At 35.4% G+C, this 144,179-nt stretch overlaps 1 protein-coding gene and 1 long non-coding RNA gene across 3 annotated transcripts; both read left to right on the top strand.

Annotated features, from left to right (window-relative positions):
- Window positions 1–23,582: 23,582 nt before the first annotated feature.
- LOC134527166 (uncharacterized) lies at window positions 23,583–31,705 on the top strand. Its single transcript, XR_010074110.1, has 5 exons — window positions 23,583–24,303; window positions 24,659–24,795; window positions 25,878–25,988; window positions 27,606–27,728; window positions 31,330–31,705. It is a non-coding gene; the product is annotated as an uncharacterized LOC134527166 (long non-coding RNA).
- A 3,150-nt stretch (window positions 31,706–34,855) lies between these two features.
- On the top strand, window positions 34,856–128,802 carry LOC134527165 (serine/threonine-protein kinase RIO2). Of its 2 annotated transcripts, none has more exons than XM_063359560.1 (7): window positions 34,856–35,075; window positions 50,227–50,368; window positions 51,293–51,461; window positions 77,334–77,543; window positions 83,021–83,212; window positions 83,287–83,379; window positions 89,703–128,802. In XM_063359560.1, the coding sequence occupies exons 1-7, from the start codon at window positions 35,010–35,012 to the stop codon at window positions 90,328–90,330; spliced, it is 1,500 nt and encodes a 499-aa protein (XP_063215630.1). In that variant the 5' UTR covers window positions 34,856–35,009; the 3' UTR covers window positions 90,331–128,802. The 2 variants fall into 2 exon arrangements, with proteins under 2 accessions (XP_063215630.1, XP_063215631.1); XM_063359561.1 differs by lacking the exon at window positions 34,856–35,075 and adding an exon at window positions 35,082–35,295.
- Window positions 128,803–144,179: the final 15,377 nt, after the last annotated feature.

Raw genomic sequence — 144,179 nt, 5'->3', positions numbered from 1 at the left:
ATGATTCAAAGCATGCCTGTGTATCACCTACCAAAAACCGAGTGTCAGCAAGGAAACACTTTCCCGAGGATCAGCAACACCTAACTACTGATATTTTTAAGATAATAATTTTTTCTATTTATGTTTTGTATATTTTACACAAGATAAAATTACATTTTCACACTAATTAACAAGAAAAAAAAATTAAATTTGCTATCTAAGCATGCCTGTGTATCACCTACCAAACTAAAGTGTCAGCAAGGAAACACTTTCCCGAGGATCACCAACACCTAACTACTGATATTTTTAAGATAATAAATTTTTGTATTTATGTTTTGTATATTTTACACAAGATAAAATTTTATTTTCACACTAATTAACAAGAAAAAAAATTAAATTTGGATTCAAAGCATGCTTGTGTATCACCTACCAAAAACCGAGTGTCAGCAAGGAAACACTTTCCCGAGCTTCAGCAACACCAAATTACTGATATTTTTAAGATAATAAATTTTTGTATTTATGTTTTGTATATTTTACACATGATAAAATTACATTTTCACACTAATAAACAAGAAAAAAAATTAAATTTGCTATCTAAGCATGCCTGTGTATCACCTACCAAACCCGAGTGTCAGAAAGGAAACACTTTCCCGGTTATCACCAACACCTAACTACTGATATTTAAAGATAATAAATTTTTGTATTTATGTTTTGTATATGTTACACAGGATAAAATTCATTTTCACACTAATTAACAAGAAAAAAAATTAAATTTTGATTCAAAGCATGCCTGTGTATCACCTACCATAAACCGAGTGTCAGCAAGGAAACACTTTCCCGAAGATCACCAACACATAACTACTGATATTTTTAAAATATTAAATTTTTGTATTTATGTATTGGACATTTTACACAAGAAAAAAATACAATTTCACACTAATTGAAAAGAAAAAAAAATTAAATTTGGATCAAAGCATGCCTGTGTATCACCTACCAAAACAAAGTGTCAGTAAGGAAACACTTTCCCGAGGATCACCAACACCTAACTACTGATATTTTTAAGATAATAAATTTTTGTATTTATGTTTTGTATATTTTACACAAGATAAAAATACATTTTCACACTGATTGAAAAGAAAAAAAAATAATTAAATTATGATTCAAAGCATGCCTGTGTATCACCTACCAAAAACCTAGTGTCAGCAAGATAACACTTTCCCGAGGATCACCAACACCTAACTATTGATATTTTTAAGATAATAAATTTTTCTATTTATGTTTTGTATATTTTACACAAGATAAAATTACATTTTCACACTAATTAACAAGAAAAAAAAATTAAATTTTGATTCAAAGCATGCCTGTGTATCACCTACCAAAAACCGAGTGTCACCAACACCTAACTACTGATATTTTTAAGATAATAAATTTTTGTAATTATTTTTCGTATATTTTACACTAGATAAAAATACATTTTCACACTAATTGAAAAGAAAAAAAAATAATTAAATTATGATTCAAAGCATGCCTGTGTATCACCTACCAAAAACCGAGTGTCAGCAAGGAAACACTTTCCCGAGGATCAGCAACACCTAACTACTGATATTTTTAAGATAATAATTTTTTCTATTTATGTTTTGTATATTTTACACAAGATAAAATTACATTTTCACACTAATTAACAAGAAAAAAAAATTAAATTTGCTATCTAAGCATGCCTGTGTATCACCTACCAAACTAAAGTGTCAGCAAGGAAACACTTTCCCGAGGATCACCAACACCTAACTACTGATATTTTTAAGATAATAAATTTTTGTATTTATGTTTTGTATATTTTACACAAGATAAAATTTTATTTTCACACTAATTAACAAGAAAATAATTAAATTTGGATTCAAAGCATGCTTGTGTATCACCTACCAAAAACCGAGTGTCAGCAAGGAAACACTTTCCCGAGCTTCAGCAACACCAAATTACTGATATTTTTAAGATAATAAATTTTTGTATTTATGTTTTGTGTATTTTACACATGATAAAATTACATTTTCACACTAATAAACAAGAAAAAAAATTAAATTTGCTATCTAAGCATGCCTGTGTATCACCTACCAAACCCGAGTGTCAGAAAGGAAACACTTTCCCGGTTATCACCAACACCTAACTACTGATATTTAAAGATAATAAATTTTTGTATTTATGTTTTGTATATGTTACACAGGATAAAATTCATTTTCACACTAATTAACAAGAAAAAAAATTAAATTTTGATTCAAATTATGCCTGTGTATCACCTACCATAAACCGAGTGTCAGCAAGGAAACACTTTCCCGAAGATCACCAACACATAACTACTGATATTTTTAAAATAATAAATTTTTGTATTTATGTATTGGACATTTTACACAAGAAAAAAATACAATTTCACACTAATTGAAAAGAAAAAAAAATTAAATTTGGATCAAAGCATGCCTGTGTATCACCTACCAAAACAAAGTGTCAGTAAGGAAACACTTTCCCGAGGATCACCAACACCTAACTACTGATATTTTTAAGATAATAAATTTTTGTATTTATGTTTTGTATATTTTACACAAGATAAAAATACATTTTCACACTGATTGAAAAGAAAAAAAAATAATTAAATTATGATTCAAAGCATGCCTGTGTATCACCTACCAAAAACCTAGTGTCAGCAAGATAACACTTTCGCGAGGATCACCAACACCTAACTATTGATATTTTTAAGATAATAAATTTTTCTATTTATGTTTTGTATATTTTACACAAGATAAAATTACATTTTCACACTAATTAACAAGAAAAAAAAATTAAATTTTGATTCAAAGCATGCCTGTGTATCACCTACCAAAAACCGAGTGTCACCAACACCTAACTACTGATATTTTTAAGATAATAAATTTTTGTAATTATTTTTCGTATATTTTACACTAGATAAAATTACATTTTCACACTAATTGAAAAGAAAAAAAAAATAATTAAATTATGATTCAAAGCATGCCTGTGTATCACCTACCAAAAACCGAGTGTCAGCAAGGAAACACTTTCCCGAGGATCAGCAACACCTAACTACTGATATTTTTAAGATAATAATTTTTTCTATTTATGTTTTGTATATTTTACACAAGATAAAATTACATTTTCACACTAATTAACAAGAAAAAAAAATTAAATTTGCTATCTAAGCATGCCTGTGTATCACCTACCAAACTAAAGTGTCAGCAAGGAAACACTTTCCCGAGGATCACCAACACCTAACTACTGATATTTTTAAGATAATAAATTTTTGTATTTATGTTTTGTATATTTTACACAAGATAAAATTTTATTTTCACACTAATTAACAAGAAAAAAAATTAAATTTGGATTCAAAGCATGCTTGTGTATCACCTACCAAAAACCGAGTGTCAGCAAGGAAACACTTTCCCGAGCTTCAGCAACACCAAATTACTGATATTTTTAAGATAATAAATTTTTGTATTTATGTTTTGTGTATTTTACACATGATAAAATTACATTTTCACACTAATAAACAAGAAAAAAAATTAAATTTGCTATCTAAGCATGCCTGTGTATCACCTACCAAACCCGAGTGTCAGAAAGGAAACACTTTCCCGGTTATCACCAACACCTAACTACTGATATTTAAAGATAATAAATTTTTGTATTTATGTTTTGTATATGTTACACAGGATAAAATTCATTTTCACACTAATTAACAAGAAAAAAAATTAAATTTTGATTCAAAGTATGCCTGTGTATCACCTACCATAAACCGAGTGTCAGCAAGGAAACACTTTCCCGAAGATCACCAACACATAACTACTGATATTTTTAAAATAATAAATTTTTGTATTTATGTATTGGACATTTTACACAAGAAAAAAATACAATTTCACACTAATTGAAAAGAAAAAAAAATTAAATTTGGATCAAAGCATGCCTGTGTATCACCTACCAAAACAAAGTGTCAGTAAGGAAACACTTTCCCGAGGATCACCAACACCTAACTACTGATATTTTTAAGATAATAAATTTTTGTATTTATGTTTTGTATATTTTACACAAGATAAAAATACATTTTCACACTGATTGAAAAGAAAAAAAAATAATTAAATTATGATTCAAAGCATGCCTGTGTATCACCTACCAAAAACCTAGTGTCAGCAAGATAACACTTTCCCGAGGATCACCAACACCTAACTATTGATATTTTTAAGATAATAAATTTTTCTATTTATGTTTTGTATATTTTACACAAGATAAAATTACATTTTCACACTAATTAACAAGAAAAAAAAATTAAATTTTGAGTCAAAGCATGCCTGTGTATCACCTACCAAAAACTGAGTGTCACCAACACCTAACTACTGATATTTTTAAGATAATAAATTTTTGTAATTATTTTTCGTATATTTTACACAAGATAAAAATACATTTTCACACTAATTGAAAAGAAAAAAAAAAAAATTAAATTATGATTCAAAGCATGCCTGTGTATCACCTACCAAAAACCGAGTGTCAGCAAGGAAACACTTTCCCGAGGATCAGCAACACCTAACTACTGATATTTGTTAGATAATAATTTTTTCTATTTATGTTTTGTATATTTTACACAAGATAAAATTACATTTTCACACTAATTAACAAGAAAAAAAAATTAAATTTGCAATCTAAGCATGCCTGAATATCACCTACCAAACCAAAGTGTCAGCAAGGAAACACTTTCCCGAGGATCACCAACACCTTACTACTGATATTTTTAAGATAATAAATTTTTGTATTTATGTTTTGTATATTTTACACAAGATAAAATTTTATTTTCACACTAATTAACAAGAAAAAAAATTAAATTTGGATTCAAAGCATGCTTGTGTATCACCTACCAAAAACCGAGTGTCAGCAAGGAAACACTTTCCCGAGCTTCACCAACACCAAATTACTGATATTTTTAAGATAATAAATTTTTGTATTTATGTTTTGTATATTTTACACACGATAAAATTACATTTTCACACTAATAATCAAGAAAAATAAATAAATTTGCAATCAAAGCATGCCTGTGTATCACCTACCAAACCCGAGTGTCAGCAAGGAAACACTTTCCCGGTTATCACCAACACCTAACTACTGATATTTTTATGATAATAAATTTTGCTATTTATGTTTTGTATATTATACACAAGATAAAATTACATTTTCACACTGATTGAAAAGAAAAAAAATAATTAAATTATGATTCAAAGCATGCCTGTGTATCACCTATCAAAAACCTAGTGTCAGCAAGATAACACTTTCCCGAGGATCACCAACACCTAACTACTGATATTTTTAAGATAATAAATTTTTCTATTTATGTTTTGTATATTTTACACAAGATAAAATTACATTTTCACACTAATTAACAAGAAAAAAAAATTAAATTTTGATTCAAAGCATGCCTGTGTATCACCTACCAAAAACCGAGTGTCACCAACACCTAACTACTGATATTTTTAAGATAATAAATTTTTGTAATTATTTTTCGTATATTTTACACTAGATAAAAATACATTTTCACACTAATTGAAAAGAAAAAAAAAATAATTAAATTATGATTCAAAGCATGCCTGTGTATCACCTACCAAAAACCGAGTGTCAGCAAGGAAACACTTTCCCGAGGATCAGCAACACCTAACTACTGATATTTTTAAGATAATAATTTTTTCTATTTATGTTTTGTATATTTTACACAAGATAAAATTACATTTTCACACTAATTAACAAGAAAAAAAAATTAAATTTGCTATCTAAGCATGCCTGTGTATCACCTACCAAACTAAAGTGTCAGCAAGGAAACACTTTCCCGAGGATCACCAACACCTAACTACTGATATTTTTAAGATAATAAATTTTTGTATTTATGTTTTGTATATTTTACACAAGATAAAATTTTATTTTCACACTAATTAACAAGAAAAAAAATTAAATTTGGATTCAAAGCATGCTTGTGTATCACCTACCAAAAACCGAGTGTCAGCAAGGAAACACTTTCCCGAGCTTCAGCAACACCAAATTACTGATATTTTTAAGATAATAAATTTTTGTATTTATGTTTTGTATATTTTACACATGATAAAATTACATTTTCACACTAATAAACAAGAAAAAAAATTAAATTTGCTATCTAAGCATGCCTGTGTATCACCTACCAAACCCGAGTGTCAGAAAGGAAACACTTTCCCGGTTATCACCAACACCTAACTACTGATATTTAAAGATAATAAATTTTTGTATTTATGTTTTGTATATGTTACACAGGATAAAATTCATTTTCACACTAATTAACAAGAAAAAAAATTAAATTTTGATTCAAAGCATGCCTGTGTATCACCTACCATAAACCGAGTGTCAGCAAGGAAACACTTTCCCGAAGATCACCAACACATAACTACTGATATTTTTAAAATAATAAATTTTTGTATTTATGTATTGGACATTTTACACAAGAAAAAAATACAATTTCACACTAATTGAAAAGAAAAAAAAATTAAATTTGGATCAAAGCATGCCTGTGTATCACCTACCAAAACAAAGTGTCAGTAAGGAAACACTTTCCCGAGGATCACCAACACCTAACTACTGATATTTTTAAGATAATAAATTTTTGTATTTATGTTTTGTATATTTTACACAAGATAAAAATACATTTTCACACTGATTGAAAAGAAAAAAAAATAATTAAATTATGATTCAAAGCATGCCTGTGTATCACCTACCAAAAACCTAGTGTCAGCAAGATAACACTTTCCCGAGGATCACCAACACCTAACTATTGATATTTTTAAGATAATAAATTTTTCTATTTATGTTTTGTATATTTTACACAAGATAAAATTACATTTTCACACTAATTAACAAGAAAAAAAAATTAAATTTTGAGTCAAAGCATGCCTGTGTATCACCTACCAAAAACTGAGTGTCACCAACACCTAACTACTGATATTTTTAAGATAATAAATTTTTGTAATTATTTTTCGTATATTTTACACAAGATAAAAATACATTTTCACACTAATTGAAAAGAAAAAAAAAAAATTAAATTATGATTCAAAGCATGCCTGTGTATCACCTACCAAAAACCGAGTGTCAGCAAGGAAACACTTTCCCGAGGATCAGCAACACCTAACTACTGATATTTGTTAGATAATAATTTTTTCTATTTATGTTTTGTATATTTTACACAAGATAAAATTACATTTTCACACTAATTAACAAGAAAAAAAAATTAAATTTGCAATCTAAGCATGCCTGTGTATCACCTACCAAACCAAAGTGTCAGCAAGGAAACACTTTCCCGAGGATCACCAACACCTTACTACTGATATTTTTAAGATAATAAATTTTTGTATTTATGTTTTGTATATTTTACACAAGATAAAATTTTATTTTCACACTAATTAACAAGAAAAAAAATTAAATTTGGATTCAAAGCATGCTTGTGTATCACCTACCAAAAACCGAGTGTCAGCAAGGAAACACTTTCCCGAGCTTCACCAACACCAAATTACTGATATTTTTAAGATAATAAATTTTTGTATTTATGTTTTGTATATTTTACACACGATAAAATTACATTTTCACACTAATAATCAAGAAAAAAAAATAAATTTGCAATCAAAGCATGCCTGTGTATCACCTACCAAACCCGAGTGTCAGCAAGGAAACACTTTCCCGGTTATCACCAACACCTAACTACTGATATTTTTATGATAATAAATTTTGCTATTTATGTTTTGTATATTATACACAAGATAAAATTACATTTTCACACTAATTAACACGAAAAAAAATTAAATTTTGATTCAAAGCATGCCTGTGTATCACCTACCAAAAACCGAGTGTCACCAACACCTAACTACTGATATTTTTAAGATAATAAATTTTTGTATTTATGTTTTGTGTATGTTACACAAGATAAAATTACATTTTCACACTAATTAACAAGAAAAAAAAAATTAAATTTTGAATCAAAGCATGCCTGTGTATCACCTACCATAAACCGAGTGTCAGCAAGGAAACACTTTCCCGAAGATCAGCAACACCTAACTACTGATATTTTTAAGATAATAAATTTTTGTAATTATGTATTGGACATTTTACACAAGAAAAAAATACAATTTCACACTAATTGAAAAGAAAAAAAAATTAAATTTGGATCAAAGCATGCCTGTGTATCACCTACCAAAACAAAGTGTCAGTAAGGAAGTACTTTCCCGAGGATCACCAACACCTAACTACTGATATTTTTAAGATAATAAATTTTTGTATTTATGTTTTGTATATTTTACACACGATAAAATTACATTTTCACACTAATAAACAAGAAAAAAAAAATTTGCAATCAAAGCATGCCTGTGTATCACCTACCAAACCCAAGTGTCATCAATGAAACACTTTCTCGAGTATCGGCAACACTTAACTACTGATATTTTTATGATACTAAATTTTTGTTAATGTTTTTGATATTTTAATCAAGAAAAAACTTATTTTCACACTAAAATTGACAAAAAAAAAATTAAGTTTGGATCAAAGCATGCCTATGTATCACCCACGAAAAACCGAGTGTCAGCAAGGAAATACTATCCGAGGGGTAGCTGCTAATTCATATATGTACTATAATAGTACAAGTTCCTCCTTTTACCAGTAATAAAGTAGTTAGGGCCTACTTTAACTACAGCATTTATATAGCTTTGCTAAGTAAATATTTTTTTAAAAATTTAATTCACAATTTTAACTATATATAAACATTATTAGTTAATTTACATATCTTTGTGACTGAGATATTATATTTATAATAATGAGAATTGTGTTTAAATAGTCCGCTCTTGAATTATTGAAGTGTCAGCATCTTATTTCAATTGTATGCTGCTGCCCGACAGATGCTCCTTGCTGCTGCCACTCGAGTATTTGTAACATATTTTGTGTAACCAATGAGAGAGCAGTGACGTCATACCGGAGTGTCAGCAGTGATATCCAAAGAAGTCTAGCGACAGCAATGCTACCTTCCTGCAACTGCCGCACCGCTTACGCTCGTTCCGGGGCCGGCTGCCGCACCGCTCAGGCTCGTTCCGGGGCCGGCGGCACGATTATATATGTCATCAGAAACTTACAATCATCAAATATGACCTTGTGGCTGAGCGCTCAGCGGCAGGGGGGGCCGCTCCGGTTGCTCGCGCGCCATTGGTTGGTAGTGTACGACGTCACTGGGGGGACAGCTGGTCGGGTGAAATAATGCCGCGCAGCGACGGTAATCGCCGGAGCTGAAGTGCGATTCAGTTATTGCTCCAAACTACATAAACATTTTACTTTCAGAAGCAGATACAGTAGCAAAAACAATGATTCGCAACACATGTATTTTACATTTAGTTTGTAGATAATATTTATCGAGAAATTCTTCTGTGTTGATAAATGTTTTACTCCAATTTTTGAATGTAAATTTGCAGTTTTTTACTTGTAAAAAGAAAAATTCGTTAATTTAAACGTTAAATTAACGCTTAGTTAAATTAAAGCTTAAATATATCTCAATGTATTATCACTGTAAAAGAAACATAATCGTAAACTGTTTTATTTCTGCATGCATTCTAGCTGCTAATATAATGCTAATATAAATTATTAGGCAATGTTTCCTCATGCATTTTTATTGTCAAATCTACGCATACCATAAGCATAGTGTTTCAAATGTGAGTAGGCCTAGTAGTACTCCAAAAGTTAATGGCAAAAATGTGATACAACAATGCAATTTACACTTTTCCAAGTGGCATTTTATACACATTATGTCGCGATGTAAATTTGCATTACTTACATAAATATAATTTTATGAAGAATAAAAAAAGACGGCTCAAACCGTGTTTCCGTGACATTATTTATACAATTATAAAGTCTCTAAAAATCATTACAATTAGCTTAGTACATGCATCACTCGTTTATGTTTTAATACAAAAAAAATAATGCAACACTTTAAACATGTTACAGACGACGAAAGATGACGATGTCATGACATTTCATTACCTTTCGCATACAGGCGTATCCGAAGCTTCAACCGATGTCATCCTCAGGCATTGCTGATCACTCCTAATCTTTAGCAGATGACGATGATAATGATGATGATACCCATAAGCGTTTTTTTTTCGCTGCATGTTTTTTCAAGGCTTCAATTTTCTTTTTATGGTTTAAATGTCGAATGCGAATGAATTTTCTTGTTTTCACGAACAAATGTAAAATTTTTCTGTTTATTTCAGGGAATTTCTCTTGCAGCAAAGATGTCATTTTTTCTATTACATTTGAGCTCTTGGATATGTATGACCCATGAACAGCAGCAAACACGACTTCGAACTGCATTACTTTATCCAACCACTCGGGTGAAGGTATCGTGAGTCTTCCTCTTGATATTATTGAAAGCCAATCTCGGGGTGGACTGGTCATAGCACAATTTTCACTTGTTAATCCTAAACATGGGTCAATAGATCGGCATTTGAATGCTATGTATCCAGCTACTTATTTAACTGCATCTAGGTCATAAAATTGGTCCTATTATTTTAAAAATTCATCTTTAACATGTTTACAGCGGCGAGACCCGAATATTGTAAAATACTCCAACCACTTGTTTACCGACGTGTCACTTAATAAATTGAAGTCACTATGTTTTATTTTAAAGCCTGCGACCCTCCCTACATAAACTTGACCTGCCAGCTGTCATAATGAAAAAAGACCATATAGCAGTTTTAATTGGTATATTAAAATATGTTTTTAATAAATAATTATTTCTCTATTTAATTCTCAATAAAAAGTTAGTACATAGTTAAAATTTCTTAACATTTGAGGGAATGGCGTACCTGATAAAAATCTACATACATTATTGAGCTAAAATCATACATAAGGTCAAGAGAATGTAGAAGGTTTTGAAGACTACCGTAGAATGGGGATACTTGCAATGGTGGGGTAACTTGCAACAAAACTACAGGTAAATATATTTTGTATGTTGGCTACCCTACCAAAAATTTACAACAGAAACCGATAAAATACAACAGGAATTTCAGTGTATCCTGTTGTATGACAGATGAGATTTCAGTGTATTTTATTGGATCCTGTTGGGTTTTGTTGTAAACACACTGATTTCATTGGGTTTCAGTGTATTATGTTGGGGAAAATTTACACACACACAAAAATACATCATTGTATTCTAGTGGGTTCTGTTGTCAAAGCCCACTGAATTCATTGGTTTTTATTGGATTCTGTTGTGAAAGATATTGGAACAGAAAGTGTTGGGTTTTGTTGTTTTCTGTTGTAAAGCAGTCTTTTGAATTCTATTGTATTTTAGTGTTTATTATTGTATTCTGTTGGGTTTTGTTGTTTTCTTTTGCAAAGAGTTCTGTTGGTTTCTGTTGTATTCCAGTGTTTTTCATTGTATTCTGTTCGGTTTTGTTGTTTTCTGTTGCAAACAGTTATGTTGGTTTCTTTTGAATACCAGTGTTTATCATTGTATTCTGTTGGGTTTTGTTGTTTTCTGTAGCAAAGAGTTCTGTTGGATTCTGTTGTATTTTAGTGTTTCTCATTGGATTATGTTGTTTTCTGTTGCAAAGAATTCTGTTTGATTCTGGTCTATTTGAGTGTTTCTCCTTGTATTCTGTTGGGTTCTGTTGTATTCTGGTGCAAGAATTCATGTTGGTTTCTGTTGTATTCTAGTGTTTTTCATTGTATTCTTTTGTTTTCTGTTGCAAAGCATTTTGTTGGAGTCTGTTGTTTTCTAGTGTTTCTCATTGTAATCTGTTGGGTTTTGTTGTTTTCTGTTGCAAAGAGTTCTGTTGGTTTCTGTTGTATTCCAGTGTTGTTCATTGTATTCTGTTGGGTTTTGTTGTTTTCTGTTGCGAAGAGTTCTGTTGTATTCTAGTGTTTTTCATGGCATTCTGTTGGGTTTTGTTGGTTTTTTTGTTTTTCTTGCTGTTCTTTAGTGATTTTTGTATAATTGTTTTTTTTTTCCTTGTACATAACCTGTTTCATGGCGGATGCCTTCGGGGGTAATGCCGATTACAGTGATCACATTTCCCACCACTGATCGGCATTACCCACATAATTTTTGGCATTTAAGAAAAATGTCTGTTTATCGTTTACATATTTTATTTACCGAGTTTGATTAGTGTAAAATTACCATTCGATAATAACATTTCTCTAAATACATTTTTCATTAACTATTTAACACATTTTTATGGCTCACTCTCTTTGTACAGGCTGGAACACACTGCAAGGTTACGAATGTGACATTTGTTTGCTACGAAAGTGAATGAAGAAATTGAAGAAATAATAATTTCTTTTAATATATATTTAGGGGTTATAGATAAGATTTATTAAACATTAAGGCTTGCGTCAAGGATTGACGCTTGGGCTTGGATGCACAGTAGGGAATAATGTAAATTTTTGTTTGTTGTTATTTATGTTACATTGCTTTAATATATCCAAATAAAAAATATGCTTTGTTGTTTTACTTGATGCAACGTAAATAACAAAAAAAAATATGTGAGTCCCTACTGTGTACCCAAGCCCAAGCGTTAAGCCTTGCAGGAATTTTTTTTAGCAGTATGGAGGCGCGAATTGCCAACGTGTTACGTCCGATAGCACGTAATGTGATGTATAAAAGAAATTATAATCTTTATTCAGGTTATGGGGGAACAAAATGTACAGGGCCAAGTGATAATCTTGGATACGCGATACAGAACTTTTACCTATTTATATTATATCAGTATTAATGTACGGGATACATGGTGATGGTAATTAGACTTTACATATGTGCTTCAAAATTATCAGCAAAACAACAGAATACAATGAAAAACACTGGAATACAACAGAAACCAACAGAACGTTTTGCAACAGAAAACAACAATACCCAACAGAATACAATGAAAAACACTGGAATACAACAGAAACCAACAAAACCCAACAGAATACAATGAAAAACACTAGAATATAACAGAAACCAACATAACTTTTTGCAACAGAAAACAACAAAACCCAACAGAATACAATGAAAAACACTGGAATACATCAGAAACCAACACAACTCTTTGTAACAGAAAACAACAATACCCAACAAATACAATAAAAAACACTGGAATACAACAGAAACCAACAAAATCCAACAGAATACAATGAAAAACACTAGAATATAACAGAAACCAACATAATTCTTTGCAACAGAATACAATGAAAAACACTGGAATACAACAGAAATCAACAGAACTATTTGCAACAGAAAACAACAATACCCAACAGAATACAATGAAAAACACTAGAATACAACAGAAATCAACAGAACTTTTTGCAACAGAAAACAACAAAACCCAACAGATTACAATGAAAAACACTGGAATACAACCTAAACCAACAGAACTCTTTGCAACAGAAAACAACAAGCCCCAATATAATACAGTGAATAACACTGGAATACAACAGAAACCAACGGAACACTCTGCAACATAAAACAACAACAACCCAACAGAACACAATGAACAACACTGGAATACAACAGAAACCAACAGAACTCTTTGCAATAGAAAACAATAAAATCCAACAGAACACAATGCAACACACTGGAATACAATAGAAACCAACATAACTCTTGCAACAGATTGACGTTGTACCTCCTCTTTATTTAAACAAAAACCCGGGTCACAGTCCTGTCCGCGGCACAATTTTCCGGCCATGGCCATTGTAGTGCCACCACTCGTCACCAGATGGCAGTTGTAAAATATGAACAGACAATGTATTATAGTTATGTTAAGACATGTTATGATTGTAAATATTTATGAAGATTATTAAGTGTGTAGTGTAAATATGTTTCGTAGCCTTGTAAATAATATTGTAAATGCAAAACATCCAAAGGGATAGCAATATGTAAAGTTGTAACATGAACGATTGTAGAAGGGAAATGTATATATCATGCGGGCTTAACAAGCCTAGACAGCTCTCTCTTGGCAACATGAAACCACAAAACCCAACAGAATACAATGAAATTCACAGGTATGCCATAGAAACGAATATAACTCTTTGAACCAGTAAACAATGAAAAACACTGGAATATAACCGAAACCAACAGAATTCTTTGCAATAGAAAACAACAAAAACCAACAGAATACATTGAATAACACTGGAATACAACAGAAATCAACAGAACTATTTGCAACAGAAAACAACAATACCCAACAGAATACAATGAATAACACTGAAATGCAACAGAAACCAACAGAACTCTTTGCAACAGAAAACAACAAGACCCAACATAATACAATAAAAACAACAGAATCCATTAGAATGTTTTGCAACAAAAACCAATAGAAACCACTGAAATACACTAAGATTTACAACAGAAACCAACAGAAAGCGGCCAATTCCCGCATTAAATACAACAGAAAATCCTGTTGTATCCTATTGCATTTCAGTTGGTTTATGTTGTAAAGTTCTGTTGTTTTCTGTTGTAAATTTTTGGTAGGGTACCATGATTCAGTTCGATGTGTACATGTTTCTATTGCCATTTGTTTACAAATGTCTGTTGCAGCTTGTACATGTTGTTTTAGGCGATACTTATTGTTCTGTGCATTTGTTTTTCATAAATAAATATTATTATTGAAAATCTACAAAAAGTAACATCTGGAAACTTCCTGTAGAAGTTCTTAGAAGTACACATCTAAAGACAGTGTAAGGTATGTATGGCTTTAATGTAGTGTCAAGAAGTGTATCCTATAGTCATACCATGCAATGATAATTCGTTTTCTGTCAGTTGGCTTTTTTATGAATTTGTGATTCCAGTGGGGTAACTTGCAACCCAGACACACCCACTTTTGTTATCAATTAAAACCTAAAATACAACCTTCACATATGTTTTTCTGTAATTATTACATACCTACCAACTTCATATTAATTCCCCTGTTAGTTTAACTTCGGAATGTTGCCCTTTTATGTAGGTAAATGTAAAGGCTATGTAATTTTTTTTTTTGTGTTTTAGGTTATGGCCAGAAAACACAAGAAAGTTCCAGGACATCGTAGTTATGCCAATTTTTCGAAGGAAAACCTTTTAGCTGCAATAGAAGATGTAAAAACAAAAGGCCTTTCATACAGACAAGCTGGTGAAAAGTATGGAATCACTGGATCAACAATCTACAGGGCGTTCAAAAAGAAGCACCCCAAAAGTTATGGAAGACCTGCAGTGCTGACAGAAGATGAAGAACGTAAGCTGGTTCATGGGATTTTATTGGCGAGTGATTGGGGGTTTCCATTTGACAAGTTGGATATTTGTTTACTTGTTAAAAGCTTTTTAGATAATGAGGGGCGAACAGAACCTAGATTTAAAAAAAATATACCAGGTAGGGATTGGTATCTTTCTTTTATAGGAAGGCACAAGAAAATTCTGTCACCACGATTTTGTCAGAACATTACGAGAGCAAGGGCTGGTGTTAGAAGAGAAGTTCTAGAGAAATATTTTGCTAACTTACAGATCTCTTTGCATGGAGTAAAACCAAACATGATCGTCAATTACGACGAAACCAATATGACAGATGATCCGCAAAGAGCAAAGGTGGTGGTTAGACGGGGGGCAAAGTACCCAGAACGTGTTATGGATCACTCCAAAGTTAGCGTTTCTGTGATGTTCTCAGGAACAGCATCAGGCATTGTATTACCACCCATGATTGTTTACAAGTCTGAGCACCTGTATGATACATGGATGGAGAACGGACCAAAGGGTACAATATACGGGTGCTCCAAAAGTAGGTGGTTTGATGGTCACCTATTTCAAAAATGGTTTTGCAATATAGCATTGCCCTATTTCCGATCTTGCGATAAAGGAGGTGGAAATTCTCTAAAAGTCTTGATTGGGGACAATCTTGCTAGCCATCTGTCCATGCCAGTCATTGAAGAATGCAGGAAACATAACATTAAATTTGTTTTACTGCCACCAAACAGCACACATATTTGTCAGCCTCTCGATGTAGCCTTTTTTCGTCCTCTGAAAATTAAGTGGCGACAAACTCTTGCAGAGTTCAAAGCAAAGTACAAGGGGACAATACCAAAAAATTTATTTCCCAGATATTTGAATGCAACACTGGAAAAATTGGAAAATGCTTCGCAAAATTTATGCTCGGGGTTCAGAGCAACTGGCTTGTATCCGTTCAATCCGCAACAAGTTTTAAATAAACTTCTAGCTGAGAATGAAGTTTCCTCTGCCAACTCAACAGCAGATGGCTCTTGGTCTGAAGCATTCATTGGGGTTCTGCGAGAAGCCCGATTTGGCCAGTCATCAGCCCCTCGAGTTCGCAAGATAAGGGTTGTTAATGTTAATCCTGGTCTAAGTGTAAATGGAAGTTTAGAAGATACCAGCATTGACCAGGACCTTTCTTCAACTTCAGCTCCTTCAACTACAGCTTCTTCAACTTAAGCTTCAACTTCAGCTCCTACAACTTCAGCTCCTACAACTTCAGCTCCTACAACTTCAACTCCATATGCAAAGGCTAGAACATGGTCCAAGTTTTCATCAGAATCTGTGGATTCTGAAATGACAGATGTGCATCAGAATGCAGAAAGTGAACATGAGACTGCGAACTTCTGTCTTATCAAAACCGGTGACTTTTTATTGGTGAAGTTAATGTATGATAGCAGATCAAATAAGGCAGTTCAAAGGTTCTTTGTTGCTAAAGTCTTGGAAAAGAATGAATCTGTTGTTTATTGTTCTTTTCTCCGTAAAAGTGCTAAGGCCGAAAAAGTATTTCTCTTCCCATCAGTGGAAGATACCTTTAATGTGATGAAAGAAAACATTGTGAAAATATTGAGAGAACCAATAGTAGTACGAGGACGACATATATTTACAGAGTATTTTACTGAAAAAATTCAATGAACTCACCTGATTCATAACATGCATTGTTAATTTTTTTTTATGGGTTTACTGATCAGTTTCTTGTGACATTTGGTTTCTATTTTATTGCATTTTTACTTAAATATAGTATTTAAATATTCCAACTGTTGCAAGTAACCCCACATAAGTGTTAACTTGTAATTCCTAAATGATTTAGTAAGTGTTGCAAGTTACCCCACTGATGGGGTTACTTGCAACAGCTATATTTTGTCATTATTCGTGAAAACTATTTTGGGTAAAAACATTTTGTGCATATCATTGTATTCTACATGCATATATTATGTACCATGTCTATATTTATCCCATTAACATGAGTCTGGTATAGTGTAATATATTGTTGAATTCATTCTCTGTTGCAAGTATCCCCATTCTACGGTAGTTTACTATAACAAATAACGCCAAATTATAAAGTTAGAATTAACTAAACAATAACGTAAATTACCTGCTCTTCCGATGAGTCCTTTGTTGACACTGTTTGTTGTGCATGCCAATTGGATATTTGTTGGGAAGGAATTGCATTCGGTTGCAACTTCTTCCTTACTGGTAAGCCCAAAAGCTCGTTCCTTACGTCTCGCTCATAGTCTTCTGAAAGAAAGTGGACTGAAAACACGCGAGCATTGCTGATATTAAATTTATCTTCCCGCTTGCATCGTGATACCAACACCTTTTGAAGTTCGAAAGTTGTAGGAAAACGATGGTAAATAATGTCTGAAGTCTTGCGTCCATAGTTACTGCAGCTTGCTATTGCACAGTTGTGATTGCTTTTACTCATTGTTGAACAGGATAACTAAAAATAAAATTATTTCTAGGAAATACTGTGAAAAGTTCAGGAAACATTTCCCGACACTCACACAAATTTCGTTTACGAAACGTCAAACATGTTCGAAAACGATGCAAAATATTCACGGATAAATAGCCACACAAGCTTACGAAAAGGATGAAAGATATTAAATAAAATATCGTTAAGTGTTTTAGAATATAGTATGGAAAACTATTCACAACACAATAACGTCCACGTCACTGACCAAAAGTCATAACGAACTAACAACTGCTATATTGCTGATTGTTGATTGCTAAAGCGGCGAGTCTCGTGTCCCCCAAGTAGAGGTGGGTCGAAAAGTATAAACCTGATACTTTGGCACTGATACGCGCCTGTATCAGGAACGGCAAACGAGTACACTTGAAAAGTATCAGAGACTTTAGTATCAGTTCTGAATTCACCTGGAACAACACCACGGCCAATGATCGCAGTACCCGATCGCAGATGACGGTCACTTGGGCGGAGCTTGTGAAAGGGGAGGGAGCAGGAACGACGAATAAGGGATAAAGAAGGGAAAGAATGTAGGGGAGGAAGCGCAGGGGAAGGCGTTGAAGCCTTGAAGGAGAGGCGCAAAGCGATATCACAGAGTATATAAGTGAACCAGAGACGAAATAGAGGCGCGGTCTCTTTGATCTTGGCGAACTCGACAGCAGACAGTCGAAAAGTTGGCCGCCATGTTTGTGGCGTGTGCGCTGCTCATAAACACATGTTGGTTGCTACGTTTTCCTGAAGTATGGATCATTATTCCGTAAAATTTCTACTTGACACACAATTATATTCAATTTGCCATTAAGGTTTAATTCGTGGACCATACATAACGAATGCATTCAGTTACGATTCATGCGTAGATTGTCTAGTGGTGAAGTATTATGAGACGGTGATTTTTTGTTATGTTAGAGCGTGTTTAATTAAGTGACGAGCCTATTTGTCCGTGTGTGACGGCGTGTTTGCATAGTCAACTTACGAAATATTTTATTTGCGTGAAATCAGAGGTTATACAGCACAAAATCCATGACCATATCTGCATACAAGAAAAAAAATAGTGGGAAGACCTATATCAAATTTGTTGCATTTGATTCTCCAGAAATATTAAAATATATAAAAAAAAATACACAAATGACGTGCACACTATAATTCCTTTCTTTTGGTACGTACCTAAGTGAGTAAAGCATGAAAAGTATTAGGCCTAGTTCTAGGACAGTAGGTAGTCAACCTGTTGCAATAAATTCAAATTATATAGTAAATATCAGGAATAGCTTCTCGTGCAAAAGTCTTGAAAAAAAATCCCTGTTTTTACTAAAGAACTAACTTAACCTGATGTAATTTACCTTACAAATAATTTATTTTTTATATCAGCTTTCTCACTGTAAAATGCGTTGGCGCTACGCTCATCCCCACTGCTAAAAAAAACATCATGTACCATAGGTTCAGTTGTACAGGATTATGCCATCAGGATCAAAGGTATATCTAGATACACCTGGATACGCAATACGGAACATTTACCCTCATTTGTTAAGTATAAGATTAGATTACAGTTTATTACGTTAAAATTATGTTTGGTTAGGTTTACCTTAGGTTAGGTAACAACTCATTATGTTTTAATGTTATGAAATCATTACTCAACACTATACATCTCGGCCACATGACATCACGGATAAGAAAATGTACACTAGCTCATATCCGGGCCAGATCTGTCCAACCTTAACACAGTCATGTAATAAGAACAAGAAAAGAAAGTGCCAACTATCCGTGATTTCTCTAAATTATAATAAACCAATGGGAAACATGTGCTACAAAGCCATTTACACTCGCTTTGAACACCTAAAACACACAAATCCAGTCACCGTGAAACTAATATGTTATAGTTAAAAACTGATTCAATTAAGAGACTTACCTGCAGCCTAAGACGATTAGGCCTACCTCCTAAACGATATGTTTGCATCAACTGACACCAAGAGAGGTAGCATTTAAACAGGACAAGAAAGCAACAAAGAAGCCTGTGATTCTTATGAAATGTACGAAAAACTATAACGTCACTGTAGGGACATGTCTTTACTACAAATTTTTTCTACAAATTATATCGAATAAAACATAAAATTTACGTGAATAAAAATTATAACTGTACAGATTACAAAAATAAAAACAAAAGTACACATAAATTAATTCAGACAAATTGCTGTGACAAAAATTTAATCATCTGAAGCTTTGTTGAAGAAAAAAAATTGCTGTCACACCAATGGAACCATCTGAAACTGTGTTAAAGAAAAAAATTAATATAAAAATGAAATGTAGATACTTTTAATTAGAAGAAACAAATGTAGCTAACTTGATTTTGTACACATTAATTTAAAAGGCACACAAATTCCACCCACAACAAAAATTAAGTAATTCAAACCAAGGCTATTTATATTGAAGATGAAATTTTTATTCCAATATAAATGAAATTAATTTCCATAAAATGCTACTGGAAAGTTACTGAAATTTTGAAACACCTGGCAAATATTACTTGAACCTATGTTGTTTCGTAGTGAGCTAAGTGGCTATATGACATACCTAATTTATTTATTTATTTCTCAAGATTAGATGCAGAAATATAGCACAGTTACAATTATCTCCCTGAGCAGCATTCTGCTCCAGGTGGAGAACATACAAGATGATTACACTTGGCAGGCTATTACGAGTTAGAAACTAACATGAACACTTTTGTTACAATATACAATTAGGTTGAAAGAAAGATGTTTATTTTATTTTATTTTAGTTCACTACATTTGACCCCTGTATTTGCAGTATGGAGCAAGTCAATTGTACATTACTACATTCTAAATATACATTTATATTGAACCACCTTATTTACACTTTAACTTAATAAATAAAAGCATAAAGTTCATACAATATCAAGAGGTCAATAACAAAACCCAGTTCAACACAGAAAACATTTAGGTTAAACAGAAGTATTAAAATTGAAAATTAATTTTTTTATGCTGTGAACACTGCAACTAAAACCATTCTTATAGTAAATTATCCAGACTCAATATACACATTATCAAAAAACGTTAAGCATTTTTGCAACTTATTTACAAAATCAACATTTCACCAAACAGAAGTTATGTAAATATGCATTCCAAGAAATAAAGTACATAAGTAGGAAACTTATGGCCAATATGATATTACAATAACACCTGAACTCATGTATACAATTACATCTATAAGATATTGTCAATTTCTTAAAGAATTGTCGAAAAGATTCATATTTAGTTTTGTAACAAAGGATTCAAAGATCTTTATTTCTAAAAAATAAAAATATTGTTATTGTTTACTGAATTGCCCCAATTAGTTACTATATATGTATTAATGTATTAATCTGTAAATATAGAGTGAAGAAATACGCGGAGGAGGATTTGGTATGTTGAAGAGGGTGGGGACAGCATGACTATGTCTTCTGTTCTTCAAATCGTTCAAAAACATTCTCTCTTCGAAGTGGTCGCTACATATTCTGCAGTTCTTGTACAGATATGCTGAACTTTTATCATCAAGGTCGGTACGCCTACATGCAACAACCCATTTCCTGCACCTAGTAAAATTAAACCAAACAGTTACATTTCCATATTTGCTTTATGAAACTAAATACAAAAAAAACCTACAAAGACTACAGGCAGACATTTCATAAACATATTGAATAACAACATGATTCAACCAAATGCTCATTATTTCATTTATTAGCCACACAAGAATACTCTAAGCAAAAAATTAATCCATTTTAGAAATGTGATGAACAACTGTAAATTAATTTGTCGAAGTTATTTTTATAGCGGTAGGTAGTCAATTATTTTAATATTAGGCTTATGTTTGTCTAGTATGTAAGATGAGCATTAGGGCCTACTGTTTGGGATCATTCAAAATAAGGTACTCCAAAACTTGTTCCTTGGTGATTTTGAAAATCCCTCGTGTTGTAACACTATGAGGTTGGAACTTTAGACATCCGCCTAATATTACTAATTTTTTTTATTATTGCCCTTTTTTTGCATTGGTAAAATTAAATATGCTAGCGTAATTGCTAGGTAAACAAATTTTTATTATTATAAATATTATTATATTGCAAATTTTTACTTGTTAGGGTTATAATTACGTTTGGTTAGGTTTACCTCAGGTTAGGTAACCTAACTGATTACGTTTCATGTTAATGAAATCATTACTCAACACTATGTACCCACATGAAAAAAGTACATATAAATGAAAATTTTAGCCAATCACTTATGTTTTAAAGCACTCTGATGGTTTTACTCGAATACTTAAAGGTCTATAAGCAGCTATTTTATTTTAACACGCCAGGCCAATTTTAATCGCGATTATTCCTATATTCGTTTACTGCATAAGTTAACAAACCCACATTACACTCTAAAATATTACTGATAATTAAGATAACAAATGGATGGAAAGTAACAGCCACATTTTGAAAGTTGTGGAATCAACATTGCAGAACTTACAGGTACTAGGTTGACATGTTATTTTTACTTACAGTATTTCATCTATAGGAAATCTGAAGAAGCTTCATTTTTCAGGTTGACCACTGTTGTTTGAACAGTTTGGTGCCGAGCACCAAGTGGCTCCAAAACGTTTACGAACCTCATTCATTTTCATAAAACTGATCTCTGCAGCATCCCAAAGTTTAAAACGCTATACCAACGCCATAATTATACTTGCCACAAAAATGGCGGCTAGCCTACAATGTGTCAACACGGCGAGTTCGGGTGTGCACAGCTGATTTCGCCTCTGGTTCTTATCTCCTCTGTGGCGATATTGTTACAAGCAGGGCTGCCACTCATGGGTTTTTCCACCCAGATCTGGGTTTTTCCAATGGTGTTTGGGTTTCTGGGTTTTTAAATAATGAATTCCAACAATTCTAGGTTTTTTATAATTTTAATTATTTTTATACCTAAAACAATAATAAAGGTAGTAGCTACTGTATCTGTTGCAATATCTGTTTGATAAATGCAAACAAGTCTGTGTGTTTCACACACAAAAATACATATAAACACAAAACTAGTTTTCAAGAAGCTAAGTCGAATATTAAATTAGACACATTCTTCAAAGAGGCTTGCAGAACACAAAACCAATGCAACAATTAACCTTCAAACCAATCTTGTAGAATCAGACTCTGAATAAAGACTAACGTACATGATGCAGTTTTATAAAAACAATTACCGGTTTAAAGAATGCAGTGGTGGTGTTTGTTTTGTCATGTATATATTTGTAGGTTTTTTTATGATATGTGCTGGTCCAAGAATTACTTATACAGCCATTTTGCTGCAGTGTAATTTTCTTGTATTGGTTGTATTTAACCGTTTTCAGTCTTGTAAGGTAATTAATTGTTTTATATTAAAACCAGTTATGTTTATATTTTTGAATTAGTACGCAAACATTTTAAACCATAGCATTTTAGACGCATCTGGGTTTTTTACCCATGTGTCTGGGTTTTTTTGTAGGTTATCTAGGTTTTTCATGAATATCAGAGTGGCAGCCCTGGTTACAAGTCGTTTTGTTTATTGTCCTACTTCAAAGTACGCTCAGTGCGCAGTGCGTGCACCGTCTCGTTCAATAATTAAACTAATGAAATTTTAATATTAAAAAGTACATTAATACAAGATATAATATTTATATTTGTGCACCTAACAGCTATGAAAAAGCAAATAAATTCTCAGTTGACACTAATAACAGATGTAATCAACATATGGACTTTCTTTTTTCGAAAACAATTAGTAACTAGTGTTTTTATACATTAAAAATTCATGATTAGATCAAAAATAAAAAATAAAAAACAGATAGGCACATTAGTGAGCATACTATATCAATGTTTTTTCAAATGTTTCTTCAGATTAGTCGATGATTTATAACTCAGTTTTTGTTTACACAAATTACAATTAGCAAACTCATTATTTTCCGTGAAAAAATTCCACACAAATAAAGTCTTTTTCGTGCACTTATCCATTCCTTATTTCACTATAAAGATACTAACTACAAAGCATGACAGCCCGCAACATGGTGATACACGGCCAGGACGAACTGCCAGGGGGAGTTCACTGGAATAGGGAATGCCTGACCCAAACGAGCTTATTTTCACGGCCACATGAGCGCCCTAGTCGAATTTTTTTTCTTAGTTTACATCCAATCACAAGAAAGGAGGATGACTCGCCAAGGCGCCATATTGTTTTTTGTCATGCTTGCTTGCTTGTTTGAACAAATATTGTAATAATTTTTATATTATATACGAGTTTTGTTTAATAATGTAGGTGTTTAGAATATTTTGTCATCATGTCAAATAAGTGTTGCGTTCCGGGTTGTGAATACGTGCGTAGTAGCGTAAGGCATCGTTTCTCCGTATATGAAGAAAGCGATTTTAACATGGGTAACCCTTATAGCCAACCCGAAATTTTAAAAATTAGATGACCAGAAGATCTATAGGGATTTCTTCGTATGTGATGCACACTTTGCTGCCGTAGCCCTGGAACGAAGAAGTTAAATAGAGGTTCTTTGCCTACACCTGGTTTGCCTGGTACGTATTGTTTTCGTTTGTATTTTGCGTTCATAAGCATGTTCTTGTAATGTTTATTATTTATTATTTTTACCTACTAATCTGTTCAGATTTTTGGAGCAAATTTTGGAGACTACGTAAGTTACTTATACTTTAGAGCTATATTTGTTTTCTCCTTTTGCGAATAAATAATAATTGGAGTTAATTGTAGGTAACCTTTACAAATTCCTTACTGAAGTTTTTTCAAGAAATTAATTATTTGTTTTAGTAGAGAAATAGACTCTATTAACAGAACTGTATGCATAGTATATATTTTTTCCTGGTAAATGTCAGTCCATATCAAACTTAAGATTATACATATTTTCTTTTATTTCAGAATTTGTGGGAGGAGCCAGTTCTTCACTTGATCAAAAGCATAATGGATTGCAGAATAGCAGCAACCATTTTATTGTGTCACAGAGGATAGTACCTTGCTGTGCACACTTAGTTTATCTGCAAATGTTGAACAGAAAGGTACTTCTTCAAATTTACTTATCCATATTGTATGTTTACACATTCTCAGACCTACCCAGTTTACGTTCAATGGGCTTACATATATAGCGGTTAAATCGTCTGAGATTGTTAACTTAATGCAACATTTATGTTGCATATAATTTACTCATAACACAATTGGGATTTACATGACTTATAATTGCTGGTTTACCTTGCATTCATGATAAAAATTATACAACAAAACATCAAATATAAGTTACCTACATAATTTTATAGTTTATTACATAAGTCTGGTTTATATGGGTACATAACTATTGGCGGATACATACATTAACGTTAATTACAATATTTGTTAGTAGTAACTTAATCCTTGTGCTTGTACATGTGTAAATAAATCAGTTAATTAAAAATTACAGTAACATTAAATCACAAATTATTAGAATAGATTGGTCTCGTTTCGTAATCAATAAAACTACTCACTTAAGTGTAACAAGATAATGAGAATATCATTATTCACCCTTTTTATAGATTGTGTATTTCATTTGGATAGTAAATTTTTATTAATTAGGTAAATAGTTTTAAGTAATTTTTATAACTAGGCTTATGGTTTATTTTCAATTAACATAGGCCTAATGTGTTTTGGTAATGTATCATAGAAGGATAAACACATATGTTGATTTATGTGTACATATGAGTGTGTGTAATCTTTTTTAAGGTAATGACTTTAACAACTTTTCACTGATTTTTTTAAATGAGAATACTGGTAGAAGTTAGGTATTTACGGTTGTACAGCACAATTTTATGTCGTAAAACTAATTTTTGCAAGTCCTGAACATGAACATAAGAAGAGGGGCATTTAATTGCCTATATTATATTATATATTCTTGCTGTGCTTTTAGAAGGGCCTTTTGCTTAAATACATTGACATTTAGGTTAATTCTTGTGACAAAACCCAATTATTTAAAACTAACGTATATTATCCTTTGTGTACTTTCACACATGTGTATATGAACTTTAATACATATCACACACATAGACAGCCATGCCATTGCTACCCTACAATAATTTTAGGGGCTAATAATGTATTGTATTTTTGTTGGTAGAATGTGTTGAAACCAGTAGTGATCATCTGCATGCTGCAGATGTATACATTACACCAGACAGAGGGTTAAGAAGAAAAATTTGTGATGTCGAAGGACCTGTTTCACAACCAGGTATAATAAATACTATTTTCATCGGACAGAAATGTGATGTACTTTTTAGGTCATGTAAGGTTAACACCCCAGTCATCAATAAGATATTTTCATTTATATATTAATTTGTTATTTATGGAGTTTAGCGGTGCATCTAAGGAAAAAAAAAATAAAAAATTGAAAACACTCTCAAATAATAGTATTTATCTCCCTCTATTTATAGCAAAAAAAGGACATACGAAATTCCTATTTATTAGTTCCTGAGAAATTAACGTGTTTTTAAAACACTGCCAATTTGAATCTTGTTTTGCGTGATAGCGTGAAACCAGACTAATTTATTTTTTACGTAAGTAATTCATTTTTTCATAACTTATTCTTTATGTGATTAATATTTTACGTCAGGTTTCGCGCTATCGTACGAAACGGATCGGCGCTATTGCGCCTCCCTGCTGCTAAAAACAAATAAGCATCATGAACCACACGATCAGATGCACAGGATGAATGGTATAACATTCAACATAAAATTTTAAACTTTAACTCACCTATGTTGGAGGCGGGTACAAATTCTTCGCTGCCAGCAAAAAATGATACGTAGTAATTTACGATCATCAACGTAAATAATGTGGCAGCCGCCGCATGTATTGTAACGGTTTGCAGTGTTTAAAAAAAACTAACTTCTTGAGAACTAATAGGAATTTTGTATATGTCGGTTTGTTTGCTATAAATAGAGGAAAGTATATACTATTATTTGAGAGTGTTTTCAAGTTTTTAAATTTTTTTTCTTAGATGCACCGTTAAACACCAAAATACCTCTGTATTTTTAACCATACATAAAATATCTTGTTTCGTTAGTTTTATTTTTAATGAATAAAAAAATGCAGTTTTATTACTTGTAATCAACAGAAGATGGTATGTACACATAATCAACAGTGGTATATTTTTCCAAAAAATCTGAAGTATTGCTATATATATCTCATGTAATAGTTATCATCAACATATGTAGTAATTGATTAACAGCCATTATCGATGCTCAGTGAAAATGTGCAAGCATGTTATTTTCATAAATTTTTTATGTTTTTTAAGGAAATAAGTTAATTTCAATTAAATAACTATATTAAGGCGAAACTTTTATGGCAAAAACAGGTCCCTCTACTTCTGCATGATAATAAATACAGTGATTATGCCTAACACAATATTGTGCATATATAACATTTTTTGGATACTATTTATTGAATAATAATGAAGTATAAATGCAATTACTACAGGGAACACCTGTTATGTATCCATTTATTATGTTTTCTTGCTTATTGTGTAGCATTCTATTGCTACTTTTTTTCTCAATGGTGGCCAATTCATTAATTTTTTTGGCCCCTTTAAGAATTTTATAGCAGGGTTATACTGTAATAACATTGTACTTTGTTCATTGATAGAATCTGAAATAAGTAATTTTTGTTACAGTGATTTTAAGTTAGGCTAAATATCACAGAATTTTTTATATTTTTGAAACATAACAATTTTTATCACTTGACCGAAATGTTGGAAAATGTCTTTCTGTTAGTGTACACATAATAAACTTTCTTGTTAACTATACTATAAGTATCTACCTTGTGTGTTTTCATTTGCTCTATTATTTTTCAGGTACAACTAGAAACAAACCTGCAAATGCTAGTAAAGATTGTGTAACACCACCTCGGCAGAGACCAAGTGTAAATTGTACCACTCCTGCTAAGAAGTTAAGAAAGGGAGTTTTTTCATCATCAGGTAATTTAAATATTTAGTTCCTCTTGGCCATTTATGGTTACCTTATACTTAAAAAAAAAAAAAAAAAACCCTGAGGAAGATATGTAAAATGAACATATGAAGTTGGAATTTCAGAATGGACCGTGGATTATTAACCACATACAGTATAACTGTTCAACCAAGTTAAGATGTTTTACTTCTTAATAAGTTTACAAAAATTATGCACAATATACTATTAATACATAAGATAATGGAACCGGTATTAGATGTGTTGGGAGAATTTCTAAACATAATACAGTGAAAGTCCGTTGTAGCGAATATGGTCTATAACGTAAAGTCCGCTATAACGATAATTGCCATCGGCACAGTCAGTTTTGCATATGCTGCGTAGGATATAAATTTCGGAAATAACGAATGCAGCGTGGGCTCATTTTCGCTATAGCGATAGATTAACACCTGTAATTTTGCTCTAAAACAATGAGAAAACTTCTACAATTTCCTAAATAAATGAAAAGCAGCTTCGCATAATTCCACGCGTCTGGCAAATGAAACAACGCGCATGATGTGGCCGTCTTGGCAACACCGCACAAGGTGGGGCCCCACAGCGAGCATAGCTTGCCTCGCGGCGGCGACGAAAGCAAGACGGCCCCGCTGCGAGCATTACTTATTTAGAATCGCGCCGACTGTAGCCCGTAAATGAGCATAACTCGTCTCTAGTGATGGGCAGAACGGTTCTTTTGACCGAACCGGTACTTTCGGATCAGTTCCGAGAAAGATTCGTTCAGAACGATTCGTTCATCTCGGTCATTTCGTTCTTTTCTGTGAATAGGATCTGGCTCTTTTATCAGGTGTCGTAACTCGTTCATCCTTTAGAGTATTGGCTACGTGTTTGCTTCCAGCCTCCCCTCGTTATCGCGTGACCCGATAACGAGAGGAGGCTGGATCGCGTGGGTGGTTATCTTTATCTACTCTGCATGGGTAAATGAAATTTCAAACGTCTAGTTGTATACTGACTGTTATAAAATTATTGACTGTTGATCGCTGCAAATGCTTCATGCAGTGATTCTATATAATACGGGAGCATTAAATCTAAGAATGTTAGGTACGAAAGTGATCTTTCTTAACTTTAATTTGTAATCGCACTATTATAGCTAGTACTTGAACATTGCTTTTCGTAGCCAGTGAATCACAGTTGCGTATATGAAACAAGATTATTTATATTGTATTACTTTTTAATTTACAAATATTAATATACAGGCTATTTACACTCTAGAGAGAGTAAAGTGTTTACATGTAGACCAACACATTTAGAGAAAAAAAGACAAAAATTGAATACTACTACTGCGATTCAGTATGAAGAGAGAAAAATGAAGTAGGTACATTAATTAACACCTAAATGGTAAGTGTGAACATTTGTAGTTACTTTCCCTGTTATTTTTAATTCATGTTTTTTTTCCCCCCCAAATTTGTGTATGTGAATGTGAAAACGCAATTTTAAACCACTACTTAACAGTTGACATTTTCAGGTATAGATACTTTTCATGTTACCCTATTTTATTTGATCAGTTATCGTTTGCTCTTATGAACATGCTCACGCTGTGATTACTAATTCTTCAGACTCCTGACGTCATGAATCATTTCACGAACGAATCAGACCGGGCGCGTGACCGGTTCTCTCATCTCGTTCTCTCGTTCTCTCCGCGTTTTCGTTCTTCCGAATCTTTCAAGGTACCGGCTCTCAAAGAGCCGGTTGGTTCTCTCGTTCTCTCCGCATTTTCGTTCTACCGAATCTTTCAAGGTACCGGCTCTCAAAGAGCCGGTTCTTTACATCGCGAACGAATCGCAAGATTTCGTTCTCTCAAAGATTCGTTCTTTTTGAACGAATCGTTAACGAACGACCCATCACTACTCGTCTCACACTTGCATCGTAAGCGTGCGGGGAGTTGACGAACACCGAACTTGTCGAGCTCTTACTCTTCTAATCAAAACGAAGCGGCGTCTGAAGATGACGACGAACCAAGTGTCGTATCTGTTCTGTCGAAAACGTCAATGATGGAGGCACTTGACACAATCAGTCGTTTTTATCAGCATACAATGCTTCGACGAATGATTTGATGAACTTCCAAGAGGTCCAGTCGTTTATTTTGTCCGAAAGTCTAGTGAAATCAAGGCAAACGAAAATTGATTTGTTTTTTAAAAAGTGATTTTAATTTTGTGTTATTTTCCAAGGGTGTGTACGAGTGATCATTTTGGTGTTACTAACCAATTGTCGGAAAAATTATTTTATATAATTTGTAAGGTGGTCCAACGTAATTAGAGATTTTTTAATTTTTTTTGTATTCAAAACTCCGCAAATATGCACCCGATATCATCAGCTTAGCGCACATGTCTCCAGCAAACCAGCTGCGGTCAAAGCGACAGGAAGCGGCCGGCATGACCTTGCGTGACCCCGCCCGCCCGTCTCCATGTAAACAAACAGCTGTGCGCTTAGCCACAATGTGCGTGACGGCCGTATCACGGCTACGCGGTCTCATATTTCGTAGTCGGCAAGTGCTGATATAGCTTAAAAATGTTATTTTAGTAAGTTTTATGTATATTTCCTTTACTTTGGTTGTGAATTTCCATAGTAAAAACAAGCGAGAAAATAATAAATTTTATAAATGCTGCAAAAATAAGATTTTTTTTAAATTTTGGCTATAATGAAAATTCGCTATAACATAAACTTTTGGCGCCGTTATAAATTTACGTTATAACGGACTTTTACTGTATTTGCAAGCCAACTTATCTGCCGAATACAGATAATGCAGACACCGGACAAAACCTACAACCTTTATGTTTATGTAAACATGCACAGAAACAATCTATGATTATGGTTTTTTTATTGTTAATTTTAAAAACGGACAATGCTTCTGAGCTAAAGTTCGACACGGACAACCAAAGTTCGGGACTAAGTTTCCATTTTCAATAGCAATGGAAAAAGTGCATAATCTTAGTGAGCGCCAATGAGATGTTTGGTTGTTAGGCATTTATGTTGAAGTGTCAAAACGTACTGAACATTGTTTATTTCCTGTCAATTATCACTTGAATTTAAGGTTTGCATGCGCCCTCCAGAATTACCAAATATATTTTTATTTAAATTGTTACCTCTAAAAAGTAGCTGACGTCTCTAAAAGTTAATGGAACATAGTGCCAACCTGCTGTACTGTTTTTAGTGAACAGAATGTTTCCATTTCGAGGGAAACCATAGGTAGCAAAAAGTGATCCAAGTATCAATATTCGCTGTGTTCTATATTGTGATAGTAAGAATTTTCCAGATTTTTAAAATTGCATTTTCTTTTAAACATCACATTAAACTACAGTAAGTGGGTAACTGTACCTATAGTATTTCTATAATAAATCGGAAAGGTATCAGCATCTCCTGATGACTGGCGTTTGTGAAACTTTTATAAGAATAAAGGAAAGTTTTGATGTAACTCTTGAAAACAGTTTATGTAACTATCAAAATATCTAACTTCCAAGTACATTACATTTAGAGTTTTTTGTACTTATAACATGTTAAAATGTTATTGTTCAAGGAAAGAGGCATACAATTAACAGTTTTTTGAATATGTTATTGTTTTAGTGAGAAAACACAGTGACTTCCTGAGGCAAGTTTGGCTGAATCGTGCAAAAGATTTGACTCCAAAGGCACGTCATTTGTACAAGGTCGCCACCAAAATGCAGAGAAGGGTTGGAGTATTGTCAAGAAGATGTCTGTCATTTAAAGGACGCCTTTCATCTGCTCAGAAATTTGTGGATTTACCTGCTTGCAAAAATAATTTCATCAACTTGAACAGACATTGGCATTCATTGAATCTCAAATAAGAAACACAAGTATTGAAACAAATTACGTAGTAAAATTGTTGCTAACTTAAAGATTGAATGTACAGTATGTACTAGTTTATAGTTTAAACTGTGTTATTATAAATGAGTAACACAAAAAATGTTATTAACACACACAAGGCATTAAATCACAACATGTACATGCAAACATTTTCAGCTGGTAAAAATTAAAATAATAAATATTGGTATGTAGTTAGAAAATCAGTGAGGATTTAGTACATCTTTTTAAGTTGATATTCTAAAACTGAAAATTATTTTATGAAATCGTAAGCATAATATTAATACATTTTTGCTGGTTTTAAGTCGAATATACTACCAGCAGCACAATTTTTGGAGAACTTATGTCGATAAACTATCACTGAAAGAAAGTAATTAGTAGTGATGGGAATTTACAATGTAAATATGTAATAACACAGAAATAAAACCGATATAACACCGAAATGAATGTTGATACACCTCATAACACCAATACGGCAGTTAATACAGCAAATAGTATAATAATATGCAAACTGATAACAATGCATAAAATTGAAAATGTTGTTCAAATGTTACATTTAACGAGTTGTAACTAAACTAATGCATTTCATACTTATAACTACTTTAGCTAGCTTTTGTGTAAAAATATGTGCAAAGTTATATTTTTGGCAAATAAAAAATTTGTCTAATGAAAATCAACATAAAAAAATACCATTAAATCTTGTCCTTATGTCTAGACTGTCTAAAATTTGTAATTGAAAATGTCACGTAATTGCACTGAACAAAACACTTAATTATTTTACATGAGTAATTGTTACTTAAATTTAATTTCTTGTGTAAAAACACAAAACACCAAAGTGACGGTTTTTTGTAACAAAATTGGCATTAAAATAAAAGAGCTTTTTCACATCTCTAGTAATTAGCATTATGTACAATTATTTAATATGATATTCTTATATGATATATGTGTTGAGTCTTTTTTGATGACTGCAGGATTGGAACAGTCGAAGCACCTTTAATAACATTATCATTAACAATTTGTTAATCCCAACTTTGAATTTGAATTGTTTGTACTTAGGTTAGTGTACAATGTTATGAGTGTTCACCTAACTTATTTAGGTACTGTATTTAATGTTTGATAACATGCTACCTGTGTATAAAATAGCAAGACAGTAATGTTTAATGTTTTCTATTGAATTGTGTATTTATAGTGTCCTACATATGTGTTGACCATCAGTGATCAATAAATTATATTTCAATTTGTGTATTTTTGGCATTGTAATTGGATCAAATTCTGATTCTGTTCCCTTTTCCTTGTGATAAACACAAATTTTAAAGTAAAGTACAGTAGCACTCCATATTTACACACACACCCCTCACTCTGATTTTACACTTCCCTACATTTTACATCACCTAAAAAAAATAAAAAGACTAACTAAAAAAACTATTTTTGGTCCCATTCTGTTTTTCAAATAAAAACTGCTCGCAAAGGAGCTTCAATTATAACAAACATTTTATGCTCTGCTTATTTTGTGCTGTTTTTTAATTAGTATAATAAAGGTAAATATATGACTAATATTAATTATATATATACATACATATACACACATTTGTTATAAAATAAAATTTCTTATCATGCTTTAAATTATATGTAATTTAATTTTTTCTGTGATCTGACTGAAGTTATCAAGAGATTGTTTAATAAAGTGGTAAGTAACAAGTGAATTGGTAGAACTTGTGTCAATATTTATTGTAAGTGAATTAGATTTTATGAAATAAAACCGTTTTATGACCGTAACTTCCATGAAATTTGTCTGTGAAAATATATTAAAATATAACTTGAAGTTGAATGAAAATAAAAATTAGGGGCAAAAGCATGTCCTGTTCAGACTTAATTGTGGTGGAATTTTAAGTTCTTCTGTTGGTAATGGTTGGTAACTTTTAGCACCTTTTTGTGTTTATTAAAACATTTTAGTTTTGCAGGCGAATTGTAATTTATTATTATTGTGCATTCTTTTACGGAATTTAAATTTCCCGCCGCAATTTAAATTCAAATGCCCGCCTTTTAAATTTTAGTTTACTTCACGGCCACAACGGCGCTAGTGTAGCGTTTTATGGTTCTGATCTTATACGCTTGAGTGAGCGTTCTATATCCTATTACTGTTCTGTGCGAACTGCAGTGAATGTTGAACTGATTGATACTGGTTGTATCAGGCGGGCATGAGAGTATCAGAGGTAGAGAATTACCAGCCGTGATAAATAATGTATCAGAATCTCGTTCCGGTCGAACGGTCTGCGTACGCGGAGCTTTGTTGCCTCCTGGGACCGTCTGATACAGAAGTATCAGAGACTTGTAACATTGTACAATGCTGTATCAGTATCAGGTTGGGACAGATACCGAAAATTGCTGTAACAACCCACCTTTACCCCCAAGTGACGTCACGGCGTGCGGCGGAGGAGGGGAAATAAAAGCGCGCGAGCCCGGAATGGCCTACCTCCTATTTTACTTACCTTGACTCAGCGGCTCTATCATCTAAACGTGAGGTTGACGTTTCGAATCCTGGCAGGTACGAACTTTTTTTTTGTACTTGTAAAAATAAACACGATCACGTAACATTTCAAAAGTAATAAATATATTTGAATAATGAATGCAAATAAAAGTATATTTATTAATTAAATTGCAATTTTCAGGTAAGGACATAACTAATGGTCAATTAGGTTAGGTTAGCTACATTATCAATACTTTAAAACTTTGTGGACGGTTGATTTGGTTAGGATAGCTACATTAAAGATACTGTGAAATCATGTAAACTGTTTCCTAGCGCTGGATAGCTACATATTAAAAAGTTATTTGCTAAGCAACCATTAAATTATTTTACAGTAATTTTAATGTAGCTATACTTACCTAATATAACCAACCATCCACTAAACAGTCTATGTGGCATTTTTATACTGGAGAGAAAAAACGCGCGCTTAAAAATAAAAAACATCCAGGGGGTAGGCGCTCCCGATCGGCTAACTTCGGAAAGGATCGGCATTTGCGGCCAGTTGCAGGAAGGTAGCATTGCTGTCGCTAGACTCTTGTGACACTCCGTACTACAAATGGAAACGAAGCCTGGTGTACTTACTGGTTTGGGTCCTTTGGAAACCTAAAAAACGACTTGGAACAGTTTGCAACGTTATAATTATTGCAGCCGAACATTGAACAAATCTTTCCTGCCATAATTAACAACCACTCGTTCAAGAAATTGCAATTTTCACGCACACAAAATACCGTCACCAGCCATTCACTTTACACTTCATCATTGTTCTAGCAGTACACGCCGCTAGAGGCGCTGACATCCGTGTCTCCGTTTTGTTTGGTTACTTTCCCATATTGTCCTTATACTATATTTGGTAGAGGTGGATAATCTTTGACCACGAGGTTGTCCGTAGACGAAAACAATGGGGAAGTTAAATGTTACAATGTTGAGGTATCTTACAAAAGAAGATTTTAGAGTTTTGACAGCAGTAAGTACATGCACATATAAATATGTATATGTAATTTTTTTTGGAGCCCTTTTACCGGAATAAACTTAATTGTGGATCAATGTTCATTTATCACCGCACAGCATTATCTTGCTGTTAACTCTTACCGCTTAGCCCCTTATTAGACAATACTGTCACATACTGTCATGGCTGGACCCTTTAATTCTGCATAAGTTGGTTTGGCTTTATGCTTCATCTCTTGGTAAGAAACAAAAGCATTTGTTGTAAATATAAACATTTGCAGAATGTGTTATATTCATGTGCAATGCGAAACTTTTTTTGTTGTTATTTTCTATAGTAAGTGTAGCGACGTTTCGTGTGAAGAGAAAATCCAAATAAAATACTAGTTTGGAACACTATTGTTCGATAAATGCTGTTAAGTATTTTTAAAGTAGCTAACTATTAAAACAATTTCACAGTATTTTAAATGTATTTAACCTAGCCTGCAGTTAGTTATTGGTAAACTACTTGAACTATCACAATGCTGTTTATAAGATCGTTAAATAAAGTAAAAAGTCACGGCAATATTCTTACATAGGGGCTTTTACGTAAAATTAAAATAAAAAACCGAAAATTACGTTTTTAAACACTAGACGTTCCTATATTAACCTTGAAAACAGCATTACAATATTCATACTGGTTTCAGAGAAATAACTGTTAATAGGTTCCATTATAGTAGCTACCCATGAATTGATGTAACCACTGCCTTTTTTTTCTTTTTCTTTCCCATGTTTGTCAGTGTGTGTATTATAATTAGGAGAAATTGAGTTAATTTGTGAAAGTGGTCATTTAACTTAGGTTAGCAACATAAAAAAATACTTCAAAACAATGTGGATGATTGGTTAGGTTAGTATAGCTACATTAAAAATACTTTGAAATCAGGTGGATGATTGTTTAGGTCAGCCAGGTTCCTAAGATTTAATGAATAATTCCTTGCTTTTTCCTAAATAATTTTCTGATTTAATTGTCTTTTGGATGTTGGGTTGAAGGATTAAATAATAATACTGGAAATATATAATATAATAATAATATAATAACAATATAATCCTATATAGGGCCATTCCATACCAAAATGCTACAGTTTAACTTTGTTTATCTGTGTGGGGAATCAAGAGTAAAATTGTTAATTAAGTTGGCAATATTTTTAATATTGATAATCAGCTGATGCCTTTGATTTTAGTGCAGTGACCTTGTTGAAAGTTTATACTTTGCTGCAGCATTCTCAATGATAGTAAAATAATTAAATTGCTTCAATATAATAGCTGAAGTTTATTTTGATATAATCTGTGTAACACCCGTTACCAAAAACATATAAATGTTTACATAATAACTAAACCATAACACTTATAAAATTAATGTCTAACAAAAGTGAAGTTATGTCTCTCAGTAGCATTTTGATTACCAAAGAAAATATTAATATTGAAATTTAAGGAGTAAAAATATGGTAACGGGTGTTACAAGCACTATTAACATGTTGATTTTGTGTACAGAAGTTGTTCAGGTACCATATTATTGTACTGGAAAACAAAAACTTAACCAAAAAGAATTTTGTAGATGTGTTATGAAACCAATTCTTGTTTTAAATGGTTAGTTGGAATTTTATCTGCCAAACTGTCCCACAATAACTGCCTCATGAACTTTCACAAGCTATTTAAATTATAAATGTAATTATAGTAAAGTAGCTTACCTTGGATTATTTTAAGTAATATGTGTAAAAGAAAGTGTAACACTCTCCTGGCTGTGTATGCCAAAGTTGTGTGTTTCAATTAAAACTAGGTAGTAACATGAAACTTCTTTTTCATGTCTTCGCTTTAGTCTTTAATACCTCTTAGTTTATTTTGCTGGGAACACTTTAATATAATATCTTTGACACTTGTGTATCAACCATTCCTCACCTAAACTTCAACATATACAATTCAGTTTGTCCTTAAAACAAATATACTCAACATGTGTAAAAATTTAAATAGCAGTGCTAATATAATAGTTGTAAATTTACAAAAAAAAATATTCATGTATTTATTTAGTATTTTGAAAATGTTTAACTGTTGCAAATTTTACATTTTTTGGGGAATGGCACCAATTGATAAAAAAATATTAATGAAGGCACATCGTGAAAGGCTTAAAGCTGATTTGGATAAATGGCGACAGCAACTCCAAAAAGAAAATGAACGAAACAAACGAAGGAGAGCATTGAGAAAGCTGAAAGAAGAGGAAGATGATCAGTTGTTGAAAGAAAGACGATAGAAGGTTTTGGAAAGTGAGAAAACATCATAATAGAGCTAAGAACTCTACTGATAAGGAACAGATTTCTCCCATAGGCAGCTACAAATGCTCACAATCATTAGGGAAAGCGGTGAAAAGACTAAAAAGAAATTTGCCTAAAAGTCCAAGTAATAAAATTGCTGTAGTTAACAAAATGGCTGTAGAAATGGGCCTGAAAAGATTAAATACAGATGGTATCAAGGTTAAAAAATATCGCAAGGGAACTAGGATTTTGCCAGAACACATTCAGTGTATAAAGGATTTCTATACCAGTGACTCCATTAGCAGACAGGCTCCAGGAAAACGAGATACAAAGTCAGTGAAATGCCCTGAAACAGGAAAAAGAAAACATGTACAGAAAAGACACATGGTGATGACAGTAAGTGAGGCTTTTGAAGAATTCAAAATCAAGCATCCAAACATAACCATAAAAAAGTCTTTTTTTTCTCTCTTTGTCCAACACACGTACTTCCCTTGTCTGAAATGCCTCATAACGTTTGTGTTTGCAGGGTGGCCAGCCAACCGGGAAATCGGGAAATACGGGAAATAGCCAGGATTTATTTAAAAAACCAGGAATACCTGGAATCAACCAGGAATTTTTATTAGAACCGGGAATTTTTTTTATGAAGTAACGATCGCAATAACATACGGCTGTTAAAAGCCTATGATGCATAAACTTGAACGTGAGCACGTTCACCACCCGTCGAAGCACGACAGTATGCTCGTGAGCTATATTTTGTGAAAGTTAATTAGTTCATATTGCATTTAAAAACTTTTGTAGTACGTAAGAAACCGTTAACAATTTAGACTTCCATACTTATTATGTTTCTGTATTCAAAAGCAACAGCATTTTGGCTGAAAATGTTGTTGTAGAGTGGTAGTAATTTCTCGCACGGCATGTTGGTAGCACTAGTTTTGTATGTATATTATTTTTTTTTTACTTTGCGCTCATGTTGTTGCGTCACGGTATCACGGATACTTTTCTCGAGTATTTTTAAAAGTTTAGTTGTGCGGGACGTTGTTTTGAATTTTTTAATCTAACATGTAATTTGCTCAGACTATCAAAATGTCAAAGAGTTCGGTCACCACATACAATGACAAATATACGGAAGAGTTTGAATGGGTGGAGAAAGATACAAAGTGCAGGACAAACGCCATTTGAAATTTGTGTAATGTTAAAATCAATATCGGTAGCATGGGAAGAACAGCATTTGCCAGCCACGCAAGAGGGGCAAAACACGTGCGTTTGGTGTCAAGTAATTTTGGTGACGTGAAATTATAAATTTTTTGTTGGTGGTAGGTTTTGTTTTAAGCAAGTTCATTGATTTAATTTTTAAACCTATAGTTTATTATTATTACTTATTAACCTGCAATTGGGCTTTCACCCGGTGGCAAGAACTCCCACTCACTCCCCTCTCCCCCCCCCCCCCCCTCCATCAGCTTTCTCCTCAGCTCCCTCCCATCCCTGACCTCCACCATTTCCTCCCCCAGCCCATTCCACTCCCTCCCCGTCCTCACCAGGAAGGTGTTCCGCCCTCTCTCTGTCCGCCTCCACACCTTCTGGAGCTTACATCTGTGGTCTCTTCGTCCTCTGTACTCCCCTCTATGTACTTTGCTTCCCAATTGCCCCCATCCCCCTTCCCCCTTCAGCACCTTGAACATCCTGACCAACCTTTCCACTCTTCTTCTCCTCTGTAACGTTTCCCACCCCAACTCCTTAATCATTTCCGTTGGGCTATGCAGTTTCCCATCCTGCCCCTCCCTCCTTCTCCACATTCCCATCACCCACCTAGCCGCTCTGCGCTGCACCCCTTCCAGCTCCTTCACCTCAGTCACCAGGTAGGGGTCCCAGACCGCCGCCGCATACTCCAACATTGGCCTGACCAATGTGGAGTATGCCTTCTCCTTTGTCCTCCTCCCAGCTCCCTGCAGGGTCCTACCAAGCAACCCCAGCGCCTGCCTTCCCCTCCTGACCACCCCCTCTATGTGCTCCGCCCATCCTAGGTCATTTTTCAGTGTCACCCCCAGGTACTTATATCCTGCTGCCTCTCTTATCTCCTGCCCCTTCCAGTAATATACATTTCGTGTGACGTGTCTATTGTTTAACGCCAATAAAACATCATATTGTATGTGCTTTGTGTAACAAAAATGCAAATTGTCAGGGCCGGTGCAAGGTAAATTGGCGCCCTAGGTGAAAAACCTTAATGCCCCGCCGGACACCCCAAAAAAAAATTTCCTTGCCTCAAAATACATCACGTAAGCCTAAGATTTTGTCAACAATCAAATGTAAGAAGGTTTTTTTTTTTTTACTTATTACAAATTATAAACAGGTCACTGTGGACTTTAAATAATTACTTATATCAATATAAACATTCTAAACTGTTAAAATATCCATTTTCATCTAGTTTCAATAATCGTTAAACATATTATATCAGCTGTTATGTGTCGTGCTGCGGCGCCCCCAGCTACTTGGCGCCTTGGGCGGTTGCCTGGTTCGCCTATATGGACGCGCCGACCCTGCAAATTGTATGCAAATATTGATAAAAACCACCCTTGAAAAAACCTGGAAAAAACCAGGAATTTTATTATCCCAGAAGAGTGGCCACCCTGGTTTGCAAATATCACAGCAATATTAATTTTTTGCTGGATGGCATTTCTAAAACAAACTTTTCTTTCCTAAGAAACCACAAGAAACGTCTGGAATACATTTGTTGTGATTTGTCTCACGAAAATTGTGTTTGGGGGAAATGCTCAACATGTTCACCCCGAAAGATCACTGACCTTACAGCAGAGTTTTATTTTGATACAGCTTTGACTTGGAAGCAGTGGACTGATAATCAAGGTGGAATCCAGCTTACCATCATCAAAGGAACTTTAGCAGAAGCTATCGAAGAACTTGATAAAAAGATTTCTCATTTTAAGATTTACTGTCATGTCAAAAACATTCAAGAAAATTATTTCGAAACTTGCATGGAACATCTGAAAAAGAAGGATTCTTTAGAGACATATGCCATTGTTCAAATTGATTTTGCTGAAAATTATTCACTGACGTATCAAGATGAAATACAAGCAGCTCACTGGAGCCATCAACAAGTTGCTATCTTTACAAGTTGTGTTTGGTTGTCTAAAAATGAAAAAAAATCATATGTTGTTGTAAGCAATGATGTGACCCATAGTAAATATTGTGTGTATACTTTCTAAAATAAAATTGTCCAAGACATCAAGAAGAACTTTTCTTTTGTTGACAAATTAAAAATATTTAGTGACAACTGCACAGGTCAATTTAAAAGTAGGTACACAATGTCTGTAATGTGCAGAATGGAAGAAGAGTTACACATGACACTTGAATGGAACTTCTTTGCCAGCAGTCACGGAAAGGGAGCTGTTGATGGAGTAGGTGCAACAGTCAAACGACATGTGTGGATGACAGTAAAAGGAGACAGAAGAATTCACATTGAAACTGCTAGAGATTTCCATGATCACGTAAACAGGAAAGTTACTGGAATAGAAAAATTTTATGTTGACAAGACAGAGGTGTTACAGAATGAAACTGTACTAAATAACTACTGGAAAAGTGTTTTTCCAATTCCACAAATACAAGCAAGTCATCACTTCAGGGTGTACGATTTTAATAACATTCTAGTTGGGAAGACATCATCAAGTTTGATGTCAAAAGTGACAATTAGAGCTGAAATTGATGAATCTGATTTTGAACCATCTGTATCTGTGTTGACAGAGGTTGGGTGTCGTCTCCATTACAATGATGTGTACTCAGATTCAGGCAGTGAGGAAAATCCTGAAAGTTGCCAGTTTATAGAAACTTTTCCTATTGCTAGCCCAGGAGATATACAGTCTGGTATGTTTTTTTCTAATAAATGTTCCAAGCTTGCGAGGTCGCAATAATTCAGAAGGAACTGTATATAGATATGCTGCAATTTCTCAAGGAACATAGATGATGAAAAGTGTTTGTCAGTGATGTTTTTGAAATCTCATGGACCAGACAAAACTGTCTTTATTGCCGATGATGGAGACATTACATATATACATTTCGATCAAGTAATTAGTAAATTACCAAACCCAAATGTACAACCAAAGGGTATTTTCACAATTCTATACAAATTTAAAAAAAAAAAGATGTGTTTGAAAGAGTTTAGGTAGACATTTACTTGTAGTAATAAGTCAGTTTATAATTCTGTTTTGCTATTGTGTAATTTTTAATGGAAACTTGAGCATATTAGTGATATTTCAGAAATCTTGTGAACTAGGCTAATGAAAATTGTCATTAGAAGGATATTATATGTGTTCATTTATTTTAATTACTTAATTAGTAAATAACCAAACCAACCAAATAGTATACATACACAATGATGTTGAAATTTGGAAAAGATTTGATAAGTTATGTTTAAAAGAATGAGTAGCTGTATATAAATACACCAATCCCTCACTTAGCACGACTAATTCGTTCCTAAAAATGTTCGTGTTAATCGAAATCGCGTATTCTGAAGCATTAGTCCCCATAAATATAAGGCTAAATTATTTAATGTGTTCCAAGATGTGTAGGGAAGTAATCTTTACATAATATAAATGAGTAGAATAATACTTGAAAATGCATATCTCATATCATTTATCTTTTTAAGCCTACCACCGAATACGTTAGATAAAGAAAACATGCACAGTGTAACGGGAGATAAGTGGTAACATATTTACCGTCAGTCAGCAGTTGGATTGCCCGCCCAGGCGTGACCTTCAACACGCGCGTGCGTCTGTCTGCCTGCTGTTGCAAGCAGCTGGATCCTTTGTTATTACGTTTAAAACTTAACAAAATTAAAACTCTTTTATGAAATTAAGAACCGGTTTTATATAACTTTAAAACACACAGCCATATGTAAACATTTAATTTGTTATGCACACCTCTTATAAAAGCGGCTATGTAAACAAATCAGTTAACAGATAAACAGATTTAGATTTTCCCTAGAGCACAAACATAACATTAAAATACAGTAAACTCCCGGTATATCGCGGAATCGGGTATATCGCGGGTCAAACCATGTCCCCCAGTCAGAAATGAATAATAATAATGGAATAAATGGTTGACAGCCGATTAGGATAATTTTGCGTTGTAACTAACAAACTAAGCATCGGGCAGAAAAAAGCCTAGGCGTAGAAAATGTCCGCAGTAAAATTCTAAACAAGATATCTCCGTACATTATTCCTCTATCTTGTAGGGTTTTCAAATTATGGTCCAATCCAGCCCAGTGATATTTTCTGAAACACTAGTTCTTAACGTCGCTTTATCTCACAAATGAAGCATCGGACAGGGGACCTGATAAAGCCCACCGTCCAGCGACATTATCCAGCGTGACTCGGCTGGGGATTGATGTTGGATAGGCTTGGTTGTCGGCAAGCGCTGGGTAGGGAGAGGCTAGCCGAGAATATGGAGAGAGGTAGAGATTAGAGCGGGCAGAAACACCAGGGGGAATGGGGGAGGGAATGTGTTCACGCAGCACACAGGCAGAGCATGAGTCACTTGACTGAGCAGCGTCGCTGCGTACAAGGCAAAATCAGGTAGTCCGGTGTTTAAAATTCCACTCCAGAATCTTAATTGGTACTTTACTGGACATCTGTATATAAATGTTTTGTTACAACTTAAACCTACAGACGTAATATTATTGGGTAATTCATTGTATTATACAAGTTCATCTTTTTACTTTGGTATAATGTTTTAACATTAAATAGTAAAGTAAATCGGCTAGCGTATTTTTAAGCTTTGCCCAGGAATTCCCAGTGGTCCAATATTTACGTGAACCATACTGTACCACTTTTGCCGTGAGGTAGTAAACAAGTCCCGGAAATGTTTATGTGTAGCTGTTTATGTGTAGCGGTCTCCCGACCTTTAAACAGAGGCTGGGGAATATAACACTTGCCGATCCGAGCCACACACACTCAGCAACTCGACACAGCGTTTGGTGAAATAAGTAAAGACAAAGTTTAACACGGTTTTTAATACGGCGTCACTGATTGCGCTAAAATTAAATTGGCGCAATTTTTGTTTCCCACATATGACCATTTATAATTTACTGTAAGCATGGATAATAAAGTTTAACCACTTGACACGATAGACGATTCTTTATTTTTTATTGTACGAATGCTAGAATCGTTTTTTTCCTGTATCTGCGGCCTGCTTCTACAAAAGACAAGCTATCTGTAAGTAAATCTAGAATTTTTATTTTGTCAATCAAACTCGGTACTTTGCGATTCATATTCGGTTTGAAGTATCACTACGGCCTTTCTTTTTAGAAGACTTTGACCACAGAATCGTGTGTAACCGCACACACTGCACTTACTTTGTTACGGACACTGACGAAGCAGATACTGTAGCTAACACCACGAGACTGGCAGCAGCAGCTTGTGTGCCGCACATGTGTATGGCGGCGTGTGGCGCGCTCGTAGGCCGTGCGACAAACTGTGCGCGGCACGCGGAAAAATAAAAACAATTCAACATTTAATATTTATCTTTAAAATTTATTATTTTTATTTTTTCACCCGTGTTTAGTGGAAACTGCGGATGCAAAGTCCGCACAAAGGCGGGCCGTCTATACTGTGCGTGCTTGCCGACCTATTAGAACACAGGCGGTGTTTTATGCCTTTTGACCTTGGTCACATCGAAACATCGCGGTTATGCAACAACGCGGGTAAAAGTTATGTCCCCCGACAACCGCGTTAAATAGGGAGTGTACTGTGTGTACAATATGTACATATACAAAACATAAAAGTTAGTTAAATATTTTCTGGGGTGAAATTAACACTATCATCTTGCTTTTTTTTTAAAAAACGTGTCCAATTTCATCTGCTTTGGTTTCTGTACGGTACGGCCTGGTCTGCAGCAGGGCATCAACGGTACGGCCTGGTCTGCGGCCGGGCATCAACAGTACGGCCCGGTGTTTGTTTATCTGCGTGCGCATCTCTTTCCCCTCACATTCCAAACCACTCTTCCCCCCTCGAATTCCATACCTGACGTCGCGTCGTTTCCGAGATTTTTTTTAGCCTGTGGCGATTTCGTGCTAACTGAAATTTACAGACGTGCTATTCGAGACTAGGGCAGTAAAATTTACATCGTGCTAACTGAATTCGCATTAATTGAAGACGTGCTATGCGAGGGATTGGTGTATTGCTGAAAAGATGCATGTTAGCTGTAAATCTTTATCAAATCAATGGTTAGAACAATCATATTAATTTTATTTATTTATTATTACACATAACACATAGTTTGTGTACACTTTAAAATTAGTTAACCTTCTTTTACTTGAGATTTACATTTACAGTAAACTCTTGATTATCCATGTTAATTAGAACCCACCAATGTAAAAATCCTGGATAATCCTTTTCATGCTAAGAGCCCTCAAATTTGGATTGCACCATATATTTGCCTAGTAGAATTCTGAGCACAAGAGAAGTCTTTGTATTTTTTCTCAGCTATTGGAATGTAAACCTTACAGCACTGCCCCCCTCCTCTTCCCCGCACACATGTATTTCTCCATCTGCTGGAGAGGCCCCCCCTTCTCCCTCCTTCCTTGTATTTAATTTTTTTTTCCCTTGGTGGAAAGTTATTATTTCTTCTCAGTACCGTGCCAGTTAGTCACGTGACCATAGAAAAAAATGGTTGGTGGGAGGGAGGGGGTTGCCAGGCAGACAGGGGCAGGCTGAAACAAACCAGGCGGCTGTGAAGCAGCTTTCATCAACGGAAGCTGTATCCACAATAGCTCAAAAGGCCCAAGATTTTGACAACCTTGTCAATGCTATTAAAGAGAAGCTCATAATCACCTAAAGTAAGAGAGAAAAAATTAAAATTTTAACTCTGGTCGAGGAAGAAAACTGCATCAGAATTTAAAGTGACTGAATACATGGTTAGAAAGGCACACCAGTTGCGTCAAACAAGAGGCATTTTGTCTATGCCTGAGCCAAAAGAAGGAAACAAAGTTCATATTGATGTATTAGAAAATGTCAAAGCTTTTTATGAGGATGACAAATTTAGTAGGATCATGCCAGGGACAAAAGATAAAGTTAGTATTGCAAGAAATGTCCATATTCAAAAGCGTTTAATGCTCTGTAATCTTGAGGAACTGTACTCAGCTTTTAAAGAAATGTACCCTAATGCCAAAATTGGACTATCAAAGTTTTGTGAACTTAGGTCCAAGTGGTGTGTAACAGTTCAGTTAATCAAAGAGGAGTTCATTCAGTATGTGTTTGTTGCATTCATCAATGAATCTGGATAAAATAAAATTGAAGGAATTAACTAAAATGTTAATGTGTGAAGATGTAAAAAGAGAATGCATGTTAAGAATGTGTGATAAATGTCCTAATTCTGACAAATTGGATGATTTATTTAAAACAACACTGGAAGACTATGATGATAAAGACCAAATAATATTCAAGCAATGGACAAATACTGTCCGGAGCCAGCTTCAAACAATGGTCCTACCATTGACCGAGTGGCGAGTACATTACACTTTTAAATGAAAAACTTGAAACCTTGATACCTCATTCTTATATTTCAAAGCAACAATCGGAATACATAAAAAAGAGGAAAGAAAATGTATCCCAAAACGAAGTGCTTTGCCTTATGGATTTTTCTGAAAATTACGGATTTATCCTTCAAGATGAGATTCAAAGTTATCATTGGTCACATATATCTTGCACACTACATCCAGTAGTAGTTTATTACAGAGACAATGATAGCTCTTCTGTTTCACAGCAATCATTTTGCTTTTTATCAGATTACATGAAACATGATGTAAACTTTGTTTATGAAGTACAAAGCAGAATTTGCAGTTACATGAAAGCAAAACAACCAAAAGTAACAACAGTAGAATACATCACAGATGGCTGTGCTGCACAATACAAAAATTTCAAGAGTTTAGTCAATCTTGGTTTTCATGAAGCAGATTTTAGTCTAAAAGCTTCCTGGACTTTTCATGCCACAAGCCATGGAAAATGTGCTTGCGATGGTATAGGTGGCTCAGTTAAACGATCTGTTACAAGAGCCAACATCCAAAGACCATATAAAGACCAAATTTGCACACCAGAAGAAATGTATAAGTTTTGTAGCTAACACTTTTCAAAAATAATATTTCAATTCATTAATATAGATAGTGTAGAAAATGTAGAACCAAAGTTAACTCAGCGTTTTAGTGAACATAAAACTGTACCTGGCACAAGATCTTTCCATTTTTTCCAACCACTATCTGATACTGTAATAGCAGCAAAACGGATAAGCAGTGACAAAGATTTTTCATCGAGGTATAGTTTATCACAAAAACTAGAACTTCCAAATTTCCAACCAAATACCTACTTAGGCTGTGTGTATGAAGATAAGTGCTTCATTGGACTCATTTTGGAGCTTGATGATGACAATAAAGATGCTTATATCAATTTTATGCACCCTCACTGGCCATCACAGACATTTTTTTGGCCAGAAAACCGAAATGTTGGAAGACAGGATAAGTGTTGGGTCCCTTTTACAAACATAATTTGTTCCATAGATGTTCCACAATTAAGTGCTCAAGTTGGACGAATGATGTTCAGTCTTTCTAAAAAAAAAAAAGTGTTAAAAACATTAATGCTGCCTGGCCAAGGAAATATTAAGTTTCATATCAACAAAAAAGGTAAGCCAAAAAATTAAATAACTTTATTAATACCTATAATTTTTAACACACTTTAACTACTTACCTACTCGACACTTGAATGTTACCTAAAAATCTTTAAGTAGTAACCTTTACAAAATTAAAACTATATGATTAGTTTCATTAGCCTATTGGAGTGTATAAGCTATTTGTTATGTGTAATAATAAAATTAATATAATTGTTCTAACTATTTATTTGATAAAGATTTACAGCTAACATGCATCTTTTCAGCAATATATGTTTTTCCCTTTTTATCAAATGATAACATCAAATACCCATGAATTTTGTTTTATAATATTATAGTACTTTTCATCCTCTTTCAAATGAGACATTTCTCAGCCTCATTGGATTAGCCAGAAAAAAGTTATGAACATTTACGGAAATCGCTGTACAGATGAAAAAAATTACAGAACGCCAACTTTAAAGAGTGAAAACAGGGTTTAATATGAGTCAAATGTTATTTTTAACCTGATTTTTGTAACCCTGATGAATTTTCAAGTAATAATTGTAAAATTCATTAGTTAGTATTAAATAATAACTGCACAATTAGATTTTTACTGAAAAGTGCCTTTTTCATCTTGCACCTCAAATAACAGATTGGTTAAAATGCACCATCTTCTAAAAAAACTTATAAAATAAAAACTAAAGCGAATTTGGCTAAAATAAAAAATATGCGTCGTTATATTTGTTCATAGGTGCTGTAAAATAAATTTCAAGAAAATCTGAGGGGGTGGGGTGTAGACCCCTGGATGATTTGAAATGGATTGACCCGGGCTCTAGTTATTACCTACTTGATGTCTCAGTCAGAAGACCTTGCAGTTAGTTCTTGTGTTTTATTTGTGGTTTGCACTTAATTTAAATTGAAGACTTCTGTACTGCCGTAGAGCATATATACAGTACAGTAGTGATTGTTTGTGACTCAAGTAAATAAAATGTACAAACTGTTGGTTGATTGTTTGGTAAATGGAAACTATAATCTTAAAGGAACTTTTCATGCAAACAAGTTAGTCATAATTTATACCAGGGTGCTTGTTGTTTATATGTGATTTGCCCTCCATTATTTTGAGTGCCTGGCATTTAGAAGGCTCTTTTTTTAAAAGTTTGTTGTAAGCAATTGTTTTCTGTATAATTGCTTTAAAATGTCATTTTGATTGTTCACATCTTATCTAGGGAGCGGGCTCCCAGCAGAACTAACAGAATAGTGTTAGATCATCAGCAGTATAACTGTTTGTGCTGCCACATCGAGCCCCATGTAATTTATATCGAATAAATGCCGTTGTTACCGTTAAAGCACACCCTCGCTTGTATTTTTTTAAATTGTTTGAGGCCTACCCCTATAGTTCCCCATCACAAAAATTCAATAACAATAACTCATCAAAGCAGCTTTAATAAACTTTCACTTCAGCAATAATTCTGAACAAGAGGTTGAAAACACATGCAAAAGCATGTACGTGATACAATAAATACACAAATAATTTTTTAAAAATAAGGATAGTTATAGCACCTTACTATAAATATTCACACTAAAAAATGTTATACTGACATGGTATATGAATTAAGAGTTACAAGGTATTAACAATGCGTACGACTGCATCCTATATGCAATTAACCAACATAAGTCTTAAAAAAGATTTACACTAAATCTCAATATTGCGTAAGTAAACTTACACAAAGTACTAAATATTTTTGAAAAGGCAAATAATGAAAGCAGGCACGATTCAACAGTGGGTTACACAAACAATTGAATATACGCCTAAACAAAGCTCTAGTGAACACTTAACATAACTTGCCCTCAAAATGAATTAGACAATAAGCGGGTCAACAAGTGCAATCAATCCTAGACAAAAGAAATTAGCTAGCATGTCATCAAAAGTTACAAAATGATCCTAAACAAGATAAGCAGTAGGACAAACAAGCCTAACTAGAAAGCTAAATTATGAAACATATTAAGGGATGACAGCTTTAAAGCGCATGGGTAACTCACCTTACTCTGCGTGGCCTCTGTTACATAAAAGGGTTTTCTACAACTTTGCATAAAGGCACAAAACAGTTACACCAAAAGGAAAATAATTCAGAGTGATGGCAGAATAAAGGCAGAAGTTATATTTCAGTCACAATGCACACAAATGAACGAACATACCCACATGCCTCAAGGCCACATCCTGTTAGAGGCTCCCGTCGCACAATGACACAAGTGTCAGAACATGATCATAATAAAGAAGCGCTGCAACCATGAGTGAGCACTGGCCCAAGCAACAGTATAAATTGTCTCAAGCCTCCACTCCGCACCTGCGCAGAGATGTCTGGGGCGGAAAGGGGGGGGGGCAAGACAAATGACATCAGTGGGTGGGGAATCAGAAAGGAAGGAGGAAAAAGTAGAACGGGGAGGTTGGCATGTGCTGGATGAACTTCATCGCAGGTGAAGCATCGCTTCACAACAAATCAGGAGAATGTTGGTTAAAATAACTGCATTTAAAAAAATCTATAAATAATGGGTTAGGTTAGAGTGTATTAAAAATACTATAAACTAACATAAGTAGTTGGTTAGGTTAGATTATTTTTAAACAGATAATTCCTACCAACTGTTCACAATTTAAAATATTTTAAATGTGGCTAACATACCATTTATATGTTTTTATACAAACTTAATCTACTATTTTTATACAAACTTAATATAATCATCCATTAAAATTATAACTACTGGTTAACTACTTTAAGTATTACAATTTTCTTGTACAGAATCATTATGAAAAGGTCAGAAATAAGAGAATGCCTTTTTGAATTTTTATTTGCTTTATTTTGGATGTGCCCCTGTCATCAGTACTCAACCATTCATAAATTAATTTATGTGACCCCAGACACAACCACACTGCCTTAACAATCCCGAGTTTGCTTTTCTTCAATTGTGAGCTAGCAGGAACATTTAATAATATTCTCAAGCTGTAGCAGTGGACATGCCTCTTACAACTTGACATCAAATGGAAATGAAATTATGATCATAGGAAGCAAAATGAGAATTAGTAACATTTACAACAGAAAAGGATAAAAAAAAATTGTTTTCTGTCTCGGTTAAAATATGGAAAACTCCGGCATTAAAAAAAAAAATTGTAAATAACACAATTAATGCAGCCTAAAATTAAATGTAATCTTTTTAGTTTTTTCTTACATTGTACATTTTGTAACTTTGCAGATTGAAATGGGCATGAAGAATCATGAAGTGGTTCCAGCCTCCCTAGCAGCCTCCATTGCGAACTTGCGACATGGCGGTGTTCACAAGCTTTTGAAGGAACTGTGCAAACACCGACTACTCAGCTACGAACGAGGAAAACACTGTGAGTGTGACTCATTTCATGATAACCAACCTCTTCACCGGTACTGTATCATTGTCCCACACTTTCCTCCGTCAAGACTTGAGATATGGCAGTGTTCACAAATTTTCAAAGAAACTGTGCAAACACTGGCTCTTCAGCTAGGAACGAGGCAAACACTGTGTGTGTGATATTTTGTGATAACCTACTGTAGCTTGTTATGCTTCATGTGAATATTGAATTAAAAACTGAACGATAGTTGTATTATAAAAACTGTTGCATGGTATCTATTTATGATTTGGTTTCTTCAGATTTTGTTTTGTATTCTGAGATTTTATTGTTTTTCTGCTAATACTTATTTTCAATTAAGTTCCATTTATAAATTATTTTTTGTTATAGATAATTGAAAAATCTATAATTATTTGTACATTAAATATTGCAAATGGGAATAAAGCAATTAAGTCATAAACTAACTTGAATTTAATGTGACTTTGGTTACAGTGTGTGGTCTTAACATATTTTTGGAAGGGATTTCAAGGGATTAAAATTATAATTTTGAACTCTATTATATTTCTTAATTTTGGGAAAACTGTGTGAACAAAATTGGGCCCTATAAAATCAGGTACACCAGTCAGTGGTTCAGTAATAATTTTAAAATGTTTGGAGAAAAAAGTTTTCAAATCAGAAAACCAACATGTGATGCATGCTTTTGACGACTTTTAGATGACAAGACTGTAACATGTAAAATTTGAATGCGGGGAGGAGATTGGCCATGACCAGTAGTGACGAACCATTCCAGCATTTTTCTGGAGTGAATTTTGCAACCATGGGAAACAGAATGTTTGGCTAGAGATTCAAACTCGTGTCCTATGGAATGTGAGTGTGTCGTCTTTTCCCTGCGCCATCTTGCTTCATTGAAAGCTGACGTGAAACAACGCCTTGTCGCAGACGATGGGTATCGCCTGACCAACCAAGGCTACGACTACCTGGCGCTGAAGACGCTGAGCTCAAGAGGCGTGATTGCTTCATTCGGCAACCAGATAGGTGTGGGCAAGGAGTCCAACATCTATGTGGTGGCGGATGAGGAGGGGGTCCCACGCTGCCTGAAGTTGCACAGGTGCGTGGGTGACATGCTCTGCGCGAACCTGGTGGCTAGGGAGGTGTTACTGCTGTTATTCCTATCTCCATGTCCTCCCTGGTCGATAACAAGGTCACACATCCTTTAGCTAGTTACACGTTTATAGGTAACTACAACATGTAACTACAGTGCTCTTGGACTACAGTCAAATACCCTCTTTTATTGCATAATCGTCGCACCTATATTTTAGGCCGTCAAAATTGGGATAAAACAACTTGTCGTGTAAACGTCGCATGTTGTTTTGGTCCCGCTATTAGATGCCGAGCTCTTTGTGTAGGTATCTTTTCCGTATAAAACAATGTATTTTAAAGTAGAAATCTAATATTTATTCAGACATTACCACATACTTATTTAATTAACGGAAATACGAAGTTGTCTGACGTGTAAATTTTTCTTTTAAAGACTTTTGTAAACATTATAACCTTTATAATTGCGTCGTAGGGATGTACTATTTACAATCATGTAGAAAGCGCTAGTTGGCATCATTCGTGTTTGGTTATGTTGCTTCCCGTATAGAGCGCGCACACGTAGTCGAATATCGTTATCTCGCCGATGCATGCAACACGTGCTATCTGTCTCGTGCTGAGTTTATGATAATTTTATAATAAAATCATGTTTGAAAAGTAGGGGTGCAACGTTTATGCGAGAAAATTTTTTTTTTGTTTGGTAAAGTTATTCATAAAAACCAAAACCCATTCATGGAAAGTACGTTTATTTAAAAAAAAGTAGAGTATACAAGAGCACGCCAAAGAATTTATATTAAAAAGGTCATGCAACAAAAACCTTTCTTCAACTTTAAATAGAAAAACAAAACCTGTGACCCAAACGCAAGCCACTTGAATCTGTGACGTGAACTAACGCGTAACTATCATCGTAGTACACACTTACCGCTAAAGAGTGCGAGCTATCAAATGTAGTTAACTCGGCACTCGACACAGAGCGCGCGTTGCATGAATTGGTGAGGTATCAATATTCGACTACGTATAAGCGCTCTATACGGGAAGCAACATAACCAAACATGAATGATGTCAACTGGCGTTGGCTACATTTTTATAAGTGGTACACCACCGCAACGCAGACGAACAGATAAAGTTTATAATGTTTAAAAACGTCTTTAAAAGAACATTTACACATCAGACAACTTTGTATTTCCGTTAATTAAAATAAGTAAGTGGTAATGTCCGAATAAATATTAGATTTATACTTTAAAATACATAGTTTTATACGGAAAAGATACCTACACTAAGTGCTCGAAATCTAATAGCGGGACCAATAACATCATGCGACGTTTACACGAGAGTTTTTTTAAATCCACTTTTTGACGCCCTAATATATGGGTGCGATGATTATGCGATAAAACAGGGTACTTAACAAAAGACACACTGCTTAATTTATATTACAAATTATAATTTTGTGTTCTATATTACAAATAAATGCATTAAAAAACTTACTCGAATCTTCTGTGTGGAATGTTAAACCTATTTTAGTAATAAAACACATCCACTAAAATCAAATATAATTTTAAAAATTATAATTATTTACATTTCTTAACTTGTCAACAAAACTTTTAAATCGGGGATATACTTTTATGCCAAGAAGTTAAACATAGTTTATTTGAATAAAATCATAGAGATAGAAATCAAATTTGCAAAGAGTAATTTTGAAAATAATAAAACCATGGTTATATCATAGTCTAATGAATAAAGGAAGAATATTCTTCACAAGTGAATCCGCAAAATAATTGTGGCTCCATTATCAACAAAGTAGAATTACATTTTGTTATGGTCCTGGGTGACAGTGATTGCTAACGCATCATGGCAAAAGTTGTGGGTTCCATCCCAACACCACACATGGCTCATACTTATGAGTAGGGACCCCAGAAAATGGTAAATAAAACTGGCTCATTTCGGTGTAAAAAAATAACAAAAGCGGTGCAAAAAATCGGTGTAAAAATAAGGGAGCGGTGCAAAAAATCGGTGTAAAAATAAGCAATCGGTAGAGACCCCAAAAAATTGTGAAAAAATTATGCCATTGATGGTGGGAAAAAAAAAACCTCATAGCGGATAGGCACTACAAAGTAGCAGACTCTGCCTTACATCGGCCCACTTTGTCTGTCGTTTCATCACACAAGAATAAAATCTGTTTGTCTTCTACAGCGTGCTTTACTGCTTCCTTATTTGCCTGGCCAATTTTTGGGACATAAGTTTCTCCAAGAGTATTGGCTGATGGCAAATCCCCTGCACCTAAAATGTATACATAATTTACAATATACTTATAAATAGGTAGCATTTATAAGGTTATCGCTGAAAATATTAATGGGCTAATTTACTCAAAACAATTCTTAGCCAAACCTAACCTAACCTTTTCTAGATTAGGTACTGCTGTATTACAGAGTCAAACCATCAATCAATCAGTCAAAAATATCTTGTGGTGTGCTCACCATTTCACAATGCAATCCATCCTATTTATGTGTTTGTTAATCTGAGGTACTTGCATATTTATTTGAAGTAAAGGTAAGTTGGGCCTAAAGTTAAGTTAATCGATAATATTGTAGGCCTACATATGCTTATGAACTTTTATTAGAGGGGGAAAACATTTCTAAATAAATAAGGCTAACCTTCTTCAACATGGGTGTTAAACCATTCCCTCATAGCTGGATGATCAGCTTTTTCCAAAGGAATGTTAACTTACAGCATCATATAAACAAAATCAGAAACAAATTCTTGTTTTCAGCACTTTCAAGCTTGTTTGCTTTATTCACGCTGTCGCCTATCGAGATTTGTTTAGACACGTTAGAATTTGCTTGACAAAATAATTGTCTTTTCTGTTTTGTTTTGTGTGTCATTTGCCACATGTTTTTTGCACGTGTCTTTGCGTGTCCAATCAACGCGCACGTTGCAGAACTTGCACATAATAATTTTGTCCCGCTGATCAAAAATATAAAATCCATGCAATTACATCTCTCTTTCGCGATCAAACAATGTCGAAGTTTTCGGCATCTTAGTCATAAATTTAATTGTATCACAAAACTTCCAAAATGTGGACGGTATTTGTAAACACTCATAGATATGTGCACGCAAAAATGACTGCCATCTTAGCTCCATGCGATTAAATTAGGTTAGAAAAATCGACACCAGTGCGCCTTGCGGCAGAAACGACCATTATTCATAACACGAAAACTGTGGACAGTCAATTTTGTTATGTTGGTAGTGCGCACATATCGATTGTTGACATTTTTTACATTTTGTTTTCATTTGCGATGGCAATATTTACTGCTTGTAAACGGAGTAATAAAAATACGTGGATTTCAGTAACGTGTCAAAACGAAGATTATATCTCGGCACTAGTCTTTCAGTCTATGTTTATTTCACGCCTATGTTTATGATGGCGTAAATAAATAGGGCATTATTTGGTGCGAAATAGCGTGAATTTCGCGCTAAAATGTGTGAATTTCGTGCGAAAATGCGTGAATTTCGTGCGAAAAATCGTGAATTTCGCGACTATGTAGAAATCAAAGGAAAGTCGCAAAATTTGTTTAAAGTGTCAAATTTTCACGTTATTTCGTGAATTTCGTGCTTCACCATTTATCGGAGTCTCTACTTATGAGCACTGAGTCGATGCAGAAGTAGTTTGAAGCCCACTATAATCATGGAGGTTCCTTCGCTTTAAGCTTTTTGCATGACTGTTTGATATTAAACCCTAAATCAAAAATCTATTTCGTGTTGCCTTAAGTCTATATGCTTTCTTTATTAAAAATATTTGCACCTCTAGTAGATATTGCATTTTAGTAAACAGCTGCAAAAAAAAAATCATTAAATATGTTATTGGTTATGTGCTTTGAGTATACTTTCCAGTACTCAAAGTAAGTTGAAGTTTATCTCCCAAATGATGCAGGGTAATTGTAATAATGTTTCATGACATCTTAGCAATTGTAGTACAGTAGAATCCCGCTAATCCGAATTAATTGGGACCGAGCCCTGTTCGGATTAGCGAAAATTCGGATTAGGCGGAATATTGTCATATGATGCCATATATCGTCTTTTTGAGGCGTATTTAGTGTCAAATATGTATGAAAGGTCAGACGAAAAATACATCTTTATTATTTAGCGTACATATTTAGTATCATATAATATTTTTAATTACTCACATAGCCTAAAATGCAATTTCAAATATTCCGAGTTTAACAAATCCAACAGCCTACATTACGTGACAACATTACGTTGAAATGAAGGGCGGTTCTTGAGTGTGTATTAGCGGAAGGGCAGTGACCTTCAACAAGAGTAAGCAAAGCACCCATCCTCCTTCCCGCATAGGCTTACGCTGCGTCACATGCTACTGTTGTGTTACCTGCTACTGCACACTGCCCTGTGATTTGTGAGCCCTTGTGAGCGGTGTGTAGTGCTTTTAGTCATCATGACAAACAAGCGTAAACATAAATCGTGTACATTAAAAGAAAAACTGGAAGTGCTGAAAAGACTTGACAAAGATGAAAGTGCCACTCTTTTATCGAAAGAATTCGGTGTCGGCAAAGCAACCATTTCCGATTGGAAAAAGAACAAAGGTAAAATTGAGCAGTTTTGTACTACCACAAGTGAAAAAAATTATTGAAAAATGTAGCAGAACGAGTGTCTTCTTACGAAACATTGCACCAGGGTTTAAAATGTATAAACAACACCTAACTGTGTTAGCCTACTGCAACGCTTCTGCCACAAATAAGCTTCCACTGATGGTTATCAGCAATCGGCAAAACCAAGCTGTTTTAAAAACATGAACATGAACACTCTCCCTGTATTTTACAGAAACAAAAGTAAAGGCTTTTAACAAAGAAAATGGATTGCCTCCTAGTGCTTTGTTAGTCATAGACAATGCGCCGTCACATCCTGAAGAAATGGAACTTGTTTGCGGTGATATCAAAGCCATTTTTCTCCCACCAAACGTCATTCTAATTTTGCAGCCAATGAACCACGGAGTTCGCAGACTTTGAAACAGAATTACAGAAAAATGCTTCCTCGTAGCCTGCTTGAAGAGAATGAAGAACTGACAATCTTGCATAAACTCAAGAAAATCACCATCAAGGATGTCATTTACTGGGTAGCAGAAGCTTGGGAGAAAACACAATAGGAATCTTTACACAAATCATTGACAAATCCTTGGCCTGATTTAGAGTTTGTACAAACGGTCTTCCCCGGCAAAATAAAAGTTTGAACTTCTTCAACTAGTGAAAAAAATTTTACCAGGTTGCGAAAATGCAGAAGAGTGCGTTGAAAAGTGGACGGCCATTGATGACTGTGGCCACAGATGATGATATCGTAGCAGCTGTGCAGGGAACGTCAACTGATCTCGATGCAGACGACAGTGAGGAGGAAGGGAACGCATTGACTGATTTCTCACACTTCCGCAGCCAGTTCCCTTGATCAGACTTTGCACTACGTCGAGCAACATGCCGATGTAACCCCAACATATGTTATGTTTGTGCGGCGTTGGCGAAACATTGCATCTTCAAGCCGATTTAGTGCATTTCGTCAAAGGAAGATTACTGACTTTGCTTCTTAGATAATGGTTTGCTTTTTTACGTTTTGTTTTGTGTCAATCCTTTACAGAACATGAATTCTACATATAGTATGTAAGTAAATTCAAAAATTTTCAATACGTACATATGTATTGAAGTACTATGTACGTAATCATATTTTTTTCTCTTTTCAGTTAGACAATGAAATAGATAAATTATAAGTTTCTTATGCAGACTTCATATTAATAAACGTACAAAATTACTTGAAAAAACTTAGTTCTTAAATGTTATAAATTTTTTTTTGTCCTAGACCTGTTCGGATTAGGCGGATTTTCGGATTAGCGGGGTTCGGATTAGCGGGACTCTACTGTAGTGGGTGTTTTATACAGTTTATTTCTTGTTTTTTTATGTGTAACATCTTAACTCTTGATATACAGCATTTGGAGGAAGTAATTTCGTGAATTCCACGGAAGTCAAGGAAGGGAAATGTGCAACAACCACTGTTCTGCCATCTGTAGCAGGTGGCATGAACAATGTTCACAAAGACATAGGGAAACTTCGTAGTATTAACTGTTTAAAGAATTTTAACAAGATGGACAATATTTTCTTGTCGAAAATGAGATCCAAAGGGGTTTAGTATTTTTTAAAGTCTTTTTTGCTCTGATAGAAGCAGTTTCATTATATAGTTTAAAATTTTTCTCTGCAAATCAATTGATTCGAAATTTGATATAGCTGCTCTCGCAAAAATTTCAGGCAGCAGGTGGGATGCTACATGTGATTCATGTTCAGAAATGTAGTTGAAAACACAATTTTCGTATATGTATGATGCTCAACATTTTTCATTTAATTTTGTGTCGGAGTTTCATATTATAAGTGTATTTACAACATGAGAACACATGTATTTGCTCTTTACCAAGGTAATATGTTTACACATCACTGGCACTAGCAGTACTGAAATACTTTTTTTTTGTTGCTGTTGAGTTGTAAGACCAAATCAACTACAAAAATGATAATTAAGCCTGCCTACTATTGTGATGCTTATAAGAGAAAATTTGATTCCGTTGCAGTGTTTTTGGTAACATTTTTTTTTTATTTGGCTGTCAGCCAGTCTTAATTCATTGTTTGAAAGCTATTGTTTTCCAATTTTTGTTTATCTGGCTGCTAAAGGCAAGGCTTTACATGAAATACTCACTCTCCAGCACCCATTATGACTTATGAGCTCTAAGTCTGTGCTCATATGACTCACAGTTCACTTCCATATCACCAATGTTGGATTACCGTATTTACTCGTGTATAGCGTGCACCACGATTTTTGCAACAAATTACAAAGAAATGAAATTAATTTTTTTTTTTCCCATAAATAAATTTTACTAACATTTTGTGGTACCTGTTAAGTAATTACTTATGAAACAAATGATAATTTAAATTGATGTGTGGTGATACGTCAGGAAAATACTTAAACTCTGCTGTGTAGATGGAAGATAAAGAAGCGCTGTATCGTCACAACTGGTACGTGGAAGGGAGGGAGGGAGGCAGGCAGGAATGGGACTATGACCATCAAGTAACCTTGACAGTTGACAGGACGAAACACCACCACTCCCGTCACGTAGCTTCTACATAGATATTTCAACTGATAGTTAACACATTTTTAGGGACCCGCAAAATGAAGCGTGCCACGCTACGTTGCTAAACTGGCGCGGAGGACTGGATGACTCACCGGTAGCTGCCGGGACGAGGAAGCGAAGGTAGTGGGAGGGGGACTGGTGACAACATTCTCTCTCTCTCTCTCTCTCTCTCTCTCTCTCTCTCTTTTATTTTACTAGTTGCTGCGCTGGCTTTCTGTAGAGGGGAGGTCTAAAAATAAACAAGAGACCATGATGTGCGAGCTTGCGCACGCACGTGTGTGTGTGTGTGTGTGTGTGTGTCTGTGTTTGGCGCCCTATACGAGGACCTGCACATGAATTTTCAGCGTGGATGTGAGGACCTATGGCGATCCGAGGACCTTACACAGGTCCTCGGATTAAAATTCCTCGGATTCGCGTTCTACGATCAACTTGGTGTGTGAAAACGAGATTGGAAGGATTTTCGCCGGGTCCTCGGATAAAACGTGAAGGGTCAACCATGTAGTTCGCGTGTGTATCCACCACGTTGTGCTACTGTCGCCCGTCTTTACACACGCTGTGTATCGTTTGGCGTTGCTCATCTTATAGAAGGACCCTTACACAGCTATCCACACACTTTCAAAAACACACACTTAGGTAGTGAGCGCGATATCCGAGGACGCAGTCTCGACACACTTGTGCTTAGCAGCCGACTCTGAGGACGTGATATTTTTTTTACACACTATATCTCAAAAGCAGAATACGAGGACTTCGCTAGATGCAGGTTACATCGTATTTATGAAAAACTTAAATCATTTAAGTGGTGGTATTTTCTCTGCTTTATTAATGAAGCTTTTCATTAGGCTCCATATGTAACTATCCCGCTTACTTAATTTAGATATTTTCTCATCTCACAAGCTCGTGCGTCTAAAAGCTGCTACGTTAAAATTATGCTATTCATTTAATTCTAGATTAAAAGCTATTATTCGTTATCGGTGCCTCAAGCACCACCTACCCAAGTGTTTATTATAAATGATCAAATCTTTAATGTACTGCTAAAAGAATCAAGTTTGTGTGTAATTTTTTCTTATTTGTACTATTATTAATTTATATTTAATAAAAAAATTCACACTATTCTTAATTAAAACTTATGAAAAAAAATATTTTTTTTGGTTATAATTTATATCTATTAGTTTGGTTTTTTTATACAAAGCATGTTTTTTAGTTTTTTGAACTATTAATTATTTTCTACTATTTAATTTAGTTTATTTATAAAAGCGTATTTTTAGTTTTTTTGAACTATTATTTTTATTAGAACAAAATTAATAGGTAACGCAATCACAATTCATTACAACAGCAAACAAGGCTCTTTACTTAAAAAATTGTAAATTTAAATTCCTGCTTATTTTGTTGAATTGTAAATTCTCTTTGGTATTGGGAAATTTGTTAATATTAGAGAAATCGGCTACAGATAATGGTTGGAAATTAATTTTAACATAAATTCCTGCCTTATCGACTATAGATGAAAATTATATAAATTGAGAAAAATCTTATTTTGCAAATTGAATAATGGAATAATCTTATTAAATTAGCGTATTGTCATCGCTCCTCGATAAATATACAAAGTTTGAATGAAATCAGGCCGTTTAAAGTGGGTCAAAATCGCACCCAAAGGAGTCGGTTACAAACATACAAACATACAGGTGAAGCTAATATAAGGCGTGGTTGAGGTTTTCTCTGGGAATAATTGCCTGAATCCTAGAATTTCTTACCAATGGCGGCTCCAGGAATACCTCTCGGACAGGGTTCTCACACACACGAGGATGCAGTTAATAATCACGACATTGCCCTTGGGATATTCACCAAATATATGGTCAAATACTGAAATGTAGTATTTTCGTACAAATTTTGATTGAAAGAAGAGTTTAGCACATTTACGAAAGTACTTAAGTTAACATTAATATTCCCTACAAATAAATAAGAAGTAAAATTTGGGCTCGGAAGAGGCTATCGCCCCCTGCGTCCTTCCTCTGGAGCCGTGCTTGTTTATTACTTCCCGACCAGGCGGCCTCAGCGGTAGACACTTTTCCTGCGAACACATGTGCTTATCGCGATATCCGATACCCCGACGCGCTGATAAGGCGACCGAGCAGCCGCCAGACTGCCTTCACAGCACAGCTAGCCCCACTCCTCGGCTCCAGTCGCCGGCTGAAGAATACGCCGCGCGAGGAACACTTCCCGGCAGAATAAATGTGCGGAAATGCATTTGTTCTTAGAAGAATTCTGGGATATTTTCAGCGGGGACCTATGTATTTTTTTACAACATTTTAATCAACGATTAATACTCTATCGTTGTGTGTGTCTACTTTTTTTGTATGCATTACACACGATACATAAAACAGCTGCGTAAAACCACACATTCGGAAATAGTTTTACCTATGTTACGAATTCTAAAAATCATTAAAATTATAGATCAAACCATTCATCCATTCCCTATATACACACAAAAAAAACATGACAGTTATATTGTAATGGGAAGCAGCAAATTCTTCCAAACAAAATGCCCTACAATCACGCCCTGAAGACTGTCTGTATAGGCCTCTTAATGGTCGGTCATGACGGCCATGAATGACAAAACACAGACGAAACCTTTTCTTTTAAGATGAAGGTGGAAAGTTAATCTCGATGGTGAAATTAAAAATTTGGATTTTCTGAAGAAATTGATTATTCAATTAATTTTACAAAATTTACAAAATGTCAGTTTACATTATTTTTGAAGCCACGACTGAACTCGGTTTACAAGACGTCAGATAATTAGTAGATGCCCCAAACTGAGAAACAAGTAAATTAAAACATGAAACTGCACGCGGTACACAGACCCACAGCGAAAAACTTTACGAAGTGGGGTACGAGGCTTGGGCCTCCCTCACCCACCTCAAAAGAGGTGCATGTCGCAAGCCCCAACCCCCCCCCCTTTCCCCCACCCCACCGCCTATCTCGATTAAATTTTGTCAGTGGTTTGTGCCCAGTTTGAGCTAGTTTGTTGCAAATTTAAGTGCTTTTGCAAGTCTGGTTTGATGAGCTATCAATATAGAATTTTTTCAGCGATTTTTGCTCAGTTTGTGCCCCAAATTTCGCAGTTAATCCCTGTCTGGAAGACTTGTAATTATACTTTGATTGCAGATATTCTAGTATATGAAAATGGGTTAAAGGGATTATAAGAATAAAAAAAATTGTTTATGATAGCTAAAAAAATATGATATTAACTCTATTGGAAATGTCTATACATACTGTCACAATTTTAATGTTAACACTGACCCAGCTTAGGAGTTGCGAAATTATGTGAAAGAAGACAAAATTTTGCATACATATGAGTAAGTATGTAATCGTTTACAAAAGTATTTTAAAATATATGCCATCAAGGCGCGTTGATGGTAACCCTTTATTGGCTATTGGTAAACTTAAATATTCAACCGAGTATCACAACAGTATAGTGGATTTAGGTCTAGACCCATTTAATGTTTATTACTGGACACCAGCACACATTTTTGTATACCAAGAGCACTGCAAAATTAAGTCGAACTCATCAATTATGATAGATGCAACAGGAAGGTTAGTTAGTAAACTTCAGCGCCCGTTTGGAAATGTTTCAGGTGTAGAGTACCTGTATTCTTTTGCAGTTCATGACTCTACACCTGGTTGCAGTACACAGTTGAAAACATGCTTTCAGAAAGTCATCACAATTCAAGAGTTCAACATTTCCTACAAACTTGGCTACGAAGTGGTGCTCCGACTACAAAAGACACTATCACTGATCACTCACTAGCCCTTCTGTCTGGACTAGTAAAAAGCTTCACTCAATTTGGTTCTCTTGCAAAATACTTGGAAAACTGTTATAACAGCATCTTTTTTATCAGGCTCTTATGAAATTCCTGACTGTTTTGTACGTTGTGATGTAGCGCACACATGAAAATTAATAGCAAATGTACCTCCCCTTCACGGCAAGCCAAAAAGTGTTAGACATTTCTACATACGATGTTTAGCCCTGATGGTTCAAAGCGAGAACATTAATGATGTTAAAATTTTACTGGAGAATATTTTTACAGTAGCACTTAGCGAAACAGATGAAACGAGTGCAATCACAGGCGAAAAGATGCACAGTGAAAAAGCAAACGATGATTTAAAAAATATTTTTCTAACAGGACCAAACCCAGCATTACAAGCAACAATACAAATTATTTTATTTGACGAAAGTGTTTCAAATACACAAGGAATTACCACTTATTTCACCAAATGGCCACTTAAAATTGCGGCAGAAGTTCACGATAAGGTTAATGATGAAGGTGACCATGACAATTTATATTTCTTACCAGAAATTGTAACAGTCATTATAAAAATGTAAAACTTAATGGTGAGTAGTATGTAAATGGTAGTCCTGAAACCGGCGCTGGCGTGTGGTGCCGGTGCCGGGACAATAACAGATTGCTCTGACGTCACGCCGGCCATATTGGATGTCCATATAGGACCCGCCATATTTGATCCGCCATTTTTAAATCGAGCGCCCCACTCATTATGATGAAATTTTCGTCTCTGTCGCCATATTGATTGTTTTCTGTTCCACTGGAGGCCGGCATCTTAGATGTCCGTGACCTTGACCCTTGACCCCGGTGGCCATATTGTACCCGCCATATTTGATCCGCCATTTTTAAATCGAGCGCACCACTCATGATGAAATTTTCGTCTCTGTCGCTATATTGATTTTTTTCTGTTCCAATGGAGGCCGCCATCTTGGATACCGTCGAATTACTTTCTGTTATTGTTCCTAGATAGCGCCATCATCGGTCTTGATTTTTTTTCTGTTCCACTGGAGGCCGCCATTTGGATACCATCGACTTTGTTTCTGCTGTTTGTTGCTAGAGAGCGCCAGCGTCGCTCTGTCTCATCACATAAGGTCGATGTTCTATTACCTACCATAGCTATTATGGTCGTTATCGACATATCAAATTAAATTTTTTATTTCAAAATACATTGGAAGCACTGTGATTCGAACAATCGCAGCTCTGATCTCTAGGTTGGAAAACACACACCTTTAACTGCACGGCCATCGAGACATTTACTAGACAGAATTAAATAAGGTAAATATAAACATAACATGCATATTGGGATTTTTATATATATTTTTTAAATAATAATAGCACTACATGTTCGACACAGAACCAACATCTTGTATTAAGACGCAACTGTCGCAATTATCGTTAAGTTTGTCATATAGAAAATCCGTAATTTTTATGTTAAAAAATCGGAAAAATTTTAAAAATAAAAAAAAATTTAATCAACCAAATTAAATAATAAAAATTCTTAAAAATACATTGCACTTTTTGTTACGGCAACATCTTGAAAATCTGTAATTTCAATGCTAGAAATTCGAAAACAATTCCAAAATTCATCTAACAATTAACTTATTAGAATTCTGATTGATTAGATCGATTTTCGTCCTTGGTTCGAAACCGCTAAGAGCAAAAAAAAACAGATCCTTCCTCCACAGAAGCCACCTACAGACTGACCTACCACCACCAATACCAAGGTATATATCGTCAGCTGGTATGATGTCATGTGCGCCATCAGGACTTCATCCACTGGAGACCGCCATCTTGTTTTCTAGAGTGTGCTGGTGACATTTTAGTATAATTTTATGTTCATCATACCTGTAACCTTGACTGTTGGCATTAACATTGACCTTGAAATTTGACCTTGTCCTTGAAGTTTGACCTTGACATATGACCTTGACCTTGAAATTTGACCTTGATCTTAATATTTTACTTTGACCTTGACGACTATCATGGATCCGACATTTTATGTTCAGTACTTGCTACCAGGAGCTACAGCCTGGTAGTGGTCATTGCCACCATCTTGTTTTCGTCTGCTGGAGGACACCATCATGTGTGTGAACTCGTCTTACTATCATTACCATCATGATAGTTTTATTCTAACCTGCTAGAGTGCAGTAATCATTTATTATTACTGAGGTGCCCGCCATCTTGAAATTTAGGCACCATCTTGGAATCGTGTAATTATTTAGCTAGAAAGTCGTAAAAAATACAAAATTCATTAAAAAAATCACTTATAATTTACATAATGAATCGATGGATTCCTGTCCTCGGTTCGATTCTTGACCAGTGACAGATGTAACTAAATATTAAATATATTTAATATTGTGTTTTCCATTACCTTCCGTGGAATTTAATAATCATTCATTCTAAGAAAAACAACTATAGACAATATATATGACCAACGAAATAAAAACAGTGCCAATATGCCTTACATGAAAGTCTAATTTTTCGATAATCTGAATAACATATAAATCGTTCATGTACAAAGCCACACATACAGGCCAAGTGTCTCCGGACCATGAGACCGAGTCATGACAATATAAAACGTATAGGCTAGTCATTTTCGGACCTCATGACCTTCTTCGTCGTTAGCTAATTACAGGCAAATAGATCATCGTGAAATTTTTTTATACATACTAAAGGACCAAGTGATCATGAAAAATATTTTAGTAACAACAAGATGTTTTTATCTAGTAAATATTCAGTCACTACATATTTTACTACGCGCAATAAAAAAAAGGAAGCATCATCAACGAAAAGGCAGCACATTTGGAAGTACCATCATCAAAAAGGCAGCATATTTGGAAGCACCATCAACGAAAAGGCAGCACATTTGGAAGTACCATCATCAAAAAGGAAGCACATTTTAGAAGCACCATCATCAAAAAGACAGCACATTTGGAAGCACAATCAACGAATAGGCAGCACATTTTGGAAGCACCATCTACGAAAAGGCAGCACATTTTGGAAGCACCATCAATAAACAGGAAGCACATTTGGAAGCACAAGTTACTAGAACTAATTTGTAGTTAGAACTCAGAATACAGGAAATAAAAACATTAAATTTTTACTTTCAATATTTAATTAATTCTCTACATTATACACATGCAAGTAAAACAAGCCATATTGTATGTAGCCAGCTTTCCTCAGGTCTTCGTGTATGAAGGATATTTCTTTGATGCACGAATAGTTTCCAGCACTAAGCGAGCCATGTAGAAGTCTTAGCCGGTCAACCAATATGTTTGGATCTTTCCATGATGTGTAATCAATCTCTTCTTCCACCATTTTACTTGCTTGTTTATTATAAATAATTTTAATTACACAATCGTCCCAGTGATCATAATAAGCTTTATCAGATGTATTTATTATAACACGTCGTTTCCATCGTTTAGGTCTCAGGACACCACCACATTCTTAGATCTTGTCAGCTTTAGGTGCCTCATCACAGGCTTTGCCTTCGTCAACAGCCTCAGAGTCACCGTAGAAGTCATCGTCTTCACCCAGATTACCGTAAGAATTCGATATCCATGATGTCGAAGTGTCTTCATCGTCTTCATACTTCTTTTCTAGGAGTCCATCATTTTTACAAAGTATAAAATATCGACTTGAATTCGGCTGGAATGTATTCTCACTTTTCACTTTAATGATTCCTCCATTGTCTTCATTCTTCCATAAATCATCAACATCCTTCAATTTAAGTTCTTTTTCGAGATCGGAAGAGCCGTGAACATAATCTCTCTCAAGACAAGGAAAATTATTGTAATGCAGATTACTCTTCCTTAGACTAGTAGATCCATCGTTGTCCTCTAGCTTGTACGCAGGCTTGGCGTTACAAGTTCTGCCATGTCTTTTTAAGCTCTCTCTCCGCGTAAACGACTTGCTACATCGAATACAACATATATTACGTAGTGTATTATTAACACAGTCATTCTTCTCGTGTTGTCTTCCATTCTTTCTTTCTCAAGATAAATTCATTGCTGCAAAACCAACACCTGTGTCCTTTCGAAACAGCAACAGACACCGAATCAGTATTAATATTAGTTACTGAGACTAATGCCAGATGCAAACTGAGTGAATTAAATTTGATACAATACTTAAATAGAATTATTTAATATTTCATCAGCAAGAATTAAGTTGCCTCATACAAAAGAACTTGTTACATGTGGTCTCGATTATTAGCATGAGATGTCGCCACGTGTTGTGTTGAGTCATAATTTATTTAGTTATATAATGTAGGATGCTGGATGCTCACTAACGGTCGCAAAATAAGGATGGCTTCGCTAGACACCAAGGAGAAGGAAGTTCGTCTTGATTGTTAGTGCTTCACTGATGTCTCATGGTATAGTATTTGACTGAGTAATGGTTTTTTATTTTTTTATTTCCACCTGGTAAAAAAAATGCATGTGCTGATTTAGTAACAGAAATTCTCGAATTAAATGTAACTACAAATAAAATGACATGACTCATTAGGTAAGAAATTCATCACGCAGAGAGCGGTTTCTCAGAATAGACATAAGCACTTGAAGAAACCACAGAAATAATCAGGAGCACACGGAGAAAACCATCATAATACTTGACAAGAATAATCGGGAGCACACAGAGAAAACCATCATAATATTGTCAAGAATAATCGAGAGCACACGGAGAAAACAATCTCACTTTTATTTGATATCATATAAATACAGAAAAAATATTTAATAAATAAAAATAAATTAATAAAAAAAATTAATTTGAATTAAATTTACAAAAAAATACATAAACTTCTGGCTTCTACTAGAACTCTATCTTTGATCAACAATGAGAAGTTCACAATCTAGCAGAATCTGTTTATAAAATCCATTACTCAGTCAAATAATATACCATGAGACATCAGTGAAGCACTAACATGCAAGACGAACTTCCTTCTCCTTGGTGTCTAGCGAAGCCATCCTTCTTTTGCGACTGTTAGTGAGCATCCAGCATCCTACATAAAATAACTAAATAAATTATGACAACACAACACAGGGCGACATCTCATGCTAATAATGAGACCACATGTAACAAGTTCTTTTTCATGAGGCAACTTAATTCTTGCTGATGAAATATTAAATAATTCTATTTAAGTAATGTATCAAATTTAATTCACTCAGTTTGCATCTGGCATGAGTCTCAGTAACTAATATTAATCCTGATTCGGTGTCTGTTGCTGTATCGAAATGACACAGGTGTTGGTTTTGCAGCAAAGAATTTATCTTGAGAAAGAATGGAAGACAACACGAGAAGAATGACTGTGTTAATAATCCACTACGTAATATGATAAGTTGTATTCGATGTAGCAAGTCGTTTACGCGGAGAGAGAGCTTAAAAAGACATGACAGAACTTGTAACGCCAAACCTGCGTACAAGCTAGAGGACAACGATTGATCTACTAGTCTAAGGAAGAGTAATCTGCATTACAATAATTTTCCTTGTCTTGAGAGAGATCATGTTCGCGGCTCTTCCGATCTCGAAAAAGAACTTAAATTGAAGGACGTTGATGATTTATGGAAGAATGAAGACAATGGAGGAATCATTAAAGTGAAAAGTGAGAATACATTCCAGCCGAATTCAAGTCGATATTTTATACTTTGTAAAAATGATGGACTCCTAGAAAAGAAGTATGAAGACGATGAAGACACTTCGACATCATGGATATCGAATTCTTACGGTAATCTGGGTGAAGACGATGACTTCTACGGTGACTCGCCTGTGATGAGGCACCTAAAGCTGACAAGATCGAAGAATGTGGTGGTGTCCTGAGACCTAAACGATGGAAACGACGTGTTATAATAAATATATCCGATAAAACTTATTATTATCACTGGGACGATTGTGATATTAAAAATATTTATAATAAACAAGCTTATAACTAGTAGCAGTACATAACCCGACAGCAGTTTATCAATCTTATTTCTGATTCACCTACTTACACCCATATAACCTGAGATACTAACCGAAGAGTCCCGATTGAGCTAAAATAAGTTAAAACTTTACTACATTTGAATAAAGCAACATTTGTAATATCAAGTTTCAAGAGGATATTGCAATAAAAATATTAAATTTTTATTTGAAGAGGTGTCCTATTACACAGGTTGTGCAATATTAATCTTTTAAACCATTCTACTGAATATAGTTATTCTTGTAAAAATTCCAATTATAATGTAATGTGATAACAATATAATTTCCAGTAATACAACTATTCATATTACAACAGTGAATCGTTTGAGTTATTATTGGAATTGGAGTAAAAATTAAGATTAATGATAAGTATAATTTTGTGTTTATAAATAACACAGTGGATCACCTTAACGTAAAGTGTTACTGATTGTTAGTGATTCTCCACCAATAATCATAAACATATACTCAGATATCATATATGTTCTTTAGACGTTCTCAAATTTGGTATTAACCAAATTACTTTCTTTGTTGGTCTGCCAATGACCGGGCTAGTCAGATTGAAATAGGCGATCACAATTTGGATAACGGCGCAGCTCAATCGAGACACGATCACACTAAAGTACCTCATTCATATTGTATAATTAGTTCCATACCGGTACGCTTAGTCATTTTTTTAATGATTGCACCTCACAATGAAAGCATTCTCATTGTATATAGCAATTTCCCGCTCCCTTCACTTGTCAGTTTTTTCCATTGCTAAGAGAAATCCTTTGGCATGGAGAAACGTTTCCATAACAGAAAATGTGTGTTTTTGGTGAGAAAACACATTAATAAAATGGCGCAATTACTTTTTCGCGGTCGCGGGTATGTTGCTTACGTGAAAAGAAGATAAAAACAATCTTTGATGCGGGTTGTATATAATGGTAAAATTTCAGCTCTATCGGTGCAGAACGTTTTGAGAATTGAAGCGTACACAATCCAACATAACATTTTTATATATATAGACAAGCAAGTAAAATGGTGGCAGAAGAGATTGATTACACATCATGGAAAGATCCAAACATATTGGTTGACCGGCTAAGACTTCTACATGGCTCGCTTTGTGCTGGAAACTATTCGTGCATCAAAGAAATATCCTTCATACTCGAAGACCTGAGGAAAGCTGGCTACATACAATATGGCATGTTTTACTTGCATGTGTACAATGTTGAGAATTAATTAAATATTGAAAGTAAAAATTTAATGTTTTTATTTCTTGTATTCTGAGTTCTAACTACAAATTAGTTCTCGTAACTTGTGCTTCCAAATGTGCTTCCTGTTTATTGATGGTGCTTCCAAAATGTGCTGCCATTTCGTTGATGGTGCTTCCAAAATGTGCTGCCTTTTCGTTGATTGTGCTTCCAAATGTGCTGCCTTTTTGATGATGGTGCTTCCAAAATGTGCTTCCTTTTTGATAATGGTGCTTCCAAAATGTGCTTCCTTTTTGTTGATGGTACTTCCAAATATGCTGCCTTTTTGTTGATGGTGCTTCCAAATGAGCTGCCTTTTTTGATTGTGCTTCCAAATGAGCTGCCTTTTTTGATTGTGCTTCCAAATGTGCTGCCTTTTTGTTCATGGTGCTTCCAAAATGTGCTGCCTTTTTTATTGTGCTTCCAAATGTGCTGCCTTTTCGTTGATGATGCTTCCTTTTTTTGATCGCGCGTAGTAAAATATGTAGTGACTGAATATTTACTAGATAAAAACATCTTGTTGTTACTAAAATATTTTTCATGATCACTTGGTCCTTTAGTATGTATAAAAAAATTTCACGATGATCTATTTGCCTGTAATTAGCTAACGACGAAGAAGGTCATGAGGTCCGGAAATGACTAGCCTATACGTTTTATATTGTCATGACTCGGTCTCATGGTCCGGAGACACTTGGCCTGTATGTGTGGCTTTGTACATGAACGATTTATATGTTATTCAGATTATCGAAAAATTAGACTTTCATGTAAGGCATAGCGGCACTGTATTTAATTCGTTGGTCAGATATATTGTCTTGAATTGTTTTTCTTAGAGTGAGTGATTATTGAATTCCATGAAAGGTAATGGAAAACAAAATAGTAAATATATTTAATATTTAGTTACATCTGTCACTGGTCAAGAATCGAACCAAGGACAGGAATCCATCGATTCATTATGTAAATTAATAAGTGATTTATTTAATGAATTTTGTATTTATTACAAATTTCTAGCTAAATAATTACACGATTCCAAGATGGTGCCCAAATTTCAAGATGGCGGTCACCTCAGTAATAATAAATGATTACTGCACTCTAGCAGGTTAGAATAAAACTATCATGATGGTAATGATAGTAAGACGAGTACACACACATGATGGTGTCCTCCAGCAGACGAAAACAAGAAGGTGGCAATGACCACTAGCAGGCTGTAGATCCTGGTAGCATGTACTGAAATAAAATGTCGGATCCATGATGGTCGTCATGGTCAAAGTCAAAGATCAAGGTCAAGGTCACATTTCAAGGTCAAGGTCAAATTTCAAGATGAATGTCAATGCCGACAGTCAAGGTCAAAGGTATGGTGAACATATAATTATACTAAAATGTCACCAGCACACACTATAAAACAAGATGGCGGTCTCCAGTGGATGAAGTCCTGATGGCGCACGTGACATCATACCAGCTGACGATATATACCTTGGTATTGGTGGTGGTAGGTCAGTCTGTAGGTGACTTCTGTGGAGGAAGGATCTGTTTTTTTTTGCTCTTAGCGGTTTCGAACCAAGGACGGAAATCGATCTAATCAACCAGAATTCTAATAAGTTAATTGTTAGATGAATTTTGGAATTGTTCTCGAATTTCTAGCATTGAAATTACATATTTTCAAGATGTTGCCATAATAAAAAGTGCAACGGTGTTTTTAAGAATTTTTATTATTTAATTCGGTTGATGAAAATTTTTTTTTGAATTTTAAAATTTTTCCGTTTTTTAACATAAAAATTACGGATTTTCAATATGACGAACTTAACGATAATTGCAACAGTTACGTCTTAATACATGATGTTGGTTCTGTGTCGAACATGTAGTGCTATTATTATTTAAAAAATATATATAAAAATCCCAATATGCATGTTATGTTTATATTTACCTTATTTAATTCTGTCTAGTAAATGTCTCGATGGCCGTGCAGTTAAAGGTGTGTGTTTTCCAACCTAGAGATCAGAGCTGCGATTGTTCGAATCACAGTGCTTCCAATGTATTTTGAAATAAAAAATTTAATTTAATATGTCGATAACGACCATAATAGCTATGGTAGGTAATAGAACATCGACCTTATGTGATGAGACAGAGCGACGCTGGCGCTCTCTAGCAACAAACAGCAGAAACAAAGTCGATGGTATCCAAGATGGCGGCCTCCAGTGGAACAGAAAAAAAATCAAGACCGATGCTGGCGCTATCTAGGAACAATAACAGAAAGTAATTCGACGGTATCCAAGATGGCGGCCTCCATTGGAACAGAAAAAAATCAATATAGCGACAGAGACGAAAATTTCATCATAATGAGTGGTGCGCTCGATTTAAAAATGGCGGATCAAATCGGGGTCAAGGGTCAAGGTCACGGACATCTAAGATGCCGGCCTCCAGTGGAACAGAAAACAATCAATATGGCGACAGAGACAAAAATTTCATCATAATGAGTGGGGCGCTCGATTTAAAAATGGCGGATCAAATATGGCGGGTCCTATATGGACATCCAATATGGCCGGCGTGACGTCAGAGCAATCTGTTATTGTCCCGGCACCGGCACCACACGCCAGCGCCGGTTTCAGGACTACCATTTACATACTACTCACCATTAAGTTTTACATTTTTATAATGACTGTTACAATTTCTGGTAAGAAATATAAATTGTCATGGTCGCCTTCATCATTAACCTTATCGTGAACTTCTGCCGCAATTTTAAGTGGCCATTTGGTGAAATAAGTGGTAATTCTTTGTGTATTTGAAACACTTTCGTCAAATAAAATCATTTCTATTGTTGCTTGTAATGCTGGGTTTGGTCCTGTTAGAAAAATATATTTTAAACCATCGTTTGCTTTTTCACTGTGCATCTTTTCGCCTGTGATTGCTTTCGTGCTACTGTAAAAATATTCTCCAGTAAATTTTTAACATCATTAATGTTCTCGCTTTAAACCATCAGGGCTAAACATCGTATGTAGAAATGTCTAACCCTTTTTGGCTTGCCGTGAAGGGGAGGTACATTTGCTATTAATTTTCATGTGTGCGCTACATCACAACGTACAAAAAAGTCAGGAATTTCATAAGAGCCAGAAAAAAAAAATGCTGTTAAAACAGTTTTCCAAGTATTTTGCAAGAGAACCGAATTGAGTGAAGCTTTTATCTAGTCCAGACAGAAGGGCTAGTGAGTGATCAGTGATAGTTTCTTTTGGAGTCGGAGCACCACTTCGTAGCCAAGTTTGTAGGAAATGTTGAACTCTTGAATTGTGATGACTTCCTGAAAGCATGTTTTCAACTGTGTACTGCAAACCAGGTGTAGAGTCATGAACTGCAAAAAAATACAGGTACACTACACCTGAAACATTTCCAAACGGGCGCTGAAGTTTACTAACTAACCCTCCTGTTGCATCTATCATAATTGATGGGTTCGACTTAATTTTGCAGTACTCTTGGTATACAAAAAGGTGTTCTGGTGTCTAGTTATAAACCTAATTCCACTATACTGTTGTGATACTCGGCTGAATATTTAAGTTTACCAATAGCCAATAAAGGGTTACCATCAACGCGCCTTGATGGCATATATTTTAAAATACTTTTGTAAACGATTACATACTTACTCATATGTATGCAAACTTTTGTCTTCTTTCACATAATTTCGCAACTCCTAAGCTGGTTCAGTTTTAACATTAAAGTTGTGACAATATGTATAGACATTTCCAATAGAGTTTATATCATATTTTTTTTAGCTATCATAAACAATTTTTTTATTCTTATAATCCCTTTAACCCATTTTCATACACTAGAATATCTGCAATCAACGAATGATTACAAGTCTTCCAGACAGGGACTAACTGCAAAATTTGGGGCACAAACTGAGCAAAAATCGTTGAAAAAATTCTATATTGATAGCTCATCAAACCAGACTAGCAAAAGCACTTTAATTTGCGGCACAAACTAGCACAAACTGAGCACAAACCACTGACAAAATTTAATCGTGATCGGTTTTTTGAAGTGGGGGGGGGGGGGGGGGGGGAGCTGGCGACATGCTAGCCCACCGCTTTAATTAATTAATTAATATCTCATTAACCAGACTAGCACAAACTCTAAAATTTGTGGCACAAACTAGCACAAACTGAGCACAAACCACTGACAAAATTTAATCGAGATCGGTTTTTGTATGGGGAGGGGTTGGGGGGGGGGGGGGGGGGCTGGCGACATGGTAGCCCCACTTTAATTAATTAATAGCTCATTAACCAGACTAGCTCAAACTCTAATATTTGCGGCACAAACTTGCACAAACTGAGCACAAACCACTGACAAAATTTAATCGATATCGGCGTAGGTGGGGAATGGCGATATGCTAGGCCCCCACTTTAATTAATGAATAGCTAATTAACCAGATTAGCACAAACTCTAAAATTTGCGGCACAAACTGAGCACAAACCACTGACAAAATTTAATCGTGATTGGTGGAGGTGGGGGGCCTAGCATGTCGCCAGGCCCCCCCCCCCCCCCCCCCCCACTTTAATTAATTAATAGCTCATTAACCAGACTAGCACAAACTCTAATATTTGCGACACAAACTAGCAGAAACTGAGCACAAACCACTGACAAAATTTAATTGTGATCGGTGGTGGTGGGGGGGGGGGGCTAGCATGTCGCCAGGCCCCCCCCCCCCCCCACTTTAATTAATTAATAGCTCATTAACCAGACTAGCACAAACTCTAATATTTGCGACACAAACTAGCAGAAACTGAGCACAAACCACTGACAAAATTTAATCGAGATCGGCGGAGGTGGGGGGGCTGGCGACATGCACCTACCCAAACGGCCTACGGACACGGGCGGAAAAAAAATTAGAAAAAAAGAAATTTAAGTGAACCGAAAGAAATAAAATTACTTGCGATTAAAAAAGCGTTATAGGGCCCGGGTGCTGCCTGTGTCCGGTAAATTTAGTCACTCGCCAAAACTTTTACATTTGATATCGCTATTTTGGCCGCAGCCCCGCACCCAACCAGCCTCACTGCCGGCACGGTGACCTCGGCCCACGCAGCCCAGCACTGCCACACTTACCCACGCCACTCGCTTCCCCTGGAATCGAAGAAGGCAAGCGTCGCATATCGCTTATCAGGCCATGATAGGGATGCCTTTGTGTAAACGAGAACCCGACAAACTAAATACTCCTCCACACACAAAGCTTTCGAATTAAAAGTTGTAAAATTGTACTTCGTCTTGCTCGGAGACATATACAAGCAAAAATATAACGGGAATGGAGTGAGTTCAGCGAAAAGGAGGGTTGGTAGGGGGAGCGACTTGAGCGAGGGTCATATAAACACGTCCCTAGAGCCGGTGATATCATTTGCAACCAAGCTGCGAAGAAATGTGTTCTCGTTTAGGGTACGCGCACAGTGCAGGCAGGTTTTCAGATTCCGATAACCAGCGCCGACCGGCGCGAGAAATTAAACCCTCGTTTAGATACGAGTGCTCACGGTGCCGGCAGACATCGGCGTGTATCTGCGGCTTGTCTGAGTCAGACGTTTTAGCGGAATGAAATTTACATTCTGGTTTCAGACATCGGCGAGGTCGGCACGATAATTGACTGATCTCTGTATTTGTTGACATAATTGTCAATTAGACTGTTACAATTGAAGACGTCCTTATATTCATTGTTTTGCGCGCAGTGTGTGATATTAAGTCCTCGCAAACGCCTTAAACACACAAGGTTACTAACACACATGTGTAAGGGTCCTCGTTTAGACTGTTACAATTGGAGACGTCCTTATATTCACTGTAATGCGCGCAGTGTGTGATATTAAGTCCTCACAAGGTTACTAATACACATGTGTAAGGGTCCTCGTTTAGACTGTTACAATTAGAGACGTCCTTATATTCACTGTAATGCGCGCAGTGTGTGATATTAGATCCTCACGAACTCTAAAATACACAAGTCTTACTAACACAAAATACAGCAAAAATAAATACGGTACTAAACACATTTATTGTTCGCGACACTAAAATGTGTTTGGAAATAATCTGCCTCTATTTATTCATGCAGCATGTATTTCGTGTTTTGATTATTATAACAACGTACATTAAAATAGTCTTAGCCAAATGCGTAGCAAGAATTTTAGTTTGAAGGGGGTGTGGGGGGGATTTAAACATTTGGCTATTCACCCGTCCTCCTTATAAAGCGGGTGGTCCGGGGATCCTCCCCCGGAAAAATTTTGATTTTTAGGTTTAAAATGGGTCTATTTTAGCAGTTTTAATAATATAACATTGAATATTGTACTGCTATAAATATTATTAATTTTTTAATGCTAAAATAACAAAAGCAACTCGAGTAAAAAATTTCCACACATTTGGGGGGGGGGGGGATGGATCCCTATAACCCCCCCCCCTCCTTCCCTACGCCCCTGGTCATAGCTAATGAATTTAAAAATCCATCATACTTTTACATATCTGGCAATTTCCGCAGGAAATATTTCTTTGTCATACATATTTACGTGCTTTGGACGTTTGCCACAGGTGGTAAGACAAAGCTGCGAGACTGTTTCCCCGCTTAGCAAAGAATTTATTTTCAATCTTGTGCAAGCGATAATACACAAGTGTTTCCCGATTTCCATTATACGACTTTAGATATCATTTATAAAATACAAAGTATCACATTATAGATGTTTTAATTTACCAATCTAGGATTAGGCCTAAACAACTTTGGAAATATTTATATTATATTAATTGAAGAAACAAGTCAAAAGTGTGCAATTTATTTTCTTTCTTTATAGGCAAAAGAACATGAATTTGCATAATTTATTAAAATACTTTTAATTCACACGTGATTACCTAGTACTAAAAACAAGGATTATAAAACTTTATGTTAGCAAAAATATAGCATTTATTCGGTAATGATAAACTGCATTTTTGCTGAAATCGCTATTTAAAAAATTTAAAAAGTGCATATTATTGACAAGTGAAACGATTAAACCAACAGTGATACCATTCGAAGCCACACTGCAGTAGGTCCTCGCATTGAAAGGTCCTCTCGTTCACTTGTTAAGACGATTGTCCTCGCAAACACTGTCTCAGGTCAGTTGCTTCCGAGTCCTCTGATTCACCTAAAGGGAGTAGGTCCTCGCATGGGGCCCTAAACACGTATAGGTGTGTGTGTGTGTGTGTGTGTGTGCGTGCTGTGAGCGTGTGTGTGCAAGAGACCAGGTTGTGTGTGTGTGTGTGTGTGTGTGTGAAAGAGAGGCCTTGTTGCTTGTGCGTATGTGTGGGGGCTGGCCAGAAACGTCACCCGTCACCCGGCAGTTAACGACTTCCACTCCTCCCCCCCCCCCTCACTTTTTTTTCCCCGTGTATAGCGCGCATCCTTATTTTTTTCCTTTATTTGAGGGGAAAAAAGTGCACGCTATACACGAGTATATATGGTATATTTAACTTTGAATTCTTCTTTTTAGTTTTAGGGCAATTCCTAAGGTTTTATCACTATATAATATATTAATAAAATACCAGTGGCTATCTGTGAAAAGTCCAGAACGTGTTGATTATCAATCTTGAGACTTTAGTTAAGACTTACTCTGCACATTCTTCAAACATAACTTAAATTTTGAATTTTGTGTAAGATTTTGTAATGTTTGTTTAATTTTGAAGCACCAAGAGTAGTTGATTGTACAGCAATGTGAAATGTTTCCCAGGCTAGGACGAACTTGCTTCCGCAACATTAAAGAGAAGAGAGACTACCACCAGCACCGCAAGACGGCCTCGTGGCTCTACCTGTCTCGCATCTCTGCAACTAAGGAGTTTGCCTACATGAAGACTCTGAAAGATAGGGACTTCCCCGTCCCCAAACCCATAGACTTCAACAGGCACTGCATTGTGATGGAGCTGATCCAGGCTACTCCATTGTGAGTCTCACTACATTATGATTAGCTCCTAAAGTTATGTTATAGTTAGAAACCCAAAAAAATCGTGACTCACGAATTTGCGATAAGTATTAAAGACTACTAAACACTGGGACAGTGGGAAATTACTTTTAATGCAAGTTAAATATGATTTCAGGTGTTTTTGACTAGTAAATCACTCACAAATTTTTAGATATTTCATTTATTTTTTAAATCATAAAACAGGAATGAAAAATTTGGAATGTGGCAGCAGTAGATTATCACCATAGCCCTCGAGCAAGCGGCGGGAGGCAGAGATGATTTGAATTATCTTAATTTCAGACTACGTACTAACAATGGAAAAATAAAATTGGTACTTAATCACAGCTTTCTTTCTTTAAGAAAATAATTATAGCTTTTCATTATTCAACCTGTGAGATAAGTAATAAAATGAAGGGTAGCAGGCACAAAAGAAACAAACAAATTACTGGCCCGAAACAAAAAACATTCCAGTATTATGAATTGGTGCGGTAGGGGTAGGTTTCGCAAGTCCAAGAGGCCTTTCATTATGTCATGGATATAAATTACTACTTGTTTTGATGAAATAAGTATTAAATTTAGCTTCTCTGAAAATATTTTTGTAAGTACAGTAGAATCCCGTTATAGGGAGCACGGTAATAGCAAGACCACGGCTATAACGAGGTCTTTTTGAGGAATTTACGGCGTGATCGCGTGAAGCGCACTTTGGTTATTTGTCTGCTTTATCTCCACCCCTCTCGCTCGCCGCTAGACATGTTGCCGTTGACGCTGTCACATTCTTCAGCCTTGCAGTCGCCACCTAAGTGCGTGGCTTTAAAAATAGAATCCCGTCCTTTCTTTTATCAAACTTCCATTAGTTACCGTATAAACCCACGTACCACCCGCACCTTTTTTCAATAAATCAGGTTCGAAAAAGTAGGGTGCGGGTGTTACACGGGACTTGGGCAATTTTAGCGCGGTGACGAAATAACGCCGGCGCGACTGGAGGTTGCTGTGATAGACAAGAGGGGTAGGGGAAAAGGAGGGGAAGGAAGCGGCAGACAGTCAAGGTCACATTCCTCACAGCGTTGACACGCTGCAGCTTCGCTGGTTACAAACGCGCGCTCACACGCACTGTCCTATTCTCATTTGCAAAGTACCCAGTGGTTTTACACGTGTGTTGCTGTTGGCTGCAACTATTGTAATGAATCGTAAAAAGTTGCGTTCTTTCACAGTTGCGGAAAAATTAAAAATAATCAGTGAAGCGGAAGAAATCGGTAACCGTGCTGCTGGGCGAAAATATGTCGACGAATCATGTGTGAGGGATTGGAGGAAAAGTAAAGACTAACTGTTTTCGGCCAGTGGCGATAGACGTGCGTTCCGTGGTGCGGTAGCAAAGTTTCCAGAGATAGAGGAAAAAGTCCACGACTACATCAGGACAGACGGCAATTCGGGTGCGCTGTAAGCACGGAAATGTGTTCGCTAAAGGCGCTGCAAATTGCTCGTGAACTTGGCGTGGGTGAAGGCTTTAAAGCAAGTAGGAACTGGATGCGCAGGTTCATGGTAAGAAAGGGTTTGTCCATGAGGCGGCTTACTACAATCTGTCAGCGTTTACCGACAAGCTACGATGAAAAATTAATAGCATTTCAGAGGCATGTGTTCAAGCTGCTGAAGCTGTAGAATATGCCACATTTAGACACAAGGTTTTTTATTATGCATGTAATAAAATTGTTTTTATTATGCGTTGCTAGAACTCGCGTGCTTTATCGTTTATTTTGTTTGAACGAGGTCATTGCCCAGCGCACGATAATGGACGCGGAAGATTGTAACTGTAAACAGCTGGGAGCTGGGCAAGGTCACGCGCACACACGGCGTGTTGTTATCGTTCGCGCGCGCCGATGCCACGTTCTACTCGCGCGATGTTGCCACATTGCAGTTGCCTGCCTTCTGTACACTTTTAACGCAAATGCCGAGGCTGTAATAAGTAGCATACCTAGTACTTTTTTGGTAATTCTTTACGATTTGTTACTGTTTGAAAGGAAAATAAATCACGACAATTTTTTTTTTTTTCCCATGCAGATTTGCAATAAAAATATTTTTTTCCCACCATGGCATTATAAAAATAAGGGTGCGGGTCTTATCCGGGGGCGGGTGGTACGTGGGTTTATACGGTATCTGTGCCTGTGACTTCACAGTCACAGCATCACTGGCTGGCTTCAAGGCCAAGGTATGCTCGAGTCGAATAAACCAAGCCTTTGAATATACATATACATACTTGTACGCATTTCTTATTATTTAGAAAATAGACAAAATCTATTTCTTCCCGCCATTAAACATGACAATGTGCACTTTTTTTAAAAAAAATATAAATGCTCTTAATTAATTTGTTGGGACATTTTCATTAACGAATAATAACATTGTTTATAACTATGTTAGGCCAAAAAAAGTCAGAGCCGTCTTTATACTGTTGCTAATTGATCGCTTTAATAATACACAAATACACAAAACTTGTTTGGAATTATTTCGGTCGTGACACGTTTACAAACACGTCACATTTATTTTACTATCTGACAAATAGTTGGCACTACCGTACCGTATTTATTTCCGAATCGCTAGGACAGTTTTCTTGTAACTTTTGTTTCGGTCAGTTGTTGGGGTATCTGTCCGGGAAAGGGGTGGTGATGGTTTGAGTTTAATCCCAAATTTATTTTCTAAAAACGTTGACAGTTTTCTTTAAATGAAAAAAGTATAGTTTTCCAGCGACTATTTCGTTGTGAGGCGTACATGCGTTGCCGCACTCCTGCGCTTTTGTAAGGAATTAAATCGTCGAGCTACACTAGCGCCGCCTGTTACCTACATCCTGAACCAACATGGCCGCCAGCAGACAGCCCGCGTCGACAATAGATAGCAGCACAATGCTGCGTTGGCCGCGGGCCAAGTCGAGTAATTGATTGCGGGCTGAGATGCTATACTTACGTGGCGTGGTAGGGTATTCTGGTTATTTTGACGCAATCGGTGATCGCATCCGCACTTGTAGGGTATCGTTTTAAAGAGAATTCACACATCTGCTCACAGAAATTAAGATTTCGTTAATATAACCTGTTATTTTCCAATTATACAGGTTTAAACACAATTTTTATGCTATTTTCGGTTAATTTTTATTTTTGGGGGGCCAAAATCAATTTGGTAGGGCTGGGCGATTCCACAGATTTCATTTCGATTCGATTCCGATTCAAATTACTGTAAAAAATTTCGATTTCGATTTCGATTCGATTCTTTAATTCTAGAGCAAATGCATAACGTAAACAAGTGTAAAAAAATTTCTAACAATGTAGGCAAATATTCTTAGAATCATTACTTCGTGAAGTCCACATGTCTGTGGTTAAAGCTATGGAATTTACTCCGCCGTCAATGTCTGTTGCCAGTTTTGTTTTTATTCTTTCAATATGATGTTCATAAAGATCTGGAATTACACGCCTTGCAAATGTTCTACGGTCAGGCATGTTATATTTTGGTTCAACCAGTGACATGAGGTCTCTAAAACCTGTATCTTAGACCAAGCTGAATGGTTGAAGATCTGTTGCCAACATTTTGCCTATTGCACTGGTAATGGAAACTGCTCTGGGATGATCGTTTGGATATTTTTCTAACCTAGAAAATGCAGTTTGCTGGACAATTTTCTGTTTGGGTACAGATGAAGATTGATGTACCACAGATTTCATTTGAGATTGCAATTTTAAAAATTCGGAATATACTTCAGTGTGTTTTGCGAGATGTTTAGCCATGCTGGTTGTGCTCCCATGAACTTGTTTAAGTTTGTTGCCACATGTTTTGCATTTTGAATGCATTTCTGACACTTTTTCGTAAAATTTCCAAACCACACTTCGACCTTTAAATGCACCTTTCACGTTTTCACTCATTTCTACAATCAGCACAAAGATTGTTTTCACACTATAAACTCAACACGGTATTGGACGTGAGGACGTGACAAAATAAAATAAACATGATGGATCATTTCTCATTTCCACAGTACTAACGCTCTTGCATTTTCCAATAATGTCGTCGGCATCTGTGATACTGCAGTGAAGGCATATATGTTAAGACAAAGAAAAAGAACACAACTACCATATGTGTAGCTATCAAACTTCCTCACTTAAAAAAAACGTATAAAAGCGGAACCCAGAACCAAAATAAAGTGGTTATCACAGATATAGTGCAACAACTGCACAGCTTCGATGGAAGAATCAGACTTTTTTATGTCCAAGCCGTGGTACTGAAGTCTGCCACCATTAGCGCTCAAGTTGCAGACAATTCGGCAGCCATTTTGTGGAAGTGTTTGCGTGCATGTCGGTATCATATCTATGAAGCTAACATAGTGTTTATTTACCGCTTTCGGTGATTGAGGTTATATTCACAGCCCAGAAATGAAACTTATTGGACGATTGGTTCGTGGACTTTCCAATTGCATAATTAATGTGTTTCTCGGCCGTTTGTAATAAAGATTTTTTTTTCCCATTTTGAACAAAATGGGTGTTGTTATTTAGAGGATTGGAGGTAAATATTGCTTACGAATCATGAGTGTTTGGCAGAACCAAAGTTCGTAGATATGAAGAACATCGCTAAATGGAATATTCGTTGAGGATTTACGTTCATACAAAGTTTATGTGCAATTTAACGGAATGTGTGGAAATTGTCACCATGCAAATGACCTAGACAAAGTTCGAATTTTTCGAATCTTAATTTTAAAGAAGAAACGATTTCAATTATGTACGGAATCGAATCGAAATCGTAATTTTCGATTAATCGCCCAGCCCTACAATTTGGTTATAGCTAGGACACGGTTATAGCGAGGATCAAACCCGGAACCGTGACACCTCGCTATAACGGGACTCTAGTGCAGTATTTAAGTTGATGTGGGGCCACTGAGAGGGCGTCACCTAATGTTGAAGGACACACGGACCCAGCTGGCACTCTGCTCAGGGCGAGATGTGGCCCAAATGGGTAAAATGAGACATGTCCCTGATAGTACCTTGTGCAAATAATCTAGTCTGCTTTCAGTATGAGACACGGTAGATGTTAACACGATGTGGGCTCTTGTGGCATCCCACACACCTCTAGACCTACCTCCCATGTGTCGCAGAGAAAAACATAACTAAAGTTAAAATTTTTTTGCACGCTTCACGGTAATGAAGACAATCATTACACTGAAATAATAATAATTATAATAATAATATTAATAATAATAATACGAATTAAAAGCTCTGCGGTCTGAATCAGTTCACTGAAGTCTCTTTGGTCTCAAGATGGCATACATGTATTTTCCACTAAAGTAATTTATTTTTTACTCAAGAATGTTTTTCCAGTTTTACCCAAGCATTTTGGTATCTGTCACTGAAGAATGCTAAGACTTGCTACTCAAGAAATTTCTGGGTCTCTCGTTATAGTTAATGTGATTGCATAATGAAACTTTGTTGTTCTTGCAGGTGCCAAGTTAATGAAGTGCCAGATGTTGAGGTGCTGTATGATGAACTAATAAACCTGATAGTTCTTCTTGGAAACTATGGTGTGATTCATGGAGATTTTAATGAGTTTAATATCATGATCACAGATGAGGGCAAGCCTATTGTTATTGACTTCCCACAGATGGTTTCCACGTCACATCCAAATGCTGAAATGTAAGTAAGTTTAAAATTCTAGCTTGCAATCACATTATATGTAGACGGAATCTTAACACAAATGTTTCTTTTAGGTTCTTCAACAGAGATGTGAACTGCATTGTAGAGTTCTTCAGGCGTAGATTTGGATTTGAGAGCAGTCTTCTTCCTGTGTTCACAGACATAGAGTAAGTATTGGTTTTTAGTTGCTTGCATTATTTTTTAACTATTGCATAGTTTATGTATACAATAATCCCCTTTGCTTTCACACACAGCACAAGTTAGGTTTGACTTACGTTTCTTTCTTTACAAACATGTGCTACACTTTATGTATTTATTTGTCAAAGAAACATGGCTGTACAAGTGATGTTTTGGTGTTATCACAAAAATCTCCAACATTATTTGACCAATTTAATTTAAAGATGTTGGGAGCAAACCTTTGACAGTGTAACAGGGTCTTAAGGAATCATCACATAAGGCTGCAGATTGTGCAAATAGTTGGGCTTTGTGAATCCTCCATTTTCCGTTTGATTCGATTCCGAGTCGAATCCCTACCAACTATTTGAAATTCGATTCCAATTTTGAATCTTTGCTTTCATTTTTAAGTTTTATTATTATAATAATTTGCATTAAGTTTATATACTCATATTACTGAAGGACAAATAGTTTCACAAACAAAAGAGTTGACAATATTATTTTATTACATACAATTTCCAGTTGGCAGTTGTAGAAATAATAATTAACTTGAATGTAAGAACTTCTTTAAATGCTATTTGTTACTTTCATTTACAACATTCACAGATTTATATAGGGCTACACTGCTATAGTTTACATATGAAATAAAACACTTTGACATAAGATTTATGGTGGGCTGTATACACATACATTGAAACAAATGATTTTACAAAAATAAGAATTACGTAGACCTACATGTTAAAGCTACTTAATCCTTTCACAAAAAGCTAAAAATATAGGCCTTTTTTTAGAGGTCTACGAACCTAAGAATATTACTTCGAGCCGAGCTCGAGCGAGCCTACTTGAAAGTTATCGAGCTTTTGTGGTACAGTTACACTTTTGGGAAATTATTTTTACCTTAAACTTATTATAATATTTGAAAAAATATTAAAATGAAGTGGGCTAATTAATTTTGGGTAACTATTTACAGCGTGCATTTATATTTTGCACTGCTAGGAAAAAGAAAACATTTTTGCCATTGAATCTTTCCTGTTTCCATTGGTTCATTAGTAACTGATATCATCCAACTAACATAAGCACAGTTTACAAGTATATGTTTGTGTAAATGTAACATATCTTTGGAATAATTTCATTCTTGTCAATTTTTCTGGAGTCCTTACTGAGCTTCAACAAACTTAGCATCAAAAAAACTTAGCATCAAAAATCATGTTGTTTGAAAAGTACATTCACATTGTTTCAACTTTTCCACTTTTCAACACAAAAATTCTGAGAGAGATTGTCATAGAGTATTAAATTCTGTTCTTTAATCTATCATGCAGAAAAATAATTTGTTCTGCACGTTCAGGAGTTAAATTAGCTCTACGATTGGAGATGGTGTTTCCAGCAGAAGAGAAGCATCTCTCGCTGGCAACCTGTGTGGCTGGAAAAGCTTTAGTAAAATTGCTTAACCTCAAAATTAGTGTCAAATATCTGTAACTTGTCATTAAATTTTAATCAATTGAAAGTAATAAAAATAGAAGCATTTTACTTAATTCAATTTACACTTGCAAAAAAAAACATACGCACAATAAACCTACATGGAAATTAAAGTCTTTTTCAATATCCTATAGTCTGAAATATGTTTACTCATGTCATCAAATGTAGAGCTGTACTGAAGAAGCAGATTTTGCCAATATTTAGCTGAATCGTCATTTCTGTCGACTTCCGATACGCTTGTTAATTTTCGGCCAATATTACTGAAAAACGAAAGAGACTGTCATAACCTAAAAATCCACGAGTACCCTTTTCACTTTTCGTAGTAGTACTGCATTCTTTCAGATCACATTATTTCTTAGCATCATTTGCCAACTGTACATATCAAAATTTAACATCCTTTTTTTTTCAATATGTTCTTTAATTTTAATATGTCAATAATAAATACATTACCATCACGGTAAATTTACATCTCGGTTGTTACGGTAACTATAGTGAAAATGTGGTAGCTATCATGCTTCTGTAGTAATTATGGTATCTACAAAGAATCTTTAGTTCTTTTTATGGTAATTATCTAAAGATAACTATTAATTGGGTTTGTACTGTAGTTATGGTACATCATCCATATTTCTTCGTAAGTTGTTGTTCATTTGTCTTTTCTTCATATTTATGTGCACCATTACTATTTAAGACAGGAACTTTCAGAAAAATTTTAAACTGGACTTTATATCACACATTTAATGGCGTAAATGATGAGTCCCCGGACAATTTAAAAGCTTTATACAGAAAAACCTACCATGCGGGACCTTGTAAGCTAATTTTACTGTATTTTTTTCCGTAAATAGTAAAACACCGTCTCAGTGCTTTCTGGCCAAACAACCTGCTGCTATTGAAGCTCGAAATTTTCGAGCCTAACAATTTTTTCGAGCCGAGCTCAAGCTTGAGGTAAGTACTTGGCTCGAGCTCGATTTTTGAGTACTCACAGACCTCTTTTTTTTTTTTTTTTTGGACTCAAAGCATTTCGAATCCATTTAAAATTAATCTGGGTGAGTTCGGGTATTCATGGAACCGAACCGAAATCGAAAATTTTGGGTACCCGCACACCCCTAGAAAATAGATTGGTGTAACCAACTTTAGGGGAACACTATTTTTCTCACTGACAACAAATCTCTTTTCATTTAATTCTTGCATCATAAAAGAAACATCAGTTCACAGGAAGTAATTATACATTCATTGTTCCAGGCCAGTTCTATAGTTCACAGTAGGGGTGAGCCGATCACCACATTTGCCGATCATGCCGATGCCAGAAATGTGGTACCGATCATGCAGATTTTTTTGACAGATTAGTGCTTTTTTAAGTTGGTTGTAAAATATGCTCCAAATTACTTGAAAAGTATTGCATACAGATACAAACGTGATCACTGTTGGTAAAAAGAAAAATATATGCACGGTATATATATGCACAATATATTTAACGGTCATGAAATGACATTAAATGTCTTGACAAATTTGTGGTGTTGAAGCCACGTGTCGAATTCCCACCATGTGAAATTTCGGCTTTGCAAAGGTTGCATCTTGCTTTCCCCTCATCACCTACAACAACGTTAAAATGTTTCCAAACAAAGCTGCTTTTCTTTGATATTTACAATCAAAATGCAATAATTAACTGGAAAATATAAACTCCAATTTTTAACTCTGACTTTCAAAACATTATCAAAATGACTAAACGAAAAACGTGATGAAAATACTGTGTTAAACACGCCAGACAGTCGAGGTCAACAATCACAGTTTGTTACACAATTGATTAGTAATGTATTGTTTTCAATTGAGTCGTCCATATACATACCCGTGTTTTATTGCATAATCGTTGCAAGACGTCCAAATTTGGAGGGAAAAAAACGTTCGCAATATGTTTTGGTCCCGCTGTTAGATTCTAACTGCTTTGTGTATGTAGTTTTTCCCATATAAAACAATGTATTTTATAGTTGAAATCTATTATTCATTTTAGTGATGGCCCGATATCCAAAAACCCGATACCGATACCGATTCCGATATTTCCAAATTTACCGATCCGATACCCGATACCCGATATTCCGATTATAGGCCTATCTCATTTCTAATACTGATTCTATACAATTGTGGTTCTGGAGTATTGTTAAAGACAATAATGAAAAATGTTAAATATTAATAAAACATACTTATGTGAATGTATATTATTTTTATTAATTGTAAAATCACATTAAATGAAAGCTAATAATGAAATTATCATAATGGCCTATAAATAAGCTCTCTAAATTCAAATTCACGATTCACTGCATGTACTTAGTCAAGTGTCTCAACTGTAATATACGAAAAATACCGTCCGAAAAACATAAAACTTTTGTACCCTTTGTATAATTTCATCATGGTAAACGACACGCTAGAAAGGAAGGTCTTCAATTAGAAAATTTTGTGACCATTGTTCAAGTGTATCACTCCATTTATTGGTGGGAAAACACGTTAAAAATAGGTGAAAAGTAATTTCAATACAACTTTGAAACTTACTGCAATGATTATAAAACCACATATCTTTATTTATGTTATTGGCAATGCACTCAATAATATAGCCAACATAATACCTTTGCTGCAACTTGCCCTACTTAAACACGTTTCATATTTTAGCTTTTGTAAAACATACGTAACGTCTTTGTATAGAACAGCAGTTGGCGACTATGAAACGACACGGAAAGAAAATGCCTGTTATATCATATATGTTCATGTTTACTTACGGCTACATCACTTATTAAATTAAATATCGTAATTATTTTTGTTTATGTTTTCAATTTATGTACACTTAGTGAACTTTGAAAATTCATCAAGCGAAAACATTTTGCGAATATCTGAAACGAATAAATATGCACTAATGACTGGGATTTGTGTGCACATTGAGGAATTGTACCGTCGGGATACATTGCAGTATCAGAAAGAAAAAATAGGCTTGAAATTGTTTCAGTGGAAAATATGCTTGGAATTACTAGGTAATATGGTGACGTGAAGAAAGATAAATTAAGCCCGCGGAAAAGAAGCTTGGAATTACGGTTAAGGATATGTGAGAAGTATTATTGGCGAGAGCAAACATTGGTTGTCAAAATATCGCAAGTATTTACCGATGTCCGATATTGAAAAATGTGCCGATATTACCGATCTCCGATATCGAATATCGAATATCGGGCCATCACTAATTCATTTGGACTTTACCGTTTACGTATTAAATTTATAGAAATGTGAAGTTGTCTGATGTGTAAATTTTCTTTTAAAGATATTTTCAATCGTTTTAACCTTTATCTGTTCGTCTTCGTCGCCGCTACGTATCGCATATGAAAATGTAGCCGGTTGGCATTATTCATGTTTAATTATGTTGATTCCAATGTAGAGCGAGTGCACATCATCGAATATCAATATCGATAGCTCGCCGTACACAAGCAACGTGCGCGCTCTTTCTCTTATCGAGTTAACTAAATTTAATAACCCACACTTTTTCGTGGTAATTGTGTACTACGGCGATAGTTCAGAAAACAAACCTGGGCAACGTAGCAAACATATAAACACAACGATGAAAATAAACAAGTAGTATGGACAACACGACGACGAAATGCGTTTTCTTTTTTCTATTATAAGTTGAACAAAATGTTTTTGTTGCATGACTTATTAAATGGTTTGCTGTGCTTTTGTTTACTCTTTTTAAACAAACGTACTTTTCATTAATATGTTTATTTTTTAAGAAAACTTTACTTAGTTTTTTTTTCTGCAGAAAAGATTAAAACACGTAAGTAACGTAAATGTTACTTAAAAATGTCAAGCAACAGTTTTGAAGCAAAAAAAATGTCGGCGCTTTTGTGTTACGTAAAGAGATTTTTTTTTGTTTTCAGAAAGCGGTAATCGGCAAAAAGGATCGGCATGCATGAAGCCGATCATGCAAATGACAAAATGACCAAAATCGGCCTATCTTAATAATTGGCAATCGGCATCGGCTCACCCCTAGTTCACAGAGAGTGGGCCACACATTCATAGGAGCCTGCTTTTTCAACAAAATTATTTGAAATTCTATTACGTATATAGTAAATCAATTGTTATAAAATTTTAATCAAACAATACAGAACCCCTACATTAAATAAATCTTCACTCTATGATAATATTCCAGATTTTTGAATTTGTGATGTATCCCATTTTAAAATAAACTTATACAGTATTACCATGTTGACATGATTTGTATATGAATATAATGTAAGTTTAGATAACCTTTGTTGGCAATGGTAGGTAGTCCTGCGCAAGTATGTGTTATTGACATATTATAAGTTTATCAATCTTGATTCTTTGAAATGGCACCTAGTAGGGTGTGTAAAATAATAATAATAATAGTGTTTTTTCTTTCTTTCTGTCATTTGCATAGCACAGAGATGGTTAAGGCCTGGAGCCATTACATTTGGTTCATGAATTCTCCAGGCACTATGTGCACCTCGAAACAATTTTTTTAAATATTAAATTTTGTTGCAATTTTGGCCCCTCACTATCTCTCTCCCCCCCCCCCCCTCCCATCCCAAAACTTTTGAATTCAGTTTACCTATCTTACTAACGAGGAGGAGCATGTGTAATGTACATTGTGAGAGTGTTCTGTTAGTAGACTGCTGTAGCAAAGCTTGGGTACATCAGCTAAATAATAAATAAATGTAAAAGAACTAATTTCTTTACATAACTCAGGAAAAATCAAAATAAATACTGAAAATGAGTTTGTCAGTGAAGCATCCAAAAGTCAGGTACTGTCAGGCAGGCTGCGGATAAAACGAAATGCACATCATGCTTGCAGGAGAGAAGACGACCTAGATGTGGAGGTGGCAGCCAGTGGGTTCACGCGCCAGATGGCGAGGGACTTCCTGGCCGAGGCGGAGGAGGAGGGAGACGAAATGCCAGCCAAGCCAGAGGACGAGGTGAGGCAGCAGCTCGAACAGCTTGTAGCGGGAGAAGCGAGCAGCGCGCATGATGGCAGGAGTTCCGATCCCACCATCGACGAAAGGCCCAGTGAAAATGTTTCACAGGCTGGCAAATGTATCGGTGAGGTAAGAATTAATGATGTAAAGTGTGATATAGGCAGAACTGGTCTGGAATATATTGATCAGCAAGGAATACCACCACGTATGGGCAGTGAAGGACTGCCTGGCGATGACCGCTCACGAGCAGACAGTGTTGGTGGGGACAACGGGCTTGGTGCTTACAGTTTCGATGATGCGAGGAGTGTCCGTAGCACGTCGACTGCGGCAACGATCGCCCCGGAGGAGATAAAGAAGCGGGTGAAGGACTCCATCAAGCAGCGAGAGAAGAAGCTAATGGCCAAGAAAAGGCTGGCTGTGAAAGGGGAGGCAAGCGCAGTGACGAGGTCGCGGAGGGAGAACATGGACAACATCAAACAAAGTGGAGGCATTTGGGGCTGGGAGTAACTATGAGCACAATATCTTTATTCAGTGGTCATTAACATACTGTGCATAGTTCAGGCCAGAAGTCTTGCGAGCCCACCCCATTATTCAAAACACAAGAGTTGTTTGCAATGGATTGGCATAACCAAAAGTGAGTAATCTACAGTTGATTCAGCACGAACTGGTTAAGCATCAACTCTTCTAAAAAACATTAACCATCCTGATGATACTGGTGCCTGTATTTATTTAAAAATAGCCTGTTGATTTATATAGTGATTTATACAGTGAAAGTCCGTTGTAACGAATACGGTCTATAACGTAAAGTCCGCTATAACGATAATCTCCATCGGCACCGTCAGTTTTGCATATGCTGCGTAGGATAAAAATTTCGGAAATAACGAATGCAGCGTGGGCTCATTTTCGCTATAGCGATAGATTACACACCTGTAATTTTGCTCTAAAATAATGAAAAAAATCTACAATTTCCTTAATAAATGAAAAACAGCTTCTCACAATTATTCCACGCGTCCGGCAAATGAAACAACACACATGATGTGGCCGTCTTGGCAACACCGCACAAGGTGGGGCCCCACAGCGAGCATAGCTTGCCTCGCGGCGATGAAAGCAAGACACTGCGAGCATTATTTATTTAGAATCACACCGACTGTAGCCCGTAACTCGTCTCACACTTGGCATCGTAAGCGTGCGGGGAGTTGACGAACACTGAACTTGTCGAGCTCGTCTCTTCTAATCAAAACGAAGCGGCGTCTGAAGATGATGACAATAATGACGACGAACCAAGTGACGTATCTGTTCCGTCCAAAACGTCAATTATGGAGGCACTTGACACATTCAGTCATTTTTATCAGCATGCAAATGCTTCAATGAAAGATTTGATGAACTTCCAAGAGGTCCAGTCGTTTATTTTGTCCGAAAGTCTAGTGAAATCAAGGCAAACAAAAATTGATTCTTTTTTTAAAAAGTGATTTTTAATTTTGTGTTATTTTCCAAGGGTCTGTACGAGTGATTATTTTTGTGTTACTGACCAATTGCTGTAAAAATTATTTTATATAATTTGTATGGTTGTCCAACGTAATTAGAGTTTTTTTAAAAATTTTTTTTTGTATTCAAAACTCCGCATGTATGCACCCGATATCATCAGCTTAGCGCACGTCTCCAGCAAACCAGCTGCGGTCAAAGCGACAGGAAGCGGCCGGCATGACCTTGCGTGACCTCGCCCGCCCGTCTCCATGTAAACAAACAGCTGTGCGCTTAGCCACAATGTGCGTGACGGCCTTATCACGGCCACGCGGTCTCATATTTCGCAGTCGGCAAGTGCTGATATAGCTTAAAAATGTTATTTTAGTAAGTTTTATGTATATTTCCTTTACTTTTGTTGTGAATTTCCATAGTAAAAACAAGCGAGAAAATAATATATTTTAAAAATGCTACAAAAATAAGATTTTTTTTTTTTTTTAAATTTTGGCTATAACGAAAATTCGCTATAACATTAACTTTTGGCGCCGTTATAAATTTACGTTATAACGGACTTTTACTGTGTGTATGTGTGTGTGTGTGTGTGTGTGTATATAAAATTGTTATCAAAACTAAGAAATAGTAATAAATTTTGGGTCAGTCATAGCTGAAATGAGAATATATATATATATATATATATATATATATGTATATATATATATACATATATACATATATATATATACATATACATATATACACACACACACACAGAGCTATGACTGACCCAAAATTTATTACTATTTCTTAGTTTTGATAACAATTTCATACAGGTCTTTATTGTGGTTCTCCATGCTTCCTCTGTGTACATTTTTGGGTTTGAATTCAGTGTAGCATACATTATTAATGTCCGACTTTGTTTCAGGTTTTTGCATAGCAAACCAGACACACACAGGATCCTTTCTTTTTCAGAGTCATTATTAGAATTGAAGTGATGCTCTTCTTAAAGAGTTTTGTTACAAAAAAATTTTAAGTATGTTTAGGGTAATATTTTCATGTTTTCAGGAAACAGCTGTTTTCTGTTAATAGTGTTCGAATCATACTGAAAATCCTATGTATTGGTACATGAACTTTTCAGTAAATAAAATGACTCAAAAGTGGTGAAACAAAACCTAGAAAGTGTTAAAAAAAAACATGAAAAGCAGTGAAAAAATATTATGCTCTCACGTCACTAAAAGCTGACTACAGTAGAACCTCGATGATACGTTCCCGTTTCATACATTTTCCCGTGTCATACGCCGAATAATTTTGGTCCCGCCGAAAGTACTATATCTACAATGGTTTACTTTCCCGGAACATACACTTATAAAATTATTAATTTCCTGTTTCATACGTTTTTACGAAGCAGAAAAGTCCTAAAATTCAAAATTTTTTATTATATTCCTCCTGATAAACTACGTTTTAATGCTTTTATTTTGAAAAAGTTCATTGTTTACCTTTGCAAACGTAAGAAAATAATTTTATCACACCATAGATATGGATAGTATCAGGAAGACTGTGCACTTCGCTAGTAGCATCTATGGCCAGCACCAAGCGAGACTAGTGGCGCAAACTAGCAATGATTATGATAATGGTGCACGCGCTTTACCAAGGCACGGATCTCATATTTTGTGCATTCATTAATCTTTGAACTGAATATACCAGTTTGTTATTGTTTTCTTACGATCGGATTGTTTTGTATTTTACGTTTCTCAAGTTAAAATTTAATTGAAAATTGTTCTGTTGCATAAAGTTGTTTGTAAAATGAAACAAACACAGCAAAAATTTCTGATTTTCTTCTTACAATAGCCTAATTTTTTTAAAATTTCTAATTTATGCTTGGTGACGTTTCCCCCTCTCCAAGAAAGGACTCCATAACATTTTGTAAGGCCACTGTTTCTCATGTTAGCTTTACTTGATTATGGACTGTATTTTACATTTCTTGTGGTTTTATTATATGTCTATATAATGATGAATTAATATATGTTATTAATATAATGCAATTATTTACACATTATGTATTTAAGTTTAATCAGACATTGTGCTGGTATGCTAGATTGAAAAAAAATGTTATTATTGCCATTCCCTTTTCATACACTTTCCCGCATCATACACCATTTTTGTGCCCTCCGTTGAAAAGTGTATGACAGGGGTTCTACTGTATTTACAATAAAACACTTATCTTTCAGCACAGATCCATATTTAAGCTTTGTTTGAATTCTGTACACATTATTTTGCCACTAATAAGTCACTTAAACACTGTCATATTATTTTACACCCTTAAAAAACTGACACAACACAACATGCATGTACACAAAACTGGAATGAATCTTAATCAATGATGAGCTTCAATAAAAATTTTTTGTTGAATCTGTTTTTTTTTTTTTGCCAGGAAAAAGTTTAGAAATGTCACTAAGACTGGTCAAAAGAAAACATAGTCATTATCTCTGTGTTTTCCTCCAGTAAGTTGTGCCGCCTATCTGTCACAACTGTACCATAGGAAGAAAAACACCTCTTGCTGTCAACTTTCGAACATGGCAGCCAAACAGCTCTCAGTGCAGCACAAACAAAAGCAGGAAAGTCATGCTTCATGGAAAGAAGCACTTCTACAACATCAGGCTGTTTCTTTTCTGCCTCTATTTTAACGATTTCCTTAAATCGTGTGTAACCACAAGCAATGTCGGATGGTGTCAATACAGTAAGTTTCATGCCAGGAAGGGTTTGAAATGATGTGACCAAGCTGCTGTTCACGTCATTGAGGACAACACTAGAAGGGTTGAACAGCTTTCCCACCACTTCAAATGTTTTCCTGCAAGGATCTCTTGACATTTGCTCTTGTAGCTTATCCATGGGAAGTGATGCAGTACGCTGGAGTGTCTGCTTTACTTCGGCCTGAAGAACTTTGCTTCCTAAATCTTCTAGTAAAGTAGCAGTTTCAGATTCAAAAATCCCATTTGCTGCTACTGAAAAACCATCTTTCAGTTTCGAAATTTTACCACAAAGAATATGGCTGGTTGGATATGAAGACCCCGCCAGACAGTCTATAAGTTCCATCAACTGTGCAGCATGTTCTCGAACAAACACGGCTTGTATGTGTACTTTTCTGAATATCTGACTTCGGAATAGCATTGAAAAACTCTACTCCAGCATTTGGTGAGTTTTGCATTTCGTTTGAACCGAAAAACTCAACTATGTCAGTCAGGTACTCAGAAACATACAAAACTGACTTGAACCACCTGTTCCAGCGAGTGAGGACTGGAACAGGAAACTGACAAATTTTCTTGTTAGTGCCTGAATATTTCTCTGTCAGAAACTGTGTGTAAAGGTGTTTGCATTTCCTAGTATTCTGAAATGCTGCCTTGCACTTAACAACTGCATTGTTCAGTTCAGTACAAACTTTTGGCCAGATATTGCCTACAATGCAGAGCTTATGAGCCCAGCACTGCACATGCAATACTTCGTCACCCAGAATGACTTTGAGACAGTCACTTCACTTGGCCATGTAACGAGCCCCATCACTGACAAAAGCAACTACTCAATCGTAGCTAACATCATACTTTTTCAAAGAATCTAGCACAGCTCTGGAACAATGGGTAGGATTGGCAGCTTCTAGGAAATGAACACCAGCAAGAAAAACTTTCTGAGACGCATTTGGTCCATGAGGCGGAAAAGTACAACAAAGACGCACTTCCCTCTCTTGTCTGTGGTCTCATCAGCCAAAACCGCTAGATATTTTCCAGCAATTTCAGCTTTAATGGTGGCAAATCTTTCCTCAGCTGCTATTGGTATGTAGTTTTCTCTTAATGTTCTGACTGTTGGCAAATCTCCAGCCCCTGAAAAATAATCCCCAATAAATGTAGCTATTTTAATACTACTGTTACTGAAAGAGATAAAAAATTATGCTAGTATTTGTTGGCTTGTAACAATTTGTAAATGTCAAACCCAATTTGCAATAATTAGTAAATACATACGGCCTGATCTGTAGAGGCTGTAGAAGAATTTTATACAAAAAACAATTTACAAACTAACCTTCAACAAATTCATGCATCGAGTCTCTGATGTTAGGTTCCTGTAGTTTCTCAAGAGGAATATTTGCCTTCATAAATGCTGTTGTTGTCTTGAGTGCAAAATTATCCGCTGCATATTTTCTTTTGTTAACAACCTGGAAACTACTACCAATCGTTTGCTGAAGGATGGCCTTTTTTGCACTTGAAATTCTTTTATTATTGATATGCTTTTCACTTTTTATATGTTTTACTATAGTGTCTCTTCTTTCCCAACTCACACATGAGTTACAGAACTTACAAAACAAAATCTTTCTGTCACTGGAATGTAAGCCTTCAGCAGAGAACTCATTTGCTCGAGTCAAGGCAGACTCTACAACTTTCGGCATTTCTGCCAATTTCTACCATACACGAAATCGCAATCACAACTTGTAACAAAACAAGTAATTATATGTGACGAGCCTAGTAACACCAACCTTTCACACAAACGTTTCACACAAACGTTAAGGGAATTCAAAAAATTAATAACGCAAAAACCTGTTTGTAAACATTGCACACAGCCTTAAAAATACAGCATCCTTAGGGATCAGTAAACGGTAATTACCGCTGATTAGTTAACAGCAAAGGTTATTCACGTTTGCACTTTGCAGCGAAACATTACAAAGGCAGTACGTTTTAAAATAATATTTAAAAAAATTTTACCATGAATCTCATTTTTCCATTAGATGAACTTTTTTTCCCCTCCCATTTTATGACTACGTCCAAAAACTTTATTTCCCGAATGATACGAAGTTGAAATCCATTGCATTGTAAGTTAGAGTATTACAGTTTAATTATTTAACAGAAAAAAAATTGCTATGTGTTAATTCCGTTTCAAACACAATTTAAATCTTCATAAAATTATCTGTTTTGTCGCCGTATGAGAATGAAAATCCAGCCAGACTGCCAGGCTGCAGGCTCTTCTGGCATAAACATCATAAATGTTTAGTTACATTGATGCCTCTATAGAGATTGTGAACGTAGCGTGATATCGATAGTTCTCTTTGCATGCACAGCGCGCTCTCTGTCTCCAGCCAAGTAAACTACAGTAGAATCCCGCCGATGCGACCCCCCTCTGATGCGTCCATTCCGTTTATACAACCGTTTTTTGAGAAACCGTGAAAAATTTGAGCAGAAAGAGTCGAAAATTTGAGTAAAATCGGCTGAAAAACAAGTCTGTTACACTTTTTTGGGCGCTGTGTGTTCACGTTTATCTTGGCGAGTGCTGTACTGTAAGCAGGCAGACAAAAGACGGCTAAAAATAGATACCACCCCTCTAGACTGTCCACGCTAGCCAATACCGGTAAACTGCGCGCATCACCTGATAGCATCTACGTGCGCGTCTATTGCCGTCCCGGTCCCGGTCCCGTTTGACGATTGTGACTCGTTTTTCAATTTACACGGACTCGTGGATTCGTGAAAATGAGTATAAAACGAGCCAGTTTGTCGCTAATGAAAAATTATGAGATTATCCAGCAAGTGGATAAGAAGACAATTTCCAAGACGAAGATAGCACAGAAATATGGCATTCCGAAGTCTACTCTCTTCACGATTCTTAAAAAAAGAGAAGAAATTATAAATGCAGTACAGAAGGAAGGCAGCGATTTGAAATTGAAAAATTTGAGGGACGCGACGTATTAGGTGCTTCAAGTGTGCGTGAGAGATAAGATAAAGAAGGTGAAGAGGGCGAGACCTGCCAGCCAATATATTTGTGGGAGGGGGAGACAGAGATAAAAGAGAGCGAGCCCTGCAGTAAGCGGAAGTGGTCAAGGTCGACATTTACCGTCACACACTCGCTAGCTAACGATGCTGCTGGTCGCCAGCCTCACACACACACGCGCGCACATACGCACGCGCGCGCCGCCAGACGGTGGCGACTGGCGAGTAGATGCGTGCGCAGCCAGCAGTTCTGTTCTCCTTCCCCTCACTTACCCGTCCACACGTGTTTTTTTCTTTTTTTTTTTACGCTGTGAAGGGACGTGGAAAAGATAATTGCTTGAGCTGTCAAAATAAACATCGCTGACGGCAAGGACGGGAGCGCATCCTGTCGGTCAGTCGCTGTGATTATCTACTCCAAAAACATGTCACAGCATTTCAGGATAGCATTGTTCTTATATCTTTCGTTTATAGCCGAATGTTTTCTACCTGATCCACACAAGTTCCTTCGCCACGTTTTGAACGAGAATAACAACCAGCCGGCTAGCATAGCCGAACTCGTGTGACGCAAATTCACTTTAAATTGGGGGGAGGGGTAAAATTGGCCCGAATTCTCTATTGCGACCATTCCGTTTATAAGTCCGTTTTTCCGGAAACCGTGAGGGGTCGCATCAGCGGGATTCTACTGTACATTTGAAAGCCCCGAATGCACTCTTTTGTGGTTAGTATGTACTACGATGCAGATAGGGCACGGTATGTTTACGTTTGTAAGTTACGTTTCACACTCGGGTGAAGGTTTTCATTTTCAATTCTTTTAATATGAAGTATGTTTTTGTGAAATGCCTCATTAATTTTAATTGTTTGACATGCTTTTGTATTCGGTGATTATTAAATAAACGTAATTTCCGTGAAGCAGTTCTGTTATGAAAAAAATAACCTCAACAGAAATGGTTTTCAAACTTCAAATTTCGTGAATAGATTCCAAAATTGTTAACATTTCGCGAAAACCCATCAAAACGATGAAATTCACGTTTCCGCGACGAAAATTCGCGATCGCGAAAAGTTCATGTCTCTACCTATGTATTGTGACTAAAATATTTTTGAACATCACCTCAATTAATTCAAGATGGTGCCTGCTTCTGCTATGTAAAAATAAGTGACTAATACTTAAAGTATTCAGTATTTAATTACAGGTAGGAAGTTAGTCATATTTGTTATCCACTTACAATTAATTGTACTAGACTAATATGCTAATAAAACCAGGGAAAGAAAGTCATTTCTAAAACCATTACCATTATATACGTGTATTAATCTTTTTGGTTTCGTATACAGTATAAACTCTATATAATGACACTTAACGGACTGAGCATTTTTCAGCGTTATGGAGAGTGGTCGTTAAATGGAGAGAAATAAAAGATATCATTTTACTATTCTATAATAATATGTATTTACTAATATAGTACACCTTTTTTACTCAACATTAATATTCATACAAATAACAACACTTATTGCATATAGTTAGAGACCCTATTTTTTTGCGAGGAAAATGCGAAATAATCCATTCATTCCAAATTTTCGCGAAATTGACAGATTTTTACACAAAATCCTGTGGAAAACGCTAGTTAAACGTAATATTAAAGTCCTACTAACAACACATATAACTCCCAAAAACAAGATTATTATGTGCTGGAGCTGGATGGTCGTCTGTGGCACGTCAACATTAATATTAAAGTTCCGTTCCTTAGATGAAGATGTATGTAAAAAAACCTAAGCAAACTTCTATCGTATGTAGTTTCGTAAGCACCACTAGATGGATCTGAATGTGGATTAAATAATGGTAGTTCCATTTGCGCCGCTAGATAGATCTGAAGGTAGATGACTTAAGATGTGCAGACCATTGTGTATCACCTTTGTCAATATTGTATCTATGGGCTACGAAAATGGAAATAAAATATTGTAAAAACAAACAACATTGACCGCGTGGATACGGCAGACAATTAAGTAGAGTAATCGTAATCATGCCAAAAATTGTGTCCGTGTTTCAGCGTGCACAAGAATTTGAAAGTGAAGGTTTTTATGTATTCGATAAAGCCAAACGTATCCTAATGTGCAAATACTGTAACCAAAGAATTGAATGGCAACGGAGAGACACCTGCACAAACAATGTAAAGCACGAAACCCACTGAATCGGATCGGCCTGGCTCGGTACGGCGTGGGTCGTCTCGGATCAGCCCCACCTTCTCGAAACCCACTGGAGTGACACAATCGGACCGTTCCGACCGTCAGTAACTATGGACAGCTAGCTCTTCAGAAGAAGACATTGTTGTGACAATTACTTGTAATGAGCTGGTGGAACAACGCAAACATGGTTTTTGGGTTCACGACATTTTCCTGAAACGGGAAACGTTAGGTGAATACCACCATTTATTTCCCCAGTTATTAAACAACGAGCGGAAGTGTATGGAATACTTTTGAATGTCCGTGTTTAAATTGTATGATTTGGTTGCCATGTTACCACTATGGAAGCAAGAACTGAACTTTCGTAAATCGGTTGGCCCAGAGGAGCGATTGGCAGTGACACTAAAGTAAGTATATGATAAGTAATGTTATGTAGATAGTGAAATCCTTTAAAAGCTCACAAACTACTATATTTGTACATTAATATGCATTGGTTTACTTCCAGGAAAATGGCAACGAATGTGTATTTTACCAAGGTAGTTGATTAATTTGCTGTAACATAAAAAAGTTGCCTACATGAAACTGAATTTGTAATTAATTGTTATATTTCAGAGCCAAATTGTAGTAAATAATGGGTTATCGTTATTTCAAAGTTAATTCTGTGAAAAACTACTATAAGGACAGAAGGTCCTGAATCGTTTGGCAGTGAATTAAGTCAAGTAGCTGCAAATGTTACAGTGCCATTTTGTCGGTGTTCAAATACCCAATATCAATATGCACATTCCATTTATACTTTTTACATTGGTTAGATGCGTTGATTGTTGCCATAACGAAGAAGCTATAGCAATTTCAAAAAAGCCTATATTTAAGTGAACATTATACAGCTTCACACATTTACAACAGAGTTTAATTATAATTTGTAGTGAAACGTTTTTCCACTGTAAGGTGTAGAGTAATAAGTTTCTACCTTTACCAGCTAGTACACTCACACTTCTTAAGCTAACAATATGTCCTCTGTAAAGTACATATGTAAGTATAATATAAAATATTTTAATGTTTATGTTTGTAGTTACCAAACATTACATAATTTAAATGAACGTGTTATATAATACGCATTTCACAATACATAAAAGAGAAACTGATAGGAAATATTCCGTACAAAACGTGAATCATATATTCTCATGAAAGGTGTGATTGGTACAGTAAAACCTCCATTAATGAATATTCTATTTAACGAATAAACCCATGCAACGAAATAAAATTTTGGTCCCGCTGAACCTCCATAAGATCAATGCTGTTTTAACCTCTAAATACCAAATTTTATTTGTTCCGAAATAGTGAAATTCCCTTTACAACGAACTGCCGCTTTGAAAAACACGCAAAAATAAACATCTCCTACAAGACATCCACTAATTTTTTTGCATTCACTGCTTAAAAATACGTGCGTATAACCTTAAAATAATATGCACCATCGTGGAAGACAATAAATAAAGCATCATGGATAACACACGTCGTGTAGACATGCCACACTTTGTTCAAAATGGCGGGTACATGTAGCGCTAGTGGCGGAAACCTCTCGTACAATCGCTCTGGCAAGACGAACAACTAGTATATTTTGCGTTTCTATGGTTAAAGATGCGCACACGCAAATATTTTTAACTATGGTGTAGTACATTTTCCGTTACCCCCCCCCCCCCCCTCCCCCTCCTCAGTTTTCACTGTTTATTTATTTCCACACATAGTTAGGGAAATAAACACGGTACTACTGTAAAATGAATTTTAATCTTAAAAAGCGGCGACAGATTGACATTAAAATAAAATTAGGAATTTTAAATGCAGTTGATGAAGATGGAAAATAAAAGTGATATAGCTAAACGTTTCGACATCCCGGCGTCTACACTTTCGACCATATTATCCAACCGGGAACAGATCGAAAACAACGCTTCTCTGGTGGGAACAAATCAAAAACGTGTGAAAGTACAGTAAAACCTTTTTGTTGCGACCCCATTTATTGCGACCACCTCTCTATTACAACCCAATTTCGAGGAACCGTGAAAAATTGCCGAAAATCCGAAGAAAAACTGATAGAAAATAAGTTTCTTGTGGTGAGTAGTGTGTTACTGCGTTTCTCTTGCCGAGTGTTGTACTGCCGTAGGCAGCGCATATCTAAAAATAGATACCACTTCCTGTCGACCGCTGTCAGCGCTTAACAACCCCCATTCCACGTCCCTTTGCCGGCAGGGTGCAGATAAAGGTTTTTGTGGCAACGTGTTTACGTTTAGCTTTTTGTGAGTGTCTAGTGTGGTACGCAGTTAAGGCAAAGAAAGCTACCTGCTGGATTTCTCTTGATTTTGATTACTATCGGTTGACAATTCACAGCGACCGTCTGGATGCACGCCCGCCTCGACTTGTTTTAACTGCCGCAGCGATGTTTATTTTGACAGCTCAAGCAATTATCTTTTCCCGTGGGTTGATAGAAAAAGGTCGCTTCACCCAGCATAAAAAAAAAGGCTACGCCACTTATTGCCCACGCAGGAAACACACTGGCTGCCGTCTGTCTCCCTCACATTTATCTTTCTTCTAACGTTCCACGTCTCACCTCTCGCGCGAGCAATAACGAAGCGACCATGCATTGGGCCGTTTTATTCTTTGTTTGGTGACAGCAGCTTGATTTTATTCTGTATATTCCTTTTCATAGGACCCTTGCTATTAAAATACATTTATATTTAAGTTTGAAAGCTTGTAAATTCCTTGCCAGAGATGACTGAACTTGAACTTGGTGTGAAAAGTGACATATTTTGACCCCTACCTCGCTGCTTTAGTACCCCATTCATAATAGCCCAATTTTATAGGAGAAGGGAGGGTGAAATGAGCATTTTCTCACTGAAAGTTTTTCAAAGGGGAGCAAAGTTGGGGTGTTATAAGGGAGGACACTAGATGGTTTGTGTGTCTGGGAGGGATGAGCTAGCCTTGAAGAATGTTAACGATAGGGGAGGGAGGGGTGAGCTTATGTGTCTTGAAGCCGCTGCCGCTAGCCAGCCGGGCGAGCTTCGTGTGCGCCCACTCGCGTTGTAGAACCTACAGCTGCCATATTTTTAAAGGAATTTTCCATTATTTTCTGTTATTTTTACATGAACATTATTGGAAGTATTATTTGTTAAATCCAGGGTTCGTGACATCGGTGTTCTAGTGTATTTAACTACGGAAAGCAGAAAACGTACATGTAAACTAACACATATTTTCTTTAGAGGTGGCCTGTAGGGCGACGGACTTGTTATGAAGGTTGAAGTGGGTTTAAAGCAAAGCCGTCTAGCATTGTGCGTGACAGCATCCTGCCATTGTACGGCTGGTTAGTGAGTAGCGGTTTGGGAAGGGTGGGGGGGGATGTTGAAATGAACTGAAAATTTCGGAAAACATCTACATGGTTGCTACAGGACTAAAAAACCGGGAAAACCGGGAAATGTCAGGGAAATTAAAATGGTCTGGGAATTCCGGGAAATGTCAGGGAAAATTCTACGAATTCTGAAAATTTTAAAGTTGCTTATAATTCAAACAAAGCTTTGTTTTGATGCGCTCGTACCGCTACCGAACGACTCCGCTAAAAGGCTGCTGCTTAAGAGCGCGTGGGAGATAATATTTTCTCGTGCGCGGTCAGTTGAAGTGGTTCATTTTTTCCTCGTAGGATAGCGCAGCGTTCGGTCACGGGCGTGTAGAGCGTATCCAAGTGGAGACCCCGCGAACTAGTAGGAAAACGGAATGTCACCCGGGATGACTGTAAGGGGGGGGGGGGGGGGAAGTGAGAGACAAAGACGAATGTAGGACGGCTGATAGGGGTGGGATGAGTCAGCTCTAGCAGTCGAGGCAACGGCTTTGTGATGTGCTGAGAAGCACAAGACGACACTGGACTCATCACGCCCGTTTCATACATAACCAGACAGAGCGGATAGAACATTTTTTTTTTCGTTTAAAGGAACGCCGTTTTTATGCTTAACTGTTTTGGCGCCCGTGGATGTTACTGTGTGATACAACACCACTTCGTTTAAATAAAAACCGTACAACAGTTCTGGTACATAAAATATTACTAAGTAAATTTATCACTCATGTTTATTTTACATTTTACTGCAAGCGAAACAAAAAAAAATAGAACTTTAGATACAAGGTTTCACTACATACCTAATAGTTTAGTATTGTCATCTGCCTGACAACTTCAGAATGAAGCTTCTTATTTATACCTTTTTTAATACACTTGACGTTTCTGACTCGTGTTTTGTAACAAATGTACCGTTGATTTGTAGAGAATAAAACACAACATAATTTGTTAATAGTTTGAGAAGATAACAGCATATTAAACTCTGAAAAATCGCCGATCTCGGCACTTTCCGCATTACAAAATATCGGCTTGACCTCAACTTTTTCTGCTCTTATCACGCGAGGTTGCGTTAATACCAATGGCGCGTCCTGGTAGGCTGGAACAGTTTTCCGCTCTGTCTGGTCAGCGTTGTCTGGCTGACCCGAATTACTAGGCACTGGCTCAGGCAACTGAAGCTGAACTACTGCAGGAAATATTATTCTAATCAGTTTGCTAGTGTACTATTTTCTACATGAACATTTGCTAATTGTTTCTCCAAATTTCGTTTCGAAGTTTAAAAAAAACATGAAGTCCGTGTAGTCTACATTTTTGATTGAAAAGTCAAACAAGAATTTGTCTTTTTTTTCCCCCACAATGGACCTAGATACTAGTTTCTATATTTTCTCTAAATCCAAATGTCCATACTTTAATTTTAACTTTAATTTAACTTTTATAAATGTATGTTGTGTATAATTAAGATTACCTTTTTTTATCGATCAACATAATATTTGCTCCGTAACCAATTAAGTGAACTTAAAAGTGAATGTTACTGGCATTACAGTATATTACACATAAATTATTATTATTGCAATCACAACTGGTAATCATAATTTAAACAGAACTACTATAATCTATTTCATTGTCCGAATTTTGACGTTTAGCTTGTGAGAAAGGTCTCTGTAAACAGGATTGCAAAGATCTTATTTTACCAGAAAACTATTGGACTGCCAGAAACTTTCTAAAAAAGTGAACGTCAAAATTCGGACAACATGGACTTCATCTCAATGGAAGTTATATCTGTTTTTCGAAATTGAATGACAGTTCACTATATAATTATTGTGTTATGTTGAAATTCAGCCAACTTCTCGCTACAGAAAGAAAACTTATGTCTCTTCTCATATAACGTAGTAACGTAGAACATGGTCGTTGTAACTATCCACCTCTGAAGGTACAATTACTGAACTCGCATTCGCGTTGGCCTTAGTTTCAATCCTTTTCCAGCGAGTCTTGTTATATTTTAAGTAGTGTATCTATATTGAGGCAAATTTTAGACTAAATTATATGTGTCGTTAAGAGCGTCTATGGTGGAAGGCCGCGGCCTAAGATATGGGAGGGCTTGCTGCCTGTCGCTCAGTGGCTATTCTGTAATTGAAGCTACGGTATATCTAAATATGATACAGAGACTATAACAGCTAATGAGCGACAGCCATTAACCCTAGCACACCGCAGCCTTCCAATAAAGATGCCCACGAAAGAGCCCATCGAAAATTAATATTGAAACATGTAATTAATTTGAGTTAAAAATTATGTATTACTTTAGATTTATTTTCGTTCATGTTACGTAGCGTTTTCTTTCCATAGGCTAGTCATAGGTTCAGCAACTTAACCAAAGTAAGTTTACTCTTGGTTATTGAGCACTATATATATATATAATACATATAAAGTTGACATATATACACAACGAGTATTTAAAACATACGTACAAACTTCGGCAGGCTGTTTCTGGAAAGAATACAAGACGAAAGCCTAATAACCACTTTACTCATAAATCGAGTTACGAACCTCCGAAAATGGAATTTTCTATATCTTGAAATTAACATCATCAGTAAGTAAACTGTGGCATATGATTTTTTAGGAAGGAAACTTTACACCTTGCAAACGTGCTTTGTAATGCCTGCCCTGGTTTATTTTTTATTTTTTATTAGCTTTTCAGGTGATAAAATTTGCTAAAACAGAAATGCCGTTATATTCTTTGAAGGATGTTCATTACAACCCACGTATCTCGTGGTGAACAATTTGCATTCTACAAAATCATCAGACGCAGTGCAAGTTATTCAAGAATAGGAAAATTTTATTTTTGGGGGTTCAAAACTCCGAATCCATTTACGAGAAAAGTATGGTACACAGGTTTTCGTCTTGTATTTTCGCCAGGAATATTCTGCCAGAATTTGTCAGTATGTTTTAGATACACGTTGTACATATATAGAATGCATTAGAAAGTTTACACACACACACACAAACACACACATATATATATATATATAAATAGAATACAGGAAAAAAATTAGTTGTCTGTAAAGTCGGTTTACGGACGATAGTTTAACGTGATAACGTCATAAAAAAACATTGATGAAATGATTGCATACTTTTATGAATAAAATTGAATCATTTTTATTGAATTATCACTATTTTGTATGGATACAAAGGAGTGAAATGAAATCTACAATTTAATTGATAAATTTACTTTTATTTGCACTCATTAATTAAATTATTTTTATTACTTTAACGAAGAGATTATTTTAACTATAACGTTTATACATGTTTGCAATTTAACTTCTTCCAATCTGTGTTATTCTGTTAAGAATATGACGAAGATAAGAAAAGTAGGAAACGAATGGGAGTGTTTCAAGGATGATGTGAAGAAAAATGGCTTACCCAATACCAAGATGCTGTCAAAAATAATATATTTGCGCCACAGACTCTGCAGCAATGCTAGGAGGAACGGGTTAGCAAAGAGCAATGAAAATGTTACATTGAAATGCATGAAAACAGAATTAGCCACGGACTCGGTCGCAATGCTAGGAGGTTCAGGTTAGCAAAGAGAAATATAATATGAGCGTAACGGGATACAGAGAAACGGGACAATGTGCGTAACGGGACACTTTTTCGTGCGTTGAGCCGGCGTTCATAGATTTATTAGACGTGGTCACGTCAAAAATTTTACACATATAATATATAGAATACATTACTAACTTAAAAAATGTATATAGAATACATTAGAAAGTTGACATTCCGTGTTCGGCCCTTGCAAGAATCGAAGTTTTACAATTCGCATCCACAAAATAATAAGTAATGTGTGCAGAAAAGATAAAAGATTATGGAGTATATATTAAGTTAACGATATGAAATGAATTTACAGTAGGATAGGTCTTACAGTAAAGCACACAAAAACACATTTACTATGTACTTCTTGCATCAGAAAATAGCTTTGGCGAAACCTTGTATTCATTCAAACCTTCTTTTGAAAGTTAGCCTATCTTGTGTACATGCATCGTAGTTAAAACAAAATTTTGTTTCAATTTATACAGTTAAAAATAGTAAGGAACATATTCACATATCATTATAATTTAGGTAACTATTCTATATGTAAATTAATCATAAATATACCTTACAAAATGGCGGGTTTTAAAGCATGCTTACTTATAATAGGCCTTTTTATACATTTTTATATTGAACCCTAGAATACCGCACATAACATATATTTTGGGTTAAAGTTACAAGAACAGTGAGATACTTAATTACTAACAATATGTAGGCTACACTGATACAATTATGATTGCTACAATGAATATTTCAAACATAAAAGAAAACATCTGTTGTTTGAGTTAATATGCACACAACTGACACTTGTAAAAGCTCAACTAACCAAAAAATGTTTTCATAAATCGTACGCCTCTAGGTACATAATTACATAACGAAGTAGTCTTTTTTTACATTATTCTACTATAACTGGGCTCCACTTGCATTCAAACATGCTAAATGTTACTAAGATTACTTTCTTGTGTAACTAGAGAATTTGACTTGGAATAAATTAATGTTGTAGATAAATTCAAACCTATAATGTCGGTTTTTAAATAAATAAAATGAAATTATACAGATGCTTTGAATAATAATAGACCATTAGCTTCATTTTGAATACAAATAGTGATCGAACGGTGCGCGATTGTTAAAGTCGCTAGTAGCTAAAGTATTGGCGCCTACGGAACTGTATTTGATGTTCTGAAACATTGTTAGATAGTGTTATAAAGATAAGTATTAGTAACGGTTGTTCTTAAATTTCATTAAGATCTTCGGGGTATCGAATTGCTTCGAATCTGTAGGTTCCAACAAGTCTTTGAGCGATAAAATACATAAACTTTCAAGTTATTTTCCACCAATAAGTATTTTAAATTTACTATATAAAGTATGTCAAAATTTATTTTGAAATGAAGCATAATCTTAGTAGAAAACCACATATGATACCACAAATTAACGATTAATTGTTAATGAAGCTGGAATAGTACTTTAGTAGTCATTGCAATTTGTTTTCTATTCATCTGTTCATGCGTATTTATGAAATTTTTAGACACGTGAGATTTTTTACAATGTTCTCCAGTATCAGTCGCGGTGAAAATTACGATTATTGTAATGTACTCGCACAAAACAGAACAAGGGTACAAAAGGCTTCACCACCAAAAGTAGAACACATTAAATAATTGAAGCTATAGCATCTCGTAAGATTCGTTTACCGTGCCCAAAAGTTTGAAATACTCCTCACTTACAAATAAGTGTAACTATGTTACACTGCGTACTGATACAAACATTTCGGGACCAATAACATTTTACGATGTAATTATAATATTCTATTAAACTGTACTCCCCCGTGCATCCATGTTCCCCTCTGTCAAACCCATAACACCCATTCACTTGCCTTTAATGGTAGACGCGGTACTTGCTTACAGCACTACACCTTATCTTTCAGGTCGCACGTCGACCTCGGCCGGCAGCTAGTGCTATAGCACGTCCCACTCAGATTGGAGTACATGGCTTATGGCGCGCGCTGTTGCCAAATCTCTAACACATTACGAATTTCAGGAGATGCGTGTCTTTGTAATTCGGATCGAACAAGAAGCATTTTAATAAATCATATCGTAATTTATAATATTTTATACTATTACACATATAAATTTGTAATAATGCCACTTTTATATAAATTTCAAATAAAAACTACCTTTTGTAGACGAAAATTTCTTATAGTTTTCTTTTATGTTCTAAAAATCCCATATATATATAACATTTTCATGGGCCCGATAAATGCCGTATTTTTGGACAAGTCATGTCCAAAATGATAAATAAAATACGGTAATGGAAATTCTCGGTTGAGTAAGTTATGGGAAAAATCCGAACAATTGGTTCGAAATGGGGACAATTTTTTGAAAAACAGAAAAATCGCAACAACTCCCATAATATGAATAATATCGAATCCGTTTTAACGTATGATAACTCGGAGTACCTTATGCCGAAAAATGTTTTCTAAATAAATTTTTGATACGACCAGCCATAACTGCATGGGTTCGAAAAAAAATTTCACCGGAAAAAAAAACGTAACTGCCTTAGTAGACACCTTATAAAATCTGTTTAAATTGTTTGTAAATATCATAATTATTTTCCAAAACTTTGTCTAAAACAATATTTGTTGAAATGTTTGGTGTTGAGAAGGATAGAAAAATAATTCAAAATTTTGTACCATGATCACTATTAAATTCCTTCGTATTTATTTCATACATTTTACATATTATGTTCAAGAATCGATAAAAATATTTTTGTTGACTAAGGAAGCCATGTATTTGAAATTGCTTGTAGGACAGAACCCCACTTATCTAAACACACGACCCTGTTTCCTCTTACGATGGCAGCGCGCGCTCTTGTACTGATAAGACACATCTTTAACAGCTATTTCCACGGAAACTGTAGAAGCAATTGAGATGGAGCTGCTTTTAAAAACTAATTCAATTCATTGTGAACATTTTTCAGGCTTTCGTCCCCCATCTATCTTTAATAGAAAAAAAAATTTCCGCGGGTCAACTTTTTGATGTGTCAGTTTGTGAGAAAATTCATTTCAATATATTAAAAAAACTTATTTAAGTGAAACCTGTACAGTTTTTGTCTTAACATTTTTTCGGTGGCGTCCTAAGGCATTAATTTATTAATAAAAAAAATCTGAATGAAATACACATGTAGGTTTTTTTTTGATGTGAAACATATCGGAATACTTCAAAACAGTTCGCAGCGAATAAGTTATGTTTTTTTAATTTTTTCGGACACTAAAAATATTGTTAAGTAATCAAAATACGCATTTCCTGATGCGTATTTCGATGCTATACAATATGAAAAAAAGCTTGGTCCAAAAATTAAAATTATAATTTCGTTTGATATTTGGCAACAACGCACGAAGAAACAAGGACAGTGCTAACGGCAATCGGCGTTTGTTAGAGAGAGAGAGAATGTGCCCATTTACTTCCACACTGCAATCTAAGAGTGGGATGCTCTATAGATAGTGAACTGGCAATGCAGTTGTGGCGTATACCTATATTTTGGACGTTTAGTATTTGTTTATACTGTTTTATGTGATGTCAGCAACAATTAACATTAATGTGTGTCCAGATGTAGCAATCCCAAATATGTAATGACCAAAAAGAGTCCTGGATAAATGTTTTAAATTCTTTAAACTAATGTTTTTAATAGACGCGATATATAATTGCTATGCTACGCTTATTTGATAAGTTTCCATTCACGTGTGACATTTGAAGAGTAGTATTGCATAAGGCTGTACGAACGTTCGAAATTTCGAACTCGAACCTTTAAAATAGTTCGGTTCAAGTTCGTGTCAACAAATTTGGGTTCAAGTTCGTTTTTTGTGACAACACTAGAACTTGTTAGTTTCCACATTTTAATAATACTAGAAATACGATTTTATGTATGCTCACGGCAAGGGCGCCCATATGGCAGTTTGTAAGGGGGGGGGGGGGGCAGTCTATAAAATAGTTTGTAAGGGGAGGGGGCAGACCTTCAAAAACTGACCAAAAAGTGTCAAAAATTACAATTTGCCAAAAATCCTAAAAAACCCATACATTTTTTCCTCTTCCTGAAAGCTGGGGGAGGCGGCCACAGCCCTACCCTGCTCATGGGTATGGGTGCCCTTGGCCCTACGGTTCCAAGGATGGCATTCGTAAAATTTCCCCCCCCCCCCCCTTTCCTTTTCACACCATTTTATTTCTTTAACTTTTCGAACTAAATATATATGGTATTACTTGTGTGTATTTTGTTGTTATAAACAACATATAATTAAATATTAACGACTATTACTGCAACGAGGCGGGGGGGGGGGGAAACCTCCGACCGTAGCGTGTGAACTAGAGCTGTAGCAAACCGTATGTATTCGTTACTGAGTAACGGGTGCGCCATCTATATACGAGTAACGAAATGTTACACACGGCTGCATTTCGTTACTCGCATTTTTCGTATGTTTCACGCATTCGATGAATTTACGTTACAAAGAACGATGTTTGTTTATTAAGTAAAGTATAATTTGGAAATTCGTCGTACAAGTTTTTTACTGTTTATTAAAGGTATTGTGTGTGTAGACAAAGTTTGAGATTGAAACAGAAACAACGTAAGAAAGTATTTTTTACAAATTAGAAATATGTATGTTTTGTTTTTTATTATCGCGAATTTTCACGTTTTTTTATTATCTTAAAAGCGATAATATAATAAAGCCGCTCTAATGAGATTTAATTGTTTCTTGGTTAACAAAAACGGCTAATTAACAAATATTGTTAATTGTATATATTCTATTTATTATTATTTACGCGACGTCATACTGTACGCGTACGCAATACGACTTGATTCGTTGCATGTTATGCGGTATCAGAAGTAACGAGTAGCGATACGATAGTAACGAGTACTGATTGTTATAGTAACGAATACGTACGGGTACACATTTTTTCGTTACTTTTACACCTCTAGTGTGAACGTGGAATGCGCACTGGCCCGCCCCGCCAGCCCGGCGCCGCGCCGCCCGCACTTTCCCGCGCTATCTTCCCACGCTGCGACCGGTCTCGGATGCTACAGTCTCTGCGCTGCTGTTATTTGAAATATTCAGATACATGGAAAGTGTTATACACTCGTTTTAAAGATTTTGCAATCAAAAACAAACTAATATCATCAATTTAAAAATAAGTTACCTAACTTTTATTTTTCCGCCTTGCAGAAAGAAGCAGATTTCCTTTGTCACTATTCTTTTTAAAACGCGTCTTATTGCCACCAATTGCAGCGTTTCCCACCTATTTCAATTTAAAAATGTGGCTTGGTGGTAGCGCGATACAACAAAACAAGTAGTGACGACCTCCGTCATGTGCGACATCTGTTATGTGTTACTGCAATGAACCTCTGCGTGCGGAGTGCCCGACATCTGTGTGTGGACGCGTGAACTACGATGTGTAAAATTCGTTCTTCGTCTACCGATTACAAAGGTTACGGCGGAACAGATTTTTCAGCTGATATTGCTTCTAAATGCATCCTGCTGTTTCTAACTCATGCACACATATGTGTTGTATAATATTATTATTTTGTTTCCCATTTCCAATCAAATTATACTAGCATTCGTCTACTAAACTTCGCCGTTTTTAGGAATAATTAGTTAATAAAATAAGACGCATACCGAAATTTCGAGTAATAACATTTTAAGATCCATCCTTACTCTGTAAATAATATTTTACCAAAATCCAATTTATGTCATGGCATTTACAGAATCTGCTCCACCGCAAACATCGATTTTGCTACTCGGAACCACATGTATCGCGCACTCTTAAGGCACACAACAACTGCAACTTTTTTTTTTACTTGGTCTACGATTGTCCGTTGCAATAGGCTGTTAGAACCACCCACCATAACTTCTGGCCAATCCAGGCACTCGTTTGTTCACTAGCGAACCCGGCCTTCATTTGTTAGTGTTTTGATCCTTTTTAATTTTCCCTTGAGACTTTGTGTTTTGTTCCGTTCCATGCAGTGAACTACAGAACGGGCATGGCGTCGTTTATCTTTTGAAGGCTATTTTCACGTGGAATAAGATGAATACAAAGCTTATTACGTGAATTTAAAGGCGTTGTTTCAGGTGAAGTTAGTTTTTGATGCGATCATAAAAAAATAAAGTGCATTTTGATAAAGAAGCAATACCAATTCTCATTTTGAAAACTACCAAGCTGATACGAAAACACATGGCTTTTGTGTGCGGTTATGTTTTTGCATTTTTTCTAACTATTTTTTTAATTACTTTTTTTTCAACCGTTATAATCCGTGAGTTCTGTTGCGTGACACTTAATTGTGTATAAAAAAATATGCATAACTGAACATGTTTTTCCCCAGAATCGTTAGTTAACATTGTAAGAATGTAAGAGTATTGCATGTTGTAATGCTGCTATTGTAATTCTCTAAGTAGGCCCGTTATATTGCTAGGTGTGAATTTGTAATAGTTTTTGTATTTGTGTAGTAATATTTTTTTAAGAATTCATAAACAATAATTTTTTAACCTAACCTGAAAATATTAATATGTACTTTTTTTTTAGCTTAGAGATGTCGAAGAAACCACTTTTAAGGAGAATTGGCTCAAGTAGTCACAGTTTCAGCATATCAAACCCTCTGCTAAAAACATAAATTCTGCGTACTGCACTTTGTGCTAGAAAAGTATTCAATTCAGCAATATGGGCCAAAGAGCTCTCACCAGCCATGTCGAAGGAAAAAAACACATTCGCAATTCTGCCGTCAAAATAACACAATAAAAAAACCTTGTTTTACCTCATGTTGAAATTTTTATATTATATTTAATCATATGCATTTTAATATTTATGGTATGTACTTCATAAGAAAGTCAGGGAATTTTTCTCTTAAATTATTGGAAAACAGGGAAAAGTCAGGGAATTATAAGATTCTATTTCTGTAGCAACCATGATCTATTACGACCCCCCCCCCCCCCCCCCCCCCCCTCTATAACGACCCTATTCCTGGGAACCGTGAGGGGTCGTTTCAGAGAGGTTTGACTATGTAAAAATGATGATTTGGACAAGATAGTGATTTATTTTGACCTTATTAAACATGCCATTAAACAAGTGTATTCTATGTACTTCTTCATGTTTAATTCCTCATATCGTATTAAACAGTCAGAAAGACAGTTCTAGCCATTTATGTGAAGCTTTATGATGACTAGAAATATATTGTGCGAAACCTCTATTTAACAAACCCCTTTACAACAAACACAACAAATTTTGGTCCCTTGAGATTTGTTAAATAGAGGTTTCACTGTATTACTGAATTGACTAGGACCATAATTTTGAACACTATTCAACGGTGACACTACAAAGGCTGGGGGTGTTGAAGTTCCTGGTTGATCTGCTGACATGGGAGGGAGCAATACTGGTGAAGGTGACGAAAATGTGGAAGTTAAATAGGGAGACTTGGAGGCCAAATTATTTGCCTGAACTGAAGTGGAAGACAGAGTTGTATTATAATTTTTAAACTCGTATTCATTCACCAGTTCTGCTATTCTGCCCTTTATCTCTATCTGCAATGGCTTGCTGAATGTTCTTACTGTCTCTTCCATTGCAAGGAAAAATGTTGACAAAGCATCACAATGATCGTCACTTTTTCGTTTCTGCGAGTCAAAATAATCTTTCAAGACAAGAGACTTTGGTGGTGCATGCTTCTCATTTTGGTGAACTCGCTTTAATTGATGTCTGGAATTAGGATGCTCATCCGGAGGAGTTGTAGCACTTTGTGCAATGGGCGAAGTGGCCAAATGCTGTTCGGCGGGTACCTAAATGGGGTGTAACTGATGCTGCTTCAGTTGGAGTGTCAATGCTTCCATTTTCTTCATAAACATCATCAAGTGGTGCCAAGTTGGAAACCTGAGGTCTTTCCCCTATATGAGGGATCAAAAATCTCATGTATGCTTCATATTTCCATGGTTTTGTTTCAACTGCGCTCTGCCCACGCTTTGTCTGGCGTTTTCGTAATGCCTTCCGAAAACTCTCTCTTAGTGCAGTATATCTTTTCTTGCATGCAGTAACTGGAACAATAGAAGTAATGAGTAACATTAGCTCATGGAGCTTAGGCAAATAAAATGCTATTACCCAATATATACAGTTTACTAACATTAATAATATTATAATGTAATGCGCAACTGTATCCTATTAAGGGGGAAGTTTTCCTACATGCTTTAATTTATTGAAATGTTTAAAGCTACTTTATATTTGTTATATCTTAAGTATGGCACAGAGCATGTCTTAACAGGTATTTGGAGGTCAATTTATTTAATCAACATTACCAATGTGGCCTGTGTCACTGACAATTAAGAGTTAACTAATTAGCCTATTTATTGCTGCCAGTCTCACATCAGAAATAGTGAATGACAATCTGCTCAATTCAGCATCAAAACCTAATTACAGTATTGCTACATGTCATGACTGCCTGTGAATGTCAATAATAAGTAGGGCCCCACTTTCATGGTAAATAAAATTAACAGATTTCGTCATAAAAATACGTAGTCTCATTTCGTCATAAAAAACTGCTCTCTAAAATCATGGGGAAAAATGTAAAAATACAAAACCAATACATAAAAATATAAACCATACTACAATCATAATCCTTAAATTATACTAGTGATTTTGAGTTCCGTAAAAGTAATTTTAACACTATCAGAGTTTAAAAATCATTAAAAGAATAGGCCTATGTACATAAATAAAAAAAACATGTGTTTCCAGAATTGACAGTTCAGTCCAAGTCCATTTGTTCACCATTTTATATTTTACTGCCAAAATATAATGACATCATTAGTTCAGAATTTTCAGGTTTCAAACTTCGTCTTTTATCTGAGAAAATGTCGGAGTATGCAGAAAAACATCTTTCAGAGTCAACATTAGATGCAGGTATCCATACAGCTTTCAGTGCATTGCTTGCAAAAACTGGATGGTCAATTTTCAAAGCGAGAAGAATTAGAATAATGTCAACACTGCCTTCACAATTTTTTACTTTCTCAGCCACTATTTCTTTGAATACTAAATATCCTTCCAAAAATTCTCTGCTGGGATGGTAGAAACAAATGGATGAAAATTTCCTGCCTTGGCCAAATCTTTATTCACTTCATTTAACATTACTTCACGTTGGTTAAAAAGCTTCCCTAATTATTTGAAAAATAGTTTGGAAGGATCTTCAGCAATCAATTTCAACAATTTGGTTTGTGATTTCAACCCACATGACTGAAATTGGGACTTAAGCAACCCTTGTTTCACATCTGACAATGACTTAAGACATGTGGCTGTTTTCAAACCAAACTGAAAAACAGTTGAAAAACAGTTGAAAGCTTTTTGATAAATCTGCAAGCTTTCCGCCGATCAAGTGAGCCATGGCGTAGTTTGATCCCTCCAGCTGTTTGGTCAGTTCAACCAAAGCACATCCATGTTCTACAAGAAACTGAGCTTGGCACTGAATAACACTGATCTCTTCCCTTGACAAGTCTGCAAAATACTTCAAAGCTTCAGACTCTACTTCTAGTGATTTCAGGTAGGTCACCAAGTCACCAATGTATGTGTTTACATATCCCACAGCCTCGAACCACGAGCCCCACCTGGTAAGAAATGGAGTTGGAAACAAAACATGTGGTTTTTCTTGGCTATGATACTGCTCTTTCAGAAAACATAAATATCTGTATTTCCTTTTGCGTGTGTTCAGAAATGCAGTTTTTGTTTTGCTTACAAAAGTGTTCAACTCTGGCAGGGATTGGGGCCAAATATTTTGTACAATGTTAAGTTTGTGACTCCAACACTGTATGTGGAGGACAGCCTTATCCTCGGATGAAAGAATAACTTGCAAAGAATTTACACACTTTGTCATGTAACGTGCACTGTCAGACACTATTGCAACTACTCTTATATGTTCAACCTGGTATTTTGTCAGTACTTCCAGAATTGCTCGTAAGCACTCACTCACATTTTTATTCTCCAGAACTTTTACTTCACCCACAAGAAGAGTTTGCTTGTCTGTTGATTGCAATGTTTTTATAAGGACCACAAAAACACACTGTCCCTTTTTATCAGTGGTCTCGTCACATAGAATCGCTACATCCTGATCTTTGATAGATTCCCGCCACTCTTCTTCAGCCAATGCTTGGATTTTAGGTACATAGGTCTCACGCAAGGTTTTTACGCATGGTAACTGCCCTCCGTCTGTAAACAAATATGTTTTAAAACAATAAAATATGGCCAGGGAGGGTGAAAGAACAGAACCAAAACTAAACAATCAAAATATATATTTGTACAGCAAAACAGCTTTACCTGGGACAAATGTTTCCACGAAACTTTTTATTGCAGGATTGCCTAGTTTCCCCAAAGGAATGTTTGCTTCCATGAAGGCCTTTGTCAAAGAAGTGACAAATATGTCTTTGTCAACCTTGGTCTTCTTGTCCAACTGAAAGCTGTCTGCGTGCGCCGTATTTATTTTTACAAGTACAAAAAAAAATTTCGCATCTGCCGGGTTTCGAACCGACAACCTTCAGTTTAAGAGTTAGGTACGCTAACCACACGCCCACGAGGCCATACTAAGATAATGTAGTTTCAAATGTTATATATAAATATATATATATATATATATATATATATATATATATAAACTTTGTTTACGGTACGGGTATAATATTAACATGATTTTATAACAAATACGCATCCCAAATACACCAAACTTATTTATAATGTGTTACAATATTTTTTAAAACATTGTGCAAAAGATCCTGGGTGTAATTTGAATTATTATGTGTAACTGTAAAACACCATTGTTGGTTCAAAACGTATTTGAATATTCAACATTACTTTTAAATAACCGTACCGATTGTGCTGAAAATTGGTGGACGATCGTTAAATTACATAATATTAATAATTCAAACGACGAAAATATGATTGAAAAGTCAAATCGATGGTTGTTCCAATCGAGTGGACGAGAGATAGATGCGGCGGCGCAAGCGTACAATGAGCGTAACGGGACACAGCATAACGGTAAAATGTGCGTAACGGGACACTTTTTCGTGCGTGCAGCCGGTGTTCATCGATTTATTAGACATCCCGTCAATAAACCGTAAATGGGACCGAGTATTATGGAAATGTTAAACTAATGAAATACAGGAAGAAAACTATGATTTTAAGCGTAAACGTGATAGCGAAGTATATATTCTTGAATCAATACTTTAGAACTCAAAACGTCTCGCAAAAGTCGTATTCATACAGTTGCTACCGAAGCCATTATGTTTGTTTTGATACATGTACGAAGATGAAAAGTGGTTAATAAAGTAGTCTTTAAGTGGGAAATTTGTGTTTAGGAATCTGTACTGATTTTAAAATGTTGCCTATGTTGTTATTAATTTAATTGACCTTTCCAATCCAAAAATCGTGTACAAGTAAGCAGATGTCGGGTCAATTTCGCGAAAAGTGTTTTTGACGTGACAACGTCTAATAAATCGAAGGCTCGCTGCACGCACGAAATTGTCCCACTACGGATGTCCCACTACGGATGTCCCACTACGAATGACGATTGTGTTTACGCTTGCGTGGCATATCTCTGGTATGTTGCGGACGGTACAGAGAAATCGGCCGGCACGTGGCGGCGTACTGGTTCGAGGTTATTGTTGTGCACCGTGCCACGGGAGTATATTCGCAAGGAAATGGTGTTCTTACAAGTTCGTATTATTTTAATTACTAGTGTAAATCAGTATATTTAAACAGTGTTGTATGAGTATTGTTTTAGCTGTGTAACTAAATATTTATTGCTGGTATGATACTTTTCACGCTTCAGTTTGACATTGGTAATCATTTGTCATGAGTTATTATTTGATCAACTAAATCACACACTGTATTATAGTTATGAGCCCACGAGCGTGTAAATATTTTGAATCCAACAGAGAATATGCTAGTTAAAAGAAATTCAAACAAATATAGTGCGTGGAATATTATTAATTTATACCATATGAAACAATTATTCTCAATATGGTCTCGTGGCCGTGTGGTTAGCATGGATGACTTCCAATCTCAAAGGTTATCGGTTCGAATCTTGGCAGCTGCGAATTTTTTTTTTGTACTTGTCAAAATAAATACGGCGCACGCAACATTTCAAAAGTAATAAATATATTTGAATTAATGAATGCAAATAAAAGTAAATTTATTAATTAAATTGTACATTTCATTTTACTCCTTCTTTGTATCCATACAAAATAGTGATAATTCAATGATATTGATTCAATTTTATTCATAAAAGTATGCAGAAGTAGATTTTATCATACAAAAGATAGAAAAAGTAAAAAAAATTTCTTCCTCAAAGAATATAATGTTTTTAATGCCTAAATGGTTTGGTTGCAAAAACCTATTATGGCTCAGTCTCAGGTCGAATATGATATTTCATTTTCTTCTGGATCAATAATTTCATCAATGTTTTGTTATGAATTTGTCACGTTAAACTATCGTCCGTAAACCGACTTTACAGACAACCAATTTTTTTGTGTGGAATTTTGTGTTTTAATTAAAATTGCTAACATTTCGCTTTTTTTCGCGGTTCGCGAAAATTTCAGTGCCCTAATAATAAGGTATAAATTTGAGTTAAAAGAATATAACAAACAAATCAATACATGTAGGAAACTACTCCCTCAACATCCTTAGCTTTAAATTAAATTTGTTATTTACTTTTATTCAGACATACGTCGGTTTATATGTTTCAGATTCCTCGGCCATATAAATTAGATCAAGAGCCTCTCTTTTAGCTACAGGCTAGGCTATACGACTGTTCGCACCATCATCTACGAAACGTTAGATCTGATATGGGAAACTCTTGCCCCGAAAGTTATGCCTCCACCAACAGAAGAGCACTGGAAAGCAATTGAAGAGGATATTTCTAGCATGTGGAATTTTCCAAATTGCATGGGAGCTGTAGACAGAAAACATGTGTCTTCGAATAACCTCCAATACCTGGCTCTTTATACTATAACTACAAGCATCAGTTCAGAATTGTTCTGTTAGCTTTAGTAGATGCCAACTACCGGTTTATTACAGTTGATTTAGGGGCCTATGGGAGGAACAGCGACGGCGGAATATTTCGTTCATCTTCGCTAGGAAAACGTTTGGCATCACACAAATTGAACATTCCTCCCGATAAAGTTCTGCATTCTACTGATGTAGTACTTCCTCATGTAATTGTGGGAGACGAAGCCTTTCCTCTACAAAGGCATCTAATGAGGCCATATCCTGGAGCGCAATCTACGTATGATGAATCGATGAAAGTTTACAATTACCGGCATAGTAGAGCAAGGCGTGTCAGCGAAAATGCTTTTGGTCTACTAACAAAATTATTTCATGTTTTTTCCATTAAATACAACTTTCTTCCACAGAACATGGAGAAAATTGTGCTAGCTACAACAGTTCTTCATAATTTGTTGCAGAATGATGTGTGTGCATGGGAACCTGCAGAACTGGAAAACGACAACAAAATCTGTGCTCTCCAACAGTTGCCTAGAGTTGGCGGGAATATCGCAGCACTTGCAAGCAACATAAGAGACTCATTCAGAAACTATTTCGTCTCTGAACATGGTAGTGTACCGTGGCAAATGTATCACGTTTACAGTGGCAGGCATGCCTGGCCTTAATGTAAAATAAACATACTTGCACTTTCGCGATAAATTTCATAGTAGGCCTATATAAGATGAATCGCAATCACTTTGGAATATTGTGTAATTGTTATTCACACATCATTGTCGGTTTACAAACAGGAGATAATATTCTATTTAGTAATGTGTGGAAATATGCTGGAGTCGATTTGAAATGCCGTGTAGGCCCACAGACAGTGCACAGTCGAACCGGTAAAGATTTATATACACAAAACTTGTTGTGTGATTTTATAAACTGTTGCGGACATACTGCATTGTTTAATAACTTTTAATCCTTTTTTTTTTCTGATGTTAACCTGAAGTATTTTTTGGAAAATACATGGCAAACAATTTTTAAGTTGTGTGTAGCATCTGCAACAATATAGTTTTGAGAAAACAGATAAAATTGTTTTTCTTTGAATAAAAATAGCGACATACCAAAAATTCTTTCGCGAGCACTTTCGACAGTCCTAGACATAATATTTCTGTACAACAATGCAGTAAACATGTTTCTGCAATAATAATGTAATGTATTGTCACGGTACAATAACACGAACTAACTTGGCATTGTACAAATCGAAGCTACATTGGATGCTCTAACAATTATAATATTACTACTACTACTACATTTAATGATTATAGTAGTAATAATAATAATAATAATAACAACAGCAGAACCAAAAGAAGTAGCTACTTACGTGTACACTTCTCAAATTTCTCGCTTATTTCTTTCCACGCATTCTCTTGCCTAGACGCATCATGAAAATACACTTGTGACGTATAGCATATGGTACTTTCTCACTGCTTCAATTAATAGTTCTTCGTTCATTTCCATTACCATTTCTAAGCACTAATTTTACCAGACTAGCCGGTCGGCCGACTGGCGGAACGGAAATTATTCTTTGCAGACGATTCTAGATGGTGCCGTGCTGAGCCGAGCCGAGCCGAGCCGAGCCGAGCTGAGCCGGGACAATACTGTGGATTACCTCGTGTACAAATGCATGCATACTTATTTTTCTGTTCCGGTCGGTGCCGCGCCGTGCCGTGCCGTGCCGAGCCGGGCCGATCCGATTCAGTGGGTTTCGTGCTTAACACACAAAGAAAAAAGGACAGCTGCTTTAAGTAGTGGGTCAGGAATCAAACGGCAGTTGTCTGTGCTCGAGTGTGCTTCTACTTCGGCAACTAAGACAGCAATTTGTGCAACGACGAAAGCTTTCATGAGTGCGAATGTTCCGCTAGAGAAATTGGATCATCCATCTCTAAGGGAGTGGTTTACTACATACATTCAAGGAACAGGTGATTTACCCAAAGCAGAATCACTGCGGCAGAATTATGTTCCACTTGTACAAGAGCAACAAGAATATCATATTAAAGAGTGCCTTTGAGGAAAGAAAATCGCAGTGTTCTGCGACGAAATGACTGACAGAAAAGGACAGTGTGTATTCATAGTACTGTTAAAAACAATGGTAGATTTTTCAGTGCTAGACCTTTTCATTGGATCTGTTTCTGTCTTGAAATCATCTACAGCGAATGAATGCTCAAGGGCACTTCTAGACTGTTTCAGAAAATTTGAAGTGAAGTATGACGACATTGTCTGCATTGTGAGTGATAGTGCACGCTTTATGACAAAGTGCATTAACTCAATGAAAGTTCTTATATCAGAAGAACTGTTGCATGTGCAATGCTGGGACCACAAACTCAGTATTATTCAGTCTTTATGGCCACAAGCACTGCCGGAATTGAATGAATGCATTGCGAAGACTAAGCAGCTGTTTCAAAATACTCGCCAAAGGAAACACAACTATGTCACCTTCCTGAAAGAAAAGTATCCTGAGGGGGAGAAAGCCAGCAATCTGTTTCCATCACCCATACTGACTAGATGGAATTCATGGTTTTTTGCAGTTAACTACATTGTTGATTATCTTGTTGATGTAGTGGAATATGTTGTATCAACATTAGATCTGTCAGTTCCAGCAGTTGATTACTTCAAGAGTTTGACACAGTCTGCTATTAATGTTATCAGTTGCCAAGCCACTTTTGTAATTGAGCATTTTGAGCAACTCCCAAATTACATAATGGAACTGGAATCTGGCAAGAAACCACTGGTGCATAAATTGTGCGGCAAACTTGGTGACCTCAAGAACAGTTTTGAGTTGCTGGCAGATGGCATCATGGGTGACAAGACCACGAAAATCATCAAAACACTTCCGTATGTTCGGTCAGGTGAGGTGAAAGCTCAGTTAAGGAGCCTAGGTGCAAAGTGTCTCACAAAATTGAATGAGTTAGTCTTGCAAGATCCAGCTCGTGAGTGTTTTAAGAGCTTGGGTATTTTGTTTGACTTGCGCAATATTATCAGTAATATTGCTGACTATAAACTTCATGCTTTGACACAAAAAGTACCACTGCTCAAAGAAAACAGTAAATTAGACTTCCTGAAAGGCTACAAAGCACTTCAAGAATCAATGAAGAAGCAAGACTCTGGAAACATCCTTGATGTTGTCTTAGGACTGAACGAGGAGCATCCAGTTTTTGCAACATTGGCAGCAAATGTTTTGTGGATGCCAGTGACCATTGTTGACTGTGAACGTGCTTTTTCAGCTTATGGAAATGTATTAACAGACAAAAGATGCAACTTGACACCATCCAACATCGAAGTTATGTTAACATCATATTTTAATTAGCATTATGTTGTTATTGTACTTTTCATATTTTTCTACCCTTTGTGTTTTGTACTGCTGGTGAGTAACTTTTAGAAGTTCTTATATAATATAGCCCACTTTTACTCTTGTGCATTTTTGTTTGTGTAAAATATGGTTTTGTTTACAAGACTGCCACATACAGCCACTTTTTTTAACCAAAAGTTTTCAATAAATAATATATGGGCCAATTTTTTCCCACCGCTTTTGCAACGAAATATAATAAAATTCACCGCCTTAATATACCGAAACACAATTTTTATACCGAAATCTGTCATTCTTATTTACCACAATAGGGTCTCTACATATAGTCTGTTATCTTTGTCTGATGTTTTTTGCTGCTCCAATATTTTAATTGTATTTTCTTATATATTTTACTGATATCTTGAGATACTGCCGGATCACCTTGATTATATAAAAAGTATTTTTCTAATAGTTTCGCTGCATCAAGTGCTTAATAAAACTATTTCGTAAATACACAAAGATTTTCGTTTACTCTCCATGTTTACAGTTCGAAAGTCTGTAAGCAACTGCGATAATAACGTGTAACAACTTGACAAAAGTCTAGTGACCGAGGTAAACATGTGCAAGTTCATCATACAAAAACAAAATACAAAATTTCTAAGAATCTCCGGTATGTCAGTCGAATCAAACACGTACAGGATAATACAACAACAAAACAGTAAACAAAAGAACGTACACATCTGCAGTTCGTATCAACTTCAGCAACAGAAATTACTGCTTAATGATTTATAATGCCGTATTGTTGTTGTTAAATAGAGTGAGCGTGACGCTATATAGAGTGTATTATTGTATAGAAAACAAGGTAAACCAACCAAAGTCAAGCAATTTCGACGTTTTATGGAGTTTGTCATTAAATTGAGTGACGTTATAAAGAGTTTACACTGTACTTTCATTATTTCTCTTATGTCATAGCTAATTGCACACCATTTTTTTATGAGTGCTATTCTATCTGAGGCCCAAACATGTGGTTATTACAAATAAATGTAATAAATGGCGATGGGCCGAGTCTTGTACACTCAAGTCGAGCAAGTAGACAAAGCTCAACTTGACTGTCGAGTTTATTGTATTTGGCAGGACGAGAATCAACTATTTTTTTCGTATAACTCGATGCATATTTTTTATATGTGCAACGAGCATAAAATTGTGGACTATTATTCTGCAAACACTAGAAAGTGTAATCTCATATTTACATTATCACAGTTTTCTTAAATTATGGTTAATTTTACATAATTACACTGCCCGAAAAACAGAAACAGTTTATTTCACTATTTACGTTTAAGAAACACTGGATATGACGCCATTTTGGAATTTCATGGTGTACGTCGTAGATTTATAACACTAAACAAACTACAAAATGAAAATATTTTGACTGGACTTTATGTCTACAACTGCAATTGTTAGTATTGCTGTTTTATACAAACAGGAAAGTGTTGCACCATGTATCATCATCTTTTTAAGTCTCTAGTAAAATTGGGGAATGGCTTTACTGTCTACAACAAAAAATATTTATTTTACACACAATGAAATGCCTTTTATTTTTTTTTACATAAATTCTGTGCTTGACATTTGAAAATGTTTTAGTAGTCCGTTTTAGAAGTCTAACCATTGTTTCCAACCAGAAAATAGCAGAAGAAAAAAATACTAATACCAAGTTAATTATCTGTTTGTTTATAACATTAATTCCACTGGTTTCAGAAAACATAGTGAAAATGTAATTCTGGAGAGCCTTTTGACATTAAATATTAAAAATTCAGATTTATTATTGTTACATTCTGAGACATGTTTCCAAGTACATATTCTTACCATTTGTAATTTAGCTAACGTAACTTAACCACTCGTTAAAATGGTGACTACTGTAAACTAAATGATGTATCACAAAAATCTCTTGGAAAACATGTCAGGTAATAAAATACTAAATTATAAAAGAAATCATACCTACTGTGTTTTATCTAATAATCGTCGCACTGTTATTTTAGGACATCAAAAATCTGAGAAAATAATTTCTCGCATAAATGTCGCAGGATGTTTTTAGATTCCGAGCTCTTTGTGTAGGTAATTTTCCTTTATAAAACAATGCATTTTAAAGTTGAAATCTAATATTCATTCGGATATTACCGCTTAATTATTATTTAATTAACAGAAATACGAAGTTGTCTGACTTGTAACGTTATTACCTTTATCTTTTCATCTTCGTCACCACTGTATACCCCTTATAAAAATGCAGCTGGCACTAGTTGGCATCATTCATGTTTAGTTATGTTGATTTCCGTATAGAGCGCACGCACATAGTTGAATATCGATACAGATAGCTCATTGATTGCTTGCAACACTAGCGCTCTGTGTAGTGCCGAGTTAACTATATTTGATAGCCCGCGCTTTCTCGTGGTGTGTACTATGACTATAGTTATGCGCTCCGACTCACGTGCGTCACAGTTTTGGTATTTCTATTTAAAGTTGAACAAAATATTTTTGTTGCGTGACTTAATAATTTTAATTGTTTGGCATGCTTTTGTATAGTCTACTTTTTAAATTAACTTACGTTCCTTGAATAGGTTTTGTTTTTATGAATTACTTTACCTAACAAAAAATGCTTTTCTCACATAAACGTCGCACTCCTACTTTTCAAACTTCATTTTAGTATAAAATGTGCAACGATTATGCAATAAAACACAGTAGGTATGATTTGACATTGTCCAGGGCTGCACCCTCCGTCCCTACCCCTAAATTCCTCGGCTCTATCTGTGTGTGTGTGTGTTAGCAGTCACTGCAAGAGACATACTTAGAATCTGTGCCAATTACCCTTAATACCTAAAAAAGTAATTAATTCAATTGTCATTTTTACTTTTATTTCAACTCCACAGGTGTATGTGTTTAGGTTATACAGGGTTGCTACTGTCAGGGAAAACCTGGAAAATTCAGGGAATTCCATGTACACTGGAAAAGTCAGGGAAATCAAAAATATTTATGGAATTACTATACAGTGAAACCTCGTTTATTCGTTCCCGCATTGTAGAATTTCCCGGTTTTATTGTTCAATGTCCGTGATCCCGAAAAAATCCCGCAAGAACAATGTTAAAAAAATCCCGTTTCCATCGTTTACGAATATTTTTTAACCCGGTTTAACGGGTTGAACTTTACAGGCTTTTTACCGATTTCACATACAAATTCCCGAGAAATATTCCAGTTTACGCGTGTCTACACGACACGCAATACCAATATTTACATATGGCCGCCATTACTAAAAGAAAACGAATAAAGTGAGCATGACGCTGTTGCTAACAGGTTCACCAACTTCGATAAAACAACAGACAAAAGCTAACGCTCGCACGATAGTTCTTGCTTTGTGCAATAATCGACACAACAATATAACCGTGGTCGATATACTGTACATACTAGCCCAACGTAAACACGTTTCTATTTAGCGACAGTGAAATCCTGCGAGAAACATAGACGAAATTGTTCATCCTAGCGTTTCCGTGGCCGGCCGTATATGCGCGAGATTTTCTTTGTTTACGGTAAATTAGCTTTACGCATTTAACTCTAATGCACGTGTGAAATTTGTAAAGGTTCATTGATATTTATCAGCCTACAAAAGAGGTTAAAACCATTAAAGAGCGTTTAGAAATTATAAATGCCGTTGAAAAAAATCCAGGCGAAAAACGGGTTGATTTGGCAAAGCGCTATGGTATTCCTCCATCGACTCTAAATTCTATCTTCGCTAGAAGAAATGAGATTCGGAAACAAGCAAGTCATTTCGGCCAGTCTTCAAAAAAACGGAAAATGGCAAGACAGTTGAAATACAGTGAGCTTGAGAAAGTTTTGTTTTCTTGGTTCCAGCAAGTCGGGCATCAAACATCCCAGTGGATGGCACATTTTGTTCATTAAAAAAAATTCAGGAAGTAGTGAAACCCCTTATTTACGTTACCGTTATTTACTTTTTCCCGTTATTTGCACTATATTCTTCAGGTCCCGTTTGGTTCCCATTTAATCCAATTAATCCAATTCAATACTTTCACGCGAATTACGTCTCAAAAATCTAATCCATCCCGCTATTTACATCACGTAACAACGATAGTAGGCCTAAAAACATTGTGAAAAACGTAACTTTTATAGTCGGCAGTGAACATTTTAAATCGCAAAATAAACATATTTTATAACATGAAAAGTTGCTTTTATTTCTAAACATATAATAATTTAAGCCTAGGCGTGTAAAAGTCAGAGTAATTATAGCAGGAGGCAATCTAAAATGTACTCGGGAAAAACGTAAACTCACGAATGTATAAACGTTCTGTTACTATATTTATGTCACAACTTAGCCGAAATACTGGTATGAGACATAAACCTCACTAGATAAAATGAGTGGAGTCTTGATAACTGTTTTAAACGTATTTTATAATTTCGGAAGTATTGTACAGTTGATGCATATTTTTTAAACTAACCATTTATATCTGGGGATCGTAAATAATTAATTATTGGTATCAAGAAATCAAGGTGAAGGTAAACTTGATCACGTCACGGCAGCGAGAAAACTGGTGCGTATACCAATAAACTGGTATTATAACTGGACAAAACTGGTACACGGGAGGTGGAGCTTATATTTTTTTCCGCTAAGCTCGCATCTATTGGCTGGCTGCTGATGGAACGTCACGAGTCTGGGCGGAGCGTTGAGTGAGTTATACTGCGCATGCGCAGCTCAGACAACAGAGAGAGCCAGCCGGCATCTATGCCGCGCCATAACAGCTGATTGAGTACGATGACCTTTCTCCGCGCACGGCGCGCTATTGACTGTAAATTTCCAATTTGCGGCCCTTTTATTTAAAATTTTTTTACTGTGGTGCAATGCGTATGTGTAATGTAGCCCGCATTTGTTATGAACGCTGCAGGATGCGACTGTATTTTAATTAACTTTAACGTATTTCTTACTTTTCCCTTTATTTACACTTTCCCGCTTTTTACACTTTTTTACTTTGTCCCCATGAAAAGTGTAAATAAGGGGTTTCGCTGTATAATTTTCCAATATTGATAGTGTATATACAGTGTGCTGCTGGTGTCAGTTTATGGAAATACCTAACTGATTCACTGAAAGTTTTTGCAATAGTACATACATTGTGCATTTGGTAACTTTAGAGAGTTCCCACATTGTAGGATTTCCTGGATTATCCGTTTTTTACTCATGGTCCATTGGAAAACGGATAATCAGGGTTTTACTGTACATACTTATGAAACAACACACTTTTTTCCCACACTGTTAAAATACTAATTTTTCAATTTGTTTAAGAAAACTTGTTTGTTTTCTCCTGTTATTTTTAACTGTCACATCGCAAACACAACAGACAAGACTGCATTTCACAAACCACCACATACGTATAGTGTGTCCCGCGATTTTTGACTAATTGATAGGCATTGATCTTGGAATAGCATGTCGCTATGTTGTACATTGAGACCATTAGTTTGGTGATTTTAACTACCTAAACGATGCGAGCATTAGACTGAACAATTCTTGTTAACTTCCATGGCACGCTGTGATTATAGCCAAGCTATAATCACAAATGGTTCAAGCATTGGAAGTAAAGAAACAAAAAAATTTAGAAGAGGCTCAGAAGGAAGCCCAACTATTAGAAGATGAAATATCTTTAATTGCAAGGCAATAGCCTTAAAATATTGTGCATGATAATTTTGTTTACCCACTTGCTTTATGGGATTGTATGTATAGACTTACAAGCATTTGGAAATGTCAGAAATGTTGTATATTCTAGGAACATTTTATATTTTTGGTATGTTAAACTTTCACATTAGCAAATTAACCATAACTTCTTTGAAATGTATAAGTACTTTATGAAATTAAAAATTTATGATTTGGTACATTTTTGACAGTTAATTTATTTGTATCAGGAAATTTCATATTGAAAAAAATGTGTAGCAACCCTGTTACATGTAGGGATGGAGCAGTGCTATGTGCAACCCCTTCGGAATGCACCCTCACTGGAGCAGTGGAGACTTTCACCTCAAGGACTTTACCACTGGTAAATATAATCTTCGCATCTTACGTTTGTAATTACCTATCTGTGTGTCTGTCTGTGTATTTAGTTGTCATGTCTATTGTCACATTATGTATATCTTAAATTGTATGTTAGTTTTAAGTTTTTGTGTAATTTGTTTTTGCTTGTTAATGCGTGTTTTTATGTTTGTTTTTTGTGTCATTCTGTAAAGGCCTCCAGCTGTAGTATGGCATGTAAAACCAAACCAAAAAAATAAAATGATATAAACATATTTTCTTTATTTTCAAGGCCTACTCTTTGTTTAATGTAATAATTGTAAGTTCTTGCTGAACATTTAAAACCAACCTACACTATGTTAACTTCCAGACCAGGGGCTTTATTCTGAAATGCACACTGTGAGTAGGCGATAGGCTTTGAGTGTTTTTGGGTTTTCGCCTGCGGGGCGTGTCATATTCTTTAATACTAATGATAAGCCACAGGCGCTCGTTAACAACCAGTGTATTTTACAGGTTCCCTAGTTGTGAGACTATACCTATTAATAACCATGCCTGTGGCTAGTTCATTCATGTGGCTAGTGATTGTTCACAGAAGCTTGGAAATCTATGAATTATTGTCATTAGCGACGAGCTACGGTCGAACTTCCGCCTGCGACTTCTTGTTAGTATTTGAGATACCATAATGAGGCCCACAGGCTGGGTTCAAATTCCATCCCTTTTCTTATACATACAAATATTTTACTATACAAATTGTACTCAAGCAAAAATGATTCATTATTTTTTTTTCTGTATCTAATTGGTGTAATAACTTTTAATACACAACTAAATCTGTTGGTCCAGTTATTTCATACTTCGTAGCCTTTATTTGTTACTTATATTAAAAATAAATAATATAAGCACAACCACCTTGAACAAAAAAATTAACTATACAGTAGAATACCGGTACAACGTACCTCATTATAACGTATATTTCACTTTAACGTATTTTTTTAAGTCCCCGCCAAAAATCGTTTCTTCACCATGCAAAACGGTTTCAGTTTAAAGTATCATATTTTCACTTTAACGTATAAATTCTACTTGTAGCGTGGCATTACTACACCAAAATTTACTTAACTGGTAAATAAATTTTCAGCTAAATGATTAATGTTGTAGAATAAACATACACAAATACCTCTAAACCCTCAAAACAAAGTTACAAACAGTTGTGCGCACTACCATAGATTATACCGTACGTAGTATGCGACGTGAGCAACACAACACAATTCGATACATCGAAACACGGAAGTTTATTTTTAAATCATACTCAGTAGACAATATTTTCAATGCTGATGAAACTGCATTTTTTTACAAGCTTTTGCTGAACAGGACAATGGCATATAGGGGTGAAAAATGCACTGGAGTAAAAAAGCAAAGGAAAGGTCTGTGTTGTTTTGTTGCAACGCCACAGGAACAAAAAAATTGTGGCCATTTATTATTGGTAAACACAAGTCTCCCAGGTGTTTCAAGGGAGTTACTTGTCTTCCTGCTGATTATGCAAGCAACACCCGTGCATGGATGACAAGAGAACTGTTCTCAAACTGGCTCATGAAAACCGATAAGGACATGAAGAAAGAGGGAAGAAAAATTCTTTTGTTAGTAGACAACTGTGCAGCACACACTGTTGATCTTCGACTGGAAAACATCAAACTGATGTTTCTGCCACCGAACTGCACATCTCAGTTACAGCTCCTTGACCAAGGCGTTATTCAGAATGCCAAAATACATTTTCGAAAACATCTTGTTGAGAGGTTGCTCATTAACATTAGGTTGAAAGTGCCCACCAACATCAATGTTCGTCGGGCAATTGAGATGGTTACTGGTGGATGGTGGAATATTCAGCCAGAAACTATTGCCAACTGCTGGCATTGTGAACTGTAACACTGACGAGCTCACTGCAACTTCATCAGACCAGGATGCACGCCATACTACAGCACAAACATGCGAAAGCAATGACATTGACCCTGAAGTATGGCAAGAAGTGTCAACCTCCATGCAGTGTGATACTTTTTCATTCACAGACTATGTCTCTGTGGATAATGAAATAGAAACAACACCAGTGTTGACTGACAGTGACATCGTTAGTGAAGTCATTCAATCACAGTCATCAAAAGTCAAATTAGATGAATATTCTGACTCTGAGGAGCAGCCTGTGACAGCTACAGAAGTTATTCAGAGCTTAGAAAAACTGAACAAATTTATCTCTAAACACGAAAAGGTTCCAGAAGGGATCCGGAAATCTTTTTATGAGATTTTGTTCAACAGAGCATCATTCAAGCTCAAAAACAAACTGAAATAACAGATTTTTTTAAAAATAACTAAACTTAAGTTATGCATACACACCAATGTCTAAACTGAAGTCAGATGTTGGCCAAAAAATAGTGTATCTTATAATATCGCTATTTTAAAAAAAAAAAATTCTCTTTGTAAAGATGATATGTATGTATGTATGTATGTTTCAGTACTAAGTACAAAAACTTGAGGTCCCTGTAAGTACTTAGTACTGAGATTCTACTGTAATTCACCCCACATTATTATTACATTAAAATGATCTTGTTTTTTTTTTTGTCCCAGTTGGTAAGATAATTTTTTTTACAAATTTTCAAACTAGTTTAATAATTAATCCAATTTTTTCTAAATATAAATTTGGTAGCATTTTAAACTCATAAAGTTAAATAAGCAAATTATTATTTTGAATTATCTCAATGAAGTGACTAATTTATTGCAAGTAATGTTATAATTATATCATAAAAACCTACATTAAATCACAGTCTATTTCCATTATATTTTTAACTTAAAATTCCTGGATTTTCGCAATAGCATAGCAGGAAAATTCAATACTTATTAAGTAAAAATTACACAGAATATATTTTACATACAGTACATTAAGATACCTTTATTGCATTTTAAGCAAATGGGGTATAGAAGAAAAAATAATAAATATCCATTCCCCAGGTTACATCATTTTAGATTCAACTGCTAAAATGTTCGTGTCCTTTCAGTAGTTTGTCAAATTATAGCAATGTGTTTATTTGCTCTGCAACTATTGAAGCTGTTTTTATGTTGGTACATTATGTATTGTGTGTGTGAAGAACCAAATTCAGACTTCTCTACTGATATACAAATTTTTATGCCTGCTTTTATACCTATGAGGATGACAGATGATATGGGGCAGAAATTAAACTTTGTGTAAGGCAGGCTTAAAGTTTAAAATCTGCTCGATGTCACAAAATTTATTTAAATAGAAATATTATTATGTGAACTGTGCTTATGAAGTATGGTCAGGAATTTCTTTTGATTAGACTTATTTTACTTTGTGTAATTAATTTTTGCATAGGTGGTACAACACAGAAAATTAATTAGTTTGAAATTCAAAATATTTTATTAAGTAAGGTTTTCTTTAAGCTTCCATGCTGTTAAAACCATGAAGACATCGCTGCTAAAATGTGAATTGCACATTTCATTCATTGATGTTGTACCACTACTAGATCTTCACAAGGATAAAGCTTCTGAAAACTTTTTTTTTTTTTACATAAACTCACACTTTTGATCAGCAATAATTATTTTACTTACACAAGGAAGTCATTATGCAACCAAACTCTAAGTGAGAAAATATAGTGATTAATTTTTATATAAGTTTAGTTTTTTTCCTTGGTAAATTTGATGTATAGTTGCTGTATATCTGGGTATAAATTGCTGTAAATGTAACCAAGTACTAATTATACACAAAAATTGTAAGTCATTGCTTCTGAAAGAATGTTAGCAGGTCTTCGCCTTGATGTTTCGTTCATTGGCTCCATGTACATTACCGTTATGCTACAGACATACATAACCTACAACATTGAGACGTTACCTCATAAAAATAATAAACCTAGTTTAATCACGTGTATTTATTTCATATTAAAATTAAGTTTACAAAATATATTTGATTGACACACCAATATTTTTGGTACGTACGTTTCTCTATGTCCAGAAACACGAACATATGCAGGTTTGTGCTGCCCCACGCGCGAGTCCGCTATCTTGCAGGTTTGGCTCATGGGTGTATCAGGAAAGATAATGTAATTTCCCACCATTCAACACTAGTCGTAGCGCCTAGTAGTCCACAGTGCTTGGGGACTAAAACAAATAGGCGGTAGTCTTGATGTCGCCTACCCGAGTTTCTTTACATTTGAGGATAATGATACTGGGGAAGACAAGTTGTTGTGAGTGAGAGTCACAAGGAGAGGCTAGTGCAGTTCAGAATCGAGCTCCAGGTCACATGGTGTTCTAGTCCACTCGTAAGCTGACTGCATTGCAGTTGGCCTTTTTTTATATTATAACTGCAAGAGACTTAAATGTATTTTACATGAAGCGGAGTATGTGAATAAAAACCATTTTACCATCATCCATGAATATTCTGTTAGTGCGACCACTTGTATGTCTATACAGAGACCCGGGCATGTGGGATGCCTGGTGGGCCCACTTAGGACTTATGTATAATACCTTAAGGCTAAGATCCTGAGTTTCTCCCGAGCGTGCAGAGAAAGAACGCAACACACGTAGTTCCAAAATATTAGATAGAGAGCACTAGCTGTACAAATGAGTGATGTATTGGTGTGGGGAGTGATTGTGGAGGAGTAGGAGGAAAGAAAGGTCTTTTCTCAGAATTCCTTATCATCCAGCAAGGTGTCATGTTCTTCGACTAGCCTGAAAGGGGGGATGGGGGAAAGCTGCCAACTGCCTGCCTCGGAGAGTAGTAAGATTTCTGCTCGGTCTTCTCTGTCATTTCTCCCCAGACTTCGACCATTGGACCCTCAAAGCAAATGAGAGAATAAATATTACTATTTTCGGTACATTTCCATTCTAAACCCGTAAGAAACCATGTGCGACCCAGCAGAATTATAATATATATTATTTTTGTGCATACATATGTAAACAAATATGAAGAACACTTCACATATACGATAAACATATTGTACATTTTACCGCGGTGGGTTGGTGGCAAAACTTCTGCAAGTTACGCAAGATCAAGTTTTTAGTTATTTATTATAACATATTCGACCAGTTTGGCATGCCTATACTAAATAAGCTAATCCACGAGATGACACAAGAACTCTTATACACAGCTGACCACTACAATCAGTGAGGTTGGCCAGTAATGCAGTTTTCCTTCCCGTAAAAAAAATGTTTGTGCTTCTACAGGTTTTCTTGCTTTACACATTTTGTCACAGCTATATGCAGACCTGCAAACTCTCACGATTTTGGTGTGAGGCTCACGATTTTAAGGTCCATCTCACGCCCTCACGCCAAAATAGTGTTTCCTCACGATTTTTCGGGGCCCCAAGATTTTGTTTGTAAAAGTTACAAAACAAGTTTTACAAAAGCTTACAGTAACGAGTTTCCAATACTCGAGTCACGTAAAGGAAGCAATTTTGCGTTTTGTAGCATGTGCCGTGCTGATTTTTCTATCTCGCATATTGGAAGAGGAGACATTGTGAAACATGTCGCTACAAAAAAACACAACTAACATGTGAAGTGTATTGCTTCCAATAAAAAAATTAATTTTGCTTTGAACAGTGATAATAGTGTTACATGAGCAGAAAAGTAATTTTACATCTTTTTTAGTTGCGGCCCTGCACGATCACTACACGACAGCGCTAAATTATGTTCAACTAAATTAAATCTGCAACCTATAATTTGTTGAAATAAATTTTGAAGCAGAGACCATGTAACACATGTACAGGTATGTCACTTAAATTTAAAGATTCTCATTTGTTGCTTTTTATATCTAACCTGTATTTATGGGCCTGAAAATTTTTATCGAGGACCTCATGATTTTTTAAATTTGAATGTTGGCAGGTCTGTATATGATTGAACATCTAATTTCATGAATTTCTGTTGTAAAGCAGTATTTTTTTATATATGATTAAAATTTATAGTTTTCTGTACAACGATATAAAAGGTGACCTTTTTATAAAATCAATTTATATTTGTAGCTGAGTATATGTCCACAAAATATTGCTTATTTTTGCACTAATTTTAGTTGTTTGAATGTATTATGCATGTAAGTATGTATATATAAGGATAGAGCTTAAGCATTTTTTGGTTTTCTTTTTTAGCCGAACTGTAGCTTGTGGCTTTCGATGACCCCTTTATTTTTTATTTATCATGTATGATTTTTGAAATCTATGTTGTTATTGTTCTTTTAAAAATACGTAATTAAAATTTACAAAATAAGCTATTGTGTAGTAATTTACCATTGCAACCTAAATATTGGCGTAAGTATAATTTACGGCTGTCGCGTCTGCCGAAATGGAGAGCACCTTCATGCTATCCCTACAGGTGACGTCAACCATCACCAGTAGTTCCCTTGTAGGTATTTATGTACTGTAGTTCTGACTGGCACGAAATAACATATGTTGTAATTAATAATTAATATTTATATTATTAAAATTCAACTCTGAAAGGGTCGCAGACCTTTACCACGAACCGCCTTCGCTACCCAGTAAGAAGTTTCGGAATGAAAATATGTAGGTAGTAGGCTAATCGTCATAGGTAACAAAAGAATATTTCAGAGGTAGCTATATAAAGTGATACGCGAAGAGTAGTAATTCACCCCCCCCCCCCCCCCCCCCCCCCCAACCAATAAAAAATGAGCAACATATCACCAAATGAAAAACACGCTTCAGATCTGGACCTGGATCATTTAAGTAGGAAAAAAGTGTACATAAATACGACCACTGATGTTATATACAGAAATTAAATGTATAAGTACTTAACTGAACTTCAACCAGAGTCTAAGTGGTTAGGAGCAAGGAATACTAGTACAATAAATATGTCATTTACATAGTTTTATAGTAATTTATTCTCACGTTTTAGAAATTGTAATTACTGCATGCCAAATTTACATTTTAAAATTGCATAATAAAGGAAAATTAAGAAGCAGTAAAAATTAGTAAGCTTAGTATATAATTTAATGTCTTTGGATAAATGGAAATAAAACATTTTGAGGACAAGTTATTTATTTAAAGAGCAATGTATTAAATAAAAAATTTATGTAGAAAAAATTTACATATTCATTGCAAATTAATAAAAAATATCATTTTTCACAGATATATATTACGGGTCCTGTAAATTATACTTTTACACTTTTTAATCAAGTATACATAAGGTCAGAAACGTATAGAGCACCAAACATAGCATACAAACACCAATACAATACTAATTTGAACAAACTATTTTGGAGGTATAATTTTATTAAAATGACTCTGAAATTGAATTAGGCTCTAATAGCATTACAACATGAGTACTATAGTTTAATTCCTCTGAGCCCAGGTTTCAGGCTGAGGATTGAGGATGGGGTCAATGACTGATTGCTCTGATGTCACGGCAGCCATTTTTGGTGTCAAATTCCTCAAAATGACTCAAATCCCTTAAAAATTTTCTCTATTTCGAGGGAAAAATTCCCGTTTGAGCGAAAATTTCCCATTTTAGTCCTCAAAAATGTCATTGGCTTGAAAATTCCTGAAAGCGGCATAAATTCCTTATCGTCAAGCCGCTCTAAGCCACCGAGGTCATGACCTTGACAATTAGGATGATATCGCCCCATTTTGAATTATGTCGTAACTGTTGCAATTATCAGTACGCCTACCATATTGAAAATCCGTATTTTTTTATGCTAGAAAATTGGGAAAAACTTAAAAATTTATATAAAAATTTAATTAATGAAATTTCAATAAAAAATTATTTAAAAACACCTTTGCACATATCGTTACGCCTGCCATCTTGGATTCTAGAAATGTTGCATGTTACGTTAGTTACATCCACCATATTGGATGTGTATAACGTCATCATTGCAATTTTCGTTATGCCCACCATCTTGGATTATAGAACATCGCAATTATCTTTACGGCCGCCAATTTGAAAAACCGTAATTATGATCCAAAAAAAGAGAAAACATTTTTTATGAAATTGAAATAAAATCACTAAGCCATCTTGGATTATGACAACACTACTGCCATCTTGAAAATCCGTAATTATCAGAATTTAAGAAGAAAAGTTTTAAAATTTATAAAAAATATTGAATCAAATTTTAATAAATTATTATTTAAAAACGCACTTACATATTGGAGCTTGGATTCCTTGGTTCGAACCCGGTGAGGGAAAAACTATACTACTACTAACATGTTTATTTAGGCCGATCTGAATTCAAGTATGCAGTTATGTGCTGTACTGTTACATCGTTCAATTTTCCAGCACAGAATTATTATATTGCTGATTTTCAATATTTACACTGTTTTGAGCATTTATTTTATAATACTATTATGTTCTATGCTTAGAGAAAGCCGTATCCATCTCATGTTATCTCTAGGCTAAGGCAGACCTTGCTAGTTCAACAATGCTGCTGGCATGACCATTGAAAAACCATACTATTAGCGTGAATTTTCAGCTTCTGTAATATATCACATGTATGTTAATTTTTATATTTATAAATAGTTATTCTTAATCTAATGAATATTTGCACAAGAATTATTTTTGTTAACAGTCCTGTGTGTCTGTTTTGAAATTAACCGCTGTTGTAAGTTTGAAGTATCAGCCAATCAGAGGCCACTTTTGTTAGGACACAGGTGCTTAAGGGCGTAAATGAGAGTAAAAATAGAAATGTTTTTGACGGCGTCCCTTTGGAGACACGAGCTAGACTAGCTCCAAGAAATTAACATATTTTAGCTACATTAGACCATCCAAGTCTGAGATGGTGTTTTAACGACGTAGTATAAATATATGTAAATAAGGAAGGGCTTATCCAGACGGATAAAGCAATTAGGAGTGCAAAAAGGTATGTGTTACAGTCCTGTACGCGTGCTAACAAAATTTGTAAGCCCTGACTCCTAAATAAATTGAACTATGTAATTAGTTTCAACCCCGTAGCAATAGAAACAGACTGAAAACGTTATCTATTGGTTGAAATTAAATGACTATTGGGCTTAAATATTAATTCTCCAAGGTAAATATATTACACCCAGAAGTTAACTGGGAGGGGACTTTCATGCTAAAGACTATCATTTTTGACTGAGCGAAGCTGAGGCATAAGTAAAAATCAGAAAATAAACTGTAATTTTACATCTAGTAATTTTTTTATATAAAATAATTTCGACATTATGTCATGCGTGTGAATTAACGTGAGAGAACGAACATGAACTGAATGGACCGTTGAGATAACTTGTGCACAACCTTATTCCTGTTGTTTCTTAATTTTATGGTCACTAACTATATTTTCTTATGGATGCATAAATATGGGATGCTCACTATTTAAATTATAGTCATTTCTTCCAGCACAGCCCATAATTCTTATTTTATATTATTGAATAAATTTGATCCTTATAAGTAGTGTTGCAAAGTTGTATGTATATATTTAAACTATATCTGTGTCGAAACTCATGGTACACAGATACTTATAAGGGAATTGACAGAAATTGCAACCAACAAGCAGAGACTAACAATACTGCAAGTACACGATCAGGTATACACACCGGTCAAGAAAACTTCCTTACAGAAATCTTACTTACAGTGCTTGCAATCTTGCGTACTTCATTTGCCCTTGCCGTATCCGGACGTCATCTCTAATACTGATGGGAAATGTCTTCCAACTAGTCTGGTTGGATGTTCTTTGTGATCGCCTACCATTTTGGAACAGTTTTGCTCCCTTTTGAATGTTTTTCGAGAATTTCTCTTTTGAGAGCAAGCTGAAATTGGGCTATTGGTACATTTTTCCCTGTCACAGTTTTGTACAGAATATAAGAATTCAGTACTGCAATATCTAGGAGGTGAAAGAAAACCTTCTTGTACCATTTTACAGATTTTCGTACACTCTCGATACAGGTGATGATCATGTCAGAACTATCAACTGCTCCCATGTTTTCGTTGTAGTTCACGATGCACTATGGTTTCATTACTTTTTCTCCATTTTTGCGCGAAATCTCCATCATATCGGCACTATGGCATGTTGTCAACATGTGAACCTCTCATCGATCACACCACTTTAGCGCTAATAATTTTTCAGACGACTGGAAAGTAGCTTCTCCTTTCTTCATCTTCTCGTCCATTTTGGGCATTTGCTTCCTTGTTTTTTCTGACTGTGCCACATGTATTTGTACCATTGCTATGTAGCCATTCAAAAAGGGTAGGACTTGAGTACCAATTATCGAGATAAACAGTGTGTCCTTTTTGCAGGTATGTTTCAGTAATGTTGCCACAACATTGCCAGATTTTCCTAGGTTCAATCCTGCCTCTTCAATGTCAGACACAGCACCAGTGTAGATTATAAAATCTAGCACAAAACCAGTGTCACAATCACACAATACAAATATTTTTATACCAAAGTGACTACTTTTTGAGGGAATGTATTGCTTGAAAAATAATCTTCCCTTGAAGAGCAGGAGACTCTCGTCAATACACAAGTTGGCAAATGGATTCGTTGCAGATCTGAAGGTCTCCCTGAGACTGTCAACAAGTGTGCGAATTTTACCTAGCCTATCACCATTGGTAGGAACTTTGTTGTCTGAAAAATGCAACATTCTCAACAATAAAAGAAAACTGTCTCGGGACATGATTTCTGGGAAAGCTGGTGTTTTTAGAAGAGCGTCTCGGAACCAATACTCGTTTATGCTGATTTTTTTTGTTCTTGGGATAAGCATGCAGACAGCTAAAAATGTGTACATTTCCTCCCAGTTGGTCTTTGCCCATTTACTGAGGCGGGAATGCTCAGATGGAGAGGTGCTTTCAACAATGAAATCAAAGTACCTATTAGTTTCTGTAGCAATATGCTCCATAACTGACTGAAAAAAAAATGGTAAAAAAAATCACTAACTTTTTCAGCTTCAGTCAAACAAGTTTGATTACCAGGACTTGTGTCTTCAAAATAATAAATATGAGGCACAAATTCACCCTGTGTTCAAGCTATTTCTTCTGGTCTTCTTTTTTTTTTGCAGTTGGTTCGTAATCCTGCTCTTCATCACTCGTTTCACTTTCTGACTGTGAACTAGGGAATCTTTGCTTCGCTGGTGATTGTGTCGTCAATGTGGAAGGTCCTGGTTGTGATTTATCAGATTCCCAACCATCGTCCCTGCTTGAAATGCTACTCACATCATCACTATCAGCAAGCATTGCTAGCATTTGTGTATTTTTTTCGAGCCATGGGTAAATACTACAAAGAACTAAATCAAAATTTTACATATCGTTATACAGAACCACTAAAAATACGATCCTCTTCAAAGAACCAAAAACATGATCAACTGGTAATAAACAACTATGAATAACAAGTAGGCCTTCAGTTTACTCGTAAACAATTCAAAACAGCACGATTTTCGTAATTTCTACGACCAAACAAGGCATACACAATAAAGTGTGAAAATATTTCCCGAGCTCGAAAAAACTAGTGATGTAAGTGCTATCTATGTGTGGAAAAAAAAAAAATAACTGTCCGTGGTTGTAAAGTACAAACACGACACAATCGACTATAGTTCTCTCGAGCATGCACACGCGATGCGACACGTACACACTCTGTTGGGAAAGAAAACAGTTACAGTACCTATACTCTCAAACCTCGAATGCAGGCCACGAAGATTCATAAACACGACATATGTTACAGAAACGTTCACTAGATAGTGTTGGTTTATAGACGTACTTATAGGTCTGTAACAGTGAAAGCGAAAGTAGCGAGACGAATATAGTCGTCCTTCGCACAGGCAATGCTATTTAGATAGGACGGATATATTCGTCCTTAGCACACACAGGACACAATTTACATACAAATATATTTGTCTGTAGCAGTGAAAGGGTTAATACTACCAAATCTGCTCCAATTTATTGTAAATCTTCTAGATAATATCCAAAACGTTCCTCTGAAACAAACTTTCTTACATTTTAGCTAATGAGATAATTATTTTTACTGATTATTCCGCGTCATTCACGTATTCATTAACAGGACAGGACAATGCTTCCATGGGCAACCCCGATATTTGTTTGGATATCAGAATTGACAATGTGGACCTAATCATTCAGGCTGAGCTGAATGGGTACTATATGCTTTATGTCATTAAGATAATACTATAATAATTTGTGTATTTTTATACTACTCCCAGTTAAATTTAATTATTTTTACTCAATATTATATTTTGATGAATTGTGTCAAATGCCTTAGATGCTTTGCAAAAAATTCCTAGTGATTTATCATCAATTGCTGTGTGTAAGTATCTTTATTATAAAAAAAATCAGCAAACTCTGTTTCAGTGCTTCTAGTTGTTGTAAATGTGATAGTATTTTATTATTTTGATACATATAATTTTAACACAGTGCACATAGGGGTATTTCTTAAATTTAACTGGCCAAAAGTGGAATTCTCGCAATTGCACTCAGGTAAAAAAAACCGGATCCTAGAAAAGCCAGGTAGTTGTGCGACCTAACCACATAATTTTCATTTCACCCACCCTATTTTACAGATGGTAGTGTCAGTCGGAACTCAGGAATTGCTCGCAGTGGTTGTGTATACTCGATGTTCATGCTTTAAAACTCAATATTTAAGTATTTATTATTTTATGTTCTATTGTGAAAAGATAAATTCTGGTTATGGATTCTGAAACTCCTGGTAAGTAACTTGGTTTTTTAGTCCAAATATTATAATATTACACACCACTTTTTTTTCCTTTTTCACTTTTAAAAAAGGCTTTTAAATTCAGTTATTTTGATCAAAAATAGTAGTTTTTGGAGCATTTTTGTTTTAGTGCCAGGCATTTCCTGGTTATGATGCTTGTATATTCTTAAAATATAGTAATTATACTTTTAAACAATGTATATATTGGTTCCAACTAATTCCTACTCCTCCTAGTAGAGTGATTTCAAATTTATAATATAAAAATGTGAAAAAATCATTGATACATTTTATATCCATTATTTCAGGACCTTCTGGAAATAGTTTGATGACTCGGTAAAGAAATATTTGACCTGATGAGATCACAAAATCATCTCGATTTTAACGGCCAGTTAGAATGCATCGAAGATTACTTGGTTTCACATAAACCTTATACCGAAGAACATGTTGTGGAAATAAGGCGTAATTTATCAAGATTGAGATCAGAAATGAAAAATAGCTAAGTAACAGCAAAATACAGAAGCTATTTATTTGTGAAAAACAATGAAAAGTGGTTGAGTGGAGTGTTTAAATTACCTGTATTAGTGACAAGAAGAAGACCGGGTAGACCAACAAATTCCTTTCAAGACATTAGTGAGCGAAGCAAAAGACGCAAGACTGAGGGTATACATTTGTCTGATAGCCCTGAGAAAATTATCTATGCAGCTGAAATGGATTTGAGAGCCCAAGGAGATAGATGTGCGTCAAATATACTGAGATTTCAGAAAGTAAGGATCGTGCTAAGGAGTACAGGAATTCAATTGAGTGTGACAAGGCACATGCCAAGCAAGTTTGTCCGGAGGAAGCACTAGCAATGTTTGTAGATGCTGATTTGTCAAGGACGCAATATGACAGAATCAGACAAACAACAGGAAATCTTCCCTGCTACTCAGTTTTGCAGCAATATAAAAAACATTGTTATCCTTCCTATGAATCTTTCAACATAACTGAAACCTGTGCCGAAGTGAATTTACAAGGTGTCGTGAACCACACAGCCGAAAGATTACTTTTATGTTTAGAAGAAGTTTTGAAAACCCTTGACGATAGTGAAAATACCTTCCGAATGATTTGTAAATGGGCGTGTGATGGCTCACGACAGGCTTAGTTCAAACAAAAGTTTGAAAATGATAGCGGATGCGACTCACACATTTTTCAAAGTTCTTTTGTTCCTCTGCGTGTAGTATATAGAACAGAAAATAAAATATCGTGGCAGAACGCAACTCCATCGTCACCCTGCTACTGTACACCTATCCGTATACGCTTTGTAAAGGAGACAGTTGACATAACGAAGGAAGAAATCAGTTATGTGGAAAGTGCGGCAAATAAATTGGAACCAACAACAGTAGGTAACAATTGGTGGAAGACCATGTATTGTAGATTGATAAACGCAAAAGTGTGCAATGCGGCAACAGGCACAACATCTACAATGAGATGTTATATATGTGGAGCTACATCTAAAGATTTCAACAATTTGAATAAAACAAGTGAGATTAATGTAGATTCGTTAAAATTTGGTTTGTCTATTTTACACACAAGGATTCGGCTATTTGAAAGCTTACGCATATTGCTTACAAACTTGGCGTGCAATATTTATCAGCTAAATCTGAGCAGACAAACTTTTAATACAAAAGAACAAAGAAATAATTCAAGACGAATTTAAAATCTCTGCTTAGATTTTCCCAAAGCTGGATTCGGGAACACTAATGACTAGTGATAGTTTGAATCCAAATCTCGAATCCGAATCCCAAACAGTACCTCGAATCCACCCCTCGAATCCGAATCCAGTTCTCAAGGGTTAATTATAAAATAATTTATAAGTTAAGAGAAAAAATTAAACATTATGCAGAATTATTTAACCCTTTAAATTTTTATTTAAAAAAAACAAGGATTTTGACACGGTCTGGATCAAGACGATTCCATTTTTGGTCACATATGTTTCCTGCAGTGCTGAACAAACGTTCAGAGAACACTGTCGCAGGTGGTGAACACAAATATTTTTTGGACAGTTTATGTAGCCTGGGTGAACACGCAGACTGAGTTTTCCAGTATTTGAGAATGTTTATTTCTGGGTTCACTGTAGGATCACGTAAGAATCTGGTCACTTCATCAATCGCTGTAGAATCCGACTTGGTGGATTTAAGGCATTCAGGCATTATCTGTGAGTACAGTGATTCATGTATCCACGGAAATTGGAAAACGAAATTCAACATCCGACGGAACAATATTTTGTAGTTACCAACTTGACATTTGTTTTAAGTCCCAAATGAAGGTAAACGCTTTCCTGAAATATTTAATAGAAACTGAAAGGTGCCATCTTGGCTTCAATGGTTTTAGGCCATAAGAAATATTGTCGTGCGTCTTTTAAAATTAAGCCTCGCTAAAGCATAGTGATTAATATGCCCGAAGTTAAAAGTGACGGGGTGTTTTCTCTAGTTTACCCATTAAAATTTTTTATATTAATATTAGTTATTTTTTTATGTTGCTCAAAATGATTGGCTAACAAATTCATTGGTTGGCCATCATGGAATTCTCAGATAATACATATTTTAACGTTGGTAGTCTACACAAACCAAACTTGGTCCTAAAAAAATTCATAAATAGAACGTGTATCAGAATATTTAAAATTGTATTGTGATTAAAATAATAATTCTATAATGTATTAATTTTTGTCATTCATTATTTCATTGTTATTACTACATGTGCACCGTAACTTGTGATAAAAGTCGGCATTATTGTTGTATTACTAAGTAACAGATTTCTCTGTAAAGTTATTAAAAAAAAAAAAAAAAAAAAAACAAGATTCATATTTGTCTACATCCCAAATGTGCTTTATTTTATTTTTTAGCATATTCTGCGAATACATATGTGATTTATGCCTTATTTAATGCCAATGTAGCGACAATGCATCCATGTTCATGAATATAAAGTAAGTTTCCCAAATCAGTGCAT

The sequence above is a fragment of the Bacillus rossius genome, chromosome 1 (genome assembly GCF_032445375.1).
Source record: "Bacillus rossius redtenbacheri isolate Brsri chromosome 1, Brsri_v3, whole genome shotgun sequence".
Classification (NCBI taxonomy): domain Eukaryota; kingdom Metazoa; phylum Arthropoda; class Insecta; order Phasmatodea; family Bacillidae; genus Bacillus; species Bacillus rossius.
This window is presented reverse-complemented; position numbering and strand designations above follow the sequence as displayed.

Bases quoted from the DNA above. Each gene is read 5' to 3' on its own strand.
- LOC134527165 (XM_063359560.1), top strand. From the start codon at position 35,010: ATGGGGAAGTTAAATGTTACAATGTTGAGGTATCTTACAAAAGAAGAT. The intron at 83,213-83,286 runs GTAAGTAAGTTT...TGTTTCTTTTAG, and splicing joins TCACATCCAAATGCTGAAAT to GTTCTTCAACAGAGATGTGA. The intron at 83,380-89,702 runs GTAAGTATTGGT...TCATGCTTGCAG, and splicing joins CCTGTGTTCACAGACATAGA to GAGAGAAGACGACCTAGATG.